This window comes from Nanorana parkeri, unplaced genomic scaffold, assembly GCF_000935625.1.
Source record: "Nanorana parkeri isolate BGI_ZX_2015 unplaced genomic scaffold, ASM93562v1 scaffold20, whole genome shotgun sequence".
NCBI lineage: Eukaryota > Metazoa > Chordata > Amphibia > Anura > Dicroglossidae > Nanorana > Nanorana parkeri.
The window spans coordinates 1,201,426-1,317,414 of NW_017306288.1; the positions used below are offsets into that span (position 1 = coordinate 1,201,426).

At 42.2% G+C, this 115,989-nt stretch overlaps 2 protein-coding genes across 3 annotated transcripts in view; one reads left to right on the forward strand and one right to left on the reverse strand.

Annotated features, from left to right (window-relative positions):
• Nucleotides 1-19,098: 19,098 nt before the first annotated feature.
• On the reverse strand, nt 19,099-81,318 carry LOC108791552 (leucine-rich repeat-containing protein 9-like). Its single transcript, XM_018562071.1, has 32 exons — nt 81,271-81,318; nt 79,186-79,404; nt 76,338-76,478; nt 73,609-73,672; nt 71,806-71,876; nt 71,327-71,509; nt 70,452-70,607; nt 68,902-69,116; nt 67,867-67,998; nt 65,426-65,602; nt 63,950-64,061; nt 62,222-62,345; nt 58,655-58,789; nt 57,572-57,700; nt 55,892-56,058; nt 52,249-52,368; nt 50,532-50,723; nt 47,975-48,100; nt 45,097-45,237; nt 42,916-43,093; nt 40,762-40,982; nt 39,650-39,772; nt 37,890-38,020; nt 36,953-37,061; nt 31,379-31,512; nt 29,819-29,955; nt 28,332-28,549; nt 26,710-26,778; nt 25,507-25,632; nt 22,214-22,397; nt 20,059-20,203; nt 19,099-19,155 (listed from the first exon to the last, which is right to left on the reverse strand). Exons 1-32 carry the CDS (start codon nt 81,316-81,318, stop codon nt 19,116-19,118), a joined length of 4,467 nt encoding a protein of 1,488 aa, XP_018417573.1. The 3' UTR covers nt 19,099-19,115.
• Nucleotides 81,319-108,256: 26,938 nt separating this feature from the next.
• The window catches only part of RTN1 (reticulon 1), a 138,227-nt gene continuing 130,494 nt past the window's right edge, over nt 108,257-115,989 (forward strand). Inside the window, exon 1 of one of the 2 annotated variants that reach the window (XM_018562640.1) lies at nt 108,257-108,452. In XM_018562640.1, the coding sequence (XP_018418142.1) occupies nt 108,257-108,452 (196 nt within the window). The remainder of the gene's footprint in view (nt 108,453-115,989) is intronic. The other variant, XM_018562649.1, reaches the window with a different exon arrangement.

The following is a 115,989-nucleotide window of genomic DNA, read 5'->3' on the forward strand; positions in this document are numbered from 1 at the left end:
GGTCCGGAACCCCCTGGATTCTTGGGGGGGGGGGGAGGGGCTTGTCGGTGCCATTCATTTCTATGGCACCGCAGACACAGCCCCTCCTGCTTTGCGATCACCCGCACCAGAATGTGAGGTACAGGAATGCACTCTGTTCTAGAGCAGTGCGATCTGAAAAAATGCTGCATCCACAATTTTTTTAGATCGCACTGCACTGAAACGGAGGTCATTCCTTTACCTCGCGTTCCAGTGTGGGCGATCGCACTGCCGGCGGCGGGAGTGTCTGCGGTGACGTTGACATGAAGGCACCAACACGCCTGCTCCCGCCGCAGAACACTTCCTGGCTTGATCTATGCGATCCAGTTTGTTCCGGGCTCGAACTGCACCAGAAACGCACTGGATATGCTGTGACTGGGCCCTCAGTGTAGATAATTTTCTTTTTCTATACGCAGTTTGTAAAGTGATGTTATGTTGAAATATATTTGTGATTCTTTTCCCAGCCAGTAATCAAGGCAGGAAATAAAACAGGATAAAGAACAAGGTAAAATCACTCTAGTAAACACTCTTTAGAAAATATCATAGAACAGACAGCCCGTAGGGTGTTCATCTGGTAAAGGTCAGGATTCATGCATGGATCTCCACAGGTTTGTGTATGGAAACTGATCACTGTTTGAGACAAACATGATTGCAATCTGTCTCTGAGTCTAACTTTACCGGTTGTTGCTTTGACAATAGTTGTTAATGAAATCAGACAGACAGGGACAGAATACAGATCTATAAGACTGATATTTAATACAGAAATGGGCACAATGGTTACACAGCCTACTTTAGTTCAGGCATTTTTTTTTTAACACTGTCAGTGAGTACAAATAACTGCAATTGATAACTTATTGTTTAGCACAGCTGGGGGAAATCTAAAGGTTGACTTAGTAAATGTCATCCCCTGCTCATGCCGTGATAAGCCAAAGCCAGGATTCATAACCTTTTCGCTCTTGTAGGATACAATGTATATTAATGTGAAGGGCAAAACTATAGCCATAGCAGGCCATGCAACTGCTATAGGGCCCAGAACTGTCTGGCTTTGCACAATGATATATGCAGGTAGGCATAGTGTTATTTGCTAAAATAATGTTATATATAAATTTTGAAATTCAATATAATTACCATGAAAACAATTAGTATTTAGTGTCAGTGGAGGAATGGCATTCAAGATGGAGATGACAAAAGTGGGGGGCACTTAATCATGGTGATATGCTCTTGAGTGCAGATGAGGTGCCTTTGTGTACAGGTGACATCCATATAACTATGTCTGCAGAACACCCAGATTTGTCTTGTGCGTGCCGAACTCTTTTACAGAGCAATCTTTAGCTTTTGTCTACTGAATCAGGTCAAGTGGTCAAATTACCAAGGGTGAAGTCCAGAAATGAAGATGTCAATATGGAGTAGGAGACTGTAATGAAATATACTGCTCTGTATGTGCACAGATTATACCTGAACATAGTCTGTATAGAGCAGTGCACATATCACTGTTATTTAATTATTTATAGAGCGCCCACAATTTACGCAGCTCTTTACATAGTTGCATATTCACATCAGTCCCTGCCCTCAAGGAGCTTCCAATCTAAGGTCCCTTTCTCACATGCATACATACGGGAGCCAATTTAGAGAAGAGCCAATTAACCTAGATCGCTGGTTCGGCCACATCTGGAGTATGCGGTCCAGTTTTGGTCGCCGGTACTGAGAAGGGATGTCCTTGAACTGGAGAGAGTCCAGCAGGGGGGCAACAGAACTAATTAGGGGAATGGAGGACCAGAGCTATGAGACAAGGCTTCTGACCTTAAACATGTTTACGCTGGAATTAAGGAGGGATATGATTTTCATGTACAAGATGTTCAATGGTGACAGCAACATTGGCAACAAACTGTTTGATATTAACTCCATTACAAAGACTAGAGGCCACCACCTAAAGTTGGTGGAGAAAAAATTCCAGCACAATGGGCGAAGAGGGTTCTTTACAGTAAGAGCGGTTAAAGTCTGGAACTCACTGCCATCGGCAGTGATTTCAGCCAAGAGTGTAGATTTGTTCAAGAAACGTTTGGGCAATTTCTTGAGGGACCGTAATATCCAGGGATACCAGTATCCCTAAGAATGAGATGATGCGTGGACCTATATGGGTTGGACTTGATGGACGTATGTCTTTATTCAACCCCAAATACTATGTAACTATGTAACCTTCCAGCATGTCTTTGGCACCAAGACTTTCATTGGAATCTGGAGCCTGATTTCAATCAACATGACATATATTACTTCTTCTTTGTCAGTACTGGCGCTTACTGAACTGAAGAGGGAGCTACTGTTGTACCTCCAGTCCAATAGCCCTTGAGATGGTAAAAGGATGTGAAAGGGCAACAAGTGTCAAGGATGCTCGTAGCCGACCCAGAAGTAGCAAACTATTGAAAAATAGACTGGACACTGCCATAGTACTGATGTCAAGCTGGCCAGATCTGTGCTAGCGTGTGAATTCTAGATCAGATGCAGAACATGTAGAAGACAATGACAGAATTGTAGTAGAAAATGAGCAAAGGTCAGCAATAACCAGTCAGCAGAGGTACTGAATCAGCTAGTAAAGATGTAGAATAATCCAGGCCGAGGGCAAGATCAAATGGGCAGTAGAGGTACATAATCAGCAGATGGTAAAAAGAAAAAAAAAAGCCAGAGGTTCAAGTTGGGTTCAGCAACAGAAGGTACAGATGCATGAGAGGCAGAAGACAAGCCATGTCATACAGAAGAGATCAGAAGCAGGTCAGGTCACAGATCAACTAACTGAAGATCACTAAGCAGCTTTGCTAGGTATTGCTGACCGCTTGGCACCAACAGCAGCACTGGGCTTGCAGGCTTGCTCATGCACACTCCGTTAAACACGTATGTGAATGTGCATATAGTACATGTGAATGCAAGTGTGGCAGTAACCTAGAACATTGGGCCATGTGCCTTAGTATGTGCTCACACGTTCTTGCACTGACTTCTGAGCAGGGCATAAGTCCAACCTACTAGATCATGAGCAGAGAGACTAACCTGTAAATCAGACACAGGTTGGAGATGTTCAAGGGTGCTCCTAAGTGCCATTTAGGCATAGGGAATTTGAATACTGCAGGAGGGAAACCTAAGGAGACATAGGACCTCAATGCAAAATGTTTCCTGGTGGGAATAATCTCAGCACCTTGAGAGAGGCAATTCAAAAATGTTAGCCATTATGCCATCATGCATCTGTGTTGTTAACCTAAAAAGTTGGGTGTTCAGCGGTCAAAAGACTCCCATTACTAAATGTTGATTTTGAATTGTAATACATTTTTTGTTGTTTTTATCAAATTGTACTAAACGGAAAAATAATATTAAAATGCAAACATTGGGTTACATCATCATAGATACATCTTGACAATATATATAATTGATAACAGATGCCTTCATAAAGTGAGGTAATGAAATGTTAACTCAGAATATCTGACATTCATCTGCCATGTTGTACAAAGCGCCATTTCTCACTGACTCTCGTCATATCATATAACCATTTCAGTATACTAGACATTTAATTCGTTTCAACCAAGATAGTCAGTTCTTTACAAACAAATTCAGTTTTTTTTTGTATGACAATCTCTTTTTCATAATATATTTTTTACCACAACCTCCAAGAAGTTAGGAATATTTTTTTTCCAGTGTCCCCAGATGCAGGCTTTGGTGGCTATACATGTATGTACTATTAATGTCCTGCACATTGTTGGGTAGCCATCAATGCCCAAATTCAGCTGCACAGTGGTTAGCGCTTCTGCCTTGCAGCACTCAGGGTCCCTGGTTCAAAGTCCGGCTGGGTCACTATCTGCAAGGAGTTTGCATGTTCTCCCTGTGCTGGCATGGGTTTCCTCCATGTACTGCAGTTTCCTCCCACATTCCAAAGACATGCTGGAAGGTTAATTGGCTCTGGTCTAAATTGGCCCTTGTATGTATGCGAGATGGGGACCTTAGACTGTAAGGTCCTCGAGGGCAGGGACTGATGTGAATGTGCACTATGTAAAGTGCTGCGTAAATTGTCGGTGCTATATAAAAATACCTGTAATAAATAAATATAAAAAGACTGCTACTTCTAATATAGGGATGATAGTTGTTTCAATTGTTTCTGATACAAGTACAAAAAACATTAGTCCAAAGATTTCTAATATGCTTACAATAATAATATATGTAAAAGGTATGGGATTGGACCACATTGTCTCCAGCAAAGGGGTGAATGATCTGGGAAGAATATGGAAAACTTATGCAGTGTTAAATACAGTGTTACCCTAAAATTACTTTCCTAGGGCTTTCTAGTGGTTAATACACCTAGAGTTGTTGGATTTAAGCCATTTATTTTTTTAACACACAGTTATAGAGAAACAACATATGACACAATTATTTACAGAGCCCATAGAATCATACACATCACTGCCTGCCCTGTGGAACTGGAATTCCAATATCCGTATGTAAAAATAATTACTTATATAAATCTATAAAATAAAATAATTGATACGACACAAGCCGAATATTTGTTTCTGTATCATGAACATATAATATAACATAAATTAAAGCCAGTTAATGTGTAAACCCACAAGGTATAATTCACAGTAATAGCAATTTTAATCATGAAAAAACTAAATATGTGATGCATAAAACATAAACAACCTACTTTTAGCTGCTTAACATTATTATTATATCATTATACAGGATTTATATAGCGTCAACAGCGCTTTACAAAATGGGGAGACAGCACAGTTACATTACTATTTACAATACAATACAATTTCAGTACAATAGGGTTAGGACGGCCCTGCTCGTGAGAGCTTACAGTCCAGTACATCAGCATATTACTTTAAAAAAAAACTGCTCTAAAAACCTTTTGAACATTTTTCATGCCTGATTCAAATTAAAAAAGTTATGTTTGCAAGAATACCGATATGTATTAATTTTTATACCAATCAGATTTTGAATAGCATACTAGTCTAAACATGAATTTTGAGTGTTATATGAAAAGCATTGACTATTATGACCAAGTGAAATTCCATGCTGGATTTTAAATATTAACGAAAACTATTAAATACGACAAAAGCAAACCTAGAAAAACACAAAGATGACCTTCAAGAAAATATATATAATGACACTGTAGAGCTGCTTTTGTGTGCCTATTATTATATTGTTAACTAAATCCAGTCATAAAAGTCTACAAGGTAACACAAAAATCAGCACAGTCTTTCATTTTTAAGTATAAAACGTACCTTTTTTTTAGATGAAGTAAAATGGTTAATATTGAACAGTAGCAATTAGATTTTTTTTTTAGATTCAAGGCTTGCTGAAAATGAAAAGATCAAAATATTTATTTCAGTATTTTTTTTTTTTTTTTAATTTTAATACTTAACTAGCTCAGACAGGAGATAATTGTTCGGCAGTTAAAACATAAAATGAAACCTGGGCTTTAGGTTTCCTCTCTGTGACCTGCAGCATTGAATGTCTTTAGCTACAAATCTCCCTATTCTGATGTTCTTTAACACTGTTACAAAATCCCAGCTTGCTTTTCCCTATTCTCAGCCAGTTATGCATAGATGTCTGGGCTAAGTCTATTGTTCGGATTGTATATAGTTTAAAAAGCTCTGCAGTATTTGACTCTGTCTATTGTACCCGATTTCCCTGAGTGCTCGGCTTGCTGCATTTTTACTTGTAGCCTCTGTTTGCCAAGCCCATTTATGCCTATTCTTTTTGTACACACTTGTTCATTGGGAAGACTAAATTGACTTCCCTCTATTCTGTGTCCTTAACTAAAGATGTGCCATTAAGCGTGATTGAACTCTTTTGAAAAACACTTCCTAAAATGAAAGACCATAACAAATTAGTCTGCCAGTGTTTGCAAATAATGTTTTTTTTTTTTCCCAGTCAAATTGATGGGAAAGGAATTGAAAACTTACACATGCAATTGATACATGTTTGTTTGTGTCCAATTTCCCTTTTCAATGCTGGAACACAATTCGACACGGATCAATTTGCAACAAGGTTTTGCTTTTTTTTTTTATTTGTACCCTTCTATTCTCTTTCCGAAAGATTGAGCGTTCCCAATGGAAAATGTCAATGAAATAAACTATTTTGTGTACTGTACTTTATACCAGGCTCAACACGCCGACATAATATGGGAGTAATTGTATAATATTCTGTTTTTGTGCTGTATAGAGTTGAAACAATCATTGCCATAAGAATATTTATTGCAATCGCATTTGTTTATACAGAGAAGTGCATTGAATGAGCTACTGTTGTTGATCTAATGGTCCAAAGCTGTGTGTAGCTATTGGAGAACTAAATTGAATATGTTTATGTGAACTTATTTTCTTTTGGCATTTAATTTCCAAACAATTTCCTTTGTGCAATGATTGCATAACTAAGACCCTGATTTTAATCTTTTCCTCATACGTATCGCCTTGCTGATTTTAGCACATGCTAACATTACATTGCATTTTGGCAAAATGCCGAATGTACCATTTTCTGGCCAAAATAGCGGTGCATCTGTGATTTCTCTCCTCCCCGCTGGGCGCTGCTCTGTGTCCCAGTGGGGAGGAGAGAAACTGTCCCAGGAAGCCGAGCGGTGCGGGAGGAGGAGAGCAATGTGAGCGCCCGGCATCTCTCCTCCCTGCACTGCTCAGTCTTCTGTAACAGATCAGGAGAGCGGTGCGTGGGTGCAGAGAGCTCTCAATGCTGTCACAGGAGGCCGGCGGTGCGGCGGAGGAGGCAGCTGTCACGGCGAGATCTCCTTCCCGCACCGCTCGTTCAGCCTCCTGACAGCTGATCCAGGATGGAGAGCAGGTACAAGCACTCAGTGATCAGTGTTTGTAAATAATTGAGGAGTATGTTTACTATACTACTATACAATTTACTATACTACTATACAATCAATTATGAATGATCTACATTTCTTCCTGTTCATTCATGATTGTGGACATGGTAAACATACTACCTCCACATGTTATGAATGAACAGGAACACATTTATAACATGGGCTACAGAAAAAGAGATTGAGGACTCTGTGTTCTCAATCTCTTTTTCTATTTTAAAAGGAAAATATCAGGGGTTTGTTTAGACCCCTAATATTTCCCCAAAGTATCTAAAAGTAAAGTAAAAAAATAAATATATTTAATAAATATAAATAAATCAAAATGTTTTGTCATTTGAGTTTCGTTTCGGTTTTGAAATGTTCATTTCGGTGCACCTCAGGTACAGCTTCTAGGTATGTCATATAAACTTTAAAGCCAAGAGTATGTGTACATACTCCTCCAAGTTCAGGTGTTGTCATTGAAGGAGACAATTGTACACTTCCGACCCTGTGGCAAGAATTTGAAAAAGGCTCTTTTATGTTCCAGCTTTGCTGTTGCCCCCGTGCACAAGGCCTGTATTGCATGGAGTCGATTTACTAAAGGCCAATTGGCTGTTTACTTGGCAAGGGAATTTACACTTAGTTTGGTGAATGAGGTGAAGCTCTGCAAACCTCCATCATCCAATCATGTGCAAGAAAAATACTTTAAAAAAAACCCCATTTCTTCGCCTGTGATTGGGTACACTTTTCACCACATTCACTAAGCTAAGGCAAGATTCCCTTGCACAGTGAACAGCCTATTTGCCTTCAGTAAATCAACCTCCAAATCTTTATTTCATGTTTGACCCGAAACACACCAGACAAGCCATTATATACAGGTGAAACTCAAATAATTAGAATATCGTGCAAAAGTAATTGCAGTAAGTGCTGCAAAAGGGGCCCAAACCAAGTACTGAGTACATATGCATGCTTGTACTTTTCAGAGGTCCGATATTGTTCTATGTACAATCCTTGTTTTATTGATTGCATGTAATATTCTAATTTTCTGAGATTGTGGATTTGGGGTTTTCATGAGCTGTAAGCCATAATCATCACAATTATGACAAATCACGGCTTGAATTATCTTGCTTTGCATGTAATGAGTCTATCTCATATATTAGTTTCACCTTTTAAGTTGCATTAGTGAAATAAATGAACTTTGCACGATATTCTAATTATTCGAGTTTCACCTGTACATTCAAGCAACTGGATACCACCACTTACGCATTTAAACTTGTGGAACACAGAGTAGAATGTTTTCCACAATACAAAGAGAAAAAGACATACACCACTTGTACTATACAATCCACTGCTAGAAAGTATATAGCAGATAATCAAAGAGCTGCAACCCTTCATTGTAGAGTATCAAACTCTGAAAGAAATCTCACAACATCCCCCAGCCCTGGCCTTCAAACAACCACTTAACCTCAAACTGAAACTAACCGGCAGAAAAATGCATTCTAAGCATAAGGGGCAATGACAAGGTGAGGAAGCCTTGCAACAATAAAGGCTTATACATTGTGCAGTCACATGAATCTGGCAACAAGGGTCACACGTACATACAGCTGAACTTCCATTTATGTGGTGTGTCTCATACAATGACAATTGCACAATTAGTTCTCCTTTAAGTGACATGGTTAACCCCTTGAGTACTAGCTCCTATATAACCCTTCATTACCAGGCCATTTTTCAGTGCCGTGATGGTTTGATTGACAATTACTCAGCCATGCAACACTGTATCCAAATGAATTTGATGTCATATTTTCAGACAGGAGGAGCTTTCTTCTGGTGGTATTTAAGAACCACTCTTTTTTTTTTTTTTTTACAGTATAAAAAAATAATCTGCAAAAAAACCTGATGTATCGTGTTTCTTGAGGGTCTTAAATTTAGTTTAGTTAGGACAGCATTCAGATGTATATATAGTGCAGCATTCAGAGTGCAGGGGTTAGGACTATGCAATACACAGAACAGCTTGCATATTTCAGTGTTCAGGTGTTAGTTCCCCCTTCTGGTGTTGGTGGGTGACGAGTGCTCTTTTAAATGTTGGTGGTCGATGGTGTGTACCCCCTTAAAAGTTGGTGCTCAGTAGTGTGTGCCCCATCACAGTTGGTGGTTAGTGGTGTTTTCCTCCATAACATTGGTGGTCATTGTGCCTCCTCTGTGGTCCATATGCCCCCTGTGTACTCCCTACTGCTCAGCAATGGTCAGGGGAGCCCTATTGCTGCTCAGTATGTCCCCTTTTGGTTGGTGGTCATTCGGTGCTGCATTACCCAAAGGATCGGCAGAAGAAGTCCCGGCAGAGGGAGAAGAAAGAGGATCAGAAGAAGGATTGGCAGCAATTGAGGAAGGATTGGGCTCTCAAATGTAAACATAAGCAGTATTTATATTTGTGACCACAAGGTACAATGCCACTTGGATCAGCTCTGTGATCTGTCTAATGACAGCTCAATCAGAGACATTAAATGGGCACCCGTGCTTTATTTCTGCCGTGTCATTATAAACGGCACTCCAGCAATACACATCCACCTCCCGGACATTTTTGTGGTTAATATAATACCAGATGATCCGGTCATAAAGGTCCTTGTGCAGACAATTCCTGTTATAAAGGTAAGAACTCTATGGGGTTGATTTACTAACCTTATAAACACACCACGAACATGTATACACCTCTGTAGTGTGTTCCCTCCCAGCATAATCTATGGGTGGAATCTAAACACCTTTGTAGTTTGTACACACCCAGCAGGTGTGTTGTGCAAAGCCTTGCATGAATTTCAAAGTGATGTTGTGTAAATTAGCTCTATGTTGTGTTGCTTGCGTTGATGAATGCAGGAATGTAAATGCATGAGCTAACCATTTTTGTCTAAACTGTGAAGCAGCATTATATATGCATCATGTGCATGGTTTTTCCATATATGGCATTAGTGGAAATATGCTTTTAGAGACTTTTTGGTTGATAAATAAGTTTTGCTGTGTGAAAATCACACGCACCTGGTGCGTGCGTGTGTTTAGGTTAGTAAATCACCCCCTATATCTCTACAATGCGCTACTGCGTTTTACCTTTCACAGACTTCTGATGGAGACTACAATTGACCATTTCAGCACATTACACAGACATGGTCCACAGTTGTCACAATCAGGAAAGCCACCCTGAGAAATGCCATGCAGCCATTGGTAGAGAATATCAGGAGGCAAAGAGGCTGCACAAAATCCACAGCATTGAGATGCAACAAAGAATGATAAAAAGGTGAGTAAAAAGAATGTTAATTTACAAAGGCAATGGTTTGCTTTATCAATCTGTCATTATGTTAGGGTTTACCTCTATTTTAAAGTTAAACTTCAAAATAGTTCAGAAAAGGTAAACCTAGCTGAAATTATAATGATATTATATAACTACCTCAATCTCCTTGTTCTAAATCACTATAAAACACATTTATGACCTTTCTCACTTCCATGACGTTAACCCCATTATTCCATATTCCATCACTTCTTATTCCTGATCTAGTCTACTTATATGATCCTGTTTTTGTTTTCATTCTTTTCTCTAATGTTCACAGATTGTTATCTTAGTTGTAGAAATTGTTTTATTTTTTTTCCTTTTGTTAAACCTATGTGAATCCGTATTCCTCTTGACCCCGATAACGAGATCGTAACTTCTAAAGAAGAAAAACAGAGAGAGGAAAAAGTGAAACAGGAGAAAAAGGAATAAAAAATTAGAAAGAAAGAAAAAAAGAATAAGAAAGAGAGTAAAAAGGATCAGACCACACACCACGTTTGCTAAATCAGAAGTCAGCCATGACAGTCTCAATGGTTTCAAATAAATATATACATACACAGTATATATGTATATGGGGTAAGCCATATTAGTCCAGTAGACAAGATGTAAAAAAACAAACAAACCCAAAAACGGAGCATTGCAGTATGCAATGATACCTTTCTTATTGGACTAATATACTATGCAAAAAAGCTTTTGAGAGTTAACCTCTCTTCTTCAGGTCAGAAGCAATACTAATCAACATGACAGAGTTTACCACTTAAAGAGAAAGTTAGTTCGGGGGGGGGTGTCATAAATGTTGGACATGGGAGTGAAGAATGCATCCTGATAACCAAAGGCCAGAACAAATAAACATAGGATGACCAATAAACACCTTAACACATCAGAGATATAGGACATACATAGGACATTATGAGGTACTGTATATTCATAAAAAGTTCTGAATGTTATGCATATACAGTACATCATAATGTCCTATGTATGTCTTATGTCTCTGATGTGTTAAGGTGTTTATCGGTAATCCTATGTTTATTTGTTCTGGCCTTTAGTTATCAGGAGGCATTCTTCACTCCCTTTCCCACATTTATGACACCCCCCTTCTCTAACAACTTTCTCTTTCTTTAAGTGGTAAACTCTGTCATGTTGATTAGCGTTGCTTCTGATCTGTAGAAGAGAGGTCAACTCTCGAAAGCTTGTCTTTTGAATATTATGTTAGTACAATAAGAAATGTATCATTGCACACTGAAATACTGTTTTGTTTAAAAAAAAAAAAGATTATATATATATATATATATATATAAGATGTCTACTGGACTAATACGGCTTACTAACAAGAATTCATGACAATCACTAAAACTACTAATGATAAAAGGTTATAATGTTAATAATATTCTGCGACTGTCACTACTATTACCACTACTACTAATAATGTACAAAAACACACAGACTCTAATATTAATAAAACCCTATTACTACTAATACTAATTAATAACATAACAAAAGAACAACCTAGCAGGTACTGGTACCTACACTGTAGTACTAATACAATGAACTACAAGTCTGCTATTGCTAACCGTCCTCCAAGGGATTCAAAGGCTGTCATTGCTAAATTCTGCTAGTTCCCTGCCTGTCATACGCATGCTTTGGATTTCATACTTTCTGACTTGTTGACCTGGAATGGGCATATAGGTAAGGAATCCTGACACCCATTTTACAGCATGCTTGTTCCCTGTCTGAAAGACATAAACATCAGGCATTAACATTTTCAAAGTGAGGGCAAAAGTTGAACCCCCATTACAATCTATTCTCGTATTGTCATCTGTATAGAATACAGCAAATGTTTTATTTCACAATTTTTACTAAAATGACATGTTACGTGTTTTGAAGGTTGAAGAATTATGGTGTACTTAATACTATTTAATGCAGAACAATACATATTAATTAAAAGATACATTATTATCTTCTATTGTGAGCAAACAAACAAATAAACCTAATAAATATGACTCCTACAAATCTGGATACGAAGAAGTCTTCTTATTTTCAAAGAATTGTACAATTGTAAAACTATATTAGAACACCAGGGACATCTAGTGGAGGAAAACTAATTTTAAGCTGCAGAGAGCACATGAAAATGCATCATTTACCTTCTCTCTGTATTGGTAGCTGGTCACACTGCAAATCTCATTCAAAATTGCAGCATTTAATCTCCTCAGTGAGCCAATTAATGCTGCAACACTTCAGAGTGGAAGTTAAAGGAAATGTCCTGATCATGTTATGATGAGATGACAAGGAGGTAGTGTTTTATGAATTTATTATCCAGAACGTCATTGAAGTTGCAAAAAATCTTGCAAAATAGGTTCCCATAGTTTGAAAAAAATATTTGTTTGTCTTTCTTCAAAGCTTTTGATCAGTCGGCTTGTTTTTGATCAGCTTTACAAGGTGAACCTTTATTTAAAGTGATCCTGTACACTTTGAACATTTTAAAATAAATCTCCAGCCTACAAGAAAACCCCTCAAGATCATATTTTCATTATTAACAAGGCTGGCTTGATGTCACTGTATTACTAGAGCTGGACTTTCACTGAGTTTATGGCTAAGTCATAGCAATAACCATTCCACTGTTCAATGAGGCTGACTCAGGGGCCAGTATTGGCACTCCCATCGGACAGGGAGATTGCAGGGAAAAATTTACTTTTCTGGCAATTAAAGGTCGTAGCGGACACATTGAGGGGAATTTATCAAAACTGGAGCAGACAAAATCTGGAGCAGATGTGCATGGCGACCAATCAGCTTCTCTCTGTCATTTTCAAATCTCAACTGAACAAACTGAAGAGAGAAGCTGATTGGTTGCCATGCACGGCTGCTCTAGTTTTGTCTGCTCCAGTTTTGATAAATTCCGCTCATTGTATCTAAACTTTAAACGTTTTAAATGAAGTACTGCCTCACTTTAAAGTGACACTAAACTCAGGAGTTAAATCTTAAAAATACATTCAAGTACCTCAACTATTAACAAAAATGTACCTTTTTGTGTATTACTCGGCTGTAGATCCTCAAAATCATCTCTGAATTGGTGCGGACACTGTCCTTCCTTCTGGAGGGTGGCTACTTTTGTTCCCCATGGTCCCTGTGTGTGTTGTAAAGTAGTCACCGCTCCAAGCTCACTCCTGTGATGGACTAAAATCTCAATACAAATTAGTAAACTAAACCTGAGATTGTAGTCCATTACAGGAGTGAGCTTGGAGCTGTGGCTACTTTACAACACACACAGGGACCATGGGGAACAAAAGTAGCCACCCTCCAGAAGGAAGGACAGTGTCAGCACCAATTCAGAGATAATTTGAGGATCTACAGCCGAGTGATACACAAATAAGATACATTTTTGTTAATAGTTAAGGAACTTGAATGTATTTTTAAGGTTTAACACCTGAGTTTAGTGTCACTTTAAGCTTAACGCTAGCTAAATAAAAATTGAATATCAATTGTGCTGCAGGAGTTCAATTCAAAACACCCCACATTTCCAAAGTCACCATCGCTGGCATTGTCCCACGCGGATTTACCGATTTCAGCGCCAGTTTTATACTGGGTTATATGACATGACTAGTGATCCAACCCACTTCCTGTGAGCCCACAGCATTATGGACACTCCATCCCGGGGAAGCGTCATCAAGCCAACCTGGGATCACAGGAAAATGCCGCAGGAAATGTTGCTGACATCATTATGTGGTCCTCTGTTCCCCAATGTAGCATAGCTCTTACTGGGTTTGAGGTGTAACAGTAACCGGAAATCAGGGGTAACAAAAATTGGACAACTGTTTTAGAGGGGATATCCACTTGCTCCTGCTTCCTGCACAGAAAAAAAGTATTTTATTGCCTGCCATGCCTCTTTTTCCCCAAATGTTTTTTATTCACGTGCAATGCGCCTTTGAACTTGCTAAAAAAAAAGTGACTACTCTAGAAAGACTCAATTCCCTAACACAGCGCCCTCCGTACTTCCATGCAACAGCCATCTCCGCTTCTGGGAGTCTGATAGTTTTTGTACTGGCCCAAATTTCCTGCCCCTTCTATTGCAAGACCTTGACAGCTCTGAGGCTGCTGGAGCTGCAGATCTTGAATGACAGCTCTGAATCTGCTGGAACAGCAGATATCACAGCCAAAATGGCGGCACCCAGCAGCAGTCTCAGAGCTTTTGACACTCTACGCATGGGAGGTTTTTACAGGTAAATAACATGGATATAATTACGTTATATGCACACATAATCTAATGGAAGATATTTGTTGGAATGAATGGTGTGGTGACAGGGTCTCTTTAGGTGTTGGCATGGAGAACCATTCTAAAATATGTGTATATGTATACAAATATAAAGGTAAAATAACGGTAGGAAAGAAAGGGGAAGGAAACAAAGACAAGGGAAAGGGGAACATGGAAAGAAGGACGGAGAAAAGAAGGAAGGAAAGGCTATTAAAGGGTTGTAACTGCTGAAAATGATCCCCCAAAAACCCCCCGACATATTAAAAATTCAGGTGGACATCAAATAAGTCGCCATGTTCGACATTCAATTATTTTATTACATTGTCACTTCACCTAGGTGAACACTGGAATATTTCTTGTTCAGTACCTTATATTTTATCAAATTGGTTGAAGCTGAGGAGCTTTTGTTGAAAAGATTAGCTGTCAAGAAAGCTGCCATTATCAAGTGTCATCATCAAGAAAAATAACAAGTTACAAGTGCCATGTGTCTGAGCCTCTCCAGGTCACTGTAATAACCATTTACTGGCTTTTAGCTGCTCGAACCGGTTGTAAAAGGCAGACAGCCTACTGGAATTCTGTCCTTGTGACAAAGGAGAAATAGGGTTACTATTAACCTTTCCTATACTTTAATTCTAGGAGACAGATCACCTGATTAGTAACTAGTCATTAGAACTCATTAGGACTGTGTTGTTGCTGTCATCAGAAACTTGTTTGTTACTCCATTCTTCCATGTCTTCTACAGTCAGTTCAGGTAGACACCGCTTGAGAGGATCTGAATTTAGCAAAAAAAATAAACAAACTAGGGATGCACCGATATATCGGCCGCCGAAACATATCGGCCGAAAATGGCACTTTTGGCAAAATGCAGAAAGTGCCATTTTCTGGCCCATATAGCGGTGCATCTGTGATTTATTTTCTCCCCGCTAGGCGCTGCTCAGTGTCCCAGCGGGGAGGAGAGAAACTGTCTCAGGCAGCCGAGCGCTGTGAGCGGCCGGCGTCTCTCCTCCCTGCACCGCTCAGCCTCCTGTCATAGATTGGCAGAGCGGTCTGGGTGGAGACAGCTTGCAGTGCTGTCACAGGAGGCTGAGCTACGCTCGTCCAGCCTCCTGTGACACCGTGTCAGGAAGGAGAGCGGGGACAAGCAGTCAGTGATCGCTGAGTGTTTGTAAATAATTGAGGACAGAGTATGTTTACTATATCCTCAATTATGAATGAATGGGAAGTGATCTACCTCACCTCCTGTTCATTCATGATTGTGGTTATAGTAAATATACTGTGTTCTCATGTTATGAATGAACACAAACACTCTGTATAGATGATTCATGTTCATTTATAACAGGGGCTGCAGAAAAAGAGATTGAGGACTCTGTGTTCTAAATCTCTTTTAAAAGGGAAGTATCAGGGGTTTGTTTAGACACCTAATATGTGGACCTGATGGAGAACTTCAGGTCCAGCTCTGCTGATTGACAGCAGCAGTGGGTCGGTGCAATAGCTAGTCTGCTATTGGCTATTGCAAATTGAAATAGCCAATAGAAAACAAGCTATTCATTCCTATGCAATTTTTTTTTCCCCTGACGGCAGCCCCGATGTCAGAAAAAAAAAAAGATAGCGTGGAAAGGTTTACTCTGTTAGATCGAGCAGAGTAAACCTTTCCGGGAGAAAATGTTTCTCTCCCGGGCGGCCGGGAGCTGCTATCTAATAGCGGGAGACTCCCGGAACATCTGGGAAAGTTAGGATGTCTGGACTTATAACACTTGTCTCTGTTGAGCTGTGATTTTAGGCAGCATTACCAGCCCTGCCTGCTGGACTACAGAAATCTGTCCTCCTACGCCCATCTGTCCCTCCACATGCGTACATTGATTTCTTTATCTGCAAAGTAATGCTTCTGTCTTGACGTAGGCAGTCTGTTTGTAGTGAAAGTGCTCTTGGGAGACGTAGTTTCGGGAATATGGCTATGACAGTAGGAACCAAGCTCCCAGCTGAAGGAATTTTACGAGCTTGATGGTGATGCATAGGGCATAATATAAAAGAAAATAAATAATGCTGTGACATGCTTTAGGGCCCATGCACACCACATCCAGATCAGATTGTAAGACCTCACAGGCAGGGCCCTCCTTACCATCTTGTCTTGAATTTTATTGTGATTGTAATGTCTTCCTTATATTGTAAAGCGCTGCGCAAACTGTTGGCGCTATATCAATCCTGTATAATAATAATTTCCAGACCAGATTGTTCCCGGACCCAAAATGCATCCTAATGTATCCCTATGCTATTTCTGGCCTCTGTTCACACCAGCACAGTCCGTTCCCGGCCAGAAAAATACTGCAGGTCTCATTTTGTCTGGTCTGCAATGCACTGGAACGCACGCACCAAAAACACATACCAATGTACTGGAAAACACCTAAAAGAAAATTTTAAGCTAAAAAATTGACATGAATAGCACCGACATGCCCCCAACCGCCCCAGAATGCCCTATCTATGCGATCCAGTGCGTTCCGGGCTCGAACCACATCTAAACACACCGGAAGCTAGTAAGCAGTATAAGTACCTGAATTTAACTAGGTATCAGGCATCTGCAATCCCCTATGCAGCAGCGTTCAAACTATAAGAGGGAAGGACAGGGCTTCATGTGTGCTTCATGCAAATGTGCTGGCAAGGTGCATGCTGACAGGAGAGAACATAGTAAGCAGAAGGATGAATTAATCAGTCTTCTGCTGCTCCTTCACTGTCCAGTCAGAAAACTGGGGGAGGAGAGAGAACAGCACTGTATGTGGTCTCATCCACCTGGTGTGTGGTGTAAGGGGATGTGCAATTCTCAGGCCGGGGTAAACAGAAATACAAATCCTTTGCCAGGCAAAACCGATCCCTTGTATGTCTTTCATCTTTGTATCTGGCTGTCTGCTGGAGTCCAGCTTTAATAACAGGATCCAGCGCAGATTGAACCAAACATGAGAAGTGCACAGTTACATGGATCAATACATTTTAACACTACCAACTAGCATGTAATAGACAGAAAACTTCAAGAAGATGATAAAAATCCCATCATCAGGTTCCACACTTCCTTTAATTTAGGCCCAGAAATGACTGTTATACCTTTCAGAACCATGTCAGTATATAACATCAAATCGCCATTATTATAAAGTATTTAACATTAGGCATATACAGTATGTCAACTTTACTCTTCGCTTCACATATGTACATTTTATATCCAGCTGTATCAGTATATTTATACGCATGTACACACCGCTAGCAAAAAGGTGCATTAGAATTTTTTGCCCAATTTTTTAATCATCTACAGGAAACTGAGAAGTGATCACCCTCCACTAATCTTTACATCTCCCTAGGCAGTAGTTGGAGGATTGCTTAGCTTGCATTAAAGAGTTTGCAGCAGCCTGTGCAATGCACCCGTGATCCACTCATCCCATTTGCAATGCTTTGGATGCTCCATTGCAAGAAAAATAATAAATGCACATTTTGTTTTAATGTGGGTACATTTATTAATGTTCTTGCAAAAGATGAAATTAGCCTTTGATGGCTAATAAAAGCCGAAAAAAAAAAGCCTTCATAAGGTGCCTTTTTAAGCCTGATATTGCAATTTTATTCCTCGTTAGCTTCATCATTCCACTACATAAAGCTATAAAAGACATTACCCTTTCTAACCAATGTTACCTTTATCATAAGGGTACTATGTCAGGGTACCGGCACAGGTGACCCCACACCTGCGCAGGTACCCACACAGGTAGACCAAACACGTGTGACCACACGGACCAGGCAAGGATGTTAGATATGTATAGGTTGTTTAATATACACCTTAGACTAATAGCAACAACCAACAACAAGGCTCAGGACAGCAAACAAAAGACACATGAAACAGGACTTCAAACAGGGTTCAGGACTCACAGATAACAAGGTTCAAAACAGGATTCACGACTCACAGGTAACAAGGTTCAAAGCAGGATTCAGGACTCACAGGTAACACACCTTACGATAATCGTACGATCGCGGGATTTCCAGCGATTATCGTATGATTATCGCAAGGTGTGTGGGCACCTTAAGAGTATATACATTTTATGTATATTTTTTTTTCATGTTTCACAGAATGAAATTGTTTGTGCTTATCACCTTTAAACTGTTATAGCATCCGGTATAGAAGCAAAAAATGGAATGGGTCATGTGAGTTTTATATAGCCACTGAAAGTCACATTTAGGCAGGATTCCCACAAGTTACATTACCTTCTCCCATGATCCTGTGCTCTGCAGTTCTCCTCCCATAATAGATTATGTTTGGCCAAAGCAACAGGGAACTTAGAGAGAAGATGGATCATAAACCAGTGAACATACTGGTTTACATTTCCACACGCTATGCTGAGATAATCATACTAGCAAATATAAACATTTTGCTAGCAGATAAAAAAGGTGCAGAACATGTAGGCGGACCCTGACTGGAGCGTTCCTTTATTATAATGTATTAAAAAAAAAAAAAAAGTCATTGTTCATGGAATTCATAATTCACTTAATGATGATTCAAGAATAAAGCATGTCCCTTGTATCGTTATTAATTTTATTAAATACAGGCATATGTAGATACGCCCGAGAATATCCTTTAAAATATATGCTAGGAGAGGTAGAACTGTGAATAAATTATTAGCAATTTTTAACAAAACATCAGAATTGCGGCGCAGGCTCCAATCACTGAACTACATCCGATTCTGACGAAGGTTCCCATTCCCAAATGATCTGCAATGAGAAAAAAAAACACTGAAAAAAAACGGTGTACATATGCACATGTGTGCGCAATCCTAAGCTAACAGTTCCGGGCAAACATGCTTTGGCACATAGATGTGCGCACACAGTCACATACACGCGCAATAGCGTACGTGCGTGCACATGTTAGCGCACTGGTGCATGCTTGTTAGCGGGCACACTTTTTCTATTTAAACGGACAGAAGCCATGATCAGGTTGCTGAGTAAGCTTGTCCCTGTGTGCCCTGCGTCCTGTACCTGTGTTCCTGATCCCTTGTGTTATCTGATCCAGTCCAGAGATCCCAGTCATCCTGGTCATGCATATTCACCCACCAGTCCAACGCACTCAAGCACTTCTACGAGACCCAGGCAGCCACCACTAATGGCGCCTGTGCCTCTCCTCGACCTTACATCCCCTGTCACCACCTCCAGAGTTGTGGGACGAGAGGTGCATGGGTAGCCCCCTTCTCAGTTGGGTCTCCATTCAGGTATGTGATAAAAGTCTTGTCCCTTCCTCAGCATGTGACTGCAGAGAGAAGGAGAAGCAACAGACTGATAAGCTAATCTCTCTGCTTTCTTCTCCAACCATGTTTCTTGTTAGCACATGAGTGTACAGAGGATTGCAGGAGTCCGATACCAATTAAAATATAGGTACTTGCAATGCTTCCATTCATAAATATATTGCGATTAACATAAGTGAATATAAAGTTGTATTAAGAATATAAAGTTGTATTAATTTGTGATTCTCATATCTGCCTGATGTTCAGCTTTCAAAAGGGATTACATTAGGTGAGGGCCAATTCTGTATTATACAGAAAGAAGTCCTTGGCAAACGGAGTTTATTCCCCATTGTCAAAGACTATAAGCCCCAACTAGTCATGTCTGTATAGCACTCACCTTCCTTCATGCTCCGGATTGCTTTGTGCGACTCGGTTTGGACCAGCTTGTGCCAAGTACGATGTTGAAATATTTGTTGGCACTCTGAGCGGCCTGAAAGCAATTTCAGCATTCACACTGCGGGGATTATTCTTGGATTTCTTGTCTGAAACATAAAACAGTCTATTCAGCCTGCAATCAATTGTCAAATAACAACCTGCTTGCCATTTCCTATAACAATATATTGCTATTGGAAAAAAGGAAACAGAAACACAAAATAAGCATGCACATTGTGTTACAACATTCCAATGTGTAACAATTTGTGCATTTTAGCTGTGCTGTGTAGCAGTGAACAACTGGAGAAATGTTAGAAATGTCTTGCCTCCAGTAACCAATCAAGTCCCGGCATTCATTTACCTGGTAATCAGAGACACTTGCGGCATAACACATTTTTTTATTTACTCTGATATTAGAAATAAACCTTATTATGTGAAGAAAGTACATCATAAATAAACAAAATGATATATTCTCATTTGTGACATATGCTGATAAATCGTTGTTCGCTGCAACTCATATTAGATGTATGGAAAGGATACATGTACAGAAAGATGTACGAAAATGCTTTATATCAGAAGGGCTGCAGTTAATGTGAGAAAAAGGTTTATTTACAAATGTGTTTTCCCTGTCATACTGTTTGGGGATCATTTACATGGATGCAGAGGTCTGTGTACCGAAAAAATGGCTGGATCTCTGTGACTGGGCGCCACAAGAGTTTTGTGCAGCCCACCTCTACAAGTCCATGACAGGCTGCGTCTGTACGCTGGTCCTCCAAGTGTGTACACCGGTATAGGTTTGCATGTACGAAGAGTGTCTGCATCCAGGAAATGCATAGAAACTGTATGGATGTACACACTCTGAGCAGCGTTTATCAGCGTACAGTCGCAGCCTGTCATGATGTTGTTGGACCTGTCAATCAAGCATCTGATCCGCCACTCAGACAGCAACGCCTGAAGGGTGGTTTAGACGTTTCACTGACATCTCTAATCCGCTGTGCATGGCCTTCGGAGGTGTGAAAATGCTGGAGTGATGTCACCAGGACGTCACAGCTTAGCCCTGCCCTCCAACCTGGGGTGTGAAAATAAGAAAGGCCGTCATGTGACCAATAAATAGAGGATTAAAATATATAAAATACTTATTTATTTTTTTAAGCATTTCATATGCAGTTCATTTGCAGGTGCTGTTCCCTGTTTATTCGTAGGAATATTCCATGGGTTTATAACCACTTAGACATTTGATCTAGTTTTTATACAAACTATTACAGTGCTGACTCTAGATATGCTGTCATATCCTTCATGTCCATAAAGCGGAATGGATTCTCTGTTCCAGCAGCAAAAATGACACTGCATATTTATTTGCAGCCAAAAAAAACTGCTTATATATGGCACTCTGCAACAAGCATCAGCATGACAACAAATTGTTATCTTGAAAGCGTGAAGTGCTGCAAGTGACAAAAAAAAATAAACCCCAGGTCTCAAATATAGAAGGCAGAACCCCGCTAGCTTTGTACCGGACACAAACAATTCCCCGAGTACTGTTCTTCTGGTACCTGCTGCTCTGAAAGCCGTGTTTATTCAGCTCCCCTACCGGCTGTGTGTATGTGAAACACACTGGAAAGCATTGTGTGTGTATAGCACACTCCATGTCTGTGTTGATGAAGCATCTATAAAAACACATTTTCATTAATACCCAGCAAGGCTGTTTTGGATGTCTGCTTAATTGCTGCAGGCTGACATCTTTGTCCTTCTTTAATTGCTGCTGATTGACATTTTTGTTTCTAAGCATTAAGCATACGTTTAGAAATTAGTCTCTGTGATTTTAATACAGGGTGCTTAAAAGAAAAAGCTATGTTTAGGTTTGCTCAATTATGTCAACAACTCTTGGCAGAAAATAATTTGTGCAGAAATTAGCACTTAAGAGCCACCCAGCTCAGCGCTGTGCCAGCTGTAGGGCTCTGAGTGAGTCGCTGGAATGAAAGCCCGAATTAGTGCCATGATTACGATTTGCCATGTTTAACATCCATTAACATATGTGTGGTATAAGAGCGCTTGAATGCGATTTAGAAGAAAAAAAAAAAGAGAGCTAGAGACATGGGCTGAATGGAACGCTGTTTACTTACATTTATTTGAGTCATTTGGAAGGAAGTCGTCCTGTCCATTATTCAAATGGAGATCCGGACTAGCAAAGTGGTGTGAACCTCCTGGCAGATAGACGTTTGTGATGCGTAATGGCGGGGGTTTGGTCAAGATGAATGTGGACACTGGATGCACTGTCTCAAGGACAGGATTTGGAGCCAATAATGCCTAGACCAGATCCAAGGAAAACAAATTGAAGTGTCTATTAACAATTTTGTATAATTTTACTCTTATATGGATGGTGTTTTTACGGTTTATAAGTCAGGCTAGGTAAGAACCCATGGGCTTATTTATAAGGCAAACTGCAGAAACCAGCAAAACACTACCTGTCATTATTCCGACAGATAAAATCTATTTGGATACAATGCAGGGGAAGAATGGGCTGGTAGAAACAGGAGCATTTGGCCCCTGGGCCAATACTATTGAAATATGTTTAGCTGGTCTCTCAACCAGGCATCAAGCAGAGCAGGACCCACAGCCAGTGACAAATGTTGGGCATTATATAGCTACCTGGTGATCGTTCAAACCTGTGATCACACTTCCAGCACCAACTAGCCTTATGACTCTGTGATGTCATGAATGTCACGCACTGAAAGGGCCTCTTAGTTGTAGTTGCCCCCCGAGGCCAAATGTTTGCATAATTCAATATTTATGGATCTGGGTCTCCGAGTGGTGGTAATCTATACATATAGCATACTTGAAGTTATACACTCCAATAATATGCACATGCACTCTTGCCATACACCTTTGTGCAAAATAGAACTAGTGAATCTTTGTATGGGCGTTTCAATTGTCATTGTTTTGATGGGTTAGGCTTATGTTTGACTACCCACTAATGGATTATTATTATATTATACTATATTATTCTTATTATACTAAAATATTTTGGGGTATTACAATTGGTAGTGTGGAAGACTTGACTCATTCTCAGTGGGACAAAATGGATGTCTACAGTAAGACTTGGCATTACTGGATATGCTTTCTGTTTTTCTAACAATGGTAAATGACTCTTGGCGAGTGCAGACCAGGGGGCTCTCTCTATCCCCTCAGTTTCCCCTTTTGCTTTTTTTCTTTAGCCATGTCTATCTTCTTGTGAATTATTTTGCTCTCTCTTTCTCGGAACCCATTGCTTCCTTCCCCAATGGTTACCCATCTTTATGTCTCCCTTGACCCTATCTTTACTAGCCTTATCGGCATGTTCTGTTTTCTCTGACACCCCCCCTCAACCCCTTTCCCTCTTTTTTTCCATTTCCTGTCCCTTCCTTTTTGTTTTCTCCCAGGAGCCCCTTGTATTCCTTTAATTGCTAAAAGGTACTTCATGGATGGTGGAATCCTATTTACATTCTGTCTAGTTGCCCCATCCTCTCATGTAAGAGTATATCAAGACGTTGTGTAGTTGGATTATTGGGAGGCAAGGGAGGTAATCTGATGTGTCTTGATTTATCCCTTCAATTTGGCTCTACTGTGTTGGAGCCCATTGTGCTCATTTTCATTGTTTGCGAATTCATAAATAAAGAAATTGAAAAAAAATGGTGGTGTGACTCTTTGCCGAAATCCTGTCTTTCTGTGATTATGGCCCTGCACGAGGAAATCGAAAAGAGACTAGATACTCTTCATACATTTGCCCTAATAGAGAAGAATTTGGCTGGTTGGGGCATTGCCAAGAAAGGAGCGGCATTGCTTTACATTGCCACAATATTGCTCAGTTTTCATTTATTGCTCTGTTTAAAAGCATTGCGCGAGAGATATTGTTCAGCTGAGAAACCTTATGTTTACTGCAATGTCAGTGTTATACATCTACACGGATGCTAGAGGTGTTGTTTCTTATCACAACACTGAAACTGATCTGATTACATGAAAGGCAAAGCCTCCAACTTGGCACTAACCTAAACAAATACAGCAAGTTGCCCCTCAGAGGAAGGTATGAATCTGCTAAAAACTTTGCTGAAATCTATGCAATGTATAGAAATGACCAGGAGTGGAACCAATAACATGAACACCCCCATAATTATTATTTCCTGTTTATTACACAGTACACTAAACTGCCCCAATCTGGTGCTGGTTACAGGAAAGCAACGCATCAATATTTTGGCAGTTTTGGAAATAACAGAGGGCTGAATATTTAAAGAGAAAGAAATCAATTTTAAAGGGGAACTATATATTTTACTCTTTTAAAAAAAAAAAACTATTTTTATACTTATCATTGGGCTTCCTTCAACAAATAAGCACAGCACATTTGTATTCTTCCAGCACTGCCCTTTCTGCAGCTCTCTGCATTCAGTTGCATAACATTTTAGAGCCGCAAAGAAAGTCAATGTCAGGCGCTGTGTTTGCAGGTCTGAAGAGGGAGCAGATACATATATAATACCCAGCAGTTACCAATGAATGCAGGTATGAAAAGTAAGAAAGTATCTCCACTCAGGGCCACCAGCTCAGCATATATTGTTTGTACTGATCCATGGAGGGGGGTCCCTCCAGCATGGTCCTTTCCCGATATTCAGTATATATAATCTTTGCCATACCCTTGCCAATTTTGCTTCCTTCATTAGTTTTCATCTAGAAACATTTCTGGGTTTCAGGCAACCAAACAATAACATTAGGAGTGAAAAATGATTAAAGGAGAACTATTGGGTTAGGGCTTTTCCCCATAGTTCTCATAAGGGTAACGGGAGGACACAAACTAGCGTCCTCCCGTCACCCAAAGCTCAGTATACCGCGAGCTACAGCTCGCGGTATACTGAGACGCCGCAGCCGTCACATATCCCGACAATTCTGTCTGGATCCACCCAGCTGCGTAAGTGACAGCTGGCTCTGCCTATCCCGAGGCAGAGCCAGCTGTACCCACCCCCTCCCCCGTCCGTTCTGCCAGTCAGCGGTTGAGGATCGGACAGGGGAGGGGGAGAATCCCTGCAGGGCGCCGTGAGTGACAGTCACGGCTCTCTGCACGGATAGATCGAGAAGTGAGCGAGCGCCGGTATGTGTTCGCTCACCTCCCGATCTACTGAGCCGACCTGTGACAGTTTCATTGTCACAGGTCGGCTCAGATTATGAGGCTGAGTGAAAATCACTCGCTTCATAATTCTCCTTTAAGAATGCCTTTTACTAAACAACATTGAGGTGTTTCTAAATCATTTGTGATTTGGTACATGAAAAACAAGGAAAAAACAAGTTGCTGAAAACTGACTGAAAGCCACCAAACAGACAATGATGTTCAACCAGAATCAGACTAAAAATTAGTAGTAAATCGATAATTATTCTACAGAAAAGGAATCTTTACTTGCTGTTCTAAGGAATACATATCTGCCCGGGTTCTCTCCTCGCTGGTCAAGGCAATGCCATCTAATATCTGCAGGTTCTGCAGCCGGAGGATAAGCAACTGGCGATGGAACATTTTTCGGGATATCTAAACGGTAGAAAATACAGATCATTAATTTCACTATAGTGAAAACAGGCCTTGTTTTTCAAAATACTTTTTGTTACAAACAAATGATGGTGATACAAGTAGACATATTCCGAATACTGATGCAAATGCATAAAACGGAGCATTAGTGGGCTGGTCAGAGCTCTGCAATTTAAGCACATTTACCACACCATGAAGTAAACCTCTGCCTTCCCCAAGCAGGCTATGGGGGCAAAGTACCAATTTCACTTTTATACTGCCCTTGCCAGCTGAACACTTCCCGCTGAAACCAAAGAAAGGAAGCACTGTGTAGGATCTAGGCCACTGTAGTTGGAGCTTTACACAGGTCTTATGACTTGCTGTGACAGTTTCGCTTTGAGACCTAGTTCTGTGGGTCTATCTCCCCAAAGAAAGGAAGCACTGTGTAGGATCTAGGCCACTGTAGTTGGGTCTATCTCCCCAAAGAAAGGAAGCACTGTGTAGGATCTAGGCCACTGTAGTGGATCTATCTCCCCAAAGAAAGGAAGCACGGTGTAGGATCTAGGCCACTGTAGTTGGAGCTTTACACAGGTCTTATGACTTTGTTGCTGTGACAGTTTCGCTTTGAGACCTAGTTCTGTGGGTCTATCTCCCCAGGTGAGCACTGTTACAATTTCTGCATTCACTGGGTGGAGGTGAAGGTCTGTTAGGATTCTGTGGCAACTGCTTACTTGTAAGTTTGAATCTATCTAGTGGTGGACTATCCCCTGCATTTGTTTGCACGATTATAATTGTTGCACATTGGACTTTGTTTTTATCACTCTGTTCTCATCTTTTCATGTTTTGATGTGCTTTTTTGAATATATTTTTAAAGCACATACTTATATATCTTGTTATACCTCTTTTTAATATGATTATTGTTTTCTTTGAGGCTCTTCAAGGGCTCCATAGACTTCTGAAATGCATGGGGGCAGGTGATAAACCCCCACTGAGAGCTCACCAGCCTGATGGTATTTCCACTGCTGATTATAAGTCTCTAAGCTTCAGTAATCTGATTCCTTCCAAGGATTTAGTGAATTATTTTTAACATAGGATACTTACTGGATTTCCAGACACAGATAGTTCTAATAGTGTTGGGAGAGCCTCTAGCTTTTCTACTTCTGAAATTTCCTGGTGAAAGATAAGGAAAAAGGGAAACCCGTTGTCATGTTGCTTAAACGTAAACATGTACCTTTTAATCATAAATTATTATTGATTTTAAAAAAAATTCTCATGTTTGCATCCTGTATTTGTTCATTAAAACTTTAGCGATAGTATAATATAATAAAAATGCTAATATAGAATACAACTGATGTTGATGTCATTACAACGAAGACTGATTCTCTGCCTTAGCCGAATAGGCTAATGTGCAAATGTGACCACCTACCATGTTCATCTTTGCACACATATCTGACAAAAATACGTTTTTCAGTTTCTTACAATTCCATTAGGGTTATGTGACGTGACAATTTTAGATACAGATAGCGGGACATTTAACGACCAAATTAGCTACAAAATTAGACGCAAATCAGGCTGCCTCTCATTTAGCAAAGTCTATGTGGCAGTTTCTGTGTATTTGCCCCCTTGCGTCTGGAAATCCTGGGCAACCAGCTGAGAAAGATTCGCAGAGGACTGCAACAGATTTAGCAATGCAGATGAGACAGAGTTTCCCTCTAAACAGACACACAATGAGGAAATGATCAGGGGTAGGTTTTATTCAGTTGCATTAGAGAGAGGGACTTATGACCCAAGCTGAACTCTTTAGTAAATATGTCTCAATGCTCCTGTTTAGCACTGACTTGCTGTGTGACGGAATTGATACATGTCCCCCATAGTGCTTATTAGAGTTCCTTGACCTTGTCACTGAAACAAATCATGGTATCACTTACAGTTTAGTTTACTATCTTACATTTAGTTTACTCATTTGTATTAAGATTGTAGTCCATCACGGGAGCGAGCTTGGAGCGATGGCTACTTTACAACACGCACAAGGGACCATGGGGAACATAAGTAGCCACCGTCCAGAAGGAAGGACAATGTCCGCACCAATTCAGAGATGATTTGGGGATCTACAGCCGAGTGATACACCATAAGGTACATTTTTGTTAATAGTTGAGGTACTTGAATGCATTTTTAAGATTTAACTCCTGAGTTTAGTGTCACTTTAAAGTGAGGCAGTGTATCACTCGGCTGTAGATCCTCAAATAATCTCTGAATTGGTGCCGGCACTGTCCTTTCTTCTGGAGGGGGGCTACTTTTGTTCCCCATGGTCCATGTGTGTGTTGTAAAGTAGTCACTGCTCCAAGCTAGCTCCTGTGATGGACTACAATCTCAATACAAATTAGTAAACTAAACCTGAGATTGTAGTCCATCACAGGAGTGAGCTTGGAGCGGTGGCTACTTTACAACACACACAGGGACCATGGGGAACAAAAGTAGCCACCCTCCAGAAGGAAGGACAGTGTCAGCACCAATTCAGAGATGATTTGAGGATCTACAGCCGAGTGATACACAAAGATACATATTTCTTAATATTTAAAGGTACTTGAATGCATTTTTAAGATTTAACTCCTGAGTTTAGTGTCACTTTAAGTAATTCTTAAAACTGAAACTAAGCATGGTTGTGTTGACAGATTGGAAATTCACAAAGCAAATCACAGACATTACCGACGGCCATATTGTACCTGAATTTTATTGAATCCAATATACAGTTTCTTTAGTGTGATAAGATGGAGTAAGTTGCTAACTTCTCTCAGCCTATTTTCTTCCAGTCGTAGAGACACCAGAGAACTCTGTTTGGCAAGCGACGTTTCAGTAATAAGTTTAATACGGTTATGGTCCAGGACAAGGTCTTGAAGAAACTGTAAACCTTCAAGTCCTTCCACTTGGGTGATTTCATTTCCTGATGTGAAAGACCCAGACAGAACAAAGGACAATGGATCCCTGAATACTGAGGATTATCACACAATTATACCTTTGCAATCAATGTAATTCTTTTTTTATTTTTTAAAGGGCAACTCTGATGTTGTGACAAGTTTGAAAATGTAAGACAATTCAGTAAAATCAATGAATACCGTGTATGAACTATGTTGAGGCCTCATGTCTATGCATGCTTCTTTAGTTCCAGGAAACATGTCTGGAAATGTGAGTCTGTGGGAACTGTGAACCCATATATGTTTTTGAAGTCAAAATGACTCAGGAAAAAAGGATTGTGTATATGTTAAAACATACGTATGTACAAAAAATATATAGGAGGACAGATCTCATAAGCAACCGACAAAAGAGATGGTGTGTACCAATGTTTTTTTGAAGATGTAAAAATTATGAAAAAGTCAATTCCGAAGTTATTTTAACCCCTTATTGCCCACAATTTGTATAATAATATTCCCCAGCATAATGCCCCATGCTAAAGATACTGCTCTACTGTTTGAGAACCAGCAGCCTACATTTTGGGCAGCCGCTGGTCCCTAATCCCGAGGTCCCCACTGACGATCTTGAGCCATTTGGAGTGGTTACCAATCATGTGGTCACTATGTCAGCTCTGGCAAATACTCAAACTCTAACCCAAAATATGTGCCCACTGCAAATACACTTTAAAAAGTATGTGTTCTAGGATACGAACAATAGTGCATGTGAATTTAAATAATGAACTGTATGGCAAAAAGTTTGTGGCCTCATAACCATGACATCTATATGAACTTGTTGGACATCCCATTCGAAAACAATGGGATAAATATGGAGCCCCCCCCCCTTCCTTTAAGGAAGCTTTACACAAGATTTTGGTGTGTGTATGTGTAAATTTGTGCCTATTCTGCCAAAAGAACGTATGGGAGGTCAGGTACTGATGTTGGATAAAAAGACCTGGCTCACTATTATAAGGCTCTGTGCAGGGCTCTTGATTTCCTCAACATCAAACTGATCAAACCTTGTCTTTGTGGAGCTGGCTTTGTGTACAGGTGCACAGTCATTCTGCAACAAAAAACTGGTGACGCCGAAACTCTATTATTAGGAGGTCCCTCTACATACTTTTGGCCATACAGGTAGGTGTAATGGTCAGGTACCCACAAGCTTTTTGCCATATAGTTTAGTTTTTCTCTTGCAAACTGCAGATTTAAAACAAAAAAAACCCAGTTCCTATTTTCTAATGTTGCACACTGTTTCTTTAAATTACCCTGCAGAAAGAGTGACTTCAAATTTCTTAGTCTACTGAGCTGCAGTTGAGGCAAATTACTGATTCCATTGTAGCCCAGGTGAAGAACTTCTAGACTCTGCATTATTGGGGTCATCATCTCGCCGAACAAAGCATCCCTGTAAAATGAACAAAACAAAAATCAATCCGGTTTAATACACAAAATCTTTATTATTGTATACTGTATAATACTGTATATCTCACTGTGTCTTACAGTGTATCTGTAAACACTTTTTTTTTTGTGGGAAGGAAATGAGGAGTTACACTAATCTGGTTATACAAGTCACTCATGGGCCAGAAATTCTGACCTACGGCATATCACTTTCTGCTATGTAAGTGATAACATACTGTGAGAATTAGCTCCAAACGGTAGCACATTAAGAACACCTCCACTCGCTTATTTCTTTGTAAGGGCTTCTTTGCCCCCTTTTATTAACTCAAAAGAAAAGTCCACACAGGTGTTTCCTCGCAGGGGTTTTCAAACATAAAGTACAGCTTTTTTTTTCCTTCAGCAACATAACATCTGTAAAGTCTCACCGACTTCAGGTTGTCTCTAACAAAAACTTCTGGCCACACAGGCTGGTTCTTGTCACCTTGTCACACATGGGAATTGCCACACAGGCTAGTCTTTTGCCACACAGGCAGCTTTTTACCACACAGGTGAACTGCTCCCTATAGTCTGCCAGACACACAGTCTGGTTCTAGGGTGGGGCAGCTTTCTTATGAGGCTGGAACTTCTTGTAGAGGCCCTAACAAGCCAGCTAGCGTCAGCTGGGTTTGTTACCTCCAAGCCTCCAGCCCTCTCAGCACTTCCCCCTAGAGGAAGAACTTCATTATTACCCTTGAACACAAACACCCTTATCTGTCTGCTGCCACAATGCATATAACAAAATGCATGAAAAATGTAAACATTCAAGAAAAGCTTATACTTTAAACGATGAATACAAGGTGAAAATAAGTATTTTTTCTAAAGTAAACTATTTGGTAAGAGTAAACCTTTGCACTGCATACTTGCAGACAGAGCCATACACCTATCTCCTTCTGTGTTGTCCACGAGCAATGGCGGATACAGTCACCTGTCACCACCATGTCAACCCAGTTGTTACCATTTCTGCTACCAATTCTTCCAGGTTCCACGGCATGCCCCTTCAGCCACTGGGCGGCCACTGGTGATGGATCTCCTGCGCTTGCACACATAAGTTACCCCGTCCCTGGCACCTGGCCCATTCCCAGCATCTTACAGATGCCAGAAATGAGCTTAGAGTATACAGAATTCAAAACTGAATTTGATTAACACACAGGAAAGCAGAAAACCCCATTTATCCCCGCTGTTCATGACAATTTATTGGATGTGAAAAAGTATCTTTACTTTCTTTCTTTTCTTTCTTGCTGTATTTATTAATCTACTTTTTCCAAATTCCCCCCCAGGATGTATCACAGATGCACATTACAGTAAAGGCATAAATAGGGAACCTCACGTTACCTTCATGAAGAAACGTCCCATAACAACATGGAAACAAAGACCAACCAATGACATGTTACCTGGTAGCCTTGCCCTGCTGTCCATATCCACTGGAGTTGACTTTTTGGTGCAGTATTTGCCTGTTTGTTAGGTGATTCTGCGACTTCTGTTTGGGCAGGATTGACTCAATGTGATTGTAATTTAGATACAAATTCTAGAGAAAAAAAACCCACAAAAACATTACTTAGTAAAGTGATTCAGTCAACGTTATGTGATGTTAGCTGGGTGGAACTGGGCATATGTCACTTCAGAGGCCAAGCCATAATGCCCTACATTCTATTTACCTGTACATACAGCCCACATCTTACTGATTAGAGCACATGGTCCATATAATATAGTCATAACATTCTCAAACATAGTTAACTGTGCATGCAGCCTGCACTTGCAGCCTATACCTATAAATTTGGAAGACATTGACACATGCATTTTAAATAGAAGTCAGAAAAATCTTTATCATTACATGAGAGACTCAACAACATATTCACACAAAACATTATCAGCTACTTCACTACCCACACCCACTGACTAATCATCAACCCCCTGCCCCCACTGGTGACCCTCAACAGAAACTCTACCCCCTGTACCACAGGCACAACACTGCTTTCCCCTGAAATAAACATGCCCAACCAATACCTCCCCAAGGTGATGTCATGTAACCACCCCTCTAGACTGATGACTCACAACAATTCCCTCACCATAAAACTAATCCATGATCTCCCCTAACCCAACTCTCAATCCATGAGCACCTCCAAAAACACATAACACACTAGTCATCATCCCTTTGCCAACACCTACCCCTTGGAATAATAACATCAAGGCCACAAGGACAGGGGACATCCATCTACAAACCTTTAGACAATTTTATTTTCATTGCATTCATTGTGCAGTTATTTCTCTGAATTATTTTTTCATGCCTAGATTGCATGATATTTATCAATGTATATTTTATTTTTATACATTTATTCCATACACCCCCACATGAACATTCTGTTTCATTACACCCATTCTCTCACTTGGTTGTTTATTCCAATTTCTACATTTGTACTGTTCATCAAACCGACACATTTACATTGGTATTATATATTTCCAGATAAGGATAGAGGCTTTGTCTTCATATATATCTGTCTAAACATTCTACTATGAGGGAGGTGTCAGTATGATATAGAAATATATGCTTGATTACCTTTAATGGAACACAAATGAATCCACCAACATCCCTCTCATTATTGTAAATATATACATTAAGTCAGATTGAAATGTGCTGTCTTGTATTATTCATAGTGCACTTAACTACAGAGTCGGGTTCGATGGATATACATATTCTACATTAATATTACTTATTTATAGTGATGCCAGTCTTACTGCTGAAATGTCTTTGAGAGCTGTGCTATTATTAGACTGTGCAAAATCTACTCCTTTAGATTTAACCCCTTCCAAATAGTCAGGGGATTCAGTGTCTCTGCTTTCTTATGTCCAGGTCACTACAAGGGTAAAATCTACATTGTGAATACGTTGTTTGACGACATTGCCAATATTTGTCAGAAAATATACACATTCAGCATTATCGATTCTATGATTCACGGCACAGTATACACAGATGATTGTACAAAATAGAAAGGTGATAAAGCATAAATTAAAATCTAGTGTGTTTTCATTTTAAAAGGTATCATTCACCTTCTAAAACAAACAAAACACAGGGCGTCCTAATATGTGCAGAATCATCTTTTATTTTAATAGATAATGGGTAAAAACATACTCACATGGATCGCAGTACAACAAGTGTATTAATCCTTCAATCTAATGTAGGAAATATCCCATAAGAAGTGGTCACCACTTGTCCATGCCCCAGAAACGCGTTAGCCATAAGCACAGAAGTTTAACAGTGAGGCAGCATGCCAGCTGGCGCATCGGTTTCTTCTGTGTTGAACACTTCTTATGGGATATTTCCTACATCAGATTTAGGGATTAGTATGCTTGTTGTACTGCTATCCTTGTGAGTATGCTTTTATCCATTATCAATTAAAATCAAAAAGACGATTCTGCACATGTCGGGGAGCTCTGGGTTTTGTTTTAGAAATCGAGTCAAGGTTCCCTAGTCCTTTTAGAGGAGCAGCATGGTGTGCGAGGATCGTTTTTTGTGGCATATCGATTGGGAGAAAGTCGGTTGATCAGCTGTCACAAGCGCCGGACATATCATACAGTTTGGATTGTATTATTCACCTATAAATGCTGGTGGGCTGGACCACCTACTGTAAGATACTTACCTGCAGATGGACTCTTGCTCAAACATGTGCATGCACACAAGTATGCAATCCATTGGCCAAAGTTCCAGGGAAATGCACTTTAGCACGTGAATGCGCGCGTACGGGAAAATTTATGCGCAATAGTGCACGTATGTGAGCGCGCAGAAACAAGCTCGTTAGCGTGCACACTATCCGATTTAAACAGATAAGAAGCCATGACCAAGTTCCCGAGTGGTCTTCAGCTTGTCCCTGTGTCCCCTGTACTCTGTTCTTGTATCCTGATGTCCTGTGTATGAACCCGGCTAGTGACCAACTGACTCCGCCTCCTCCTCCTGATTCGGTACCTCTGCTCTCTGATCTCCTGTGTATGGCCCTGGCTTACGCTTCCCGACCCTGATCCGTGATTCGGCACCTCAAGATTCGGCTCCCTGTGTATGACCTCGGCTTGAACCCGATTTCCCTCCTGGTCTGCCACTTGGTGAAATGCTCCATCAGTATCCTGAGCAACGACACCCTGCCAGTGCTTCCTTGGCCTCATACCCGTTGCCTGCTCTGGTTTCAAGAGGTCCCGGTGTTATCTCGGTCCTGCCGATTCACCAGCTAGTCCAACGCACTCAAGCACCTCCTCAAGAATCGGCCAGCCACCAGTATCGGCACCTGTGCTCTGCTCTGTCCTTACATCCCCTGTCACTACTTCCAGAGGTTTGGGACAGGAGGTGTCCCCTTCTCAGCTGAGTCCCCAGTCAGGTACCTGATACCGACTCTAATCTCTGCAGATCTCTGCCATAGTTTCTAAATATCTCTTTCCTTGCCCTGAGATCTCATTTTTCCAAGTCACAACAACAGCATTCTTATTCATCTTGATGCATTCTCCGTAATGCAGAAAAAAAAAATTAAAGCTGAACTCCAGGTAGATATACAAGACACAAATCAATGCAGCTTTGTATTCATTGATATATCATTAAATGTGTCTTTTTTTTTTTTTTATGAAAGCAGTGAAAACACCTGAATCTGATTTAGTATCTTGCTCTTGCACAACAGAGCAAAGAGAAGGCGAAGCAGTACAAGGAGCCAATCAGTTGTGCTATGGTGGTCATCTGCTAAGGAGGATATTCTGGTAGGAAGAGAGAGCAAAGTGACAAAGATATAAGCTCTTCCATGTGCTGCTTCTCATTTCACTGTCTAGTCACAGGCTGCCAGACAGGACTGTGCTGTATAATAGAGCCCTTAAACCGCAGATAAAACAGCTCCCTGGTTTCTTGTTCTCTAACTATTCTCTTGCTCATATCTTTAGCATCTTCTTTTTTTCTTCCATTTTCTCACTTTCTTCTTTGATTCCCTTTCACTTCTTCATTCTCTCTTATATTTATACTACGGTGGGTGGGGTAAGGTGTGTTTCGATCACTTGTTGCCCATTGATTGGATTAGCTATGTGATATGCTTAGAACAATATCGCAACCTGAGCATTATATGTTAATTGTATTGGCACCTATACCACCTTCTATACTTGAGTTTGCTTAGTTTTCATCTGTCTCTATCTGTATCTGTATGTTGGTTGTAATCTAGTATTTTCCTTTGTCTTACGTTAAAATGTAATTATGTAAAAAGCAACTCCTTGGTATGTATTTTATTGACATATTTAGCTGTTTTCCTGGAGTTTATAGATATAAGTGATTCTGCGCTGGACCTAGAAAAATGTATAAGTGCTAGTGTGCCAATTTAGTTTGAAGGCTGCAGCAAAATCGACCGTTGGGTCAAAACAGATAACTTTCAAATTATGCAGCGCCCCCAACATATAATGTGTTGAATGTCATAAATCCTAAATTTAATTAAATATAAATATAAAATAATTCTAATAAATAAATATAATATATATAAGTGATTCAGATAAATAAATTATATTCATATAACATACACATGAATGTTCAGTGCCTTCAAAATCTTTTTTTATAAGAAAAAGTCATCAATGGCCCTGGATCCAGGGCCACATCAACTAATAATTTATGGTGGTTGTCACTAATTATTTCACATACCCTGTGGGATCAATGATCCAGGGCCATTGATGACTTTTTCTTATAAAAAAAGATTTTGAAGGCACTGAACATTTATGTGTATGTTATATGAATATAATTTATTTATCTGAATCACTTATATAATGCATAATTTGAAAGTTTTCCTGAAGTTTAGCCTTAAAAAGTAACTGAAACAGTGGGAACCTTTTATACTGTTTCTATCCACCAATCCTTACTAAAGCTGGGTAGACTCACCCGTTAAAGGGAAGCCGTCATGAGAGAAAAATGAAAGCTGCCATTGCTTTTGAGAATGCAAGTTTCCTGGTGAGTGTGCTGGGAAACTTTTTGCTGTTGTACTGTATAAAGCCCTTCCATGTGCACCTTGCTTTAAAGCTGGTTATGAGTTGATGAGTGCGTTTCCCATTCGTTTTGCTTGTCTGATTGGGGGTCTCAGCTACCCTAGTGATGTGCGGGGTCCCTGGCGTGTCCCTGTGTCTTTAACCAGTTGACATCCGCGGTGTTAAACCCCCTTCCCATCCAGGCCATTTTTCAGTATTCAGCGCTGCGGTACTTTGACTGACATTTATTCCGTCATGCAGCGCTGTACTGAAATTAATTTTATTCTAGACCCCTAATGTCACCTGGAGACCCCAAAAGAAGCTGATGAAGCACAGATTTGCTTCATCAGCTTCTTCTCTCTGGCAGTAGGAGCCAGATGACTGACAGGTGAATGCGGAAGTGATGTAATACACATCACTTCTGCATTCACACTACAGAGGGAGAACAGCAAGGAGCTGATCTCCCTCCCTCCTTCTCCTGACACCCTCCCGAGCCGGTCCCGGGCCGCAGATGGGCTAGCGGATCCCGGGATTAAAGGCGAGGGGTCAGGAGGGGGGAGATGGCGGCACTCGCGATTGGGGGGGGGCGCTCTGAAATTCACGCCATACAAGCGATCGGCGGCTATAGAGCCGCTGATCGGTTGTATGTGAAACAGCCGTTAACGGCTGTAGTAACGAGCAGGTCTTTCCTGCCCGTGCGCGCGCGCTAGGGGGCGCGCGCGAGCAGGAAAACAATGCTGATGCGAGTCTGCCGTCCGTCCATTTTTTAACGGCCGGACGGCAAGAGGTTAAGGAGGTTGGGCTGCATCCTGGCGAACCTGCACCCAATTTATCTTTTGCTACATGTGCTCCAAGATGGAGACTCTCATAGGTTAGAGTTAGAACCCCAATACACAATCCTTAAAAATGTAATTTAGGTTAAAGTGCCGCATATAATAATACAAATAGAATAAAGAGGGACATTAGATATTAGCAATAAACCGTTAATAATCCAATGTTACCTTTATGTGGGGTAGGAAAATCAAACCACTGAATGATGTTAGATTGTTGTTTTCTAAATTCACCGTATGGATTCCTCTAAATTGGTCAGCTGGAACAAGGTCAACAGATCTGGAAACAAGAAAGGAAAATGAGACAGTTACACCTGTTAGATTTGTTAAAATTTGACAACAGCACTGAATAATATTAGACTAGTGTGTAAGAAGGGAGATGTAGACAGCATTCCAATGTTCTGGTAGGAAATAAGTTTCAAATATATTTTGCCCTTTTAAGTCAGATTAATATGAAATATTGCATACACATATTTTGTACTCTCATTTTCAGCCAGCAAGCAGAGATCTGGCTTTCTTTTTGCATGTTTTCCAGGTTATTCTTTTGTGATTTGTGCAAAAAAAAAGGTTCACGGAGCTGAATAGTGTAGGCTCCAATTTACACCCACAAGTTGATGAGTCCGAGCAGTAACTCATCCCTACTTCCTAAATAGCTGCTAAGCTGTCCTTCTATCAAACTTGCAACCACAGTCTGAAAGGACTCTCAGAAAACATAAAGAAGAGAATTTATCAATACTGGAACAGACAAAATCTGGAGCAGCTGTGCATGGCAGCCAATCAGCTTCTACCTTTCATTTTTATATCTTAACTGAACAACCTAAAGATAGCAGCTGATTGGCTGCCATGCACAGTTTCTCCAGATTTTGTCGGCTCCGGTCTTGATAAATTCCCCTCAAAGTGTCGCTGGTGCAGCCTGCAAAAGATTATTTGTACAACAACAATTTTATATAAAGAGTAATATAGATCTTTAAAAAAACAGCTAAACTAAATGAAAATAATAAAATTACACAAAACCATTACAGTTCCCTTTAAATCATACAATAAGCACAGATCTGCAGTATTTTCTAATAGTGTACCCGGTTTCAGGAGCGCAGCCACCATATGTTACCTAATCGAGGATGATCTCCAGTTTAGCTCTTGCAGTTCTGTAAATTTTTGATGTCCAAGCTTTTCAACAATCATATCTGAACTGAGTCTTCCACCGAAAATATCTTTCGCATTTTCACTCTCTAGCTGATCCTACAAAAGTAAAACAACAATATTTTACATGTTAGAGAAATTCATGTTAGGAGAGATGAAAGTATGACAAAGGCAAAACTTTTTATACAAGGGAGGTGTCACAACCTCTGTACACTCTTATTTGATGTCTATGTCTCCAGTGGTGAAAATCAACCTATTTGTCCAGATTACCATTGTCACTGGAAAAGAAAGTGGTCCAAAATGTCACCTGAACATACAGTAAGGGGAAATCTTCCAATGGGAATATCTTTTTTGATGGCAACTATTTAGGACAGGATTATCCCTTGCTTTGGAGAGATTTCCTCTCACTGGTGAATGGAAATTCACCAAATGGGATACAGAAAGCGAAAAAAACCTGCTGGCTGGAGTGATGGGTAGATAACCATTCCCTAAGTTATCTAAACCTTTAGATCAGGGGTGCCCACAATTTTTTGTGTTGAGATCTACTTTTCAAATGAGGAGCTACATGAGATCTACCAACGAAAAAAAAACCTCCCTCGCTCTCCTGGCTGTCTCTCCTCTCTCCTGGCTGTGTCTCCTCTCCCTCTCCTGGCTGTCTCTCCTCATCCTCCTGGCTGTCATTCCTCGTTTTCTCTCCTGGCTGTCTCTCCTCTCTCCTGGCTGTCTCTCCTCGCTCATCCTCCTGGCTGTCATTCCTCATTTTCTCTCCTGGCTGTCTCTCTTGGTTGTCTCTCCTTGCTCTCTCCCCTGGCTGTCTCTCCTCTCTCTCTCCTCTGGCTGTCTCTCCTTGCTCTCTCCTGGCTCACCTTGCTGTATTTTGCAAACAGTGTAGTGCAACAGGCTGTGTAAAGTAATATTCTTTGATGTAATACATAGCACTTCAACCACCAGTATCCACCAGAAAGGTGTCGGTGAGCTTGGCTCAGCAGGCTAATACGTAAATCATGTGTGCACAGCTAAATAAATATACCAAAATGGAATAAGGGGGCCGCCATTCACACACTTCGTGATCTACCAGCATCAGCTTTGAGAGCAGCTACTGGTAGATCACGATCTACCTAATGGGCGCCCCTGCTTTAGATATACTTTAAATGTAATGGTTCCACCATTTCAAAGCTTTAGTTTAAACCACTTATGTGGCAGAAATTTCCCACAGACATCTATAAGCCTAGATCATCTTAACTTTCATTTCCTTTGTAGGCTAAGGGGGAAGCAGACTGAACAGGTCTGAACAGACTACCTTGTGCTGGCTATGGAGTTAATTGGTTCCTCTGGAATACATAGGTGTTCCTAGACCCATTAGGAGAACAGTGTGATCATTTAATAAGGCAATGCACTGAGAACATTTTAAGTGTTACTTGTGGTAATTTATTGCAACCAATCAGATTTCAGAAAACACTAGTCAAAATCAATAAAAGATGCATTCTGATTTCTATGGCTCCTGCAATGCTACAGTTTTAATAAACTTTTAAAGCACAGTGAGACTCTACTTCAAGCCTCCTCTCAGATAAACATAGATCCAGTAGGAAAGCACTAAATATTTTATTGAATGAAAATTCACTTCTCGTAATGTAAATAATAAGTATGTGTTCTATAACACAGGAAACACAAAGCATGCAGCATCTTTTACATTTTTTCCCTATCTGCACTCTGTTTACTGTTACTTACCACAGCAGATCCATCCAGAGCTTTTAGTGAAGAAAGATGGAAAATAACAAACAATCGATAGTTGTCATTTTTCACAGAGATTGGATTGCCCCACAAGTCTAGAATCACAAGATTGTTTAAACCCTGTTGGAAAAATAGACCTTAGAATTCAGAAAGACATTGTCATACCCTGTATAATAAATGCAATTAAATTGCTGTCATATTTTGCTGTCTTTTATTTACTGCCCGGGCTTAGTAAAAGGTAACAATAATGCTAATGTGTCAGTACCTGTACTAATCTTTGAATCAGCCCTGTGTACCTGTGGACCTGACTATTAAATATACATATTTAAGCTCTTGTAAAGCCTAATAGCCATACTTTCAATGTCTAAAACAGGTTCTCTTAGTAAAATAATGCAAAAGAATGTTTGAATGTTTTATGGCCATGCCCATTTGTGGGAAGATAATAGATTGTGTTAAAGTTTACCTGGCACTACTGTTAATGGGCTATAATAATATTTCTGCTTCAATGTAAATATTCAGCACTCTCAGGATAAAGAAAAGTTTTCACACGCGTGTAATAATAATTCCCAAATTTCCTTGATAGATCAAAAAACATACAGACCCATTGCACTCCTGACCGGATAGAAAATTGTAGGGTGGGTGCTGAAATGACCGCGGATGCCTCCGCAGAATGAATCCAGAAAATTCAAAAAAGGTCACAAGCACTCCAGCATGTAGAAAAGGAAATGTTTATTGACTTCACAAGTGTCACATCGTCAGAGCGACGTTTCGGAACAGCAAAGTCCCTTCCTCATCCTTGATAGGACACGTGGCCTGGGCTGAATTCCACAATATTGGACACTTAGAGTGCAGGCCTCTCCATGTGGAGACAAAGCCCGTCTGTCCAAGTGCTAAGCTTCTTCTTCTGTCATTCAACTATCAAAACCCAAAATCTCGCCTGTTGGCAATATAATTGCCTTAACCATTTTTTAGACCAGATGAGGTTCTGCCTAAATCAGAAGGCCTAATTAGACGACTTTGCTGTAAATGATAATGATGAGCATGCTTTTATGATAACAACTGTTTCTTATTTGTATATTGTGCACCCCTATAGAGAATGAGTGACATACCTTGAGGTGGTAGATCTCTTGATTGCTGCTGATCTGATTATTGCTCAGGTAGAGTTCGATTAACAGATAGGCTTTCTGTAGTCCTCCTAGACAGCTGATGCTATTGTTCTCAGCAGAAAGGTAGTGTAGATGAGGCAGGTTATCAATAACCTCTTTAGCAAAGCTTGCAAGCTGATTGTCATTTATACTGAGGCGTCTCAGTTTAATGAGCTTTGAAAGGCCTGGAAAATGATAATATAACACTCAGTTTAAAAGCATGCACATCTATAACACATGTGATGTTCGCAACACACCTCTCACACCAGAATGCATGATAGGTGCGATTATGTGGTACAGTGCGTTAATCCCATGGTACTATGTAATTAACGCACTGTACTAGTGTGAATGGGCCCTCAAAACACTGATATACATTCACAACCACAGACATCATCTCACTCACATACATTCTCACACATACACACTCCAAAACATTTTTTTAACTTATTTTATTTGTTTTAAAAGGTCCACCCAGTCTTCCTACCTTATGAGAACTGGAGTGGATCCTCAGCCTGGTGTCCAGTGTGGGCTGCTGTGCTGTAATGGAGTTCCATCCATATGTGCAGTGCTTGTACAGCTCCCTTGCATGCCCTGTAGAGGTGGCGGGAGCCAGAATGCGATGTCACTCCGGTCCAGGCACCGCTACAGGACACGTGAGGGAGCTGTAAGCAAGCAATAGTCCATTTATTGGCACATTGCCATTCAAACGCATTTGAATGGCAATGTGCCAATAAATGGACTATTGCTTGATTATCCTTTGGAGTGCTGGTGATGTTATTTTCTATCTGATCTTTTCACTGTGCCATCCATGGCCACTACAAGCACCCACCCGTCCGTACAGGTCTTTTTGATACTTCGGTAAGGAGTGCAGTGAGATCTTTTGATTTCTGGAGCTGTAAGCAATGCACATATGGATGGAGCTCCCTCACGGCCATAGCCCGAGCCCAACCAACCTCAAGCTGACACTGGGCACAGGGCAGCATATTTTAAATGGCTGCTTGGCGTAAGAACCGACAGTGCTGCACTAGGGGGAGGCAGGGGAGCCTCTCACCTAGAAAAGTGGAAGGTGATCCAGTGAAAACACTGTTACGACCCACTAGTTGAGAACCAAGGATCTAGAGAGAAGCAGGCCCCTCAATGTCCATAATCTAATGAGCTGCTGCTGTTCCTCCCAACATATGCACATGGATGAGATATCTTCATGGCCTATGTATTTCTTTGCTTCAGAACTGCTTTTCTCCACATAGAAGTCAGTTACCATCTGTTTGCTTCATAATGGCTATACTTCCGATATAAATCAATTCAAATGCAAAAGAAGTTTAGAAGGACGTCAGAAGCAGCTCAGAAGGAACTCAGAAACATCTCAAAAATTAAAACATGCTCCTTTTTTTACATCTATACAAGCCCTTAATATGACTAAAAAAAAAAAAACTGAAGGGAGCCCCACATATCCAAACGATTCTAAATGGAATGGACAAAGGGCAGCACCGGTTCAAATCTAGGTTCAGCCAAGACACAATCTGAATGGAGTTTGCATGTTCCCTCTGTGCTTGCGTGGGTTTCTCTGGGTACCCCACACTCCAACACACATGCTGGTAGATTAATATGGTCCTGTCTAAATTAGCCCTTGTGCATATGACATAGGGACCTTAGATCATAAGCTGTTTGATGGCAGGTTCTGATGTGAATGAATAGTATAAAGAAGCCTTGCATAATTTCACAGTGCTATATAACTAGTGTACTGTACATGAAATAAATAAAATAAAGGAATTATAGCATGCTAAAATGGAATTTTGTTTAGATACGATAAAGCCCAGCTTTGTGGGTGAAACACATGAGTGGAGGAGCTCCCCATGGGGACTTTTTGCTTGTTTCCCCACAACAATAAAACTGCCAGAATCTGAACTTTCCACGGAGCTGATCTCCTTCCTAGACTTCTGTCATTTTATAGACAATTTTCTCAAGAATGGCATGTGTATTGTTCTTATTGCAAGATGTTTTTGAAATTCTCTTGATCTTTTTCATGTAAAATTTGCATGACGGTGTTGAATTTTACCTCAATTCAGCAAAATGGTAGCACACCACCTAGTGAATGGAATACCAAGATGTAAAATATACCTTCCAGTTTTGTTATGTTGTTTCCATCAAGGCAAAGTTCTTCTAACTTGACACAATTTTCCAGTCCTTCAGTGTTGGTCAGATAATTGTTGCTGAAAGATGCCCAGCGTAAGTTTTCCAGCTTTTCCAAATGTGATATTTTGGAGAGTTTTTGTCCATCAAAATTAATAGACGTTATCTGTAAAAATGTGGTAGGAAATGTTTCAATGTTAGCCTTTCTGGATTCACACGGAGTCATTCGTGGTTTTCACTGCAAGCACCACCGTATTCACTTTGGTCATATCGCTGTATGGAGTGCAGATGGTATCCGCAACTCTCTATAATATTTGTATAAAATGCCTAGAAAGCTACACAAACAAGGGAATAATTTAAATCCTCTTAGCAAACACTTCTCTGGACATAAAAGATGCCAGAACATCAATGCTACAAGTCAGCAGAGGAACCCATTAAGCCAAGGAGCAGCCCTGGGAAAAGAAATACAGAAAACCTGATGATTTCTAAGGTATATGCACTAACATTTTAAATTAATGGAAATTGAGGAACTCTAAATAAATTGTGTGAATTCGCCATTCCTTTTCCGACTGTGAGCTTCAACAATGCCTCACACTAAACATTAAAATTCCCACATACATTTCCTGCAACTGTTGCTAAATCTATAATTCTTAACTGGGAAGGGTTCAGTGCTGGATGGAATAATATCCTGTGCAATGGCTAAGTTGATGTTTGGAATGCACACACACAGGCTGCTTGAGGCAGGCTTTGATCTCTGGCTAAAAAAAATCTACGAACCATTATTTATTTATTTTGCAAACAGGGCTTCAAAAAAAATCTTTTTAATATAAATTGCCATTTTATGTGTCTGACCAATGTTTTTGTTTTAATCCCTATTCATCCAACTCATGTAATCTATATTCAGATAAAACCCACTTATATGTGTTTTTGAATAATAGCCAAATCTGTCTTTGTACTAGTCTCCTGTAATCCTCTACACATTAGTATTCAGAATAAGAGAAAATGGGGCATTACTGGACACCAGTCAGGCTGTTCTGCAGTTCACAGTGCTGTGAATCTAGCAAATGGATCTTGCTGATAAGAGAAGAGGACAGAGATAACTTTATCAGTGAGCTTCTGTCCCTTCACAAGCCAATCACAGCCTTGATTATTATTATTATTATACAGGATTTATATAGCGCCAACAGTTTGCGCAACGCTTTACAATATAAGGAGGATATTAAAAACACAATACAATTCAAGACAAGATGGTAAGGAGGGCCCTGCCCCTGAGGGCTTACAATTCAAAACGGAGGGGGAAGTGTTACATGAGGAGGTAGCTGTGTGGGAATGAATTGTTTGAGAATGTGATGATCAATTTGATCAATATGTATTGCTTTGATTACAATGGAGGGAAATACAGTAAATGGCCAGGACCTTTTATAGTGTCTGTCATGTGTGTCTGGATCTGAAAATTGGCCGAATTTGTTTTAGTCAGATGAGACACTTTCAGACACCTTAAACATATGTATTTCAATTGTTTATTTAGCTCTTTGCCTACACTTTTAGTGTAACAGATATGCAAAATTTTATATTTATATGCAAATATCAAATATGGAAATATGATATATGGGAATATCAAAATTTGGTATTACTTAAAGGAGAACTATGGGATCAGTGTTTTTCCCCATAGTTCTCCTTAGGGTAACGGGAGGACACAAACTAGCGTCCTCCCGTTACCCTAAGCTCAGTATACCGCGAGCTACAGCTCGCGGTATACTGAGACGCCGCAGCCGGAGCGGATCCCAACGTAGATGACGGGATCCGCCCAGCTGCGTGAGTGACAGCTGGCTCTGCCTATCTAGAGGCAGAGCCAGCTGTACCCGCCCCCTCCCCCGTCCGTTCCGCCAGTCAACGCTGGCAGATCGGAGCGGGGAGAGGGGAATCCAGCCCCTCCCCCTGTCACGGCAGAGAGCTGTGACAGGATCGAGAGGTGAGTGAACCTGGTATGTGTTCGCTCACCTCCCGATCTACTGAGCCGACCTGTGACAGTCTCATTGTCACAGGTCGGCTAGAACTATGAGGTGAGTGGAAATCACTCATCTCATAGTTCTCCTTTAAATACTTCCATTGACTATCAGAACTATTATTTCATAATCTGTCATATATGTATGTCAATATTTTTCTTACCCTAAGATACCAGCTGTTGTTACATTCAGCATATGGATCCAGGCAGTTCTTGCTTATCTGAGATAGGATCTGAGCAGAAGGTAATAGACTAAGGCATCGTGGTTTCACGTTGTCTGTTCTGGCACACATTAGCAGGGATGCCTGCAGATACAGGAAACAACATGATCTTCACTGCTTATCAAACAGCAAACTAATATATTGCAGGGTATTGGTTGTTAGATAAGTTGGTTATATTATTTCCCTCTTCTCAGGCTTTTCCACCTGTCATTTCTCATTTACATAGCTTGGGGGCAGGGTCTTCTGTAGTCCACCGATCTGATCTGTCCAAAGCTAGTAACAATGCAAGAGATAAGATGGCAGAGTGCACAGGACACAGGACATGGCTGCTGTGATAGTCCATCCTCCTTTTCCAGCTTTCACCATCAGCATTGTGGATTGATTGAGATGGAGGCTGGGCTTGTGCACATCAAAGTGTATAATTGTGGGCAACACAACATAGTACTGTGAGTTGGCATGTATTATTGTATTTTTTTGAAGGAACAAGCACCCCTGGGTGACAACCAAGTTACAGTTAACGATTAGTTGTCACCTGGGGACAGAAGCGCCGCACAGGGCGAAAATAAAATGAGAAATTGGAGCACAGCAGACAAAACACAATTGACATAATGGAAAAGAATGTGATTAACGCACAGTAGGCAACAGGATTACATAACAATTTATTGTTTACATAGACTTTAAAACTCCCAGTAAACCCTTACTAAGGACTTGAAGCCCAATTTCAGGTTTCTTTAGCTTTGGAGAGACTTAAGAAGTCAAGTTTTTAGTGCTGTCTGTTGGAGAGATTTCCCTTAATTTGCGGTTTCTGACAGCCTGCAACAATAAAATAAATTATGGAATTGATTGTCATGGGACAGGAAGGCGCAGACCATAACAATATTCAGAGAGAGGTTAGAAGCCTTCCACATTTTGCAAAAAAATACACATTTTGTTGCAAACTGAAGAGATTTCCCATCACTCCCTCTTTCAACATGAAAGCGGTTTTATCCCTGGGCTTTAGAACTGGGAAATCCCCCTAGCATGATAATCCAAATAGACAATTTTGTACATATCTCACTTTATAAAATATAAACCATAACCGAATGGCCATTAGTTTGAAAATGTACTGTGTATCATTTATAAAAGAAATGCCAACGTTTCCAATGAATCACTTGTTTTCACCTTTTACATTTTAGTGCTACTGATCTTCTGCAGCCACTCTGCAGGCACTTCCCCTTCTACATGTACTCCAGAAATGATTATATGGCATTTCTCAGGGACGGTTTTCTAATAGTGACAACAGTGGACCATGCCTGTTTAGCATGTGCTCCTTGTAGCCTCCATAGGAAGCTTGTGTGGTGATATAAGAGTACAACTGGGAACAGAGTGTTGACACCCTAACAGGAAGTGCGTGACCAAGAATCTTCATGGCAGGATTACCAGGTATTATTTTAATGAAACTACAGATTTAAAAATATACATCTACTTTGAAGTGAAAGTAAAGTAGGCAAAATAAAAAATTGCTGAGAGGTAGGGATTAAGCATGTCTGTTCCCCCCCCCCAAGCAATTTGTTTATTTTTTGCATACACAGTATATGGCACATGCGCCGTGCAGAATACACACTGAGCCCACCTCTAAGATGCCGTAAATAGGCCCGATGCTGCATGCGCAGGAGTTAAAACATCAGTACCAGGAGTTAAAACATCAGTACTAGTATCGGTATCGGTGCTGATGACGAGTATTTGGGCGAGTACTCGTATTCGCCCAAATGCTCCGATGCCTAGCCCGACACTTCCTGATTGACCGGGAAGTCGCCTCCATGCTCTCTCATCACTTGTGACGAGAGAGCATGGAGTCAGCTTCCCGGCCAATCAGGAAGCCGGGCAGCGTGCAATGACGCACTGCCCGGCTTCCTGATTGGTCGGAAGCTGACCAATCACGAAGCCAGGCGCCGTGTAATGACGCGGCACCCGGCTTTCTGATTGGTTGGGAAGCTGGCTTCATGCTCCCTCGTCACCACATGACCAGTGAGCAAGGAGCCGGCTTCCTGGCCAACCAGGAAGCCAGGCGCCACGTCATTACACAGCGCCCGGCTTCCTGATTTGCCAGAAAGCCTAGTGACGAGAAGCATGGGGACGGCTTCCCTGCTAATCGGAAAGCCGAGTGGCGAGTCTTTGCACGCTGCCTGGCTTCCCGGCTAATCAGGAAGCCAGGTGGCCAGTCATTACACGCCACCTGACTTCCTGAAATGGGACTTCCAGTACTCGGAGTACCAAAAAATGAAATATCGGTACTCGATACCGAAATAACGGTATCGGGGCATCCCTACTAAAGAGGATGCCTAGGAACTCAGAAGTGATGGCAGTGGAGGTGGGTCAGAGCAGGGGACCTAGGTTCGAACTGGCACTTCTGAAGAAGGGCACACTTGTAAGGTATGTGTGCCCTAATGTGCAAGTACTGTATCATGTGCATGCTTGACACATTAGTGCAAAAACCCCACCCTTCACATAGCTGTTTACTTCCGCTTTAAAAACTTCGACTTTTGGCTTGTTTTGTGTGATTTTTTTTTTTTTTTAACCAGTCTCCGACTTCAAAATAACATCTTGGAGGGCAGTTGATGATGCAGCATGATTCCATTCTCCTCTGCATCTTTACCAAGAAAGATCTTATGCCATGTACAGTGTGCTCAAAGGTCCAGTTGCTCTTCCATGCCTGTGTGCAGCTTTGGACATGCAAGTTAAAATGTGAAATCTATTGCTTTATTTAAAGAAAAAAAACACAGTGTGTTTGGACAACAGTAACTGACAAAGTGTATGCCATTAAAAAGCATTGAAATGTTACCTTTGTAATCTGGCCTTCGGGAAAAAACTTTGAAGACTGTGAAACTTCCTCTTCCGTAATCAGGACCCCATCCAAACGAGTCAGCGTCTTTAATCTTCCAATCGTTGCCATACGCACTGAAGCCGGCTAGGAAAAGACAGTTGTGTCAGCTATTGGGTTCGATCATTAAGACGAAAATGTTTATTACACATAAGCACAGGAGCAACAGCGTGCATTGTACTGGCTCTCAGGGGCGTCGGGAAACTAGGTCATGTATTCAAGATGTCTCATTGAAAACTGCTGAAAGGAAATGCTGCAATTGTTAGCCTCAGCTAAATTATGACATCCTTATTAAAGTCAGGAAAAAGGGCAGCATTTTCTTTTTTTGATGTCCAATCTTGGGTTTTGCACAATAAAGATGTTAGAGAAGCTCGTAATGAAGACGCTAAAAGGATGAAAAATCTAGTGGTGAGCAAACCATCAGTCTCCAAAATACACTAGATATACACTAAATATAATTCTGCAACTGGTATGGGAAAAGGTGAAGCTAAGTAATTGAGGTTTTGTTCAGACAATGATAAACTCTTTATTGTGACACAGAATAACAAAGACACACAAACAGTGTCGGATATTAGCAAGCCCATCAACTGACGGCTTTTCAATCCCGGGTAGAACATAAAATATCGCCAATTATAATCATGTGTGATTTGGTTTTAAGGGCTAAAAATCATTGCAGCATCTAATGTAATGGAGTATTGTTCAGCCAACACTGTGGGAAGTGTAATCACTGAAATGGGCCATGGGATGAATTTTTGATGCTATAAAAGGGGTTAAGGTGATTTTCTGTTCTTCGAACATATCGGTATTATGTAAAGTTTGTGAGCAGTTTTTTTAAAACACTAATGTTTTCTAATAAAACTCTAACATAAAAAATAAACTGTTTAAAATACTTTTGAAAGGATTTCTACTATGAACAAGGAAAAGCTCCTTCGTGTGCTCCCCAGAAAGCTGTTTTCAGGTTTCAGCTTCAGTTTAGAAAACCCACTGTGCTAAAAAGTGTAAACAAGCTACTGCACCCTCAAGTCCTGCTCTATTAAACCAGGCAAGAGAGAAATATATAGGCTGCCTTTGTGGACAGTCTTCAGAAAATGCAAGATGCCTGGCTCTCAAACTGATCCTATAACTTTAATACATTCGGAGTCACTGACCTTGAACAAGTACGCAGATCAGGTGTGTTTAATGTTACCCTGACTTCACTGCCCCTATACTTGTTCCAGGTTACTAAAGCCAGAGAAAGCCAGGATTCTATATATCCTATATTGGGTTCTATTATTAAGATGAAAATGTTTATTACACACAAGCACGGGAGCAACAATGTGCATTGTACTCGCACTAATCGGCGGCAGGAAACTAGGTCATGTATTCAAGATGGCACATTGAAAGCTGCTGAAAGGAAATGCTGCAATTTCAGAAGATTAGCAATGGCCGCCGTTGTATTTTTGGTTTCCTTTAAAACTTCTTATTTGGATAGATAGATAGATAGATAGATAGATAGATAGATAGATAGATAGATAGATAGATAGAAAAGCATTCCATTTGTTGAAGAGGAAGGGGGTATAACGTGATGCTTTTTATTACTTTCTTGATGGAAAGTGTAAAGCCCCAAAAATGGTTAAAGAGAGACCACTTACATAGCCTACATCAACCACTGGTATTTTAGCTTCCAGTTTAGAGTACGCACACAAATTAAATCAGACTAATGATTTTATGACAGTGGTAGAGTGCCAGGGCCTAGACGCAGCTGCAACCGCTGAGACCCGGTTTCACCAGGACTGTGCGGGGTCTCACCAAGGCTGCACATGATTCTCACCAGGGCTGCGTGTGGTTTTCACCAGCGCTGTGCCGGGTCTCACCTTCGCTGCGCAGGCGGCTGGAAGGAGGAGGACATGTTCGGCCGGCGTTGCAAACAGGTGCCGCAAGGTACCTACAAGGCTGTCGTGAGGTCCTCAGCAAGCGCGGAACCGTCCTGTGTTTAAAAATGTAAAGCGCCTATATTGGTGCTTAGTATAGGGGCATTCAAAATGCCCAGTATCAGCACGGATACCGATACTGGTATTGGTGCATTCCTATTGGTAAGTGATACTCAGGGCCGTCCCTGTAATGAGGCATCATCTCATTAAGTCATGTGGGGGGAGAAGGGGGTGTTGTGTCGGCAGATGTGCCTTTGCGGCCAGAGCATCCCAGGTTGCTAAGAGCTCTTAGTAACCTGTGAAACTCTAGTCAGGGTCCCATCCAGCTCACTGACGTCACTGGTTGCCCGGAGTTGAGTGGGATGCTCTGGCTGGCGTCCCGCCCAGCTCCTGGCAACCAGTGACATCAGTAAGTTGGGCGGGATGCCGGACAGAGCTGGAGCCAGAGATACCATGCACCACCAACAAACACCCCTATCCCCCGGTAATGTCAGTCCCCCCCTGCACCGATAACGTGCACCACCAGAACCTCCACTCGGCAACATGCAGCACGATGTAACAGGAAAACAGGAAAACAAGTTTGGAACTACCTATTTAGTCTGACTGACCTTTTGCCAGGGATTGTGGGCAATATGCAGTGACAGAAGGTGCGGAGTTTGCTTCCGTAAAATGTTCATATCTGCCCTGATCCTTGTTAATTGGTTCCAGCTCAAGTCTAAGTGCTTCAGTTTTGCCAGTCCTTTAAATCCTTCCAGAGTCTTCACATTGTTATGACTGGCATCAATATATTCCAGATTCGGCTGCAGTAAAATTGAAGAAGAATTCATCATACTTACGTACACATTAACATTTAAAAGTTTTGTAAATGCAAATACATTCACCTCCGCATAATTTTGTGTCATTTTGACACAAAAGTAAATTTAGAGACATAATGCAATCAATAGTGGTGCCCAGTAGAATGAGACTAAATGAACATATATACAGTATATACAGGGCCGGATTTCCCACATGGCCACTGAGGCCTGGCCTTGGGGCAGCAGGAAGTAAAGGGGCAGCACAGCTCTTCTGGGGGACCTGCGACCATAGCAAGGTAGTTCCGGATGGAGATACTGTGCTCAAACTCTTATATTGGAGGTGACAGGTTCAATAAAGAGAACCTGTTATCGTACAAGGACTTGTTAGCTCCTGTGCAATAGCAATAAAGTTAAGTGAAAAAAAAGAAAAAAGAGTAAAACATTATTAAATAAATAGAAATAAAAAATGGTAAATAATAAGAAATAATAAAATAAAAAAATAGTGATAAAAATGTAAAAAATTATAAAAAAAAGTAAAAGATAATAAGATAAATACAAATTTAAAAAAGTAAACAAAATAAGTAAAAAAAAAAAAAATTTAAAACCAACCCTGCCACCCCCGCTATCTGGTTGCCATTCTCCATTGGGTGGGGGTTTGGTGGGGAGGGGGGCGCATTGAGGAACCTGGCCTTGGGGCAGCAGAGATAGTAAATCCAGCCCCGAGTATATACATTGTATCGTGGTCATGGCACTTTCGGCAATTTGCCAAAAGTGCCATGTTTTAGGTGGCTGAAATTTCAGTTCATTCCTACTATGAACCCCTAAATGTGTTGGATATTTTATGATATAAAATAGTCTGAATAAAAAAATCTGGTGCTTCCCTCTTTGCACACCCAGTCGCTACTTGAGAATAGAGTCAAACTTTGGTCACCACTTCTGGGAGAGCTGCCTAGGAAGAATCATTCTCGCTACAGTGCTTAAGACCTGACTGGCCATACACTTTACAACCATCACAAGGCTTTCGTTACGCGATGGTTGTAAGGTAATTTAAAAAAAACTTACGATCTGCCCATCTTGGACAGGCAGATTGTACTTGCGATCATCGCAAGCCCGCCCTGCTGAGGGGCGGGCTTCCGATGACTGGAATGCTGAACAGGCAGTGTGCGATTGCGGCATTTGTCTTACGAGCAGGCCACAAACCCGCCGAAAATCGTACGATTCCTGGCGGGTTTTCAAACATGCTCGTAAGACAAAAGACGTGCAACCGTACAGTAGAAACGCGCACCTTCCATACACCTGCCGATTATCGCATGATCCCTGGATTTCCCACGATTATCGTACGATAATCGGCAGGTGTATGGGCACCTTTAGAACACCTATTGCTGTAGGAGATCCAGCACTCTTCCCCCCACCACCATCTTTCTTCTAATTCCAGCATTTTATATATAAGCAGCAAGCTTTTCCACCAATAGGCTGCACGTCAAACAACACAATCTACACAGGAATACATTCCGAAGGCAGTTTAACTTACCAAGCATGAAACATCTTCTAGACTTGAAAACTCATTAAAACTTATGATAAGCTTTCGAAGGCCATGTAGTTTTGAAATCTCCTTCAGTTTACTTAAACTGTTACCATGTAAGTTCAAGACCTGTTTAAGGTAAAGTGTTAAAAATATTTTAAACATGATCTTATCATCAAATAATTGAACAAGAGATTCTTTGCTAAAATAATGAACATTAAACAGAATAACAGGAAAAGATATGGGAAAACCAGCATACATATTAAAGCGTAATTATTTATGTTTACAAATTAAATGTTGGTTAATAACATAAAGGGCACCTGTAGACTCCCACAGAGATACCTTTCTTTTTTTTTAAATATTCTTTATTTTCCAGTTTTGCATTAATAAACAACATAATTAAACAAAATAGAAAGGCACATAGGGAAACATGGATAGGGGTTGGCGGGGTGACAAAAACATGGGGACACAATCATTTCCCGGATACATGGCACTGGTATTTAATACTAGTAGTCGCCCATACAAAGGGGAAGACCCTTTGGAGGGTAAGTATGTGGGGGGCTGGGACTGTGACAGGGAGGATCTCAGATTTCGAGTAGTTAATTTGAAAGTTGGAAAGGGTACCGTAGGTGTCTATTGCTCGGAGTATGTTAGGCAGGGATATTAGAGGCTGGGTCACGAACAGGAGGATGTCATCGGCATATGCCGCAAGTTTGTGTTCTGTGCTACCTACGGTAACCCCGTGAATATTTGGGTCAGAGCGGATAGTTCGTAACAGGGGTTCATGTGTGAGGGCGAAAAGTAGGGGCGACAGTGGGCACCCCTGTCTGGTCCCGTTCCGAACCGGGAACGGGCTCAACAGGGCGCCATTCACCCTCACCCGTGCCTCGGGTGTCGTGTAGAGGGAGGAGATCCAAGACAGCAACGCAGCCCCCAGTCCCCGTTGGCGCAGAACCTCCTCCAGAAACACCCAGTCCACCCTGTCAAATGCCTTCTCTGCGTCCAAGGAGAGGAACAGGCAGGAAGGGGGTTGTGACAGGTGGAGCGGAGCAAGGCACACGGACATCCAGCTGACCAGAGGGAATGGACCTAAGGAGAGGCAGGGGATACAAAAGAAACAAAAATAAGATGAACAACAAGGTATGTACAATGGAACAATCAGAACAAGAATCGCTCTCCTAGAGGGCCACTGCACCCAACCGAGGTGGAGATGGCCTCCGGGTATAAGGTCACTTTCGCGCCATCAAAGTCAATATGAGAGCGAGATCGCATGCGGTGCATAATGGACTCTTTCTCTGTATATTTGTGCAGCTTGCAGATAACGTCTCTGGGGTTATCTGGATCTTGGTTAGGGGGGCGGAGTGCTCTGTGGACCCGGTCAATCTCGATGTGCGTTGCTACTGGCCTGTCTAGAATCTGGTTAAAGATGCCCGTCACCGTGGGCAACAGGTCTTGAGGCCTGGTTGCCTCTGGAAGGCCTCGCAGCCGGATGTTAGAGCGACGGCTCCTGTTTTCATAGTCATCCAATTGGTTGTGCAGTGCTGCAATGTTAGAGTCCTGCTGCAGCATTTTGCCCTTCAGGAGGGAGATGGTATGCAGAGCCTCAGCATATTGCGTCTCTAACTTCTCCACTCTCTGGCCCAGCTGTAAGGTGTCGGCCCTGAGGTCAGTAATGGCCTGTTTGGGTGCCCCTTCCACCTGGGAGACAAACGCCTGGAGGTCAGCTTTAGTGGGTAGGGACCGGAGGACAGCCTTCAGGTCCCAGTCTGGGTCCTCTCCGTCAGACGTGGCCGCCTCTGAGTATCCCGATCTCGGGGATCCACCTGGGTCCCTGGGGTCCCTCTCCAGGAGCAGTGAGGGGATCGGGGTGGGACAGGGCATACCTGAAGGCGAGTCGGCAGCATGTGAACCGCGGGCGCCATCTTGGCTGCGGCCCGGTCGCATGTCCGCCGATCGCAGAGAAAGTTATCCAGCGATCCCCTCGGCTGGGGTCTTCCCAGAAGCCTTCCGTCCCCCCATCAAGCTTCTTGGGCTGCCGGTAGGCTAAATCGGAGTCGGATGGGTGCGGATGCAGAGGGTCCGGACGGAGCTCGGCTTAGGTGCGACTCTCCGCCATCACGTCCAGGCCACGCCCCCAGAGATACCTTTCTTAATGCATTGCGGCACTTCCCATTTTTACTCTTACAATTCACTTCAGATATTCTCTGTAATGAGTGACTAAGGGTGTGATATACACTATCCACTGCAACCTGTGGTTAAATACTGAATGATTTATTGGGTGTGTTAAGTACAAATTGAAGAAGCTTTCCACTTTCAGCTAGAACATGAAAAACCTATATGCAGGAGCCTCCCCCTCTTCTGATTGCCAGGGATTCCACTGGCAATACCCTGCTTGTCAGCCTCTGTAAGAAACCACACTCTGGCACTTGGAGCTGCTTGGACTGTGCTTTGCAGTCCTGCTTTGGTAGTTAACAACCAAAGAGCTTCTAAATTAGGTTGCACCATGGTGGAAAAAGATGAGCAATTACAGCCTTGATACAACCTCAGAGCTTCCTATGGACCCATTTCATGTAATTTGTTTAGGGCAGAAATTAGAACTCTTACTGTATTCTATACATAATTAGTCTCACTGACTACGGGTTGTCTTTTACAGACCACGTGACCCAGTCCCAGGGTTTCTTGGGACACATCCCCTCAGAAGAACAGCTCCAAAGTAGTATCCGGTGCCCATAAGCACTGCAGTACGGCAAGAACGGTTTCCACACACACCTGTGTGGTTTCAGCTACTACACACCTCATGTGTGTAGCAGCCTCCCTGGCTGCCTCCATGTGGCTCTACCACTTACACCACCCGGCTTGCCTCTCATGGCTACAGCACTACACGCCAATCAGCTTGACTCCTGCGTGCCTCTCACACACACCACCTCCAAACACCTACTCCCTGAACTCTGGTCCAGTCATTAAAAGGGCTTTCTCCAGCCACCTGATCTGCTTTGTCCAGTTATTAGCAACACCTGGACCCAGGATTGGTAGTTTCATCCCACCCAAGACTCTTAGTAAATCCCTAGGGTCCCAGATCCCAGCTATACTCCAGAAAACATGGAAAGAACTGAAAAGCCAGCTCTTTCCCTGTAAAAAATACTTTCATTCTGGAACCTCTCAGCCTCACCAACTGAAAGTCCTGGGTGACAATGCTGCCAAATTACAATGCCACGCACTACCACAAGAGCTAGCCGCAACATAAGAGCAATTTTGCAGTTATTACAGATTGATTCAACCAAGACACAACCATGGCCTGTTCAGAGCAATAACCAGAAAACATAATCATATTTTTTTAGCAGGGCATATAAACACATTTCTAAGCTTGGGAAGGGAGGCTAGAATGTAAATACTACAAATGTACAGGGTTGTGTCATCAAACAAGGATAGATTCCAGAGTCCCCTTTTTTTTTTCTTTTTTTTTACAAAACAACCAAAGTGAAGGCTTTGATTAGTGATTGTGTTTATTGGTTTATTGAGCCAAATGTCTCAAATACACCTTTTATTTTTTATATAGGTTTTCTTCTCCCTTAATGTTCTGGTGACAACCCAGACCTGTATGATGGTATCTATGATGAATGGTAGCCCAACACTTAAGATTTTCAATACTTACTGATATTTGACTGTATGTACTGGCTTTTGCTATGGAAAGGATAGTACTTTCATCCAAACTAATTATTTTGGGCCTAGGTTTGACAACTGGCTCCATAGAAAGAATATCTTCATCCTCTTTCATTTCAGCTGATGCATTTTCTGAGTCACCACTTTGAAAATTAGAAGCTGGGTCCTCTGTCTGGTAAGAAATTTAAAAAAATTGTCTTAACATACCTAGACAATACATCTGGAAAATACTTGATCCGAAGGATGTTTCAGTGCTGGGAGTAGTTTGGCATGGTAAGCAAAACAAATGGCAAACGCACTCAAACGCCCTGTGCTCCAAGATGGAGACTCTCATCGTTTAGAGTTAGGACCGCACTATATAGAGGTGCCTTGGCGCGGCTGTGCGGCTTTCACATTTTCTGCAGAAGACGTGTATCTAAACCTCTGTTTTTAACCTTAGCGGGCGAGACAAGATTTTTTGCATGCTGGCTGGCGAGTGTGCTGGGAAACTTTTTGCCATTACTCTTTGGCAAGATAAGACGCGTTATTGAGGACCCACAGCAACACTGTACATTAGGGGATTGATTTACTAAAAGAGTAATGCATGTTCACTCCAATCAGGTTCAAATTGAAAAGGAAACAGGAATCTTTCAGTACAGCTTCCCAGTGGCGTCACAAGGGGGGTGCGGCCCGCACATGGGTGCCACAATTGGAGGGGTGTCACCTTATGAAAAGTCGGGCACTCGGTCACAGACCGAGAGCCCGACAGTGTCAGGAGAGAGGAGGGGACCCGGCAGCATGCCTCCTCCAGCCAGGTGAACGTCCCCTCCTCTCTCTGCTGGCGTCCATCAATTAGATGGCCGCTGGCAGGCGTCAATAAGACGACCGTGCATGCGCGATGACGTCATCGTGCGTGTGCGGCAATGTCATGCGCAATGACGTCACAACGGGGTGTCACCCGGTCTCCGCTTCGGGTGTCACCCAGCCTTGGGACACCCCTGCAGCTTCCCCACATTTACAAAGCAAATTGAAAACTCTCTTTCAAAGTGAACATGCTCTACTCCTTTAATAAATTAAGTTTTCTGATACTGATGCCATTACAACCAAGGTCTGGTAATAAGAGAAACAGAAGTTCTGCCCAGCATGAGAACAGATACAGATTTAAAAGGAAGAGCAGCAAAGAGAAGGGAAACAACCATAGATTACAGTAAGGCACACATTACAGTATTGTTTTATGTTAAAAAATCTGAGGGTTTAATGTCACTTTAAGCAAACAATTTGTATAAAATTAAAATACGTATGTAGTACCTGCATCACCAAGATGGCCGCCGGCAGGCATCAATCAGATGGTCGCGCATATGCGAGGTGACGTCACGCGCAATGAGGACACAGCGGGGTGTCACCCGGTCTAGAGACCGGGTGATACCCGACCTCGGGATGCCCCTGACATGCACTGCTCAAGCCTCAGACTGGAATTTTAGGATCGGTGCTTACATAGCTGCTTACATTTCAATAAAAAACGGAAAGATGGGGGTGTTCTAAAACTTTTGACCGGTAGTGTATATAACGCACCTAAACAGGTTTTTTTCTTCTTGGAAAAAGTTAAGTTACACTTTAACTGTGTCAGCACATCACTGCCTCGTCAATAATACATCAAGAAAACATTGTAATCATGCAGAGGAGTATTGAGAACATTGTACCAGAGGAATATATTCAAACTCAACGATGTACTCTGGCAGTATGAGCTCAGGATCAAACACAAACCACTCACGCCGGCGTAGACTGCAGTCACAGTTCCCATGCTCCTTGGAAGAACATGCTTCTGCAAGAAGAAAAAAGTGTCAACATTTCCTGTATGTCAGAATAATTTAAATGTGCTTTTTACATTTTTTTTTTTGCCCTGACATACACTTTACTTTGCTCCCACTATGAGACGATAGATTTTGACCTCTATAATTAAGCCGTGAAGGTGAAACGTGTGAGAGGTTTGGCGTGCATGGAGGGACATTGTGTATAGTGTGTTATGGATATTTACAATAAATGCCTATGATTCGAGGAAATCTGTGGAGCGCGATCATTTGATCCTTCTCTATGTATCTCTGGCTGCAGTGAGCCAGTTAGACCTGCACCAGGAACTGTATCAGTTTGCTCAGAGTACGCAGAAGGAGCCATAGAGTGTAGCACAAGACTAGGCCTCTAACATCTTCATCATCCGACACTTCTGGGAATGTTGTATGACTGGTCCCCCTATGTGCACTGTGGTTCCTCCCTCAATACCATTGACCAATACAGTATATAGTAGTGATGTAGGAGCCAGAGGAAGGAGCCATAGAGTGTAGCACAGGACTAGGCCTCTGACATCTTCATCATCCGACACTTCTGGGAATGTTGTATGCCTGGTCCCCCTATGTGCACTGTAGTTGCTTCCCCTATACCATACATCAATACAGTATATAGTAGTGATGTAGGAGCCAGAGGAAGGAGCCATAGAGTGTAGCACAGGACTAGGCCTCTGACATCTTCATCATCCGACACTTCTGGGAATGTTGTATGCTTGGTCCCCCTATGTGCACTGTGGTTGCTTCCTCTATACCATTCATCAATACAGTATATAGTAGTGATGTAGGGGCCAGTGGAAGGAGCCATAGAGTGTAGCACAGGACTATGCCTATGACACACCCAGAACACAACTCTCTCTGGGTGATTATCTGATCGAATAAGCTTGTGAATATAGTTATTTTTACATAATATGACTATAACATGGAATGGAACATACCATCATCTGAAGGATATACATGGTCCCTCTTAAATTTCAATGGCCTGAAGACAGAATTAGCATTAGGATTTATCTGAAGATGTTCTTTGGCTCTAAGACTACGGCCCAGGAAGACTTTTACAATGATTAGTTTACCTAAGGATACATACAAAAAACACACAACAATAAAATATTATGAAATAGAAAAATATACAGTATTATATTAGTCATTTTTTTGGGGGGAGATACAGCACCAAACACATGGTTATGGTTGTAATGTGTAACTTATCTCCTGTAGGCTGCTGCTTCTTGTAAAAGTTCTCTAGTAATATTCTCCCACAATGCATTGGGTATTGTGAATGGGTGGTGGAGATCCTTCCACTCATCCACTCCTCCTCCATTCACAAAAAGGTGTTGTATTTGGGAAGCATAATAGTTTGAGCTCTCTGAATGGAGGAGATGATATAAAGGGGAGGGCATTTGGCAAAACTCTTCACACTACCAGGGGCTGCTGTTAACCCATACAGCACTGGAGGATAGCCACTCAGGTCAATATCTGGCAGCTATGATGGTAGAATGAAGGGAGCATTTTTACAAGAGCAGCGGAAACTAATACGTTTTGTCCTGTAACACAAACAAAATATTGTCTCTCTTGAGTGAAAACAGACCATTTTGGGATTGCAATAAAGAGTGTGCATGTCACCAACTCACAGGGCGGTGGAAAGGATGAGAGTTTATGGGCAAATTGCAGGAATTGGCAAACACAGGAAAACAACGCCTGTGCACACAACCATTAACATGAAGTAAGGATATAAACTTGGCAACTGCAGCAGAAATGTAGTCTTATGTTGTGTTCCACTTATCTAGTTCTACTCAAAAAAACATCAAAGAGGATTCAGAAAGATGTGAAAACTGGAGAAGACGAATTTTACTCCTGTTGTCTGTATTATACTTTCTGCACCAGAGAGCATCCAGCTGGTATTAGCAGAGGATCCTAAGTGGCCAAGGGCAGAGTAAGGGCCACCTCAGACATAGTGCCCTGAATGACGTTGAAGCATAGACAATTACATATAATTCCCTCCAGGATTGATTACCGTTAACTAATGAAGATAAGTATTTACTTATTTCATTCTTTTATATATTTCAGTTATAGTCTGCATTGCTCTACAAAGCAAACTGATTGTTCAAATGATTTTCTGCATTCAAAGGAGCTTACAATCTATTATGTCTACCATAGCCATATGAACTTGGGAAGCCAGTTAGCTATGTAACTATTAAGTGTTTGTTCACCCAACATCTTTTTTATTTGAAAATGTTTAGATATTGTAAGATGAGGATTTGTTTTGATGTATAGTGTGGCAGTGCATGGCAATGCCACGGTGTAGTATGGCAACTCCTTCCAGGTTTTCCAGACTATAGTGGGATGGGATCTCCAGTCCTGGGGCCAGGTGTTGCCAGTGGCCAGGTTGGGCTGAACAGGTGGCTGAGAGCAGCCTTATTAGGAAGCCAGCCCAGTGCTTTAGGGGAGAGTTGTGGGTGTGCAGGAGGCACACGACGACAGGCAGACTCTGCTGCGTGTGCACAAGGGACAAGCCGGAGGAGCTGGAGAGGTCCAGAGGGTTGGTGACCCTGAGATACCTGTCGGGGAGACAGAGAGGGACAGTGACCATCGATGGTGAATACCAAAAGTCTTGGAGCTGAGGAAAGCTGCTGAGGACGGTATATCCAGGGAAAGTCCTGGGACTATAACACTGGGAGTGTATGGGACAGCCAGATGTCGGTGAGACCAAAACATGATGTGTTAATGAGAGTCCAATGAACTGTTATGCTTCGTTTATGCTGAAGAAAATCAAGTTGGTTTTATGAAGTTCATTGACTGTTCGCCTTTTGAATGAATAAAGACTGTCCTTTTTATGTTAGTCAGCTTCAGGAGTGGTCACTTAGCGCTTACCATTGTGCTATATTCCCCAAACTATCACAATAGTTATTGTAAGATGAGGATTTGTATTGCTGTATAGATATTATAAGATGAGGATTTGTATTGATGTATAGATATTGTAAGATGAGGATTTGTATTATGTATAGATATTGTAAGATGAGGATTTGTATTGCTGTATAGATATTGTAAGATGAGAATTTTAGTTTCTTCTCTTTTCTGTCTTCATACTCCTCACTTTTTTCCTTTCATTTCTTCACATCTGTCGTTCATTCATCTCTCTTGCTCCCAATACCTTTCCTCGCTTGTTCTTTTATCCCATCTCTTGCTGTTCCTTCTCTTCACTCATGTTCTGTGACTTTACATAGTTTACCTTCTGTTTTTGTACTTTCATATATTGTTTCCTATGATGGAGATGATGGAGATGATATTGTTTCAATGGCCCTTTCTCCATGTTTTTCTACTTGTTGACCTTGAATGAGATGCATTCTTTTCTTCTAATACTCCTTTCATCAACTGATCCCATGTCATTGCGATGTGTGCAGACTACGGATCAGAAATATGGCTTTGGTCATTCACTTAAAATAGTTTTAAATTGTATTCGGTGAGCCTTTTATTTGATTTCACGCACTGTTCTTGTGTCAAGTTTTGTATTACTTCTGTATGTTTTCTACAGTATGTTTCAATAAGACGTTTTAAAGTTGAAAAAAAAAAATAGATTTAACATGACATGAGCGAAGTATGGGGCCTACACTTCCATACCTTCTTTAAAAATGCGAGTTGCCTGGCTGTGTCTGACTTTAATTTAAGTGATTTCGAGTCACAGACCAGGAAAAAGCATGCTGTAAATGTGTGTCAGAAAAGAGTCCAAACTCCTTATTTCTATATGACTCAGGAAGGGGGAATTTATCGTAACTGGAGCAGACAAAATCTGGATCACTTGCCCATAGTAATTAATCAGCTTCTCTCTTCAGTCTACTTAGTTCAGATTTGAAAATGAAGGATAGAAGCTGATTGGTTGTCATGCATATCTGCTCTACTTTTGATAAATTCCCCCCATTGAGTACCGAAGCCAAGGCATGCGCAAGAAAGCCAAGTGTCTAGCATTCTCTTAACAGTGGTGAGCCATGACAACCTCCAACATTTTCCCATGACAATTTTCCTTTAATGATGTATGAATAATTACAAAGCTGCATTCATTTGGGCCTTTTTATCTGCCTGGAGTTCAGCTTCAAATCAAATCCATTGTATCATTACGTGTATGGCCGACATAAGAAACTACAGCTTCTGTGTTCAGCCAACCAGACAGAGGAAAGCATATTGCCGTTGATCACACCACAGTAATTATTTCATAAAATTTTAGTGTCACTGTAATGCTACAGGCAATTAAGAAATGGAAAAATTGGGAATGACAGCAAGTATCCCATTCAAAGGTAAGATATAAACATGTTATTTTATCGGGTAAAATAAGCTCACTGAACCATGTCCTTGTGTGGAAATACCTAACACATTCCGCCATGATTCCCAAAGCGGTTCTATAGAATGTGGTACATTCAATGCTTGTTATTCTAAATTGCTACAAACATAAAACTGGACCCTGACTGTCATCTGTAATTTATTATATCGTCTACAGTGCACTGTAATTAGGTTACCGCGTTTAAAATGCTCGGGATCATAATTCGTCTCCAAGGTTGTTGCTTGCTCTGATGTGAAAGTCTCACAAAATCCCAAACTGTTGGAAAGAAGAATGGAGCCGCCTTGTTCTTGTCCATGCAGCTGTAAATAACACAACATGACGTGTTAAGGACCAAGACAAATGTGAACAAAGCAAACAAGCTTAAAGAGTAACTCCACTTTGGTTAAAAAGATCACAGAAACTATGTGCAATGACAACAAGAGCAAATTTGTAATATCACGTTATTAAAGTGTATGTCCAGCAAAAACTTTGTATTCTTAAAGGATAAGTTCACCTGTTGCAAAAATTAAAGAAATGCATAATTAGTCATATGTTAAAGAATATGCATTTCTTTAATATTTGCATTCAAGCCTGGAAAGCATTGCAATTGTGATCACTCGATCACAACTGCAAAGCTCAGGGTTCTGCACATTTTCACACTGGCAGAGCTCGTACAGAGGTACGGAGTTTCAGTTAGGAGAGATGGGAGATATACATTATATTGCCAAAAGTATTGGGACACCCCTCCAAATCATTGGATTCAGGTGTTCTGTGGAATTTCCTTGCTACTAAATATTCCATTGTCACCTGTTAGTGGTATTATAACAATGTCGAAGCAACTGGGAACAACAGCAACTCAGCCACGAAGTGGTAGGCCACGTAAAATGACAGAACCAGGTCAGCGCATGCTGAAGCGCACAGGGCGCAGAAGTCGCCAACTGTCTGCAGAGTCAATAACTACATACCTCCAAACTTCGTGTGGCCCTCAGATTGTCACAACAACAGTGCGTAGAGAGCTTCATGGAATGGGTTTCCATGGCCGAGCAGCTGCACCCAAGCCTTACATCACCAAGTGCAATGCAAAGCGTCAGATGCAGTGGTGTAAAGCACGACGCCACTGGACTCTAGAGAAGTGGAGACGTGTTCTCTGGAGTGACTAATCACGTTTGTCTGATTGCATTGTGCCAAGTGTAAAGTTTGGTGATGGGGGGATTATGGTTTGGGGTTGTTTTTCAGGGGTTGGGCTTGGCCCCTTAGTTCCAGTGAAGGGAACTCTTAAGGCATCAGCATATGAAGACATTTTTGACAATTTCATGCTCCCAACTTTGTGGGAACAGTTTGGGGAATGGCCCCTTCCTGTTCCAACATGACTGCGCACCAGTACACAAAGCAAGGTCCATAAAGACATGGATGAGTGAGTTTGGGGTGGAGGAACTTGACTGGCCTGCACAGAGTCCTGACCTCAACCCGATAGAACACCTTTGGGATGAATTAGAGCGGAGACTGTGAGCCCGGCCTTCTCGTCCAACATCAGTACCTGATCTCACAAATGTGCTTCTGGAAGAATGGTCAAACATTCCCATAGACACACCCCTAAACCTTGTGGACGCCTTCCCAGAACAGTTGAAGCTGTTATAGCTGCAAAGGGCAGGCCAACTCAATATTGAACCCTACGCACTAAGACTGGGATGCCATTAGAGTTCATTTACGAGTAAAGGCAGGCGCCCCAATACTTTTGGCAATATGGTGTATATATACAGTATACTGTGTGTGTGTGTGTGTATATATATATATATATGTGATCTGGATTAAATATTGAAAATATAAGAGTTTATTAGGACTTCAATCAATTGGGAAATACCTTTATGGGGGACATCCTATGTTCATCTCACACAGTTCTATTTATTGCAAAACCAAACTATACCTTTACCGTTTTATTGACATTAAAGCCATCCTCAAGAATGTGCAAAAGATCCTTCTTCTCAAAACTAGGCTCAAATGTGTAAAAAAGATATTCCAGCATCTTCTTGTAGTTTCTAAGAAACAGAAAATAGAAAGGAACACTGAAATCCTGACAGTGCAGTCAATGGCATTACTTGTCTGACATCTTCAGTCCTGTAATTTACAGAAATAAACTTTTTGACTGTTTCAGAGTTCCTGAATTCCTGTGTCCCTAAATAGATAATATTTTTTTGATCCTGCCAGAAATCCAGTCAGCTTCTAATGTCTTGTAGGGACCTGCCCATGCTGCCTCCACTCCGCTGAAATACAAAGCAGTGGATTTGGCCCAAAGTTCTTCTCTGCTTGACTACAGAAAACATTCAAGGAAATAAAGGAAAGGGGGAGGTGTTCAGCAGTCTAGCAGGGGAGAGCTCCCAAGGCTGAAAACACTGCCTGGCATTTCAGTTCAGCTCACCACAGGTAGTGATATTAGCTGCTGGTGCCCCAACAATCAAATGCTGTCTGTAATGTAGATTTCCTGATCCCCTGTTCTGCTCTGTGGTTCATCCTGCCAACCTCCGTTTTCCTACTGTTTCCTGTAGTGACACAGAGGTCAGTGGGAAGAACCACTGAGTGTAGTAGGTAACTAGGAGATTTACACTCCCACAGGTGTCAGATTCTGAAGAGTCTGACAGCAATTTTCTCTTATATTGGTAGTTTGGATTAGCTAGAGTCGCTTTAACAACAGGCTTTTATCAACAGGACGTAAGGAGAAACTAGAAAACATTGCAGGAGGAACCTAAAGCTCCACCTGCTGATAGCATACAAGAGTATATAATAATAATAATAATAGTAAGTGATATCTCTTACCCACGAAAAGCAAAATATATGTATTGGTACACATTATTAACTTTTTTTTTTACAAAACTACAATGAAATCCCTTTAAACAATAAGCTTCAAATGTAAAAGACACAAAATGTATAATAGATTAAACAAGAAAGTTTTATTTTTTAACCATTTAAAAAATGAGTTTGTGGGGGGGGGAAAAAAACAAAAACAAAATTGTACAAACAGCTGATGACAGCTGCTGTCCAGAAGTGTCCAAACTAACAGGGTTATTCACAAGAGGGTGAAGAGTTTGGAGAAGGCAGGAGAAGTGAACAATCTAAGACAACATAGCTGATTTGGAAAAATTCTCCAATTCAGCTCACTTTCCAGTTCATCTATGTTGTCCTAGATTGTTCACTCCTCCTGCCTTCTCCAAACTCTTCACCCTCTTGTGAATAACCCTATAAGCGTTTGATGTGTGTGTGTGTGTGTATATATATATATATGTACCGTACTTGTATCACTTTGTGATATTAATACAGCTGCTAGTGATTTCAGTGTGTTATTTTAGTGCAGACATTTATATACACATTACTTAAAAAATTATTTGCATTGATGAAAGGAACGTACTCATTGGCAGTGCTGTCTTCACCATCCAGATAGTCCTGCACTCTGTCCTCAAACTTGGATCGAAGGATTCTGTTGTGTACTCTGACTATTCGGTTTATTTTTACTCCAGAGATTCCAAATGTTTTAAAATTTAAGGCACAGAAACGGGATAAAATTAAGTCATAGCATGATTTGAACCTGGTGCATACAGAAAACAAAGCAATTTTACAAATTAACAAGGCTGGAAACAGAGCATTCTGAATACAAAATTAGTAAAATGTCATACAGCTACCTTCTAAAAAGAAATTATATTTTACTTAAAGCTCAACTCCAGGGTAACAATATTCCCCCAGGCAGGACAAAAAAGTGATTAATTAAAAATTCAAAGCTAAAAAAAAAAAGCTCTGACTAAAATATTCACATTACATCCAGAGGTGCACCCCACAGTCTTTTCTTCATGACAAGATGTCCTCAGCCCTCTCGGTCTATTGATTGATACGCGGCTCACCCAATCCAAATGAATGAGCTAAGGCTCGGTTCACACCTAGGCGTATTACGTATGCGCGACCGTCACGCGTTTTTTTTTACCGCGATTCAAAAAAACCGCGCGACAGTCGCGCGTTTCCGAAGGCTACTAGGCTGTATCCCAATGGAAAACGCCCTCCAAAACGGCCCAAAGAAGTACATGTACTTGTTTGGGCGTCAGCCGTTTTGTAGCGCGTTCAGACGGGCGGAAATACGGAAAAGGTGTGAACCATACCCATAGAAAACAATGGGATTTTCATGGTTGCACGTTTTGTAGAGCGTTCATAGAGCGTTGAACGCCTGACAAAACGGAAAGGTGTGAACGGGGCCTAAGACTGTGAATACAGGGTGCACTACCAGTGCTGATATCACCTCAGTGCCACTCTCTGCATCATCCTGATCCAACAACTGCCTAGAAGAGGCTGAAAAGGAAGAGCATGCAGCGTGTCACATGACCATCCAAAAGACATGTAGAGAAAAAATTAAAAGAGCAAAAAATATTTCTGGTGGGGATCTTAAAAGGGATGAGGGAGCCAACCTGGTCTTTATAGAGTTTCTGTGACCTAAATAAAAGATTATTATAAGCTGGTTTTATATTTTGCTTATTTGTCAGCTTACAATAAAAAATATCTGAGCAGAGTGTTAAACCAATATAGCAACCAAAGCCGTATATGGCCTATATATAGTGGAAACATTTTTTAAGGTAGGCAAATCAATTATACCTACATCTTGCGTGACATACATACTTGGTTATGTGTATTAGAGGGATGCCTATTGTTCTCTACAGTCTATGTGCGCTTGATGGATGTCCATAGTTATCAACAGTGCATGTGTAATAGATGAATGTCAATAGTTCTCTACAGCGTATGTTCACTAGATGGATGCCCATTGTTCTCTACAATCTATGCACATTAGATGGATGTCCATCGTTCACTACACCATATGCGCACTGGATTGATGCCCACTGGCAGGGCTGGATTTACTCTCTCTGCTGCCCCAATACCAGGCTCCTTAATGCGCCCCACTGTATGCAGGCTGCATACAAGTGATCTCGGCGACATCGCCGAGATTACTTGTACAAAACAAGCGGCGGCTTCCAGGCTGTACATTTAGCCCTGCATGCCCAAAGCAGGGCTAAATGTAGAAAACAACTACTCGCCTGGCACCCGGAACTGCATGTCCCGGGCGTCGGGAGATAGAAATTCCGCACCCCTGTTGCCCCTCTACTCCCTGCGGCCCCAAGGCCGGGCCTCGGTTGGCCTTGTGGGAAATCCGGCCCTGCCCACTGGATAGATTTTCTATAATCTATGTGTACATGAATGTCCATAGTTCTCTACAGCCCACGCATGCTAGATGGATCTCCATTGTTCTTTACAGTGTATGTGTATAAGATGGATGTCCATTATTCTTTACAGTGTATGTGTACAAGATGGATGTCCATTGTTCTCTACAGTGTATGTGTACTGAATGGATGTCTAACATTCTTGACAGCGCATGTGCAATAAATTAAAGCCCATTGTTCTTTAAAGCGTACATGCAATGATTGGATGTCCATAGTTGTCTAAACCCTATGTACACTAAGATGGAACGTGTAACACATCTTGCTGATCATTTGAAGAAATGTTTTCAATGAATACTTGTTTTACCCTCTATTTACTTGATGAAGTAAACAGTTAGATAATGTGCAGTAGCAGATGAGGTCATAGTGTGGTTCCATTCTCCATTGTGGGGATTTGATATCGAAAAGTATATTGATTGCCTGCTTCTCATTACATGACCTAACTACATATTCATTCATAAACAGCTAAGTCTTTTAAACTTTCCCTGTATGAACAGCATGACTTTAAACCTACGCAAAGCATCATTATGTCAAATGCAAGAGATATTATGGTAATTATCTCCAGTACTTAATAAATGCTGTCATGAACTGAGCTTACCATGTATCTGATGGAGCACCTTCTTCAAAGCGAACATTCCCTACGGTTTCAAGCTCTGTCTGTAAGAACTGGACCAAGAGATCAAAGCTCTCTTTTGTCCTTGCAACTTCTTTCTCATGAAAACCGTCTATGCTGATAAAATCAACAGAAAAGAAGAGAGACATGAACAGATTAACATTATCTCTTCAACTTTCAGAACCACACAATTTAAAAGCATTGTGTGAGTAGAAAATATGTGAAGATTTACAAAATGCATAAAGCAAACAGCAAATTTTTAAACAGACTCGCCACTGAATGACAAGTTTGTTTCTTATGAGATATCAGTTTTGGGAGAACTCAGCCTTAAAAAGCCAACACTAATATTTCACCAACACTAATATTTATATATTTTTTAAATATTTCTTGGAGCCTTGCCGAGGCGATTTTCCAAAAGCAGTGCATGTCTGCACACAAAATCTTAATGTGTCAGTCTTTCGCAGCTGCACTCCCCAATTACTTGTTTATGTTCAATAATGGGAAGTCAAGACCGGTTTCAGACCAATTTCAGGTTCACCCCCTCTTTCCCATTCCCCCACACCACCTTAGGAGCAACCCCAACCAACTTTATTTTTTAAACTTTTCTTTTGTACAGAAACATCTTGTTTTTCTTAGTCACAGATCTTCTTTGTCCCATGGTGAGTGGATCCTGAATGCTGCAGAAAACAGCACCATGTAATGACATGGCATTCTCTGCAACATCCTCCTGTAAACCCAGGAGGGCTTGATGAAACGCCCTACCACGGAGCAGGTCTGTGACACCCTGGATCACACGAAGTGGGATGAATGATACTGGGCATCATTCAAACAGGAAAAGTACCAGCGCTGGACCAAAAAGCAGTAATACTATGAGGGACAGTACCAGAGAGAAATGTTGATAGAATGTGCAGAGGCATATGCACACATACAGTATACAGTATGTTCAAAGATACAGCACCCAATGTAGTTTAGAAATCACGTATGGCTCTTTGGCTGTAGATACCTAGAAGCTTAACATACTCATCCATCTTTGATGTCCAGAAGTGGATTCTCTCTTTCAAGGCACATAGCTTTTGGGTCAGATTCTTCTCCATGTCCAATTCTGCTGTACTATTGTCCACTTTTGTCCATGAATCAGATTTTTCCAGATCTCCATGGCAATGAAGTTTTTCAGGAGATTTTGAAATGTTTGGGAGACTTTCTGGTGACTGCAGCTTTGATAGGTCCCATTCTAACTAAAACAAATAGGACATGCTGAACTATTTAAGAATGAAAACATATGAAAACCTGTGAGGGAATCATAAATATGTAGGTACTCTAAATATAAAATAAATTATCCTTATTATAGCAAATATAAAAATATTCCTATTGCATGTTATGGCCATAGCAACCCTTTCTCTGTCACCATCTAGGAACTCACTGCACTAAGAGGGTCTTGAATAAGGGCCAGGACACTGACACGGAGGGTGAAGAGTTTGGAGTGAAGTGAACAATCTAGGACAAAATAGCTGCTTTGGAAAAAGTCTCCAATTCAGCTCACTTTCCAAATCAGCTATGTTGTCCTAGATTGTTCACTTCTCCTGCCTTTTCCAAACTCTTCATCCTTTTGTGAAGAACCCTGTGAGTGTGGTCCTACACACTAAAAGAGTGGGCCCTATTGCATTCAGAAAAGGGGGCCTATGGTGGCTTAAGTGACTGATATGGAGGTCCCCCTTCCTCAGAAAGCAGTATGTGAGGGGAGATGGGACAGCAAAGCCCTCACTTGGTTCCACTTGCAATTGTTGCTTGTTTCTAAAGAATGACAACCAGAGGGCAAGGTACTAGTTACTACAAGGTACTAGTACTAGTTACCAGTATTGCCTGCAGGCTCAATGCAGCCTTATTGTTTCTTTATTACTGGCTTACCATGCCTTTTAGGACATTGCTTCCTCATATCAGAGCTGCCCCCTGATGATTGGTGATCTGATGAAAAGCGGGAAAATGGCCACCAGGCGGAGGAAACACACATCCACAGAATGATTGAAGCAGAAAGATGCTGAACTGCAGCTCCTAAGATACCGCTTTCTCTCCAGCAAGAACAGTTAGCAACACACCAAATCTCACTCCAAATCTCGTGAGATTAGCAGTTAGCAATAACAATGCCTTAGATCTCACACTGCCTCATACAGCTAAAGAATATAGATACAGGTGTGCAAAGCCAAAGTCACATTTCACTAAGTGCACTGCTAATTTTTCATGGTACTGCTTAGGTACAATTAACATTCCTTGATGTTTCCTTAAATACTGTGCATTTTTACATAAAGGCAAGGGCATCCTTCATATGGCTATCAATCTAATCATGTGCTCTTTCATTCTTGCAGAATTGGACAATGAGGACTTGACTGAATTCCTACACATCCAGAGCAGAGACACAATGCTCTTTCCAATTCCTATCAGTGCCAGTCAAGGTCCTCATTGCCAGACTTGGCTAGGAAGACAGAGCACTTTTTCAAAAACATATAAAACCAAGGAATTTTTCCATCATAATTATACAATACTGTATTCCTTGTAACTTTGTCTCCAATACTTACACTTTTCACCTGGAAGAGAAGTAGGCACTTTCTGTTCCGTGGCAGTGGTTCCAATTTGCACTTCTGCTCTTTTAGCATGTCTAAATCTTCCCTTAGCTGTCTGTTGATAGTCTTTACTCTCATGTTGTAGTACATTATCTTTTTCATCACTGTAGACTTTAAAATAAAGAAATAAATAAATATTTTGAGATATATAGAAATATAAAGCAAATGGAATGTAGTAGTAGATATGTGACTTTATAGAATGATCATGTCTTGAAACCAAATTTAACACATTGATAAAAACAAAGGGGTGGCAATGTATCTGTTCTGCTCCCATACTATGGAATCCAGTACTGTGGACATTAAATGCATTTATTAAAGCTATACTACATGCAACAGCTAAATACTCATAATGGAGTTGTTTTATCTGCCAAAGGAAACAACCTGGTCACCAAGCTATGTGTGGAGGAGAAAGGGAGGAGGGAGAAGGGAGGAGACATGGAGGAGCCTCCTTGCCTCACTTGTTCGTCACTGGTGAGCCATCAAGATCAATGTCCTCAGCGTTTTTTTTTTTCTTTTTATTGATTGGACAGCTTGGACCAATCAATAAAAATGGGAAAGCCCGCTGCTGTGTAATCTAACTTAGCTGTCAAAAGCCAGATGCAGCGCTGCCTGTCATTGCTCTCCAACTATGACAGGTTACTAAGTGGGGAGGGAGAGCTGCCTGTTAATGACAGGCAGTGCTGCATCCGGCTTTTGACTGCTCTGAATGGAGAAAAAGCTGCCAGCTTCAGACTTGAAGCCGACAGCTTTTTCCTCCATGATACTAGGTAAGGCTCTGCCTCACCTGCCTCCCCTGCTGCACCTCCCTGGTCTATATACACATTACTCACCTCTGCTAAATCCTTGATAGATTTTTGGGACACATTGTATGTGTCAAGTCTCTGAAGCTGTGGTATATGGTATAATACATGGGTAGAGTAATTGCAGAAAAGGCACACAGGATTAGGAGTGTATTGTGGATCCTTCAGGCCTAAATCCTTGAGGTTTTTCAGTCGCGCTAAATTTGTGAGTTCCTAAAAAAATAATGAGAAGTAAATAGAATATTCACAAACATAGCAATAGAGTATTTAATCTTTGATAAAGAAGATAAAGTGAAAGTCATCTGATAAATTATTCTGACAATAACTGAATGATGTTTATAGTGGTAATCACTAGGCAAGTAAAGGCCAAAACGCTGATTGGCTGACATCAGTTACTGCATACAACTACTGCAAAGACTGAACCGAAACCTCTGATTACTGAATTGTATTACATTTCATATCGGTTAAAAGTAACAATCCCATAAAAGCACCATAACGGCAATATATACCTTAAAAGAAGAAATGGTATTTCCCGACAGGTTTAACCGTTCAAGATTGACATTTGGATCCAAGCAACATCCTGTTAAAAGAAAAAAGTTAGCGTCGTGTTCATACATAATTTGGAGTGAACGTGTTGAAACCGACTCTTGGGTAGAATAGATATTGCCATAAATATTGACTGGTCTGCATGGAAAATCACTTTTTTATTAATGGTTGTGGGATTACAATAGATACAGTATGTATATATTACAATTATATTTACATTCACTGCATGAATGTTATTGATAAGTTGGAGCAATGCATGGCGTTTCTATATGTGATTGTGTTTATCAAGCATATTCTTGAAATTTGTATGTTGCAGATTTTAGTATATTTTATATAACACATTCATTTTTAGAACTTTATTTTTAAAAGTAATTTTATTGTAAACACATAGGAGGCTAACAAGCACAGAGGAACTGGTAGGTCTTCTTTATGGAGACATCAGAGGTCTCGTCGTTTCTGGTTTCAGCAACCGCGAAAGAGATCAGACAGCAGAGCTGTGCCGATCTCTGTCTGGTTCACCTGCTGACACCCACTGTGCCGGTCCTGGGACTGCACAAGGGACAACGTAGCATGAGATAGCTGGTAGCGGCGAGGGAGGGCACACACTCCTCAGCTTCATACAAGTAATTCGGAGGCTCTACTGCCACCCAATTACTTGTATGTGAAAACCAAAATTCAGCTGCAAAAAAACACACCAAGATCACAGCTGCTGCAGCTGTAATATTGCTAGAGTTGGGTTAGAATTTGAGTATGCACTTTACATTTACACTGAACATTATGGGTAGTTCAAATGCCTATACGAATACTGAAAAAAATATCCAACCCATTCATCCTTTTATAAATTAGTCATATTTTTAGGTTTTGCTCTGATGTCAAAAACTGAAATCATCAGACTCAAATAACAGATGCTCAGGATGAGGTCTACCCAGGGGCGTAACTAGAAATCACAGGGTCCCATAGCAAATTTTGTATGGGGCCCTGTGATTTCTAGTTACACCCTTTGCAGAGCCCACCTGTGATCCCATACAGCCCACCTGAGAGTGACCCTGCACAGTCCACCATAGACTCTCTATGGTGGGCTCTGCAGGGTCTCAGGTGGGCTGGTCACACCCCTGCACACCTCTTATCTGTCAGCCCCGATCCGCTGTCAGCCTTCTCCACCGCTGGGCCTGGCCTCCTCCTTTGTCGCCGGTGGGCCCCCCCTACTCCACCATCGCTGGGTCTGGCCTCTTCCTCCACCTCTGCCGGGCCCCGGTCTCCTCCACCGCAGCACAGATCACTGACAAGTTGTCAGTGATCTGGACAGCGGTGTGTTCCTCCTCACAGCCGCCAGTGACAGCCAGCGATGCCATAGCGACCCAGGCAGCCCTCATGCCATTAGGGGGACCCCTTTGTTCCCCATTCCTGGCCAGACACCCCTGTGGCCCGGGCCCCACAGCGTCCACCTGGGTCGCTATGGCGATAGTTCCGCCACTGGGTCTACCATTATGCAATGCACTACTACAGTAACAATGAACAGATTTTACTTCCTGTCACCATCGGTGAGGAATATGCCTTTCCATGGAGGCCACAAGCAGAAATATATGAGAAAGTACAATGATGACATTTACCAGGGTGATTATATAGACTGCTAATAACATTTATTAATCCAGTGCCATACCAAATTACACTTCTGATAGAGGTAGGATTAAAAGAATTAGGTGATTATCACTAGAAAGGTGATTAAGATAACAGAGCACAGTCTAGCAGAGTTTTTATTTACATACCTATAGAATGAATTAAGTTCCCCGCCAGATTAAGCTCTTTTAAATTCTGTAGAGTTTCCAGCCCCTGAAAAATAACATCAGCTTTTATTCTGCTAATGAAATACTGGCATATAATATGAGGCAATGTGAGTAATCGTTTTATTATGAGCAGCCAGCAACGTGCATTCTAAAAGGGTCCATGACTGCACTGATGAATAAATGCATAGAGCTGATAGCTACTTCTATTATGCAACTCTCATAAAGAAGATACAATACACCATCATTATCACAATACACCATCATTATCGGCTGTCTTTTAATGCCATTACGGGAAATTATTTGGAAAACCAGGAAAACATGTCCTTTTGTCAGCTTTCTAGGCTAACACTGCTTAAGAAAATCATCATAAAATCATTTTTAAACATTACTTAAAGGGAAAATGTGCTTTGCCAATGCAGGACAAAGAAACAGGGTCACTTTAATGGTGGCCACACCAACATTACATACTATCCTTCCCTTTTGCTTTCCTGTCAATTCGGTCAGTCTTTGAAATTGCAAAAATGCCCAGCACTTCTGACTCCTCTCCCTCCTGCCTGAAAGCTTAGATTCTTGGTGACTGGCCTAGAAAAAAGTAATCCAAGATATGTCCCATCGCACTCCTGACTGAAAACAAACCCAAAGGTCTGGTGCCGTAGTGACTGCAGATGCCTCCCCCAGTAACATTAAATCGATAAATAGTCACTCGCACTCCAATTTCATACCAAGTCAATTCCTTCATTGACTATAGTAGTGTCCCAATCATAGCGACGTTTCGGAACCAAGTGGTTCCATCTTCAGGCAAACAAAAAGCCTAGAAAAAGTTCTTAACCTCTCTTAATATCTGGCAGCCAAACAGCAACAACAGTAGAGCAAAGGGAAAGTGAGCATGTGCAGCTGGTTGGACCAGCATTAAAATTAACCTGTTGCTTTCCCTGGATGAAGGAAACACAAACCTAGTATGGGCACTACAACAATTTTTCTTTACTATACTCCAAGCACTTGAGGCTAGAAAATCATAAAAGACTTTATGGCTCAAGCCCCGTTCAGAGGATAAAGAAATACCGGTGAAGCGCTGGACGACAATACTAGTAGCTAGGGATGCAACAAAAGAGACATTTTTAGTCCGAAACAGAAATTTCTAAATTTGTCTGACCGAAACCGAAAATTACTTTTTCCCCCCAACATTTTAAATGATTTTTAAAATTATTATTATTTTTTTTTTTTATTTACTGTTGGGGGCTTTGGGGACATATCAGGGGTCTAAACAGACCTCTGATTTTTCCCCTTTAAAACAGAAAAAAAGATTGGAGTACTACCTGGAGACTGTAAATATTTACTATCAAGGTCCTCAGAACATCATTAAATGAAGTATAAGAGAGCAACAAACATGTGAATGATCGTTCAATTAGATTTTATTGATCACAACAGTATAGACAAGTAGCCAACACGTTTTGGAGGCTTCACTAATTACCTTTTATGAGGACTAATCAGTGCTGCCAGATATAGTTGACGATTTCTTGCTACTGTTGTGATAAATAGTATCTAACTGGACCATCAATCACATATTTGGTGCTCTCTCTTTTTTCCTCTTTTTCTCTTACTGTTATTCAGAGACAGGGAATGCTTCATTAAAGTGACACTAAACTCAGAAGTAAAACTTTAAAAATGCATGCAAGTACCCTAACTAATAATAATACAGTACCTTATTTATGTATCACTTGTCTGTAGATCCTCAACTCATCTCCGAATTGGTGCTGACACTGTTCTTCCTTCTGGAGGGTGGCTACTTTTGTTCCCCATGGTCCCTGTGTGTGTTATAAAGTAGCCACCACTCCAGGGTCTCAATACAAAATTAGTAAACTAAATATGAGATAGTAGTCCATCACAGGAGCAAGCTTGGAGTGGTGACTACTTTACAACACACCCAGGGACCATGGGGAACACAAGTAGCCACCCTCCAGAAGGAAGGACAGTTTCAGCACCAATTCAGAGATGATTTGAGGATCTACAGCCAAGTGATACACAAATAAGTTACATTTCTGTTAATAGTTAATGCACTTAAATGCATTTTTAAGATTTACCTCCTGAGTTTAGTGTCAATTTATAGCTCAAGCAGGCAGTTTGCACCAACCTCCCTTATTTTTCAGTTTATGCAACATTTTTGCCTAGCAAAGACATAAAAACTATAGAAGAAATATTTTTTCTTGTGCAGTTCCTGCAAAGCTTAGTTTAAAGCAGCACCAAGTGCAACAGTTACCCCTTCAATAGTGCCAAAGGAAAATAAAGACTGTGCTACTGCTACACAGATGCAGCAGTAAACATAAACCAATACTGTAATGTGTGCCTTACTGTAATCCATGGTTGTTTCCCTTCTCTTTGCTGCTCTTCCTTTTAAATCCTCATGTCTTCTCATGCTGGGGGAGAACTTCCCTTTGCAGCTGAGTGCCTCTTCCTGTAGTGCTGGCTCAGGTTGTGAACCTACACACAGACACCATGTATCCATTTCAGAGACAAGGCAGTCTACTGCAAAACAGAAGTTCTGCCCGTCATGAGAAGAGATATGGATTTAAAAGGAAGAGCAGCAAAGAGAAGGGAAACAACCATGGATTACAGTAAGGCACACATTACAGTATTGGTTTATGCTAAAAAATCTGAGGGTTTAATGTCACTTTAAGAAACACATGTGAAAATTGTCCATTTTGTTTACTTACCTCTATGACTTCAATCTGATTATCATTCAGCCAAAGTACTTCTAACTGGGTCAGATTTTCCAAAGACTCAATGGACGTAATGCTATTACAATAAAGGAAGAGCCTTTTCAAATGAAGGCATGTTTCTAGGCATTCAATTTTCTGTAAGAAAAACAAAATAGATTCAATAAAATGTTACTTAAAATGAACCTGGCCTAAAATATTTCTAAGTTAACCACAGTGCTGACGTCTAGGTACCTGTGTTAGTTTTCAAATCAATTATTGTGTCTTTGTGATGCCCCTTGGATCCTGGCTGTATATTGTACAAGTCAAGACTATGTCCCAGCCCCTCATATTATGGGCATTCCCATATTTTCCTTCATATACGCATCTGTAATAAACTCTGCATTGTTTGAGATGATGATGTTGATCTATTTAAATAAGAACTATGAGGCGAGTGATTTCCGCTCATCCTCATAGTTAGAGCAGACCTGAGACAAAGAAGCTGTCACAGGTCGGCTCTATCGATCGGGAAGTGAGCTGAAACATGCACCGATACTGCTCACTTCCCGATCATCAGTCACCGCTCCCCTCAGGGATTCCCCCCTCCCTTCTCCGATCCTCCAGTGCCGAGTGGAAGAACGAACAAGGGAGGGGCGAGTACAGCGGGCTCTAGATAGGCAGAGCCCGCTGTCACTCACGCAGCTGGGTGGATTTCGACAGTATTGTCGGGATCTGTCCCGCCTGCGGCGCTCTCAGTATATACTGAGCTTTGGGTCACAGGAGGAGGTTAGTATATGTCCTCCCGTGACCCTCAAGAACTATGGGAAAAACACTTACCCCATAGTTCTCTTTTAAGGAGTAGAGCCTGGTCACTTTAGAAAGAGAATTTTTTTTTTCCAAAGTGAAAATTGAATTAGCTTAGTTAATGTGGTGAAGCTGTGCCTAATTTAATCATCCAATCATGTGTGGGTAATTACCAGTCTTTTTAATTTTCCTTGCACGTGATTGGGCATTTGTTGCAAAGTGAATGCTCACATAGCTTTGTAAATTAAGTAAAGCTAAGTGCAAATGAAAAAGTGAACATTAATACTTAATTAGGGAAAAAATAATAATCTTAGGGAAAAAATAATAATCTGGGTGGATCTTCTATAATATTTCCTTTAAAACTAACCTACAGTAAATGTGTAATGAACTCTTTATTGTCTGAGATAAGCTGGCCATACACTTTACAACCATCGCACGACTTGAGTCGTGCGATGGTTGTAAAGTAATTAAAAGCTTGTACGATCTGCACATCTTGGACAGGCAGATTGTACTTGCGATCATCGAAAGCACGCCCCGCTGAGGGGCGGGCTTCCGATGACTCCAATGCCGCACGGGCAGTGTGCGCTTTCCCGCGATTATCGTACGATAATCGGCAGGTGTATGGGCACCTTTAGACAGATCAAGCAGTTCATAATATCAAGCTGGGACTTGTGCATAGCACACACAATATTCTAGGAAGTACAACCTTGGAGGTGAATGATCTTATTAATATGCACTAATGTTTGAAAAACATTGTTTCTATATATAGCGTGTAATAATAGCTATATGGGGCCGCTATATTTCTTTGTTACAATGTACTTAGTTACAATATACTGAAAGTCAATACAGTAAGGATCTTCCCCCTGCTATGTATTGAGTGATTAATTGGTTCCAACGTAGAGTGGAAAAGAGATGTCATACTGATCCCCTCCCAGCAATCTCTCTACCCATCACATGCAAACACTGCTCGACAAAGACAGCATATCATTTGGTTGAGGTGATCCTTGAAATTAATAAACCTACTTGGGGTCCTTTCTGATGGAATCCCTTATTACCATTACCTGTCTAGGCCTTCCTGTCCTAAACTCACCACCACCAGTAGATGGACTGCTGTCTCAGCTATTAGGAATAGCAGTCACATCTAGGGCTGTATGCACCGTATATATCAAATCTGTTCTTAGCGATTTGCCTGGACTTCAGTTTAAACAATCTTAAACAGTATCCCAAGAGCAGATAAAAGCCCTACTCTGAACCAGCTTTTAATGTGCCCCTGAAAGTGTTAAAAAAACATTTTGGCTGAAATACTCACCTAGGAGAACTATGAAGTGAGTGATTTTCACTCAACCTCCTATTTCGAGCCGACCTGTGACAATTAAACTGTCACTCACGGCTCCCTGCAGGGATTCCCAGCTCCGATCCTCCAGTGCTGACTGGCGGAACGGACGGGGGAGGGGGCGGGTACAGCTGGCTCTGCCTCTAGATAGGCAGAGCCAGCTGTCAATCACGCAGCTGGGTGGATCTCGACAGCATTGTCGGGATCCGTCCCGGCTGCAGCGGTCTCAGTATACCGCGAGCTGTAGCTCGCAATATACTGAGCTTAGGAGAACTATGGGGAAAAACACTTACCCCATAGTTCTCCTTTAATCCAGACCTGCCTCCCACAGTACTACAAAATGTTTTCAGTCTTTTGAGACTGAGAAGAGACTGTTAGTGAAGGGCCTCATGGCTCCATGCCCTAACCATTAAGTGTATTAATGCACAGAGTAACGCTAATGTCATCACGTCAGTGCAGCTCTCTGCATCATCCAGGACCGCCCACCACTGGGACAACATACTGCTGGCCTCAAAGGGAAATGTAGGAACACATAGCCCGGAGTTAGGACTTAAGCAACCAGCATCATATATTGTGTTACGTACAGAAGCATTGTGTCTAAGGGTATCAGGTATCTCAGATCTAGTGATCTGCTAATGTGCTGCCCTTTCATTATAAAGAAGAGATGTACCTGCATATATTCATTGATTTCTATACATTTTTAATAACCTCTGTTCTTCTTTCACTTACGGTTAACTGACACTCTATTATCCAAAGGTTCTGAAGCAGTGGACACGATTCTAGACCGGTGATGTTTTCTATATTTTGCCCATTTAATGTCAGGTTTGTAAGATTTGGAAAGTAAGAGAGTCCCACCATTTTCGGGTAACCAGAGAAGAACATTTCAAGTGTTTTAGTTGATGGTCCTTCTTGTGCAATCTTCTCATAGCTGACACCATTGCATGCACACTGTAAATGAAGATATGAGCCATGTTCATAACAGAACAATATGAATACATATATATAGCCAGTTGTGTTCTTTAATGCAGTCCAACCAGAAATCAGTAACATCACTTAAAGAGAACATGTCGGAAGTGGAATATACAAGTTGCCTCTGCTGACTTGTTTCTTTAGTTGCAGAATCTAGGACAGTCATTCTTTATCCTCTCATCCCCACATCTGATATGCACATGCTTGTTCCAAGTCAGTGACTTAACAAGTATAGAAACAAGGGCGAAAATGGCAGCCCTACAACATGCACCTTTAATAACAAGTGAGCTATTTCAGCTCCCATACTTTGGTGGCAAGCCATGCAGGGCAAAACAAAAGACTTGCTTTAATGTTCCCATCCCCTGAAGGACATACCTACCTTCACTCCCATGCCACTACGTTTAGCTGCCATAACACTTCTATGCAGGAGGAGCATGTGACTCACTCACATTCCTGTCTTATGACATGGGTAATACATGGTAATTGGCCCAGTGTTGTCACATGGAGGTAGAGAGACAGTCCTCAGTGCTGCGTGTCAGCTCCAACTAGGGGGAGAATACACAGGCTGCCCAGCCTCACTGCTGGTGGCTCAATGGAGTAGAAAAAGAAAAGTAAGTATATTCTGCTGGGGTAGTATTAAAGTGAACCTGTGACTAAATCCGCATGGACAAAGCAACAGATTAATTAAAATAAAATCTTGTACACATCCATATAGGAAATGAGGAACAATAATCTTAAACATTTTTAATTACTTTATAAGTTAAAGTAGTTTTAAACTCCCATACTTTTTTTCAATAATGAATCCAGATCAAACAAATATACAATGCCCAGCAACACATTGCTTTACATTTTTGCCCAAACACTTACAATCATCATGTTTCTGAACAGCTGGTCCAAAGTCTCTTAGCTCAGCTTCCCTGAACTTCCTTTCCAATACAAGATCACAAAGGACAGCGCAGATTTCAACAACTGTCCATCTACTAGCTTGGAGAAGGAAGGAGAGGGGACCAGCGGGGAGGGAAGCACGTTGATTTTCTGTGTGTGTGTGTTTGTGGAGACACACACAGCTTACTAGCACACACAAAGGTGACTGCACAGCACTCTGCTTGAGAAAGGAGTCACTCTAAAACAGGAAGTCAGGTCCAGTGCTCAGGGGACTAGCTGATTCTGCAGGAGACTAAAACATTTAAACATCCGGGAGCCGATTTAATTGTAAGTGATTCTGAATTTTATGAGCATTTGAAGTAGCTCAATATCTTTTTGACATTAATATAATTTTACACTCCAATTGAACCCTGGCATAAAACTGCATGGTCATATGTCCTAGTCACATGTGCCAGAAATCCAGGAAATAAAAGGAAAGCTAATAGTCTGCCCTTACTAAACAGGGCCAGTGTCAGAAGACTGGGGAAGAAAAGAAAAGAGAAATAAAGTATGCAAAGGATACAAAGCCGGCAAGATATGCGTTTGTATATTGTCATTACTACACATATCTAAAAGGTGTGTTTGTTGTTATTATAAAGATATGGGTAAAGGTCTGCTTTAAGCCCACCTTAGTACTTCTTCCATCTATCCACCAATCAGTTTGGAAGAGTCGTTGTAAAGCAGATTACAGGTAATTACACTTACTAAATAATTATTCTGAATTCTTTAATAGCTTTTGAAGGAACACACAGGCAAATTAAAGTGTACTTTTATATATCACCTTGGAGTTCTTCAATCGATCTTATGAATGTTCAGTGACAGACGAAGACTACACAATTTCTCCTCCCTCTTCCAGCTTGGTAGAAGTTGTAAAATCCTGTCTTTACGAAGAGAATGTAAAAATAAAAAGAAGATTCTTACCAGTTCTTTAAATATTTCTTCTGAATTCTGGTTGTCAACAGAGTCCATTTTCATAGTATCAGCATCTGTCATAGTGAGTGGGCGTTCCTGTATAAAAAGGTGAACAGAAAATATACATCAGGACTTCTTATAATATCTGATTGCCCGAGAAGCTGGCTCCGTGTTGTCTAACCTGCTTGATTGAGCTTGGCCGGGAAACTGACTGCCCAGTCAGTTAGCATGGAGCCGGCTTCCCGGCCAATCAGGAAGCCAGGCAGCAAGTAATGACCCACATCCCAGCTTTCTGATTGGCCAGAAAGCGGGCTCAATACTGATTGGCTGGAAAGCCGGTTTCCCATCCAATCAGCATCGAGCTGGCTGTTTGGCCGGCTTCCCGGGCCAATCAGCATTGGGCCGGCTTCCCAGCCAATCAGGAAGCCGGGAAAATGAAGGCATGTTTCTAGGCATTCAATTTTCTGTAAGAAAAACAAAATAGATTCAATAAAATGTTACTTAAAATGAACCTGGCCTAAAATATTTCTAAGTTAACCACAGTGCTGACGTCTAGGTACCTGTGTTAGTTTTCAAATCAATTATTGTGTCTTTGTGATGCCCCTTGGATCCTGGCTGTATATTGTACAAGTCAAGACTATGTCCCAGCCCCTCATATTATGGGCATTCCCATATTTTCCTTCATATACGCATCTGTAATAAACTCTGCATTGTTTGAGATGATGATGTTGATCTATTTAAATAAGAACTATGAGGCGAGTGATTTCCGCTCATCCTCATAGTTAGAGCAGACCTGAGACAAAGAAGCTGTCACAGGTCGGCTCTATCGATCGGGAAGTGAGCTGAAACATGCACCGATACTGCTCACTTCCCGATCATCAGTCACCGCTCCCCTCAGGGATTCCCCCCTCCCTTCTCCGATCCTCCAGTGCCGAGTGGAAGAACGAACAAGGGAGGGGCGAGTACAGCGGGCTCTAGATAGGCAGAGCCCGCTGTCACTCACGCAGCTGGGTGGATTTCGACAGTATTGTCGGGATCTGTCCCGCCTGCGGCGCTCTCAGTATATACTGAGCTTTGGGTCACAGGAGGAGGTTAGTATATGTCCTCCCGTGACCCTCAAGAACTATGGGAAAAACACTTACCCCATAGTTCTCTTTTAAGGAGTAGAGCCTGGTCACTTTAGAAAGAGAATTTTTTTTTTCCAAAGTGAAAATTGAATTAGCTTAGTTAATGTGGTGAAGCTGTGCCTAATTTAATCATCCAATCATGTGTGGGTAATTACCAGTCTTTTTAATTTTCCTTGCACGTGATTGGGCATTTGTTGCAAAGTGAATGCTCACATAGCTTTGTAAATTAAGTAAAGCTAAGTGCAAATGAAAAAGTGAACATTAATACTTAATTAGGGAAAAAATAATAATCTTAGGGAAAAAATAATAATCTGGGTGGATCTTCTATAATATTTCCTTTAAAACTAACCTACAGTAAATGTGTAATGAACTCTTTATTGTCTGAGATAAGCTGGCCATACACTTTACAACCATCGCACGACTTGAGTCGTGCGATGGTTGTAAAGTAATTAAAAGCTTGTACGATCTGCACATCTTGGACAGGCAGATTGTACTTGCGATCATCGAAAGCACGCCCCGCTGAGGGGCGGGCTTCCGATGACTCCAATGCCGCACGGGCAGTGTGCGCTTTCCCGCGATTATCGTACGATAATCGGCAGGTGTATGGGCACCTTTAGACAGATCAAGCAGTTCATAATATCAAGCTGGGACTTGTGCATAGCACACACAATATTCTAGGAAGTACAACCTTGGAGGTGAATGATCTTATTAATATGCACTAATGTTTGAAAAACATTGTTTCTATATATAGCGTGTAATAATAGCTATATGGGGCCGCTATATTTCTTTGTTACAATGTACTTAGTTACAATATACTGAAAGTCAATACAGTAAGGATCTTCCCCCTGCTATGTATTGAGTGATTAATTGGTTCCAACGTAGAGTGGAAAAGAGATGTCATACTGATCCCCTCCCAGCAATCTCTCTACCCATCACATGCAAACACTGCTCGACAAAGACAGCATATCATTTGGTTGAGGTGATCCTTGAAATTAATAAACCTACTTGGGGTCCTTTCTGATGGAATCCCTTATTACCATTACCTGTCTAGGCCTTCCTGTCCTAAACTCACCACCACCAGTAGATGGACTGCTGTCTCAGCTATTAGGAATAGCAGTCACATCTAGGGCTGTATGCACCGTATATATCAAATCTGTTCTTAGCGATTTGCCTGGACTTCAGTTTAAACAATCTTAAACAGTATCCCAAGAGCAGATAAAAGCCCTACTCTGAACCAGCTTTTAATGTGCCCCTGAAAGTGTTAAAAAAACATTTTGGCTGAAATACTCACCTAGGAGAACTATGAAGTGAGTGATTTTCACTCAACCTCCTATTTCGAGCCGACCTGTGACAATTAAACTGTCACTCACGGCTCCCTGCAGGGATTCCCAGCTCCGATCCTCCAGTGCTGACTGGCGGAACGGACGGGGGAGGGGGCGGGTACAGCTGGCTCTGCCTCTAGATAGGCAGAGCCAGCTGTCAATCACGCAGCTGGGTGGATCTCGACAGCATTGTCGGGATCCGTCCCGGCTGCAGCGGTCTCAGTATACCGCGAGCTGTAGCTCGCAATATACTGAGCTTAGGAGAACTATGGGGAAAAACACTTACCCCATAGTTCTCCTTTAATCCAGACCTGCCTCCCACAGTACTACAAAATGTTTTCAGTCTTTTGAGACTGAGAAGAGACTGTTAGTGAAGGGCCTCATGGCTCCATGCCCTAACCATTAAGTGTATTAATGCACAGAGTAACGCTAATGTCATCACGTCAGTGCAGCTCTCTGCATCATCCAGGACCGCCCACCACTGGGACAACATACTGCTGGCCTCAAAGGGAAATGTAGGAACACATAGCCCGGAGTTAGGACTTAAGCAACCAGCATCATATATTGTGTTACGTACAGAAGCATTGTGTCTAAGGGTATCAGGTATCTCAGATCTAGTGATCTGCTAATGTGCTGCCCTTTCATTATAAAGAAGAGATGTACCTGCATATATTCATTGATTTCTATACATTTTTAATAACCTCTGTTCTTCTTTCACTTACGGTTAACTGACACTCTATTATCCAAAGGTTCTGAAGCAGTGGACACGATTCTAGACCGGTGATGTTTTCTATATTTTGCCCATTTAATGTCAGGTTTGTAAGATTTGGAAAGTAAGAGAGTCCCACCATTTTCGGGTAACCAGAGAAGAACATTTCAAGTGTTTTAGTTGATGGTCCTTCTTGTGCAATCTTCTCATAGCTGACACCATTGCATGCACACTGTAAATGAAGATATGAGCCATGTTCATAACAGAACAATATGAATACATATATATAGCCAGTTGTGTTCTTTAATGCAGTCCAACCAGAAATCAGTAACATCACTTAAAGAGAACATGTCGGAAGTGGAATATACAAGTTGCCTCTGCTGACTTGTTTCTTTAGTTGCAGAATCTAGGACAGTCATTCTTTATCCTCTCATCCCCACATCTGATATGCACATGCTTGTTCCAAGTCAGTGACTTAACAAGTATAGAAACAAGGGCGAAAATGGCAGCCCTACAACATGCACCTTTAATAACAAGTGAGCTATTTCAGCTCCCATACTTTGGTGGCAAGCCATGCAGGGCAAAACAAAAGACTTGCTTTAATGTTCCCATCCCCTGAAGGACATACCTACCTTCACTCCCATGCCACTACGTTTAGCTGCCATAACACTTCTATGCAGGAGGAGCATGTGACTCACTCACATTCCTGTCTTATGACATGGGTAATACATGGTAATTGGCCCAGTGTTGTCACATGGAGGTAGAGAGACAGTCCTCAGTGCTGCGTGTCAGCTCCAACTAGGGGGAGAATACACAGGCTGCCCAGCCTCACTGCTGGTGGCTCAATGGAGTAGAAAAAGAAAAGTAAGTATATTCTGCTGGGGTAGTATTAAAGTGAACCTGTGACTAAATCCGCATGGACAAAGCAACAGATTAATTAAAATAAAATCTTGTACACATCCATATAGGAAATGAGGAACAATAATCTTAAACATTTTTAATTACTTTATAAGTTAAAGTAGTTTTAAACTCCCATACTTTTTTTCAATAATGAATCCAGATCAAACAAATATACAATGCCCAGCAACACATTGCTTTACATTTTTGCCCAAACACTTACAATCATCATGTTTCTGAACAGCTGGTCCAAAGTCTCTTAGCTCAGCTTCCCTGAACTTCCTTTCCAATACAAGATCACAAAGGACAGCGCAGATTTCAACAACTGTCCATCTACTAGCTTGGAGAAGGAAGGAGAGGGGACCAGCGGGGAGGGAAGCACGTTGATTTTCTGTGTGTGTGTGTTTGTGGAGACACACACAGCTTACTAGCACACACAAAGGTGACTGCACAGCACTCTGCTTGAGAAAGGAGTCACTCTAAAACAGGAAGTCAGGTCCAGTGCTCAGGGGACTAGCTGATTCTGCAGGAGACTAAAACATTTAAACATCCGGGAGCCGATTTAATTGTAAGTGATTCTGAATTTTATGAGCATTTGAAGTAGCTCAATATCTTTTTGACATTAATATAATTTTACACTCCAATTGAACCCTGGCATAAAACTGCATGGTCATATGTCCTAGTCACATGTGCCAGAAATCCAGGAAATAAAAGGAAAGCTAATAGTCTGCCCTTACTAAACAGGGCCAGTGTCAGAAGACTGGGGAAGAAAAGAAAAGAGAAATAAAGTATGCAAAGGATACAAAGCCGGCAAGATATGCGTTTGTATATTGTCATTACTACACATATCTAAAAGGTGTGTTTGTTGTTATTATAAAGATATGGGTAAAGGTCTGCTTTAAGCCCACCTTAGTACTTCTTCCATCTATCCACCAATCAGTTTGGAAGAGTCGTTGTAAAGCAGATTACAGGTAATTACACTTACTAAATAATTATTCTGAATTCTTTAATAGCTTTTGAAGGAACACACAGGCAAATTAAAGTGTACTTTTATATATCACCTTGGAGTTCTTCAATCGATCTTATGAATGTTCAGTGACAGACGAAGACTACACAATTTCTCCTCCCTCTTCCAGCTTGGTAGAAGTTGTAAAATCCTGTCTTTACGAAGAGAATGTAAAAATAAAAAGAAGATTCTTACCAGTTCTTTAAATATTTCTTCTGAATTCTGGTTGTCAACAGAGTCCATTTTCATAGTATCAGCATCTGTCATAGTGAGTGGGCGTTCCTGTATAAAAAGGTGAACAGAAAATATACATCAGGACTTCTTATAATATCTGATTGCCCGAGAAGCTGGCTCCGTGTTGTCTAACCTGCTTGATTGAGCTTGGCCGGGAAACTGACTGCCCAGTCAGTTAGCATGGAGCCGGCTTCCCGGCCAATCAGGAAGCCAGGCAGCAAGTAATGACCCACATCCCAGCTTTCTGATTGGCCAGAAAGCGGGCTCAATACTGATTGGCTGGAAAGCCGGTTTCCCATCCAATCAGCATCGAGCTGGCTGTTTGGCCGGCTTCCCGGGCCAATCAGCATTGGGCCGGCTTCCCAGCCAATCAGGAAGCCGGGAGGCGGGTCATTACTCGCCGCCCAGTTTCCCATCCAATCAGCAAGGAGACAGCTGTTTGGCCGGCTTGTTGCTGATTGGCCTGGAAGCCGGCTTCCCGGGCCAATCAGCATTGAGCCGGCTTCCCTGCCAATCAAGGAAGCCGGGAGGCGGATCATTACTCGACGCCCAGCTTCCTGATTGCACATGAAGCTGGCTCCATGTTCCCCTACGGCACTGCCAGTCAGGGGAAATCATCCTCTGACCGGAAGTTCCGGTATCTAAGAAGGTATCAGAGCATTTGGGCGAGCACAAGCACTCGCCCAAATACCTGGTATCGACAGGGATACTGATACTAGTATCGGTGCATCCCTAGTTGCCATTGCCGACCTCTCCTGAAGAGGCTAGCTGCTTGGCCATTATGAGAGATATTTTGAGCCACAAACCTAGAATATGCAAATAAGGTCTTCAGAGTTTTCTTTGACTTTTTTTTTACAGCACATGTAAAGCCAATCACTAAAATCACAAGTAACCTTGAAATAACTAGTTAATGCAATTTTCAAATACAGTTTTCAATGTTCTTAAATCTGCAGCTTTCATCAAAGTGATGAACGTGATATGGGTGGGTGGGGTGTTGATGTCACCATGTTTCATGTTATGCCCTGCATATGGGTGTAACATAAAACATGGTAGAAAAGGTAAACTTACCCTTTAAGCCTTGCAGCGCTTTAGTAAACGAAATGTCATTCATTTAGCATTTAAATAGACTATAAATCTGGACTTCAGCATAATTTTTTATTTTTTTTTGCAAAACACTTTATTGGATTTTGAGACATACATCATAACAGTGCACACTATTTGTAGTAGAGTAATATAGGGTTGAAAAGCACAATGCAGTAGAATTCACAGTGCAGGCCGGATCTTTGCTTCCCCAGACTGCACTCAATGACAGTAAGCGCAGTACTGACAGTTGGACACCAGGTGGCCACATGACTGCACTAAAAATAACTCCACAATGCTTTTCATCAGGCTCAGCGAGCATCAGGTTGACTTAAGTAGAGCAGTTAAAAAGTCACAAACTGAAATTTGCCCAATGCCAGTAGACATTTAGGACATTCTGCTTACAAATAACTTGAACAAAATGTATTGGCTTAAAAAATGCACGTATAATCTTTCCTGGCGTGTGCATAATGCACACCCACCCACACTATTTAGGAATGTGGGCTGGTGTGAACAAGCCACCTTCCATCACATGATTCTGTGTAGGGCCGCAACCACCTAATCAATTAATTGATAATAAGCGATAATGAGAAGAGTTGTCAACTCTTCTCATTATCGATTAGTTGGTTGGATCCCCTAGCTCTCTCCTCCATGCTGGGAGGAGGGCACAGCAAGCAGTGGGTGGGTGGATTAGCCAGCCTGCTATTGGCTATTGCAATTTGAAATGGCCAATAGCAGGCTGGCTATTGCACCTGCACACTACCTACTGTATTTACACTCAGCTGCCGTCTGTGGAATCTTGTCACTGGCAGCTGTCATTCCCTGGCTGAAGCTATTCAAGCGCCATGTGCTTACCATACAATTTTTAACAAATTATAAAAGGTGGAAAAAAGTCATTTTTGGTTTTGACCTGACAAATTCTGCTGCAGGAAGTGCGTTGCCGTGCCATTCATTTCAATGGTACTCCAAACGCGCCTCCCATCGACAGTGTGATCGCCCGCACTGGGACTGCAGTGCGACTGCAAAGAATTGTGCATGTATTTTATTCTGAAGTAAACTTTGTAACACGGCATTTGTGTATTTAATTTTAAATGAAGGATGTAATTTATTTAAATTTTTTATCCGATTAATCAAAAAAATAATCAGCCAACTAATCGATTATGGAAATAAACCAGCACCAGCTTCCAAAACCACGCCGCTATGACCAAATCCTGGACGCTTTTGACAAGTAAAGCACCAACATAGCAGTGTCGGAGCTTGCTGCTACACCCTCTCCTCCACACATTACTACTCTTCCATCATTATGATGGGCTGCACCGCTGACCAATATGAATGAGCTAGTCTGCAGATGGGTAGATAAGCTTTGGCATCATCAGGAATTGCCTGCGAGCTTTGTCTGTCAGAACAGCCTGGGATTTGGCCATTACAGCAAGGATTTGGAGGCTGTTGCAGGTATTTTAATGGAGAATCAGAAGTCAAGGTAAAGGGTTTTAGTTAGTGAGCTTGCAGCTGACATTGATTGATGGCAGGAGGAACATTAGGGCCTTTAGCAGAAGCTAGTGTCACCCTAATCAGGTTAACTACAGAGAGGGGAATTGATCAAAACTGGAGCAGACAAAATCTAGAGCAGCTGTGCATGACAACCAATCAGCTTCTCTCTTTCACTTTCAAATCTTAACTGAACAGACTGAAGAGAGAAGCCGATTGGTTGCCATGCACAGCTGCTCCAGATTCTGTCTGCTCCAGTTTTGATAAATTCCCCCCATAATGTTTAAAGGAGGACTATGAGGTGAGTGTTTTTCACTCATCCTCATAGTTAGAGCCGACCTGTGACAAAGAAACTGTCACATATCAGCTCTATCGATCGGCAGTGAACAGAAACATGCATTCTTATCCGCTCACTTCATGATCGTCTCCCTGCAGTGAGCAGTGACTGTCAGTCACCGCTCCTCAAAGTGATTCCCTCCCTCCCCTCTCAGATCCTCCGGCGCTGAGTGGTGGAACGGACGTGGAGGGCACAGCTGGCTCTGCCTCTAGATAGGCAGAGCCAGCTGTCACTCACGCAACTAGACTTACCTTGTGTCTCACCTAGTCTCCCGGCCGAAAATCTGAACTGAGCACATGCCCGTACAAAGATCCTTTGCGGCCGCCCAAAAGTTTTCAGATTTTCGTACAGGAGCGCGCGGGAAGACACAGGTAAGTTTTAACTTCTTGTTAAGTTTTTGCATATATCTACTGCTTGCTGGCTGGGTTTAATAATCCTTTAAATTTTTGTTGCTCCATGCTCACATGGTGAATGTTGTTTCCACTGAATACAGACTGTGTCATCTTCAACCAGCACAGAAGCACAATATTTATAATGTATCATGAAATATTTCTTTTATTTTTCCTTGTCTAGCTACTTCTAGATAACTAGTTGGTAAATACAGAAGCCGAACTGAAGACCGGAAACTAAAGCTGACTATACACTGTTCTATTTTTTTTTTTTTTTCCCCGTTTAACCCGCGGGCTGAATGAAAAAAATTGAACAGATTCCTATATCAACACTTAGGCCCGGTTCACACTTGGGCGTTTTGTAGCGCGTTCCTACGCTCTGCAAAACGCTCAAACACCGAAATCCCATTATTTCCTATGGGTATGGTTCACACCTGGGCGTATTACAGGCCGTATGAACGCGCTACAAAACACCCTACGCCTAAAGAAGTACAGGAGCTTCTTTGGGGCGTATTTGCCGCGCGTATCCATTGGGATACAGCCAGGTAGCCCTCGGAAACGCGTGTTTGTTGCACGTTTTTTTTACCACGAATCGCTGTAAAACCGTGCGGCACGAAACGCCCACAAACGCGCATATTCGATACGCCTAGGTGGGCCTGTTCACATGAGTTTCAGATCCTGATCAGGTGCGCATCTGCAGACGCGGTGCTATGTGTTTTGCCGCGTTTTTGAAGTGTTCCAGTAATAAAAAAAAAAAATATAGAGCGTACGGATCCGGTCAGCACAGAAAACGGACGTCGTGTGAACAGGCCCTTACAAGCAGTGTACAAGGAATCCCCTGTTTCTTCTGTATTCTGAAAGCTGGCCATTGCTGGAATTCCTGAACAGAGCCGGCAAGCTCATTGGCTTATTTGAAGATCTTCCAACCAGCTCCTTCGACCAGCTGAAATTTTCCTCTGACCAGAAGTTCTGGTATCAGGGAAGGTATCGGAGCATATGGGCGAGTACAAGTACTCGCCCAAATACTCGGTATCAGCACCGATATCCATGCTAGTATTGGTATCAGTGCATCCCTAGTAATAACCTTCTCTTACTCTATCCAAAACTAAAAAAATGTTTTGGGTTCAGTTCTACTTTATTCCAAATTAAAATGGAATCAAAGAAAAGCTCAGTGCTTGAAGTTAAAGTAGTATTAAATGCTCAAACTTTTTTCAATAATGAATCCACATCAAACAAATACACATTGCCCAGCAAAGCATTTACATTTTTGCCCAAACAGTGATCATGTTTCAGAACAGCTCCAATTCTCTCAGCTCGACTTCCCTGAACTTCCTGTCCAGTACAAGATCACAAGCGACAGATCACACTCCAGCAGCTGGATCACACTCTACTAGCTTGGAGAAGGGAGAAAGGAGGAAGGAAAGCAGGGAGTGACTTGCCCGTTTGTTGGAAATTCCTCTGAAGAGAGGGAAAGAGAGGGATATCCCTTCAAAAAGAGGGAACCCCCTGGTGGTCAGCAGGGTTACCAGATTTAGTGTCCCCATTGAAAGATTTCACATCTATTCCTGTTCTGATGACAATCCAAAATGTGGAATTTTCTTTCACTTTCAGTCTGTGCGTTCGTGGAGACACACGCAGCTTACTAGCACACACAAGGGTGGCTCTATAGGACTCTGCAAGGGAAAGGAGCCACCCAAAAACAAGACATCTGGGCCAGCGCTCAGGGGACCAGCTCATTCTACAAGGATAAAACTTTTAAACATCAAGGAGCATCATCTATTGTAAGTGATTTCATGAGCATTTGAAATAGCTTTAAAAACTTTTGACTTCACTTGAAACTTTCCTCAAACTCCAACTAAAAGGGATCTAAAGCTTCCCAAATCTAATATCTAAGAGGGAACTAAGATCAGAGAACCGCAAGGTGCCTGCTATTACCTAAATCCCTCTCTGTGCCCCTGTTTGAAATGATTTTCTCTTTTTCTCCAAAATGAAATATATCGGCACATCCGTATTTCCCTTTTTTCCAGACGCCGAGGTGAGCTTGCACCGTAATAAGGTTTCCCTATTGAACCCTCAATTGTTCAGCAAAAAATATCAGAGGGGCCGCCAAAGCCGCTCGGGAACCCGCTGAAAATATCTCTGCATGCTGCTCTTTCTCAGCAGCTCTTTCGAAAACAGCTGATTGGCGCAGGTCTCTCTGCTGCCATCTTTTCAAAGAGGGTTCCATTATACACATAAAAGTGGAAATCCCCTTTATGAGCAGCGTGTGACTGCAAAGAAAAATCTCCCAAACCCTTTCAAATCTTAGTATGTGTGATGCGATAGCCGGCGCTTGTTAACTCCATTTCTGTGCTGCATTCTAAATTTAAACTCAGTCTGCCATGATCAACGCTGGCACACGTGACAAAACCAGAACACGAAATTGATGAAACGTTACATTGTATACAGTGTACGTCACCAGCATCATAGCAGTCAAAGTAAAAAAAACAGTTTTTAAAAATAAAATCAAAATAAATAAATCTAATAATAAAAAATTTTTTAAAGTCCTTGCCCCCGCAAGCACGCGCGTCGCCACGTAAACACGCGTCGGGTGCGCCTACGTATGAAAACGACGAACTCGCTACACATGTTGGGTATCGCCGCGCACGCCGGAGTGAGAGCAATAATTCTGGGGTATCTCTAAATTGATGACCTGTGGGGGCTTTTAAAGCGTCTTCTGTGGACTTTTTGGGGTACTGCAGTTTTTCGCCGTTTCAGGGACGCACGCAATTTGTAAACTGGGCATGTTGGGTATCATTTTACTCGTTGTAACCTCATCTTTTATATTTAATTTAAAAAATTGGTATTTTGTTGTGTTTTGGAGCATTTAATTAAATTTATCACTAAATTTGGGGGTTTAATAAGGAGTTGCGCTAATATTGCGCAACATAAAAATTTGCAACTACCACCATTATATTGTATAGGGTCTTGGCATTCAGAAAATATATAATGTGTGGGGATTTTAAGTAATTTTCAGGCCTAAAATGTGGAATATAACATGGGTGCAAAAAATTAAAAAAAAGGCCTCAGTCATGAAGGGGTTAAGGAATCCGTGACTACATTGAATGAGTTATTCCCGAACATTCTCAGATCAACAAACAAACTCTGCAAACTGACTCTAACAAGCTCCATAAGTAGCAAAATGCACGGGCAGTAAGCTCCACCCCTCCTCTGAAAAGCAATCCACGCTGGATCCCTTTTGAGAGGGTGATGGAGCAGCGGCTACCCGCCAGTCAGGAGGCGACACTGCCGTCTCCTGAATGCCTTCTTTTCCTCTTTTCTAGTCCCAATGGAGATTTGAAATACCGCACCACAGCTGCTTACCTACATGGTGGCGGCTCAGTCCCATTGATTGCAATGGTCATGCTTGGGATGCGGCACCGCCCGCTAAATGCGCCACGCTCTTCAAAATTTGCTGTAGCTGTGGCCAGGGCTGCCCCAAGGCTAGGTTTTCTCAACGTGCCCCCGTGCACCCCTACCCACCCCCCCATGGAGAATGGCAGACCTGACAAGCTGCATACAAGTGATCTCTGCGACATCGCCAGGATCACTTGTACAGAATAAGCGGCGGCTCCCCCGCTGTACATTTAGCTTTGCTTTCCCAAAGCAGGGCTAAATGTAGAAAAAAAACTGCCTGCCCGGTGCCCGGGACTGCATGGCTTAGGGAGATAGGAATTCCACACCCCTGCTGCCCCTCTACTCCCTGCTGCCCCAAGGCCGGGACTTGGTTGGCCTTTTGGGAAATCCGGCCCTGGCGGTGGCATGTACACAACCCTGAGCAGACGGTAATTTAGATTTTATGTGGCCGCTCAGGGCGCAGTAAAAACGTGGATCAGCTGCCTACATTTTTTGCTGCCCCCTTGCCCCCCATCTGAACAAGGCCTTAAAGAAGAGCTCCGGGAAAAACTTTTATTAAAAGGTGAACTATAAGGTGAGTGATTTCCACTCATCCTCATAGAGCGGACGTGTGACATTGAAACTTTCACGTGTCGGCTCTATAGATAGGGAAGTGAGTGAATACATACCGTCGCTCGCTCACTTCCCGATCATCTCCCTACAGAGAGCCGTGACTGTCAGTGATCACTCCCGGCAAGGATTCCCCCTCCCCAATCCTCCAGCGCTGGAGGAACGGACAGAGGGGGCGGGCATAGCTGGCTCTGCTTCCAGATAGGCACAGCCCGCTGTCAATCAGCCAGCTGGTTGGATCTCGACAGTATTGTTGGGATACGTCCCAGCTGCGGCGCTCGCTATATACTGAGCTTTGGGTCACGGGAGGACGTTAGTATATGTCCTCCCATGACCCTAAAGAGAACTATGGGATAAAAAGGTTACCCTATAGTTCTCTTTTAAAGAAGCGCTCCGGGCAAAACTTTTATTAACCCTTGCAGTAGGACTACCCCGCACTGCAAAGGTTAACTGCTCATTTTTGTCTAAGTGGTAAAAATAAGTTATACTCACCTGAACCGTGGAGCCGGCTTGCTTTTAGACCGGTCCTGTATATAGGAGGTGAGGAGAGCTAGGGGCATTGCAATGCTCCAGAGTAAGAGAAGACCGACTTCAGAGGTTGGGGAAGTAGGGAGCCGGCTCAGCAGTTCAGGTGAGTATAACTTTTTTTTTTTTTAGTCTCTAAACAAAAGCAAGCAGTTAACCCTTGCAGTGCAGGGATGGCCCCACTACAAGGGTTAATAAAAGGCCATATTAGGTCAATGTGCACATCGCCCGGTTTGGGGCCGATAAGCGCCAATTTCTCGCCTTCCTAGCCCCTACTTTGCACCTCCTAGCGCCAAGTTTGTGCCCCTGACGGCCTGTTTCACCATGTAGCGCCAGTTTTGCACTCCCTGCCTTCTGCAACACTTTAGCGGTGTGATGGCAGTCCGCGCCCGGAGAACTTTTATAAACTCTGCAGCTGAGCTGCATACACTCCATAAGTCAGCGATACACACACCTCGGCCGGGTACAATGCTTATTCATGCGCTGGCATTATACATGCGTTGCCATGCAAGGCTGGAGGTGGGCACAGGGGAATCACAGGTCGTCCGACGGTGGGTGGGGGGATGGAAGCAGGAAGCATCCCTACCTGCTCTAGTGTCCGGTCACTGCGCATCCCCTGCGTCCCTCTCCCGGGCACACACACACCCGCAGCGGTCCGTCACATCCCCGGGTACAGGTTGTGTTCGTTGCCCGGGACACGGTTGCCTAGACGACACTGCACGCCCTGTAATAGGCGGCTAAAGAGCCAATAGAACTTCGGAGATTCTCTCCCCGGCTTGGTCCTGGCCAATCAGGGAGAACCAATACTCTGATTTCTATTGGTGCCTTTCACTGTCAGTCATCATGGGGAGTCAGAAGGCGTGGAATATGGAGTCGTTGCATCCCTCCAGCTGTTACGCACAGTTTGGTGTCCCCGCATCCCTTTAGCTGTGATTGGACATGTGTCACCTGCCACAACAACTTTGCCCAGTGCTGCCTGTGTGCTTGTGATGGAACAATGACTGAAGACCAAAACACATATGACAGCCTCTGTTAAATTTTGTTTATAACCACACTTTTATATGTTGTTTGGGATAGAGTAGGGAAGCGATAGAACCTATGGTATTTATTGCTATCATGAGTACAGAGCACTTTTGATGTGGGATCTTGCTGCTAGCTTCCGCCATCAAATCCTTTATGCTAGTTGCTATATTTTCTTACAGTCATGTGCATGAGCAACTAAATTCTCCTATCATTTATGGCGGAAAAAGGTGCCATCTTATCCGCTCCTTAGAATTGTTGCAGGTATGGCGCTGCACAAGTGATTATCTATGACACCAAACATTTAGGGGTTGAAAGTTCAGTTTAGAACTGACATGAGCACAAGGTAACTGTGAACGTTATCAAGCCTTGCATGTAACTCGTTTTTGGTCAACTGGTAAGTTGTTGGTATTTGTGTCCCTTTAAATGTGTAGATGGAGGTCTAAGAATAAGAGGCTGATATCAAATCAAATTAATTTACACCATTTGCATTTAGGGCTCATTCACACGGGCGCGCACATACGTATGGCATGCACACCCGTGCAGAGACCTGCTCCCTGCACATCTGTGTCGGTGCTCTATCAAAGCTCCAACTTGTCAAAATCTCCAACTACCTCACTTCCGGTGCTCAGAACGACTGGAGCTCTGTACAGTTGTGGTGCGCATGTGCGCATAGCGTTTTCAGAATATTTGTCGAGTTTGCCACCTGCTGAATATTGTTAAAATGCAGCTGTACAGAGCTCCATCAGTCTTTGCGTTTTGCAGTTTAACGCCGTCTGGTCAAAATCTCCAACTTGCAAGTACCCGGCAGTGAGGTAGTTGGAGCTTTCGATAGAACACCGGTCCCACCTGGAAGTACACTGCCTACGTTTAAGTCCTGGCACCCGGACCTGCTCAAATGTGCAGGTGGGGGACTGTGTGTAACTGCATGCAGGCACGTCCCTGCCGTAGGGAAGCAGAATCCAATCTAAGTGATATTATCAGCATTTGAAATAGCGTAAAAAACCTTTTGACTTGACTTTAAAGTGATCTTAAAGTCAAAAGGTTTTCAAGTTATTTCAAAGGCTGATAATATCACTTACAATGGATGCTGCTCCTTGATGTTTCAGGGCTGGTTCACATCATCATTCCACCACAATTCACTGCTGGAACGCACTGGAGCACATCTCGGCCGGCTTCCTGCATTCAGGGGCGGGTGCGTTGAAGTCAATGGCACCGCAGCCATGCCCCCCGCCCACAGTGCGATCGCCTGCACTAGATCGCGTGGCACATCAGTACCTGCGTTACGGTCCAGTGCGATCTGAAAAATTGCTGAATGCACTATTTTTTACCAGAATGCAGGCACTGATGTACCACGCAATCTGGTGCGGGCGGGGGGCGTGGCTGCGGTGCCATTGACTTCAACGCATCGCCACACACCCCCCCCTCGCCCCTGAACGCAAGAAGCCGGCCGGGATGCGCTCCAGCGCATTCCAGCAGCGGATCATGCTGGAACGCACCAGTGCTGGTGTGAACCAGCCCATAAAGTTTTAGTCTTTTGCAGAATCAGCTGGTCCCCTGAGCACTGATCCTGACATTTAGTTTAAGGGCCCATTCACACCACATCCAGATCATCTCCAGACCAGATTGTTTCCGGACCCAAAGTGCATCCTAATTTATCCCTGTGCTATTTCTGGCCTCTGTTCACACCAGCGCAGTCAGTTCCAGACCAGACCAGAAAAATACTACATGTCTTATTTTATCTGGTCTGGAATGCACTGGAACTGTGGGCAGGTTCACACCATTTTACGGACCAGATCTGGTCCGCAAAATGGTGTGATCCTGCCCTTAGGGTGGCTCCTTTCCAATGCAGAGTCCTTTGGAGCCAACCTTTGTGTGGGCTAGTAATCTACAGGTATGTGTGTCTCTACAAACACACAGACACAGCAAGGCAAGCCATTTCCCTCCCCCTCGCTCCTCCCTTCTCTAAGCTAGTAGATTGACATCTGCTGGAGATTGCTCTGTACCTGGAGATCTTGTACTGGGCAGGAAGTGCAGGGAAGCTGAATTGACAGAGTTAGAGCCGGCTATTCAGAAACATGATGAGTGGAAGTGCTTGGACAAAAAGAATAAATACTTTGCTGGGTGATATACTTTATATTTGTTTGATCCGGATTCATTATTCAAAATAGTTTGGGAGTTTAATACTACTACCCTTTAATTACATGTTATATCTGGACTAACTCATACTGGCTTTGCTCAGCATCCCCCCTTTCAGCCTCACAAGATCATGGCCTTCCCACTGAAATAGCCTTTGGGCTCCCACCTTGGGTATGATCTGGTTACCAAATCTTCCATCAATACATGCCAAGGCCAGCCGCCCTAACCCAGTTATTGATATTCTACTATGTATGGATGAAATGAATGTTGAATATGCAGTTTTTTTATGAAACCACTCGGTGTGTTACACAAGATGATCATTAGCCTGCAACAAATCAGATTATGACATCTAAGCCTGTTACTGCAAGTTAGTAGCAAGAAGTAATCTTCTGTATTGCTCTCTAAGGACACATAGAAATATCATGGAATTCATTCACGTACACTCATCCGTTTTCTTTTTCAGTTTACAACAAGTACTATTGTTCACAAAAACACAAGAATGATTAAAAAAACAAATATCATCAAAAAGAGAATGAGTGAAAAGATCTACAGTGAATGTAGATGATAGTCGTTTAGAAACTGTACAATGACAAATACAAATAGTGCAGTAGACTTTAAGGTAGAATTAAACCTTCTTTTTTCTTTTTGCATATAATACAAAAATAAAAAAGTTACCAAACAGGTTATTACTTACCTGTGTCTCCGCCGCTCGCTCCCGTCCAAGATCTGAAGAGTCTCAAACGGCCGTGAAGGATCATGGGGCGGGCGCGTGCGCAGTAGAGATCTTCGGCCGGGAGAAGAGGAGAGACACAGGGTAAGTCAATGCACGCAGCCCGGCAGCGTGCACACCGCGGACGACACCGTGGCACAAAGAAGACACAGCAGTCACCGCTGGATCAGAGACTGGCACCAGTGCTGGAGGGACTTCTGAAAACAAGCAGCTTGGGGGGGGGGGGGTCTTTAGGGGCATTTTAAACTTTAAGGTCACTTTAATACTTATATTCATGTTCATATGATTACACCTTTCAGGGTATTTTTTTTATTAACCTCCCTTTCCTGTCTGCTGCCCTGATCCACTCTGTAGTATGAGTGAAAATCCTATTACTTCTGAGTATAGGGCACATGTGGGTGCTCCCCTTGTGCTCTCATGATGCATTGCTCAGTAACTGAGCAGCCAATCTATTCTCCAGGCCTCTGTGCTGTCACATGGGGCATGGGCTGTGTATGGCAGAATGAAAGCACCAACCACTCTATATGGTGTAGCCTCAGGGTGATGGTTAAAAGTTGGACTACGGGTGGCCATACGCACACTACAATCTGATTGTACAATGTCAGTACAATCTCCTATAAATTTACCAAGTCAGTGTAATAGGAGGACAACTTTACAGAATCTATTCAATTTACTGTATATCCAATTATGCCAATTGGATATATCCAATTATAGGTGACGAGCAGCCTGTTGACCACATGACAGCTAGCCAACGAGAAAGCAGGAGAAGGCTTGTTGGTTGTCAGATGACCAATTGACCACCAAAAGGACAACCAACAGTCAACAATGGAGCAGATGAATGGGTGGCTAACGGTCAGTCAAGGAGCTGGAAAATGATAGGTCATTTCTTTTTTTAGGTCAGACATAAAGGATACAGAATAATCATATTGCATACGTTTCAAGGGTTACAATTCACGTACAACCCAAATATAATACATTTGGTACAAATTTGTATCCGAGTAATCCATTTGTGTGGTAACCATGGTTAGAAATCTAGCCTGTCGTAGGAACGCTTGCATTCCCTTCCTACTCTCTTTTATTTTATTGTTCGTGAAAACAAAGGAAAGACTTCAAAGGGGAAGAAGGGTGCGGGTAGTGAGGAAAAAGTAAGGTTACAGAGCATTGGGAAAAGGATAAGGCGGGGGAGTTGGGGAAACTGGGGGTCAGGGGGGGTATAGGTCATTTTTAATCACATGGCTTATGTAGCAGTTATATGTTAGACTGTTTTTTAAATGAAAATGGTGTTTTCATTTAGGGCTAGTTCACACCATACTTGCGTGTGTCTGAGCAGATGCAGTGTGATGTGTTTTGCCGCGTTTGTACAGACATTTTACCTCTTTTTTTTTTAGCTTAGAATGGGCTTCCAGATGCAGTCCAGTGCGTTTGTATGTGTATTTGTTGAGTTCTGATGCGTTCCGTTGGGATCCGGTGCAGCTAAAATGTGGCAAGCAGGATTTTTTTGGACTGCATCAGGACTGACTGCACTGGTGTGAACAGAGCCCCAGAAATCCCATTGAAAACATTGTGACGCCAGTTTGATGCAGCTGCCAAACTTAACGGACTGCATCACAACTGAATCTGGTGTGAACTAGCCTCATAGCAGAAATCTCCAATGAGTTGGGAACTTGCTATATTGTTCTCCGCTCAGCAGATAATTATTCAAAACGGTGACTCACTGAATGTAGTATTATATTATATGTTGAATATGGTAGATTTTGAACTAACATTTTTTTAATTTTAACCATTGACCTGTTAAACCTCAATGTCTATTTTTATTTCCTATGTATTTTTGTCTTTCTTTAGTATATATTAAAGAGCCGCTGAGATCACTTCCTGTGCCTGCACAGCCGTCCACTGACTGTGATGAGTCAGTGGCTTGGGCACAAGCACTCAACATACCCAGAACACATCACACTGCAGCAAATATCATACCAAGCACACACGTCACACGCCATACCTAGTATAGGGAACACGTCCCATGAACTATAAATGAATTCTTCATTGCACACTGCACATTCAAAGTATATAATTTAATATGCACTTTACAGTATACATTAAGTTTCCATTAAATATGTCCCTGATCTTCTATACACTGTACTAAATATTACATTGTATACTTAGAGCCCATTCACCCCAGGGCGGTTGCGGATCAACACGGTGGTTTCAAAAGGGAGGTTTTTGGAGTTTTTAATTGCGTTTCAGCTCTGACACGTAATTAAAATGCCCATAACCGCGCTAATCAGCGCGGTTTCATTGAAAGCTGTATGGAAACCGCACTGATTAGTGCGGCAAAAATAGTGCAGGGAGCAGCAGGGGCGTCCCGAGGCTGCGTGACACCCGGAGCGGTGTCCGAGTGTCACCCCGCCGAGACGTCATCGCGCATGCGTGTGACGTCACCACGCGTGCGCGCGATGACGTTATCGCGCACGCGCGGCAGTATTCTGATACCATCTTGGATGATGGACGCTGGCAGAGAGAGGAGACAGCCACCCGGCGGGATAAGGTATGCCGCCGGGTCCCCTCCTCTCTCAAGATACTGTCGGACATTCGGTCCATGACCGAGCACCCGACTTTTCAGAGGGGGGTGACACCAAAATGACTTTAAGTCATTTTGGTGTCACCCCTCCAATGGTGTCACCCGGGTGCGGGCCGCACCCCCCTTGTGACGCCACTGGGGAGCAGTTAGAGTGGGGGCTGTTTGGATCGCGCTAAGCCGTGCGGTCGCATGAACGGTCCCCATAGCAATGTATGGGATCGTTCATGACAGCGGATCAGCGTGGCCAAATCTGCGCGGCCGAACTGCCCCGGTGAAGGGGGCCTTATACACTGTGAAATATGCTGCGCCGAATGTTATATACTCCAATCTGCTTGGATTTTGACACTCTATGCAGATGTATATATTTAATGCTGTATTAGCTGTGCACTGTATTAACATTTTATAAACAATTAATAATTCCGCGATATGGAACCACTAAAACTATTAACATTTATAGTCTGCGGCTATTGAATGTATACGGATTGGTAATTTGATGTACTTCATCCAGTGTCATATACTGTATACTGTCTGATCCATCTATGTCTTATGTGGATGCCCTAAACCGCAGCACTGGATTCCCAAATGACAGAGCCTGTGAAGACCCGGCCAGAATTATCCGATAATCTTATTTCTCTACGAAGGACATTTATATCTAGGTAACATATAGTAGCGAGCTGCTGCTGGATGCACAGCGGACGCCAATCTTGTTAAAGGGAATCTATAACCAACAAAAGCAATACATTTCCCCAACTTAAAAAAATCCAATAAAAATGTATATGTATATATATATATTGTAACAAGGACACTCCACTGTAGTCCAGGTAAGTCAAGGAAACACAGTTTATTGAAAGGGCAAACACAAAATAGCTTGAAACAGCAACATAAGACAGTCTTTTAGCTTCGCTCGGTAGCTTTCCACAGCTTCAAGACACTCACGCTTGCTCACCCCTCGTGAGCCCTCACTCTGCTCTCTTAGCAGTCTGTCCGACAGGTCCCTGGGGTCACCGACCTTCCTGACCTCTCCCAGCCACCCCTGGCTGTTCCGTGTGCGTCCAGCACGCACCCGAGTTTGTCTGTGTGCTCCCTGCACACACAACTCCAACACTCTCCTGAGCACTGGGCTGGCTTTCTGATAAGGCTGCTCTCAGCCACCTGATTAGCCCAGGCTGGTCAATGGCAACACCTGGCCCCAGGACTGGAGATCTCATCCCACCCAGAGCTCTACGAAATCTCCAGAGCTCCAGATCCCAGCTACAAATAGGAAAACCTGGACAGACCTGAAAAGCCAGGTTCTTCCTTATAACGTATTTCACATTCTGGACCCTCTCAGCCCCTCTGGCTGAGAGTTCTGGGTGCCAAAGTCGCCATCCTACACCGTGGCATTGGCTTACACTGCCACAATATATATATATGTGTGTAATTTTATATATATACACAGTATATAGACCCAGTGATGAACGAACCACTTGCTGCCCGGAGCAGTTTCTTACATTTGCACACACATGATAACATCAGAATTTTTGGCTAGAAAACAGCTTCAAACCCAAAGCAATGATATATTTTCTGAAAGCTGAGGCCCTGTAGAATACAAAGATGCTATTTGCAATTATCGCAAATGTTTATCAAACCAGTATTTTTAGGATAAAATTAAATTTAGTGCACAGAAACAGAATATATTCCCCAATTGTTTTTGTAAAATATAAAAGATGGGGTCACAGCGGGTAAATAGATTCTAAACATGTCAAGCCGTAAAATTGCGTGCATCCATGAAACTGCAAAAAACTACAATAACCAAAATTTCCCATAGGCAAAGATTTAAATGCTTTTGTGGCTCATCAATTTAGTGCTAACAGTGATTGATCGGCCTAGAATTATTGCTCTCACTCCGACACTCGCGTTGATATGTAACATGTGCAGTTTTCATTTTTAATTTTTTTTTCGTAGGCGCATCCGACATGTGTTTGCGTTGTATGTGCATGCAGGTGGGGGGCGGGGTACTTTAAAATAAAATTAAAAAATTATTTTGCATTTTTAATTATTTTTTATCTGTTACTTCAATTTTTTAATTGTTTTTTTGTACACTCAGCTTTATTGCTATCATATAGGGGCCCTATGTAATAGCAAATATAATATGACAGGTCCTCTTTACGGAGACATCAGATGTCTTTCAGACCCCTAAGGTCACCTAGGAACCCTAAAGAAGCTGATGAAGCAGAAATCTGCTTCACCGGCTTCTTCTTCTGGCTCTAGGAGAGGGAGAATGTGCCCAGTGACACCGGAAGTGATGTAATGCACATAACTTCAAGGGGCAAGTGATCAGAGGAGAGATCAGCGGCAGGAAGCCTGCTGATCTCCCTCCGATCTGTCAGGGGAGACCCGCCATGCCGATCCCGGGCTCACACGGTGGACAGTGGAGCCCAGGAAGCTGGTGGCTAAAATATGATCCTGGTACAAAACCATTGCAAAGTTGTTTACAAATGAAATGAACAGAAATAAACAACAACAAAAATCAGCAGGAAAATAATAGCTTAGGGAAGATGGAGTTAGTTAGGACTGATTATGGCAAACTAAGGGATAATAACAGGTTAAATAGGAACAAATATTATCTAAAAAGATGAATGCAGACTAGTGCACTAGATGCAGATTAAAGCTCATTCCCTTTGAATTGCAGATGAATGAAACAATAAATACGGTACAAAAATAACCATGTTGTTGTGGATCTCTCTATCTGGCAGCTGTAAAATTCTGGCAAATGCAGGGGGAGGGGCAGAAAGTCAGGGCGTACTACACATGCCCCATGTGCTGTATTTCAATGGAGGTTTTGGGGGTATGTAGGAAAGCTCACCTTCTGCTTGGAGTTGAGCTTTACTGAGTATTAAGCAAGCCTGGATGTATAATGTGACCCGAGGGGATGTTTTATTATTAGTATGTAGCTATTGTTCTTTCTTTTAAACTCTTGCTGCCCACATTGTTCCTCTCCAGTATAGTGCAGAGATCTGTGATGTTCACTCTATAAAAGGGAAAATACTTTAAGGGCCCACTTAAACTTCCACATTGCGGTAAGGTTACATGTGTTGCTGCATTGCGGCGCCAATCATTTTGAATGGCACCTCAACGCACCTGCATTACATTATGCTTCAAAGCGCAGACGCTGCAGTGCATTGTGTCACCAAAAACAGCCACGTCAACGCACTGCAAAGTCAGAAGGGCCCATTTACACTTCCACATTGCGGTAATGCACGTCACACCCCAACTTACTACTGTGGGTTTGTTAGAACAAAAAGATAAGTGCTTTTGGGTCCTGTGACTTGGCAGCCAATTCATTTTAAAAGGGCTGCCTTTTCGCAATGCACATTAACATGCGACGTAACTCCTCACAAAGATGTAAATGGGCCCTAGAACATAGTAAAAACAGTATTGTTCTGTGTTCATACAATATTTTAATCAGCTATTTTTATCATCACATGCAAAAATACTGACATAGAGTCTGTTACAAATCCAGTATTTCTGGGCGCTAGAACCAGACGGATACACTCATTAAAACATAAGGTGCTGAACACATTGGCAGGCGCAGTGTCTGAGGGGATGTATTCATTTGCTTTTTGGATGATTCCACCCTGCTGCCTTCTCTGGCTGTTTCTGCATAGTGGCCCACACATAATACTGCAGACTGATTGTCTAGCCAAAGCTTTCACTTGTCACCCTGTTGCTATTAGCCGAGCTTTGTCATCAAGACAACACTGAAGCCATGCAGACAATAAAGGGCTCAGATGGCAGGGGCTGACTGGCAACTTTTAGCCCAGGGGGCAAGTACAACCCAGAGGCCCATGGTGCAGCGACTCGGCCCCCTCCCGCTCTGCCTCTGCCCCCGCTTCCCCCCGCCCGTCTGCCACTTTGGCAATCCATGTAACGGTAGTGTGAATGGTCGGGTGATGTGAGGACTCGTAGTAAGTCCATGCAAGGGGTGACTGACTGGGTGATGGTGCTCTCCTCCTGCTGGGCTCCCTACATGGTTCTGGCCTTACTCCGCTCCATGTCCACTACTTAGGCACTCTCACCCACTGTAGACCGCCGCTGGCTGTCCATGCTTCTGGGCTGTGAGCTGTGAGAGGTAAGTGGGAGGGGCCGGACAGTGTCAAAGTCAGTGTTCTACAATTTTTCTCGACCCTATACATTTTTTCGAACCTGTCACTTATGGTGGGGCCGCGTCATCTGAATCAGCTGTGTTCATGACTCCCTTTCTTCATGCACATGCGCACCTGGAAGAGAAATGTATGGGTTGAGGAAAATTATAGAACACTGGTAGTGGAGGAATGCTTCGTCAGTGTGCTGCACGAGCGCTGCAACACTGGTAGTTCTGCCACTAACTCAGAGTAATGGTGTGTGAAAAAAATCAAATCAAAAGTCTTGCTTCAGATAAACAGGCCGAAAAAGAGCGATTTATACGCTACTCTGGAAAGAGCTGAGTTGGCGCGTGAGTGGGAACACTGGAACCAATAAGTGATAGTTTTCATTCAGTAAAGACTGACTTAGGACAGGTGTTGACAAGGTTTGTCTATAAACACTTCTCAATTGCATGAGAGTGAATGCAAAGCGGAGCAGGGGCTGCATTTGACCTACTATGCCCTCACCGCAAACACGGCTCAGTAGGACCTGTTGAGTCTGAAGAAACGTAAAGTGCGTCAAATGGTCATGGTCATCCACACCATACAGTTCCTTTGTCATAAAAGGGGCTGCAATTGACCTACTTTGCCTTTGATGCTAATGGATATAAACATGAGCTGTTGCAAGCAAACAAACACAAAGAAGGTCACTGGCAGTCTCAGAATGGTCATCCATGCTACACAATTAAAGTGCAACTGGGGCTGCATCAGACCTACTTTGCCATCACAGGAAAAACCACTCAGTAGGTTGACAGTCATTCTGAGCCTGATGAAGGGGACCCCCTGCGGCCCCGAAAGCGCTTGTATTGGATGGCAATGTGCCATTAAAATGGATGATTGATTTACAAAAACGGTGCGCTGGTGACATTATTCCTCTTTTCTGTGATTTACACGGTGCCTTCCGTGGTCACTACAAGCACCCACCCAGTTTTGGGGTTGTTTCGGTAAGGAGTGCAGCAAGACATCCTGTTTCTAGAAGTTGGCTTCATTAATGGACTTCCGCTACAAAAAAATATCGGTACTCGTACTCAATACCGAAAAACCGGTATCTGTGCATCCCTTGTTCTCCATGTACTACAAGTGCGGTAATGTCACCACACTTGTAATCCATTGGCACTTCCTCCCATCCATGTTACTGAATGTTGGTACCAAACATGGATGGGAGGAAGAGTCCGCAGGAGCCAGAGCATTGCACCCACAATCCACTGATCGCTGTTGCAATGGTTTCGTGGCTCCTATGCAAAAAAGAACAAACATACATTTTTTTTCTTTTATGAAGAAGTGTAAATTGATTATTGTTTTAGAAAGGTGGAAATTTGCTTTAAAGATCAATATGTTCTTCTTTCAAGCTGCCCATTGTAGAGTTTTTTATGTTCATGGGGTGACTGTGTGCTCTTTCTACAATTGCCCTTTGAAGATGACCTCCCTTGTCCTAAGCTAACAAGACCTCTTTTACCTTCCCTGACCTTGCTTTGATTCCCGTCTACATTTGCTCTCTCTGGTTAGCCCTTGTAGTATCATTAGCTATGCCCTCAACCACACTTCTGTCTTATCTGTTGGCACAGTGTACACAGTGTGCTAGATGATCAACTACCTTCCATCAAGCCTCTGGCTCTGTATACTGTTCTATCCACTCTCTGGTTTGCTTGTCTTCTCATAGCTTGGCCATTTTATTATAATCTGAAGCAAGTTCCTACGAGTAATTGACTACCAGTTTTCACATATAAAGCATTCTCAAAAGGTTCCTTGTAAAAGAGAATAGTGCAGCCACACACGGTGCGGAATACCTGCATCAGGCACTCCCAAAATTGTCAACTGCCTTTACCCATATCTTTAAAAAAACAACAAACACACCTTTAGAAATGTTTAGCAATGACAATCTACACACACATGCTTCTAGACAATTGCCGGCTTTGTATTTTTTTGCATTCCTTACTTCTCTTTTCTTCCCCAGTCTTCTGACAGCAGCCATGTTTACTAAGGGCAGATTACTAGCTCTCATATTACTTCCTGGATTTCTAGCACATGTGACTAGACATGTGACTAGGACATGTGACCATGCACATCATCTCAGGGGAGGAAAATGCCGTTCCCTGAGATTTCAGATGAGATTTCCCAGCAATCCTCTGCTGATGACAAGGCAATCCCAGTGTGCATTGCTTTGACAAACTGAAGTCATTTTGCCCTTTCAAAGCCGGGAATTGAATGCTCTGCAAGTGTATTTCAAAATCCCAGCATTTTACACCGTACATGTCTATGTATGTTATTATTAATCATCATAAATAGAGGGATGCATTGGTAGAATTTGATGTTTGAGTGTAAAGGTCTGCTTTAATAGGGTACTTGAATGGATTTTTAAGATTTACAGGGTTATTCACTAAAGGGTGAAGAGTTTGGAGAGGGCAGGAGAAGAGAACAAGCTAAGACAAAATAGCCGATTTGGAAAAATTATCTTTCTAGTTCAACCATGTTGTCCTAGATTGTTCACTTCTTCTGCCTTCTCCAAACTCTTCACCCATTAATGAACAACCCTGTTAGTGTCTCTTTAATATTTTAAGCTAGGGAGCAACCATCCATACTCATGGCAGCATCCAGGGTCCACGCATCATCCTCAGAAACATTATCCTGGTCATGGGACTTCTCTGCACTTCATCACAACATAGGGAAGCATAGGGCTTCCGCAGAAAGCCTTTACCGTTTGAAACGTTGTGTTTGTCTATGCAAGTACAGAGAGGCCCCAGATCTGATTATTGCTGCCAACAAAAATAAAGCCTAAACTATAGCGATGATAATGTTAGTTCACTGAAGCCAGCATGAGATTATGAAGGCAGAAAAATGAGCGCAGAGACATTCTAGCCAGCTATTGTTAACATGAATTGGCATGCAACAAACACAAAAGATTTCTCAGCTAATTAAGCAATATTTCACACGTTTAAATGCTGCAGACTGCGAGCTTTTAACCCTTCGGAGCCCTATTTGTGCGAGCAGCAAGCAACCTGCGCGCATCTTGCGCATTGCTCCAGCGCTGGAAGGGTTGCAGGGCGGTAGCTAAGCCTGGCTAACACCGGCCTGTGATTGGTCGGCCGGGGCCGTGACGTATGGGTGGAACTAGTGGAAACTACACAAGCCATTTCCACCTGCGTAACGCTCCAGTGGTTGTGGCATCTTCCAGGAGACACTGCAGCACTGACCGGTCCCCTCCCTCCTTCCCCCCCGATCTTCCCGTACACAACTGCCACACACGGAGTCATGGCCGCTAATCCGCAGAAGCTGAGCGGATGGATGGAAGGTGATGTGGCGGCGGCGGCGGCTCACAGGCGCCCTGTGCAGGCACAGGAGGAGAGAGAATCAGCAGGAGGCGCCTGGAGCTCTCTGGACCAGAGAGGGACCATCAAGGCTCAGCTGGCAGGGCATCCAGCGGTTGCCATGGAGACAACATCCACAGGTAAGCAGGGTACCACGGCGGACCTCCCAGTAATTGACACAAGTAAAGGCAAGTTGCCCCGTTTATTGTTAAGGGGCAGCTGACTTGGGGTTGCTGGCTCTTCAAGAGGGCAACCCAAACAGCAAAAGCATAATGAGTGGTGTTCAAAGTGGAAGTGAGCTGCACTCAGAAATTAGATATCGCCTGTTATCGGTTTGGATCAGTTGGAACAATCAGAGACGATTGCTCATTGGTTACTATTGGTCACGACGCTTGTACATGTAGCTCTTTGCCTTGTCACACATACAGTCCACTGTCAGTTGCAATACTTAACAGCAGCGCCTTGTAATAACTCATCATACCGAGCATGTTAACAGGATACATAGGTGGATCGCCATCCTGCATAGTTTTCATATAACATAAGTGCAGTTAACCCCCCCCCCTCAAAAAAAAAATTAGAAGTTATGGAGGATCATAGGTTGAACTTGATGGACCTGTGTCTTTTTTCAACCTGACAATAAAACTTAATGAGGGGAATTTATCAAAACTGGAGCAGACAAAATCTGGAGCAGATGTGCATGGCAACCGATCAGCTTCTCTCTTTCATTTTCAAATCATAACTGAACACACTGAAGAGAGAAGCTGATTGGTTGCCATGCACATCTGCACCAGTTTTGATAAATTGTATTTATTTATTACAGGTATTTATATAGCACCGACAATTTTACACAGCACTTTACAAAGTGCACATTCACATCAGATCCGTGCCCAATCTAAGGTCCCTATCTCACATACATACACACAGGACCAATTTAGAGAGGAGCCAATTAACCTTTCAGCATGTCTTTTGGAGTGTGGGAGGAAACCCACGTAAGAACAGGGAGAACATACAAACTCCATGCAGATAAAGCCCTGACCAGGATTCGAACCGGAGACCCCAAGTACTGCAAGGCAGAAGCACTAATCACTAATATATTTGTTATGTATATGAAAACACTTTGAGGGGAATTTATCAAAACTGGAGCAGAGAAAAGCTGGAGCCTCTGTGCATGGCAACCATTCAGCTTCTCTCTTCAGTTTGTCCAGTTAAGTGTTGAAAATGAAAGAGAGAAGCTGGTTGAAGTGTACAGCTGCTCCAGATTTTGTCTGCTCCAGTTTTGATAAATTCCCCTCTTTATATATGGCAATGAGAATATTTGTTTAGTATATAAATGTAGATACAGGTCTTTTAAAAAGACAGTACCGGCGTCTAGCTTTTTTTTTTTTTCCACTGCTATTTTTTTTTAAACCAGCTATTTAGTATGGAACATTCATTGCCAAAAATGTGAGAAAGCACATCACAGTCCTTGTGGAACACAGCCTGTCAAACTGTCACCCTCGTTGTCTTCCAGCCGTCAGTTGAGCAGTGCCGATAATTCGGGTAATTTAGTTGCAGGGAGAATGTAGAAATTATGGTAGAGCAACAATAAAAAAGACCATGAGCGATGGCTTCGTGCTATTAAAGATTAACTTGGGACATAGTTTTAGATGCCGCTGTCATTCAGAAAACCAGGTTAAGATAAGCAGTGGGGAGAAGGACGGGTCAGTCTGGAGAACTAAGAAGGTATTTACAAAGGTGTCACAACATGCAACCTGTCACTAGTACCTCACAGCTCCACTGTTTTGGAGGGGCTGGTGTTTTTTGGACCAATGGCTCCCCATGTCCTTCTAGTCCTCATTTAGTAATGAGATCCGGATATGGATGAATGAAAATTACACTAAACTCAGGAGTTACATCTGAAAAATACATTCAAGTACCTTAACTATTAACAAAAATGTATAAGTTCATTCATATAAAGATGACATTCAGAAACTTATGCAATGGAAAACATGATTGAAAAACATGATAATTGAAAAATTCATGGACACATGACATGATTGGCATAAAGAAAGGTGATGGAGGAGCTTGATTTTCTCAACGTTTCGCACTAAATAGCGCTTCTTCAGGAGATGGAGAGGGAAGTTGTCTATACAATTTAAGAAAGATATATAGAAGATATAAACATCATTGAACTTATAACACAGCTACTTGAACTTGTCTAGTGGTATGGTACACAGGTGGATATATGTATGTAAATATATCACCTACCCTTGGAGTCTGTGTGCGTCCCAGTCGTTCCACCCGGCTCAGACGGTGAGAGAGTAAAAGCATAAGGCAGGGGGGGAGGAAGAACAGGAGAGAGGGAGAAAGGAAAAATGGAGGCCCTAGACCCCAGTGGAGGCAGACCCAATCAAGAGATGGCGGGGGTACCTTGTTAGAGAAGCAAATCAAAAGTGGATACCATTTGGGGCCTCAAAGGAAATCATAAAACTGAATCTGAGTATCAGTGGGAACAAACCACTGTACCCTGTCGTCCTTGCTGGACATAATACTTGAAATAAGTACATACCACTGCTCGCAAAAGATTGGAGGTGGATACAAAAAGTTGTCGGTCAGCGTCGTGAGGTAGCCGTTCCTCTCTATCTCGATATCGCGCCCCCAGCAGCTAATACAGCCCTCTCAGGCTGTACACTGACGCTGGGGGCTCGCGAGCCCCCAGCGTCTTTTGCGAGCAGTGGTATGTACTTATTTCAAGTATTATGTCCAGCAAGGACGACAGGGTACAGTGGTTTGTTCCCACTGATACTCAGATTCAGTTTTATGATTTCCTTTGAGGCCCCAAATGGTATCCTCTAACTTTTGATTTGCTTCTCTAACAAGGTACCCCCGCCATCTCTTGATTGGGTCTGCCTCCACTGGGGTCTAGAGCATCCATTTTTCCTTTCTCCCTCTCTCCTGTTCTTCCTCCCCCCCTGCCTTATGCTTTTACTCTCTCACCGTCTGAGCCGGGTGGAACGACTGGGACGCACACAGACTCCAAGGGTAGGTGATATATTTAAATACATATATCCACCTGTGTACCATACCACTAGACAAGTTCAAGTGGATGTGTTATAAGTTCAATGATGTTTATATCTTCTATATATCTTTCTTAAATTGTATAGACAACTTCCCTCTCCATCTCCTGAAGAAGCGCTATCTAGTGCGAAACGTTGAGAAAACCAAGCTCCTCCACCACCTTTCTTTATACCAATCATGTCATGTGTCCATGAATTTTTCAATTATCATGTTTTTCAATCATGTTCCATTGCATAAGTTTCTGAATGTCATCTTTATATGAATGAACTTAACTAATGTGGAGTGAGCTTACAGGGGAATCATGTTGTCAATTTTATCAATTCTACTTACCTTTTAATCAAATAAAATATTTTTTCTAAAAAATGTTTGGTTTGTAAGTTGTCAGTCGGCTGCCCAAAAAACCCCAACTTTCCTAACTTTTTGATATACCATTTCCAGGGGTATTGGCATCCTGTGCCTTGATTTAGGTCATTCCATTTCAAATCAATGGTGCCACATAGCAATCACTGTGTGCAATTGTGCAAGATCACATCATCCCAGGACACATGTCCCATGGTCCCTGTGTGTGTTGTAAAGTAGCCACCGCTCCAAGATCATTCCTGTGATGGACTACAATCTCATTATTAGTTTACTAATTTGTATTAAGACCGTAGTCCATCACGGGAGTGAGCTTGGAGCGGTGGCTACTTTACAACACACACAGGGACCATGGAGAACAAAAGTAGCCACCCTCCAGAAGGAAGGACAGTGTCAGCACCAATTCAGAGATGAGTTAAGAATCTAAAGCCGAGTGATACACAAATAAGATATATTTTTGTTAACAGTTAAAGGAGAACTATTGGGTTAGTGCTTTTCCCCATAGTTCTCCTTAGGGTAACGGAAGGACACAAACTAGCGTGTCCTAGCTGCTCGCGGTATACTGAGACGCCGCAGCTGAAGCGGATCCCGACAATTATGTCTGGATCCGCCCAGCTGCGTGAGTGACAGCTGGCTCTGCCTATCTAGAGGCAGAGCAAGCTGTACCCTCCCCCGTCCATTCCGCCACTCAGCGCTGAAGGATTGGAGCGGTATATCCAGGCCCTCCCCTGTCACGGCAGAGGGCCGTGACAGGATCGAGAAGTGAGCGAACGCCGTTATGTGTTCGCTCACTTCCCAATCTACTGAGCCGACCTGTGACAGTCTCATTGTCACAGGTCGGCTAGAACTATGAGGTGAGTGAAAAACACTAACCTCATAGTTCTCCTTTAAGGGACTTAAATGCATTTTTAAGGTTTAACTCCTGGGTTTAGTGTCACTTAAGGCCCTATTCACACCAGGGCGGTTGCGGATCAGCGCTGTTTTGGAGTTTCTAATTGCTGTTCAGCGCTGAACAGTGCAGTTCCATTGAAAGCAGTATGGAAACCGCACTGATCAGCGTGGAAAAAAGGGGTCATGAAGAAATTCGGCGGGAGGCGATTCGCATCTCGCGGACATGCACGGTTACATGAACGGTCCCCATAGCAATGTATGGGATCGTTCATGTCAGCAGATCCGCTCGACCGAACCGCCCCGGTGTGAACGGGGCCTTAGTTTTGGTTCAGTTGTTACAATTCCTGATTTGTTGTCAGTGTTTACACTGTAACTCACTCTAGACTTTGAAAAACTATTATAAAAGCAAAGTTGTGGCAGTGATGTCCGTAGAGGGAAATTTGTTGTATTTTTAGAACACTCAGTTTTGCAGCTATGAACAACGTTGTTTTTTCATTGATGAAGTCTCTTGTTTATTTAGGTGCGGGTACTTTTGGTTGTTGTGCTTTTAGTTGTTTATTTAGACTGCTGCTGTGTAAACACATAAGGATATCTCTTTTGTTTGGTAAATATTAATTTTCCGACCTTGGCTTTATGAAATGGTTGGGAGTTTGCCCAGGCCTGGTGCTAAAATGTGTGCTTCTTTCCTCTTGGAAGGTTCTATGGCTTGCGTATAGTCATAAATGTGTCAGTGGTCTGCCATGACAGGTAGGTAGCAAGCAATTTCAGAAGGAGAGGTTGTAAATGACCGTCTCTCTTCTCTTAGTACGGGTTTCCTTTAGAGCCCATTCAGACCAGTGCGGTCCATTTATTTGAATAGGACTGCCAACACACCACAACAGACTTAAAATTGGACCTGCAGAATTTTCCCCGATGCAGCTCAGCAAATGGTAGCGCGTTGACATGAGTTCGGAAATATGAACATGAAATATGAATTCATATTTCATGCAGAACGGTGTAATTCTGGACTCTGACCTCACCTTTCAGCCCCACATCCAATCACTGTCCTGCCGCCTTCACCTTCGTAACATCTCCAAAATACGCCCCTTCCTCACCAATGGAACCACAAAGCTGCTCATCCTCTCACTTGTTATCTCCCGTTTTGACTATTGCCTCATTGGCCTACCTCTACACAGGCTATACCCCCTTAAGTCTATCATGAATGCTGCCGCCAGACTCGTCCACCTAACCAACCATTCGTTGTCTGCAACCCCCCTCTCTGCTAACCGACCGCTTGCTTCCGGTCACCCAAAAGATAAAATAAAACAATCCACAACTCTGCCCCCGGCTATATATCCAAACTCGTCTCAAAGTATCACCCTAACCGTCCCCTCCGCTCCTCCCAAGACCTCCTGCTTCCCAGCTCCCTGGTCTGCTCTAATCATGCTCACCCCCAGGACTTCTCTAGAGTCTCTCCCATCCTCTGGAACTCCCTACCCAGGCTGTCCCGCTAATATATCTCCTACTCTGTCCACCTTTGGGTGATCTCTGAAAACTCATCTCTTCAGGGAAGCCTATCCCACCTCAATCTAACCACTGACTATTCATTTCTCAAACAATTCATCCCCACAATTATTACCTTTTGTATCACTTGCTCCTTCCTTGTACTGGGCTCCAGAACTGTCACCCTCATCCTTGATTCACTGATTCCCTGATCCAGAACAAGCGCCAATGAAGCTGGAACTCCATATAGACAATGAAGGGAATGTATCAAAACTGGAGCAGACAAAATCTGGAGCACCTGTGAATGGCAACCAATCAGCTTCTCTCTTTCATTTTCAAATTTTAACTGAACAAACTGAACATAGAAGCTGATTGGTTGCCATGCAGAGCTGCTCCAGAGGTGTTCCATAGTCCACAGAGAGAACTGGGCGGGGCAGAGGTATTCCACAGTCCACAGAGAGAACTGGGCAGGGCGGAGGTGTTCCGTAGTGCATAGAGAGAACTGGGCAGGGCAGAGGAGTTCCATAGTTTACAGAGAGAACTGGGCAGGGCGGAGGTGTTCCATAGTCCACAGAAAGAACTGGGCAGGGCAGAGGTGTTCCATAGTCCACAGAGAGAACTGGGCAGGGCGGAGGTATTCCATAGTCCATAGAGAGAACTGGGCAAAGCGGAGGTATTCCATAGTCCATAGAGAGAACTGGGCAGGGCGGAGGTGTTCCATAGTGAGAACGGCAGGGCAGAGGTGTTCCACAGAGAGAACTGGGCAAGGCGGAGGTGTTCCATAATCCACAGAGAGAACTGGGCAAGGCGGAGGTGTTTCATAGTCCATAGAGAGAATTGGGCAAGGCGGAGGTGTTCCATAGTCCACAGAGAGAACTGGGCAAGGCGGAGGTGTTTCATAGTCCATAGAGAGAATTGGGCAAGGCGGAGGTGTTCCATAGTCCACAGAGAGAACTGGGCAGGGTTAATAACATTGTTTGAGATTTCAGTGCAGAGTTGTCAGCTCACCACAGTTAGAAGCTCGCAGGATTTCTTATAGGATATACAGGTATTTTTTATCAAACATATATGATGTTTTCAGTGGTATATTTAACAGACCAAAAGGCGGCAAATAAGAAAATGTTGTTGCTAGGGTTTAGATACACTTTAAGCTAAAATAACCCTATAAAGAATTTATAATATGCATTATAATACAGGAGGTACATAACTCACCCAGGACAGCAAATATAACCTGATATAGAGCAAAATGTCTGTGTTTAAATTGCACATTTTATTACAGTATCCAGGAACTCTGAAAGCTATGCAGCAATAATATACAGTGTGTGTGGCTTTTATTGGCCTGTAAAAGACATCGCTGATTAGTTACATTTAATTCACTTTTATTTTTGATACAAGCTGAGTAATCATTGCAATGCATTTCACATTCCTGTACATTCTTCAAAGGGCCAAACGGTATTCAGCAAATGTCATAAGAACACTAAGCCCTCATTGACATATCTGCCATGTAGGAGTACGTGCAATGCCACACGCGATCCCACATCGCATGAGATCACATGTCGCAGTGTTAGGTGCATTATTTCTTATTTCATAATAAAACACGGGTTTTTGCATGATTTCACACCTTCCAACTGTCTCCTACTCCTAGTAACTAGAAGTAACTTTTCATTGTCTTAAAAAACAATGAAAACCTGACAATGTGTGAAAAAGGTCTGTACAAAAGAGGTCAATGCTCAAGTGTCAATTAGGCTTAAGTCCAGCCTGTGTAGCAACCATGGCTCTTTCCATACATACAGTGGAAGAGTGAGTGTAGCCACCCAAGGGCAGGAAGTGCGCTACTGCCAAAATTACCAAGTATAAATAAATGGGGGAAAAAGTCTGAAAAAAGAAAAC

What these genes read in the sequence shown, in the direction of transcription:
- LOC108791552 (XM_018562071.1), bottom strand. Translation starts at nt 81,318, where the DNA reads ATGGACTCTGTTGACAACCAGAATTCAGAAGAAATATTTAAAGAACTG. An exon ending in ATACCATTTCTTCTTTTAAG is followed by an intron (nt 71,510 to 71,805) that starts GTATATATTGCC and finishes TTATTTTTTTAG; the next exon opens with GAACTCACAAATTTAGCGCG. An exon ending in GAAGACAGCACTGCCAATGA is followed by an intron (nt 64,062 to 65,425) that starts GTACGTTCCTTT and finishes TCTGTTTCTTAG; the next exon opens with AAACTACAAGAAGATGCTGG.